At 44.8% G+C, this 144179-nt stretch overlaps 2 protein-coding genes, 2 long non-coding RNA genes and 1 pseudogene across 6 annotated transcripts; 4 read left to right on the plus strand and 1 right to left on the minus strand.

Moving 5' to 3' along the window:
• Window positions 1-20578: 20578 nt before the first annotated feature.
• LOC119462202 (uncharacterized) lies at window positions 20579-30528 on the plus strand. The gene is made up of 5 exons (XM_049672870.1): window positions 20579-20586; window positions 23740-23985; window positions 25055-25128; window positions 28754-28835; window positions 30471-30528. The coding sequence occupies exons 1-5, from the start codon at window positions 20579-20581 to the stop codon at window positions 30481-30483; spliced, it is 423 nt and encodes a 140-aa protein (XP_049528827.1). The 3' UTR covers window positions 30484-30528.
• A 2865-nt stretch (window positions 30529-33393) lies between these two features.
• Window positions 33394-38592, minus strand: LOC119461396 (putative nuclease HARBI1; annotated as a pseudogene).
• Window positions 38593-45910: 7318 nt separating this feature from the next.
• On the plus strand, window positions 45911-54894 carry LOC125947662 (uncharacterized). The gene is made up of 5 exons (XM_049672871.1): window positions 45911-45978; window positions 50027-50209; window positions 50906-50985; window positions 52615-52672; window positions 54699-54894. The coding sequence occupies exons 1-5, from the start codon at window positions 45911-45913 to the stop codon at window positions 54877-54879; spliced, it is 570 nt and encodes a 189-aa protein (XP_049528828.1). The 3' UTR covers window positions 54880-54894.
• Window positions 54895-62880: 7986 nt separating this feature from the next.
• LOC119461398 (uncharacterized) lies at window positions 62881-105380 on the plus strand. 2 transcript variants are annotated; one of them, XR_007468397.1, is made up of 5 exons: window positions 62881-62895; window positions 86626-98001; window positions 98536-98621; window positions 102237-102291; window positions 105285-105380. It is a non-coding gene; the product is annotated as an uncharacterized LOC119461398 (long non-coding RNA). The 2 variants fall into 2 exon arrangements; XR_005193976.2 differs by lacking the exon at window positions 62881-62895 and adding an exon at window positions 66249-66263 and having other exon boundaries at window positions 89743-98001.
• Window positions 105381-129101: 23721 nt separating this feature from the next.
• LOC119461399 (uncharacterized) lies at window positions 129102-137823 on the plus strand. 2 transcript variants are annotated; one of them, XR_007468398.1, is made up of 4 exons: window positions 129102-129342; window positions 131917-132002; window positions 135140-135194; window positions 137719-137823. It is a non-coding gene; the product is annotated as an uncharacterized LOC119461399 (long non-coding RNA). The 2 variants fall into 2 exon arrangements; XR_005193977.2 differs by lacking the exon at window positions 129102-129342 and adding an exon at window positions 130337-131387.
• The last annotated feature ends 6356 nt before the right edge of the window (window positions 137824-144179 follow it).

A 144179-nucleotide genomic window follows, 5' to 3' on the forward strand; every position in this document is an offset into this window, starting at 1 on the left:
TGAAATGGTTTTTCCTGAGAAATGATGGCATTTGCCGTCCTGGTACTTTCCCTTATCGATACGCAGGCGCATCCCCCGTGGTATGATATTGCTCTGTCTATTGTTCTTTATTGTTATATTTTTGACAGTTTGTACCTGCTTTTCATCAGTACTGTAAAACACGTCAGGTTCGAGCTATTGTTCATCCGGACATCTCCTTCTTTTGTGTTTCGTCCTTATCAGGCGGTTTAGATAATTACGATTACACTCTTTTTACATTTTATCCCTTCTAATTATATGGAACTACCCGGCTCTTGGCCAGTCCCCCAAAGTGGGTATGTGCCATTAAGTTATAGGTTCTACATCTACTAGTCGTATAAACTCTTCCAATTTTCTTTCTTCTGATATTTATTGTTTATCATACGTAGAAACTTACAAGCTTGTTTAATGCTATGATAAAGATATGAAGCATTAAGTAATTGCAAAATGGGCACCACCAAAAGAAAATAAGAGATGGAATGACAAGGAGGTTAGCCAGTGTAGGTCGCGGCTGGCTACACTGTGCTGAAAAGGGGCAAAGGGAATTAAAGGTGATAGAAGAAACAAACAAAGTGAGAAAAAGTCACACAATAACGCAATGCTAGGCGCTACAGCTTTCAAAATAAGTCGCACAATTCGCAAATCCTAAAGAACTTGAGCAGAGCACTTAATGCCGGGAGTACCGAAACACGTTTGGACCAGTGTCTTAGAACACCTTCCTCTATCAAGGCGTGATCATCCAGTATTTCGAGCGCTATGGCGAGCACTTTTCTTGTCACATTGTAACGGGGACAGTCACAGAGGAGGTTCTTGATCATCTCCTCGCCGCCACAGTTGTCGCAAATAGGGCAATTGGCCATTTCAATGCGGAAAGAATCGGTGTTTGTGAATGCCACGCCGAGCCACCGGCGGCACAGAAGTGTTGCTTCCGCTCGTGGTATAGCTGGTGAAAGACGGAGTCACAGACGTTGATATAATATGCGGAGATGTGCGCTGGTGAATTCGCTGGTTTTCCACAGTGTCCGTGTAAGCTCGCATGCGAGGGAGTGAAGCCTTGTGGTTGCATTCGTTCTTGACAGCGCTATTGATACAACATGGGCACCGTTGTGGGCCGATCTGGCAGCATCATCCACATTGTCGGTTCCAGAATATCCGCATTGACCCAATAGGACTGCAAGATGATATAGTGCCCCTTGTCGATTGCGTGATGGTGAAGTAGTCGGACGTCTGCTACTAACTGCACGTTAGGTCCGTGGTAGAAAGGGGACAGCAGACAGTGGAGAGCTGCCTACGAGTCACAATAGATGGACCATGGCTGTGATAACTCGGGAACAATAAACTCCAGAGCAGTACAGATAGCTGCGAGTTCTGCAGCCGTCGATTATGTAATGTGAGACGTCTTGAATTGGATGGTGATAGATTTCGCGGAATTACCCCAGATCCAGTTGAGCTGTTGGAGGAAATAGAACCACCAGTGTAAACATGGTGCCGTTCTCTGTGCTTCTCATGCAGGAAAAAAAAATTACGGCTTGTTTGTGGGTGAAAGATGACATCTCCGTTTTCTTTTTGATGTCGGGAATGGCAAGAAGTGCTTAGAGTGGGTGGAGGCACGGCAGCGGTCGTGCTGTAGGTGTGAAGTTCGACACGGTAAACTTCTATAGTTGGAAGCGATAATCTTGCTAGACGCCGAAGGATGTCGAGCGGCAGGAAGGGAGGCGAGATGATGCGATGGAAGTCGGGCGAAGTGCCTGATATGTATCCTTAAAGCGTCGACTTGCATGTACGTATTTAAGGGGTGGTCATGCGCGTTGGCTATTGTTGCTGCCGTGGATGCAAACGTGGGAAGCCCGATACATATTCGAAGAGCTTGAGTGTGCATAGAGTGGAGGGCACGGAGGTTGGTCCTACCGGTCCCGCCCAGTATAGGCAAGCTACAGCGTTGGAGACCCAGGGATAGTGCGTTATAGAGTTCGAGCCCCACCCTCACAAACACACCCCTTGACTTTCCCGCGGGAAATCAGAGCACCTTGATTATCATGGCAAGCTTGTTTTTTAGGTAGGAGAAATGAGTAATCCATGAGATGTGCCAATGCATTATCACTCCTAGAAAGCAGTACGTCTTCTCGTGGGTGATTGGCGGTCCATTAATTCTGACGCCGTATGGTCTCATTACTATGCGCGTGAAAGCGGTCATAAGGCACTTCTTGGAGGACAGTTTCAGACCTCGTGCTCGAAGATAACCTGATGTAGTGTGGCCTCTTCTTGCAGTCTGGCGCGTACCTGGGCACGCGTCAGTCTTGATGACCAAATGCATATATCGTCAGCATTGCTCGACACATAGACGGATTGCGGAAGGGAATTAATGAACAAGCTAGATGAGCCCGAGATTAAATAGTGGGGAGCTCAAGACTCCACTTTGTGGTACGCCACGGTAGGTGTTATGCTGTGATGTCACACCATCCTCTGTTTGAACAAAGAATGACCTTTCCTTCAAGTAGCTGAATATCAATCGAAAAACAAGGCCACCTAGGCCGACATCAACTAAGGCGTCTAGGCAGGCTCGACGAGTTATGTCGTCTTAGGCGCCTTTAACGAGCAGGTCTTCTTAGGTTTTTTTCATGCTGAACAGATGAGACTAGATCTATGACGTTGTCTATAGAAGAACATTAGCGTCGACAGCCTGCCATAGCGTTAGGGTATATCTCATAATCTTCTAGATACAACTCTAGACGTTACGGCATCATCCTCTCTATGACCTCTCCTAGACAACTCGCCAGAGCAATTGGATGATAAGATGCCACGTCTAGGGATTATTTGCATGGTTTTAGCACAGGGACAAGGCGGCTGGACTGTCATGCAACAGGAACCACTCCTTCACCTCATGAATAGTCCACTCTAGCAGGACATGTCAGGCTGTTTGACTGAGGTTGCCAAGGGCCGCGTATGGTAGATGAGGACCTTGGTTATCATCAGGCCTAGGCGATGAGGAACGTCTGAACGCTGCCATCGCCAGTTGCAACTCTTCGATGGACAACAGATTGTACCTACGAAAATCCCGCGAGATCGAAAAGTCATGGAGATCATGTGCGATGAACCAGGATGGTTGACCAGCAATGATCGAAGAGAAGTCTTCCGCTACGTCGATCTTTCGGCGACCATGGGTAACAGCCAGGCAATTGAAGGGATGGCGTTGTTCCGGCGATGTTCGAAGACCGTGCACCATTTTCCATATAAGAGACAGGTGTTTCTGTTGGTCCAGGGAATCACAGAAAGTCTTCCGGGGCACCACGAAGTGCTTTAGTTTCTATAAGGCAGCATACTGTTACAAAGAAATGTTGCGATAGAGATTATTTTAGTCGATAAAAATGTCGAATACCTGTGGACCTAGATATGCTGCCACACGTATTCGGTATTTCAGTTTGAGTACGCTGCATCAAGTTATGTAGCCAATGCAGTTTGGGGACATGACGAGATCTGGAGCTGTGATATTGGCAAATGTTGTTATAGGACCTCATTAAGAGTGACGCCTACGGACGGTTTCGATCTGCTTCTTTGTACATCAAGAGCAGTTCGCTATCTTTCTCTTTTTTTTCAGGGCCGATTCTGCCGATATGGTGAAAGTTGCATCGAGTCACGCCTTCCGTGTAGAAGGCCTCCCTGCCCGCGGAGGTCTCGATGTGAGTAATAAATGAATGCGGTATGCACATGAGAGCATTTTCCTTCGTGATACTTCCTTATTGTACGCAATGCAGTGCGTTGTCCAATGGAAGATTGAAAGTACAAACTATATGGCTAAATTACTCTCTACCGTCGTTTATCTTTATGATTTACTGAGGCAATAGCGCTGCAGAAGCCGTAAAATAAGCTTCTTCCTGGGGAGCGCCTATCTAAATATATGGCAACGGAGAAAAGTTTTTTCTCAGCGACCACTCCACTGATATTGATGATGTTTGTTGCATTTCGAAGTAAAATATAAATCTAGTGACTGTAGGAAGCAGAGGATTTATTTAGACCACCAGTGTCTCATTAAAAATTGTTAAAATTGAACTTTTCCAAAACTAAGCTATCAACTGGTATATCTTCCTGTAGAGTATTTATTAACAATACTAATCGCATTCTCGGGTATTTACGATGTAACCCTTTTAATGCATCATCTATTTTAAAGTTATACTCTACAAGACACTGATAGTTCCAAACTTGAATATGCATCTGCCGTATGGGATCCTAGTGACGTTAACCTAATTAGTTCAGTTAGTACAGAATATTTATGCACGTGTTATTTATTTATTTTTTCAATATATAATCAGTTACTGGAGTGCGATATTTCTTTTGGTACAGGGTTACAGACTTGTAAACTTCGTGTATAACATTTTTGTCAAGCTTACCAATGTTCGGGAATACTTTTAAAATATTTCGTACCCCAAATGAAGATGCTTCTTCTTAGAGCCACTAGAGTTCAGCATTCTCTCGCAAATGCAACGAATTTCTTTCCAATTAGTCTAATGGTTGTATCACAAAAGCATTTCTGCATTCACAAGTATATAAACAGGTTGTACCGGAATTGGTCCCGAGCTAAATATTTCTCCTAAACTCAAAAATGAAAGTCTGATTGGGGAAATAAGGTCTCAAAGCAGCACATTGGCTAGGGGGAGGCCGTAGTGTGTGACTTGGAATAAATATCGACCACCTGGGGCTCTTTAGCTTTTACCTAAATCTAATTACGCTAGGGTTTCTTGCATTGCTCCCCTATCGGAATGCGGACACAGCAGCCAGGATTCAAGCCGAGGCATCGTCGTCAGCAGCGGAATGCAATGGCCACCTTAGCTATCACGGCAGGTTATTTCGCGCTCACTTGAGAGAGCCAGAAATCACAACAAACCATTAAAAACCCAGAGATTAAAGTCTAACCACTAGTTGACAATTACTTTACCATGTAAGTGGCAATTCATGGCTACCTTCGCTAGATATTTTTTATACTAGTCATGACATTCAGTTCGCTTTATGAATTTTGCAGCGCCATTCGACATATCTCGATAAACCATTCTCCACGTTTTAAATTAACAGGAAGCTTTAGCTCGGACCCAACTCCGATGCCGCCTATTCAAATACATGCAAAACGCAAAAAACGCTTTTGAGAGATAACCTCTAGGCCGATTTTAATAAAATGTACTGCATTTGAGAAAGTTATGTTATAGTGACAGCTGAAGCGAAATTTAGATTTAAGGTCTGAGTTTATAAAAAATCGCATTTTGTAAAAAAGTTAGAAGCCCGAAGTTAACAAATTCGTAGGTCTGCATGCACCAAGAACAGATATCACAGTTATGTAATCCTCGTTTGAGCATCCAAAGCGGACATATTTGATATCTCAATATACATCTTACGTCGGTTGGTTACATTTCTCACAAGCGTTTTGCGAAACGTGTACTCACATGTTAGTGATAAAATTGAGCGCCAAGTAAAATACATCAATTTTGTCCGCTTTAGATAACTATCAGATGCCATTGACAAAACTGTTACGTCATTTTTCATTGCTGAGTTAGAGTGGTAAATTTAATAGTTTATTTTTCGGAAAATGTGCGATTTTAACCATCTCCCATAAAGAAATCACGGCCTAAATAAAAAATTCGCTACCAACGGTCACTAGATTTAACTTCTTTGAAATACTACAAGCCTAGTCAAATTTGGTGCAGTGTTTGCTGAGAAAAACTATTTCTCCTTTCCCACGTATTAAGATAGGAGCCCCGAGCTAAAGCTTCCTCTCAAACTCTCGAAAAATATCTGCACGTCTCAACTAAGTGGACACAGTACGCCTACAAGCTTTTCTAAGTTCCATGATGTAATAATTTTGATACTCCGCTAGACAACGCCAAAAGGAAGTTATCGTTCGTGGACAATTATGTGTGAATTCCGAGTGTGTAATGTTGTATACAATGTTAACGCTGTCGTGCAATGTGTACTTAGCAGCTAGAGGTGCGAAATTATGTCGCAAATTTCATTCCAGCTGTCTCCCAAGATGGGTAGATTAGCATACTGCCCGGGTAAGACTCATTACAGTTTTGTAAATACAGCCTCAGTACCTGGCTATATAGTAAAACTGAATAGAAATATAAGCTTATAAGCTTATTGCGTAGATGCGTTAACGGAAATAAAAGAATGATGCAGAATCACGAAACCCTCCTATGCAGATAGCAATACACGTGACGTCACCAACTTCATTTCATGGCGCCAGCTATAGCCCATCTGGCGCTGCACATCCATTTTATGTTGTAAGATGAGTGCGCATGTTCTGTTTTGCTCTTTATTAGAGCAGCTATAGGTCACGGCGTACATTTCTGCCAAGATTACAGCAAGGTTCTGAAGTGTTGAAAAACGGACGCGCGTACGCTGTTTTTTTACCGGGATCTACACTGATATAATTCTATTCGCCTAAAACTCAATTCTCAAGCAAACTTATTTCATGGGAAACTTCACTAGAAATCGCTTATGCAAGGGTCACTATAAAAACGTGCTGAATAAGTGGTTTCGAACGCGCACGAGTGAAGCGACATCAGCGTATCAAATAAAAATGAAGGTGCAGGACTAGGGTCCGAAGAAGAGGAAAATTTATATTGTTACGTGTAGCTGATGCCCAAGGCTATTTACAGTTTATTCACACGGAAGCCAACGAAGGCCACGATGGCGACGCTATATCAAGCGGCAACACCGTCGTGTTCCTTCTCTTAAGTGCAACCACACTCTGGCGGCTCTTCCGTATCAATATATAAGGCAACTGTGAACTGTCGAGCGCAGTTTAGCATGGTCAGTACGTACTACCGTAGAAAGTTAATTTTTACTCGTACCACGAAACACCAAGAATAGGAAGGCTATATGCAGACCTTGCTTTGATTTTAATATTTATTTCTCACTATAAATTATAATTTTAGGGCCAGAACATCTAATAGCACGCTTCCTTTGAGTATAGTAAACGTAAAGTATAAGTAGATTTTATGCTTGTCAAATCAGCGTATTGTAGGAAAAATAAATAGATGTTCGTAAAAATCAGTAGACGATGCGTTACTGTAAATTCGGAGAAAAATATGTCGGTGGCTGACCATGCCGCAAGAGCACTTTGTAAATTGCTTTTAGTATGGGAAATTACCGGAAAACGCTCACACGTATTCCCTTGGCTTGAACAATCGTGTTATTCTCGAAAACATTTAGGCAGCTTGCTGCAATGTTTTCACCGAGATCTTCTATTCAATGAGTCTATTTAAGAATACCGCAGTACAAAGACAGGAAGAGAGATAAAGAAAAGGAGAGGCATGGAGGTTAATGAGGTTGCACCTGGTTTGCTACCCTCCATTGGGGAGGCGGAAGTGGGTAGAAAAGAAAAATAAGAAATGGGATAAGGAAAGATTGCAATGATGATTATGACGAGATGGAGAAGAAATAATTACCCCTGTCCTCATTCAACATTCGTGAACTTCTCATAAGTACATGGCAAAATGTTCATAGAATTAGCCTTGGCACACACCGAGTGTCGCAAACCAACTGGGCAAAGTCTGCATACAGCAGACATATTTCATGGCTTCTTGTGATCTCAAGCAAGGGTTAACGGTCTAGTCTCGCAGAACTGTCCTATTATGTATCGTGAACATATTATGTGTAGATTATTCTGTCGAAGTTTTATTTGGCCTGATTTCAGTTTTGTTTTATCTTACAGGTATCTGAATTGAAAGAAGGGACTCACGTGCCTGGCAGGGAATCTGGTCATTTCAGTCCGCCACCTATAAAAGAACATTGGAAGAATGAAATTTGTGCTACAGAGTACAAGAGCATCGCTGTGTATCTGTGAATGAAGTTGATTTTCTTACAAAGTCAAGAATAATCAAGAGAATGTGTTTTTTTCAGAAATGCACTTTTTTAAGCGAGGTTTCCTTTGTCTACTATTTTGGATTTTTTGTCCTCGGGTGCTATCTTGCACAATAAACTGCCTTATCTAGTACTGAAAGCTGACTGTCAAACTAAAGCTAGTGAGCTGTCCTCTGTTTCGAGTAATTAAATATAAGCGACGACATAAAAGGCGTACATACAATGAAGATTGATATATCTTTATAAACTACAGAGACATCCTAATGTTATAGCGCATAATATACTTAGTGACTTCCTTGATTTTCGCAAGGTATATACTTATGCTTGGACTAACCATGCTTTACCATTGGCTATATGCCACTGATACGGTATGTGCACATTCTTGACCAATACTCCAGCATGGGTTCGTGCCGACATGGCGCATGTGGATTGATTTACGTGTGTTGCATAAAGGTGTTTACATATGTGTCACACTCATTTGCGCACACCCATCTCATCGTTCCTCAACGAGCATCGTACTTTAGCCTTAGTCACCGTGACAGTGCTGCATTGATATTAAACAAAGGTTTACGCATCACGTTTGTTGCATAGCAGTTATTGAGCCACTTTCCCATAGCTTGGCTTCAGATAAATTCCAACGGGTGCATTATATCTGAATAATTTTATTGCTTTGGATTCAGCGAAGGGAAACAGTTGTGAAATAAAAAAGTAACTACTTAACACGGTGAGTAAAATATTACTGCACGGTATCTATATACAGCTTTTTCGTAAAGTGACAGTTCACTTCTCATGACCTTGATGCTGGTGAAAAAGAGAAAGGAGGTTCACCAAGAAGGACATTACGAATAATGCCTCTTCTGATCCCATGGGCTAAGCTTGGACATGCCAGTAACACTCTCTCTTCTTCATGACGAAGCTGGACTCCTCCACGGAATACGTAGCTTTTTCCTCGAGACAGAGCTCTGAATGCACAAGCAGGCTCTTGAACAAACGGCGTCCGCTTACTACCGTCAGGCTATTTCGCTTGCTTCGATATGCAGCCGTTCTCAAACAAAGGAAACCACTTGAAATATTAATGTTGTACACTCCTTACTGTGCAATGTTGTCGTCAGAGGATTGAAAGCGCTTGAAGGTTCCCAGGGCTGACTAAGAGAGGATGCCTTCATCGTCAAGTATTTTGAGTTGTGCAGATTGAACATACATCGTTCAATACATGCCTTGCAATGAACTTCCTTTTGATGTTGCAGTAGCACTCATGACTCGCTCAGCTATGGCGCGCATCAAAACATCTGAGAAAGTGTACACTAAAAAAAACAAACAAACAAAATACTAGGCATAAGTGCCTCACAACCAACTGGCGTTAAACTCTCGCAAGATTTGCAACCTGCATGGTTAGACCCTCATATGTATAAGAATGGTGAAATGCCTGCTGTATATTGTTGTTTAACGACTGCTACAGTATGAGACATTTGGTACCAAAACGCTTGCTATCCCCAAATCTTAACAAAAATAAAGAAATAATAAATAAATAAATCAGTCAATCAATCAATCAATCAATCAATCAATCAATCAAACAAGCAAACGAAAAAAGAAAGAAACAAACGATAATAGTAAACGAGAGAACAATATATACACAAAGAAAGAATTAAAGTAATCAAACGCTTTTTCAATTGCCCATTTCTGCACCTTGTTCAGTTGGCACTCTTTCTTTATCGCACGTCAGCTTGAGGAGGCAAACAGCAGCTTTTTTGAAGACTAAATCCACCATGAGCTTGTTTTAGTCAGAGGAATAACAATGCTACCTTCTTAACAGAGTTGCATTCGCGCAAGATATGCGTGGGACACCATGACGCATTATTGTTTTCTTAAAAACCTCAAAAGAAATGAAACGCGCAGGAATGCTTGCAACCAGAATTTCAGATGCTCCTTAATGTAATCGCTTAACCTCCTGACGCCATTTGTTCATCATATTGCAGCGTCACTTCAATTCTTTAAAAAAATTAATACGTGGAAGCCCCATATGTTAGCAACGGTACAATCACTGCATTGTACCGGTGCTAACATATGAGGCAGAAACTTGGTGGTTAACAAAGAAACTCGACAACAAGTTAAGGACCGCACAAAGAGCGATGGAGCAAAAATTGGTAGGCCTATCGTTAAGAGACAGGAATAGAGCAGTGTGGATCAGAGAGCAAACGAGGATAGCCGATATTTCAATTGACATTAGGAGAGAAAAAAATAGAGCGTGGCAGGGCATGTAATGTGTAGAATGGATAACCGGTGGACCATTAGAGTTACAGAACGGGTACCAAGAGAAGCGAAGCGCAGTTGAGGAGAGCAGAAAACTAGGTGGGGTCATGAAGTTAGAAAATTTGAAGGCGCAAATTGGAATCAGCTAGCACATGACAGGGATAATTGGAGATCGCAGGGAGAGGCCTTCGTCCTGCAGTGGGCATAAAAATAGGCTGCTGCTGATGATGATGACATGGAAGCGATTACGCAAACTATTAATCTAGAATATTGGGTCAGTTGCATGTGTGATCAGTACGATTGCAGTATCATCATATTCTGCGCGTCGCCTCTTGGAAATGTTGACTATGATTTGATAGAGATTGTTGTGTCGTCAAAGACCACGAGTGAAAGGTTCGGCAGAATGTTACACTCCTGTAACACGTGAAGGCGAAAGCCTGCTTCACACTTGGTAATGCACCGTCTCGCATCGTCGTGTTGCTGCTTTCGGAGTTCGGTTTCTTCGGCTCATTTTCGAAACTTAGCTGCGGCTTCGCGCGCTCGTATAGCGGGGTGTGACTCGCGCCAACTACGTTTTTCTTCAACTTTATGTAGCATCCTCTCACCAGGGGAAAGCAGCACTCGGGGCCAATAAAGCCCCTATATATAAAAAGTAGCGCCATTCTTAGATCTTGCCGCCACCGCGCTCACCCCGGCGTTTCCTCCTTGCCGGCTCCTGTCGCCCCAGCCTCCTCCGCTCCCCCATTGGCCAATCCGTGTCACGTGGAAGCACGCGTTGCGCTTTTGTATATTTTTTTTCTTTCCAGCGCGCTCCGACTGCCATTCTTGGGCCTGTGCGACGAAAGTGCTGTACGAACAAACGGATCAAACGTGTCAGGGACAAGAGCTTCGTTGTGATGGCATGCTGCTGCACCTCAAGTTGCCGCAACCGACAAGGCGAGGGCAAAAGGCGTGTTATGTTTTAGGGGCGAAGCTCCTTATGGCGGAACCCGTTCCGTCCCCGTCGTACTAGTAGTAGTAGTGTGTAACCAGTCTGAGAAAAATGAGAAAAAATTCCGAAGTTGTGTCCGTAGCGCGTAATCGAACCAGGGACCCCTCGCTTCCGAGCACGCTGCGTTAGCCCACTACGCCACGAAGCGGACATGGACAAACGCACCACGATGGCTATAAATACCCAACATTAACGAAAGGCCGCGTTTCTAGCGCGTTTCTAACGCGTTTGTACTAGCGCGTTACGGCCCGTGTAAGAAGCTGGTGTAAGACGCTGTGGCCTCTCCACCTTACCTTCAACGCGTTTCGAACGCGCTGCCCAAAGCGGTGGCAAGTCAAGTTCAAGTCGAGGAGCGTTTATGAATACGGGGGGTATACTCTCTCAGGAGTCATGTGATGGCGTCGGCAAACGCGGTGCACGTTCCGGCATGTGTAAATGGCTGCGTAAGACGCTGTGGCCGCTCCCCCTTACTAGAGAGTACTGCACGTTTCTAACGCGTTTGTGCTAGCGTCCCCTTAAGCGGGAGATCCGATGATTCCCTCCGGAGCTTCGGCCACTCATCATCATTCACCTCGTGGATCTGCTGTCATTTTTTTTTGCGTGCGCAAACGCTTGCTGCACACTATGATATTTGCGCTGTCTCGCATCGTCGCGTTGCTACTTCCAAAACGGCATTATTAAGACCAGTTACTGACTGACGAAGCAAAATCGCGCCTGAAAAACTCCGCAGGGCGCGATCGAAGTTTTCCTCGGATTTCCTCTGGTAGCGCGTTAGCTGTCGTCTGCCACGGCAGGCGCGACATAGGCGGCGCCACTGTCGATACCGCGCCTCGATCGCACTGGTCGCGCCGAGCGCGATAGTGGAACGGGACCCTGGTGGAACGGAGGAGGAGGGAAGTGGATGGCGCTACTTTTTATATATAGGGGTTTTAGGGGCCAAACGCCTTGCTCCCGCCGCTTCCCACGTCGCACCTCGTTTGTTGCTTGGCAAGCATCCTCGGCCGCGCAATCCACTAGGCCCCAGGCGAGCGTCTACCATCGCCGTCTTTTTCGCTTCGCAGTCGACTGTCGCCACAACCATGCACCGCCGCATGACGTCAGCGACGCAACACCTGTTTTTCTTCTTTCTTTCTGCGCGCGCCACTCGTTCCCCTCTCCACCCACCTTTCCCTCAGAGAAGGTCACGTGTTTCTTTGGTACTACTCGACTCGACGCCGCGCTTTTTTCAAGGCCATCGCCCAGCGAGCCACTTAAGGCTCTGCTGGCCGCAATAATGCATTTTTAATTGAGTGAGATGACATGAAAACTCAGGAGATGCTGCACCAACATGGCAACCAACCACACGAAGGTGGATCTACATCTCATGTGTTCAAGCAAAGGAAGGCGGCTTTTACCATAAGAAATACGAGGAGACGGATACTTTCTATAAATCCATGGAGATGTTTTCAGCATCTAACCATGGTATACAAATAAAAATGTATCTTTCAGGTTCGTATTACACAAATCAGTATTAAAACTATCTTGAGGAGCGATAATGTCCCTAGTCTGTCTTCTGGCCTCAGGAAACTAAATGGTCAACACGAATTGCGTCCGGAAATATTTGTCTCGGAATTGCAACTAGGTTGTTCAAGTTTGACAATATTGTCTCTCTGTTTCCTACAGAAAATAACACAAAAAAGATCTTCCGGGTCACGGCGTTGGCACTTTTACTTTTTAGCGTATCTTGAGGACCATGTTGTGGCTGAACCACCGGACGGGTGCATGGCTCGAACATTGTCACTGGGGCGTAGATCACATAAGGTTTGCCACTTCGCGGTGCACCTGCAGCGCTCTCGCTATTGTGTCAGCGTTAGCGCACCTGCCGCCGACACCTACGCGTTTGAAAATGGAAGGAGGGCAACTTTGAATTAAAGGTTGCAAACAGAGGCAAAATTTTATGCATGTAGCAATATTTCAAAGAAAAAAAAGAAAGGTTAACTCTGTCAAACACGTGATTCGAACCGAGGACCTCACAGACCTAAGCAAGATTTTCTGCTCGGCACCACCAAACACGAACGGAGAGCGAGCCTATTACGGAGTATTTGTCCACTGTCGCGTAGTGCAGCTCGCCTAGGGAGAAACGCAGCAAAGCGGGTCCTCCACCGTAGTACCTAGGCAAAGGTAGAATTTAGAAGGAAACGTCCCTTGATTGCGCTCTCTAAACTAACGCATGCGAGCAACGGCCTAGCAAGCGCGAGAAAGGCTCACGTGCAAAACCACGGCGATGACTGGGGACATGACGCGTGACCAGTAACCGGGCAAATTTCTCTGATGCGTTGATGAACGTCCATCAGCTCTCTGATCTGAAGTCGGGCAATGGGAACAGACTATCCGAATGTAGCGAAAGTCCCGCTTCCCCTCCTCCGCCCTCCTTCCCTTTTCGACCAGCCGAAGAAGATTGATTCTGTGGGAGCGCTTTAGAGCGCTGGGAAACGACCATCCGAAGATGCCATTAGATTCGGCGCATTTCTTTTAATTTACGCTGCCCTTGCTTGATCGCTGTGAAAGTCAAGTTTTCTTGCCGAAGCGCTGACTTCAGGCTGAGGCTTCCTTTGTTTCGCCCACTGTTCATCAGATTCCTTAAAGATTACGTTAGCGGATGCCGAGCTAGCGGATGCCGAGCTCAAGCTTCCGGTTCGCATAGTAAAAGTAGCTCGCCCTGCCACGCGGTGGTATTCCCTTTGTGTAGCAAAGGTCACTATGAAGAACTCAACGCTAATACTGGCTGCAGTTCTGCTCTTTAAATGTAAGTCATGCGTGGTAGTCAACCTGCTTAATACATCTTGTGTCTAGTTGTAGTGTACAGGGCTCCTTGGCCGGATACGTTTGAAGGAATTCTTCGTATTATTAGACCAATATTGGTGGCTAGATTCGAACCTCGTCGGCAATAATTTGTTAGCTTATCAGACTTAAAGCACAAACAAAGGAGTCTATTTGCACGTATCAATAGAACGTAATCATTCATTGTGCTACCATGAGCGTTGGCTTGGGGTTGTGGGAACTATATTGCTAGACGCTGCATGTGAGAAAAACGTGACCTAAATACTGCTACATGTGAGACATGTTCGGGCTTTATTGGTCATATATAATATCTACTGGGTGGTGCGTGTACTGCGAGACGCTGGGTTATTATTTGATGACATTGCAAGACTGCTGAAGTGCGAGACAGCATAGCGAGACTACGACACGTCAGAAATGGGATTTTATCTGTCCTCGTCTTGCTGCGACGTCCCCCCCCTTTAGAAGCCGTACGAGTATTCTGCAGGCCTAGATCGTTGCACGCAGAATTTTCCTGAGTTAAGGGAATGTTGTTAGCATGCTTCCGTATCTGATGTGACTGAACTCACCAGTAGCAATTCTACAATTTTAAGTTCTATGACACAGAGGATGACATCTGCAAAGGAAAGGCAGTCACATGGTCGTGGTAGCCCAGTGGTTATGGCACTGTGCTGCTCAGTTCGAGGTCGCGGCGCAATCCGATTGGGATATCAGACCACATCTGAACACTTCTGCTCCCGACCGCGGTGGCCACGCTCACATCAGGGTGGGATGCAAAAAAAAAAAAAAAAGAAAAACGCTCGTCTACACTGAATTGAGTGCACTTTACAGAAGCCAAGCGTGTCAGAATTAACACGGAGTCTGCCAATAGAGCGTGCTGCATGATTGGATCGGGGTTTTGGCACATCAGACGCCTGAATTTAAGAAATGCAGTATTTTTGTCAAAACAATATTTTGGCTAACTTAAATAGAAAGTGGGAAAGCAATCTCTAAAACTTCTGACAAAGTGCGTCCTTTGCGCCCTTTGCGCATGTACGCCGATCGCTGGAGACAACCGCGAAACCATAGTACCACGCAATAAATTGCACGAAGAACAAATCTAGAAATGCGTTTTTTACAGTCTTCCTGGTCAGGGCTCAGGGGCTTTCTGGACCAATCGGATATCGAGAAGGAAGCGAATTTCCTGAAAGACCACCGCCAGGAGGCTTTCCGGGCTACGAGCTTCCGGTTCCGGGCAGCTACTCCTACGCTGGAAGTCGGCGGTGTGGAGTGCGTATGCATTATGCTGCGCGCATCCGTACTAGAAATGCTTATTCACTTGCGAAAGCAGGTTCCTAGATTGTTCCATGGAGTTGAAAAGCTGAAGAAAAGCTTCGCAATGCTGGTCTCTCCCGTTGCATCCTTCCCGCTTGCTCGCTATAAAATGTGCTGCACAATACTGGATAAAGTATCATGTAGAGAGATTTGAAACAGATTAGCAAATATTTGGCAAATAATGTCACCTGTTATCGATTCCCGCTCCGTGCAACACCCCAAGGTGGTCCTGCTTGTTCACATGGGTCCTTTTAAAGCTAAGCTTTCTTTACCTTTTCCTAAGACTTTTTCACTGCTGCTGCTGCATGCCACGTCGGGGAGTGGTTGAGAGCTCACGACCGGGGTTCGAGAGATGAGATAGGTGACGTCAACGACATTTCTGTAGGGCGGGGATCACAATAGCCTCTGACGCGCCCTGGGGGACGCAACAAAGCCCTCTGGACTCTGTAATTATGCGTGACCCTCCCGAAAACCATTGCAGGAGCTGCGGCGCTTGCCTCCGTGCTCGCGCGCAACAGCAACGACAGTCCAGGGAGGAGGTAGGGACAATATTAGAGAGGTAGTAGAGTGATCGTAGGCCGGGAATCGGTGATCGTGGCAGTCCAACTAACATGACACGGGAGAAAGAAAAGGCGTCGTCAGAAAGCACTGCTGATTTGGGCTCTCTTCAGTAAGGGAATGAGTGAGTGAATGACGCGTCTATCTGTGTTCTGTGTCCTACGTGGACAAACATAAGTGGTGCAGGCAAGGTAGCATTTAACAACCCATCACGAACGTCGTATGCCGGCAACATCACCGCCAAACACCGTCAATGAAAGAAAACAGCGCAGAAGGCTTCGCTTGCATCAATTCCTACAGTGCTTGGGACGTGCATAATCCTAAAGCGAAGCTTTCTATGTCTCACTGATTCGTCAGTGAACGCCGAAAACACACTGCAGGAAAGCCAACTTACCCAATGGAACTATCTGCGCATCTTCGCACTCAATTGAACAACGGCGCACGACATACGTATGGTTGAACACTACAGTTTACATTCGCAGCTGTAACGCCATGGTAACCAGACGAACTGTATATATCTACATTGCATTACGTGCCTCACGCAATGTATTCCCGGCCGTCACCATGGGTAGGCCTTGGATGCAGCGCACCGCAGAAGACGCTGCCGCACGGGAACGTGATCGTGCCCGTAAGGCCGATCCCGTGCATGGGCAACGGCAGAGCCTCTGACCGTCTACCACAGCGATACTAAGGCAATACTGTGCAAGTGTAGAATCTTCCATGAAAGTGTGAGTGGGTGCGTACAGTCAACGGCTACATGATCTAAAATAAAGGCTGTGCAACTTAACGAAATGTGTCTTCATTAAACTTCAACGTTAAAAAAATACAATCCTAAACGAGCAATAAAATCATTTATACATCGCATCGGGTCGCTCAGCATTTCATGGGTTCGTTGCATGGCCGTTGGCATTGGACTTTGATTCCGTTTGTATTGAAGAAAGCTTCGTGTTCATCCATATTTCTTTAAGAAAAGGGCTTTGATTTATTATCCAACCCGCGGCCAGAGGCATGGCAGTCAAGAAAACGATGTTAATTTCTATTTTCGACAATCTACGGAAGAGACACTTACTTTATCGGATATTTCTGACCGCACTCCATTTACCTTATTCCAGTTACCCTTCCCCATTTCACCGCACTATAGGCGATTGTTAAGACATGGGCTTGAAACGTAATAAGATTGAATCATTACAACAATAATTCAGCAGGTATAGCATTTTTGGTCTTTCGCAAGACCAGAAGTTCCACTAAAGTCGTTCGCAGAGAAAGTAAGAACGATTATAGAAAGAAGCACATTGCTGCTGTGAATATTTGTCATCAGTTAAAAATGTATTGCGGTTTCGTTCACAGAGGAACTTTTGCCCTCCAGGACAACGCTGCGTGCAGTTAGTGCAATGCATCAGAAGCCCTTGTGCAGCAGCCACGTTTGCATGTGAGTGGTCATATTTTTGTTAAAGAGATGCGCTGAAGTTAATTTTGCGAGCAATATGCGTAATAATCTTGGGAAATATTTACAAAGATTCCACAGCTACCGTGTTCCTCCACAAGAAGAGTAGACGATTGCCTGTCAAGAAAGGAGCTAAGAAAGGAGACCCAATTTCTCAAATGCTATTCACTGCACGCTTAGAACTATTCAAACGTTAGACTGGGAAATATTAATTGTGGGAATCAACGGCGAATATCACAGCAACCTCCGGTTAGCAGTTGACATTGTCCTGTTCAGCAATATTGGGGATGAATTGCAACAAATGGTTGAGGACTTTAACCTAGAAAGTGTAAGAGTAAGGGTTGAAGATTAGTATCCAGTAGACAAAGGCAATGTTCAACAACCTGGCAGGGAACAAGAATTTATAATGGCCCGTCAGCCTCTAGATTCTGTGCAGGAATATGTTTATCTAGGTCAATTACTGACATGGGGCCCTGATTATGAGTAGGACATTCACAGAAGAAAAAAAAAAGGTTTGGAATGCACATGGCAGGCGTTACCAAATACTGACTGGGAGCTTAACCCTGTTGTTGAAAAGAAATTTCTTCAATCATTACAATTCACTGGTGCTAAAATATGGGGCAGAGACTCGGAGGTTAGCAAAGAAGCTCGAGAACAAGTTAAGGAATGCCACAGAACAACGGAACGAAGAATGTTAGGCGTAGGGTTATGAGACAGGAATAGAACGCGGTGGATCAGAGAGCACACTGGTATAGCCGATATTCTAGTTGCCATTAACAGAAAAACATTGAGCTGAGAAGGCCATGTGATGCGTAAGGCAGGTAACCAGTGGACCATTTGAGTAACAGAATGGGTGCGAAGGGAAGCGAAGCGCAAGTGAGGACGGCAGAAAATGGGGTGTGGTAATGAAATGAGGACATATGCAGGCGCAAATTGGATTCAGCTAGCGCAGGACAGGTGTAACTCGAAATCGCTGGGAGAGGGCTTCGCATTGCAGCGGATATAAAAAAAATGGCTGATGATGATGATGATGCATCAGCAAAAGCGTGACACGAAAGCGTGCTCGGAATACCCTCAACAGGTAAAAAAATAACTTACTGTAAACATGTCATACAATGCCAAGCACTGAAACCAAGCGCAGGCGACTTCGATATTTAGGAAAAAAATGTCGTTTTATTTCTTATCCAATATATGTTCTCGTTAATTACCTTTAGAAGATGATTGTGAAGCACTACGAAATATTTCTAGTAACACGCATCCTCCTCGGTGTTTATGATTAAGATGCACTTTTTTTTTTACATTTCGGCTGTTTGCTAACATTCTTTAAAAAATTAGATATTGGGTTTTTTCGTGCCGAAACCACGATCTGATTATGAGGCACGCCGTAGTGGGGGACTCCGGAATAATTTGGACCACCTGCGGTTCTTTAAAGTGTACCTAAATATAAGTACACGGGCATTTTCGCATTCGCCCCCATCGAAATGTGGCCGCCATGGTCGGGATTCACCGCCTTGAGATTCAGAGATTCCTGCTAAGCCCAACACCACAGCCACTAAGCAACCCCGGCGGGTTAACATTCTTTGCAGAACACGAATATAAGTATATGGGTATATATGGCACATTTAGTTATGCTGAAAAGTTGTAGGGTTTTCGAAGCGTCAATTTATGATAAACTTAGGAAAGCAGTCTATGCAAGCATGAACTGATCGGGAATTACAAATACAATTTCATGAACCAGGCATTCTTGGAGCAGTAGTTGTAGCACCTTTTAATGCTTAGAATTTCATAACTGTGCTAGAATAGCCAGTCAGTAATCACTGCTGTTTTAGTCAGTAATTCATGCCGAAACTTAGGTAAATTTGGCTCTGTGAACATCGCATACTTCATTATTTTGGAAAACAGAACTCGTTGTTCTGAATATTTGTTGACTGTAATGTTGTTTTGTGCATTTTCAGGTGTCTGAGTGCCGGCTGGAAGCAGTGCTGAATAATTTTGAAAACTCGTCAGACACTGACATTACTCTGCAATAAACGGATATGTGTATCATTATATGTATCTGTAAAGCACTCGGTTCAAGAAAATCAACGGACTCGAACTGTATTTGCTTATTGCACATTCACGCATACACACACTCACTGGCGCGCACACATGCGCCTTAAGTTCATGCTTTAGAATGCGGATTTTAAAGGAAGCTAAGAAGGTCTACATATTTTCAGCTAGTAGCAATGGCAATAGCTTCCAATCAAAACTGGCTCTCGTTTATTCGCTACGGTGCGCATAGCACTGGTATAGGTTTATTGGTGCCTTTCCAGTATTGAAAAAACTATACTATAGTTTCACTATCATGCTATAGTTGAAGGCAAATCAAGTCCTTAGGGACCAAAATGCACCAAGTCAAGTGCTTATAGCTTCATACGGCTTAAGGAGCTTAATAAATGTGCTATTCTTTTGGTGTATAATACGGATAAACAAACAACTAAGTAAATATTGTGCTCAACATAAATCGGGGAGTCCATTTTCAAGAACACCTAAGCTTGTGCAAATTTGCCTTCGATTACGTCAAACGTAGTGTTATTGAATTAAGACATCACACGAAGGTCGTGAAATGCATTCTAGCAGCTCTTATATTACTTTATCCTGCAGCTGAACGTTCGTGGTTCAGTAAGCGAGGTGCTACGATAGACGTGTCATGTAGCATCACTTATCATTCGTTGCCTTATTATGGTTCAGCAAATTGTGGAAATTCTGACTGTTACTGTGGATTGAAAGAAATTAACATAGCACACGCAAGATCAATGCAACAAACCTCGTAATAAATTAGTGGATGCCTTTATATTACGAAAAGAGCTGAGTCAGAGCAACATATCCGGGCATGGGGTTGTGCAATCCTTAACATTATGAAAAGAGGTGGCGAATGCATCCGTCAAGATCTTCTCATTTTAAGAAAAAGAGTCTGACGAAATATTATCTGCACTGTACCATACCGTACCGTACCGTACCGTACCGTATTTCTTGCTTGTTTACGTTTCCTGAGTGTAGCTGAGTACGTTTATACGGCCCATATTGTAAACAAGCATTTTCACATGTTACTAATAGAAAAGTTGCAGCCATGCTTTGCCACGAAAGTGTCTTGTTCGTGCTGTTGCTGCACTTATGTATCTGTACAATTGCAATACGAGCCGCCTTAGCATACATACACAAAAACAGGAAATTTCTAACCAAGGAATTCACAAAACACATACCAATCAATATTCTAAGTGGTCGTGCCAGCTGCTGCATCGTTCTGATAAACTTGCAGTGCTTTCTGGGTATAGGCTGCGCCCGAGTTTATACCTATGAAAAGGTGAGTTAATAAATGCATTAGGCGTGGTTAACTTATGCGGCAAACCTAAACCTTATGCGCCAAACCTAAAGTGGACACATAAGTAGCGCTGCTGCTATAAAAAAACTTCCTTTGCTACTGCCCGTCCATTGAAAGCGAAAGGCTTGGCCTCCATACAGCTCTAAACCAGTGGACAGAAGACCATGCTTGTTGTACAAGACGGCGGGGCCATGGTCTCGCATATAACAGCTGCAGGAGGCCACAAAAAGCGTTGCTGCGATTTTTGCAGCGTTCTGGTCTTAGAGACCGTGTGTGATACAGAGCAGAGAACTTTCACTATGCTGGCGACATCAACACTGGACTTTCTCTTCTACTAATCTTTTACGCCCCTTTCTCCTTCCACCAGTGCAGGGTAGACAACAGGGCTTAGTCACTGGTTAACCTTGCTGCCTTTCATTTCTTAAGACGAAAGCCTTATACGCCTCATTAGTCAGCCGACCTTCAGTGAAAACGCGCTGGCGAAACGAAATGTTCGAAAAGGCTACGAACCCTCGACCTTTGGTGGGAGTCGACCCTACAACCTTTTGTGTTAATGAAGACGAAGTTAATTCAGGCACAGTTAATTAAGATAGAGTTAAGCACTCCAACCCAAGAGCTCTGGTGGAGTTGAACACACGACTATTGGTGGGAGTCGAACCTACCCCCTTTAGTGCTAATGAAATTGAAGTTAATTAAGGCAGAGTTAATTAAGGCACTCGAACCCACAACCATGGGTGTTAGTCGAACCCTCGAACTTTGGAATTAAGTAGGATGACTAAGCGACGTAGACTAAGTGAATTAAGGGGATGTGTACGTCATGTCTAATGCATCAGTACTTGAGGTTTCGCCGTCAAGTCGTCTTAGGGATAACATAAGAGACCCTGTAAATTATTGTTATCTGTCTCTCTTACCCAACAATAAGAACCGCTTATATAGAAAGCCCATTTGTCTTGTATTGTGGGTAGTTCGTGTCGGGCCCCATCGAGCTCCACCAGAGTTTGTGGCACATTATGAGGCGATTGAGATGGTCACAATAGACTGCCGTCTTGACCCCGTAATAATATGACCGGCTACGCCAGCGCACTTCATTTCCCCTGACTATTTTAATGCGATAGCCTACAGCCTACAGGTGTGATAGCGTTGGATTGTAATTTGAATATTCGAGAAAACATAATTATCTTACGCCGAAACTCGAACACAAACCCCCTTTCCAGCATTTATACAATTGGTACAGCAGCGCGCAGTGGTTTACTTCCTTGCAAAAAAAGAAAACAATGCAGATGGCGCTCGCTCCTTCGGCAGCCGCGCGCGGAGGCTAAGGTGGACAGAAAAGCTGCAGTTGCCGGGAAGCCTGTCAAGCAGCCAGGGATCTTTAAATGCTATCGCGTTCCACTCTTAAACGCGAAGCTTAAGCGTCCTTCAACTTTTTGTAACATTATGTCAAAAGCGTGAAGCATAAAGAGGTCTCTGACATGGATAAATTGAAGCGGGAGATAGGTGAGTATATGACTGTGAATATGACATGCTGCACCTGGACGAAATATATAAGCTGACTCGAAGTTGTCTAGAAGCAGGCACAGCTTCTTTGAACTATAAAAAGAGCCCAACCAAAACGCATTAAACGAACGATTGCAGTTATGCTCCCTCTGAACCCTCTTTAACAACACCGCCATAAGTGACCGACTAATTAATCGCGGCCGCCCGGTATGTAAAACACGTTATCATACTCAAGCAGGCATGCATGCCAATTGCGTGTGGCTTCAGCGTTGTGCCGAGATACTGAACTGGATGATTTTATTAGGTGTACCAACTTAACCCGGAATTTTTCAAGTAGCACCTTATCAAGAACTCAAGGAAGAGAAGAATGTGCTTGTCATAACTGTCATATCGGTAAGAAAGACTCACAGCTCCCCAGTCCCGAAGACCGCCTGTGTTGAGAACAGTAGGTGTGATGCGAATATTTTACAAACGAGGCAGGAAGGAATTTCGGCTCCGAATTCTCCGTTGCCATGGACATGTCCAGTAGGCCCTCGCCTGGCTTCCGTGTTTGCATATTTTTGTCGCTTAATCTTCTCATTTAAACCTCGACTTGTTAGCTCCATCTCTTTCTTCTGCTCCACTTTGTTCCGCATTTGTGGGTGATCCGTTTCATATACTACCAGAACATCTTGCGTGCATGCTAAGGCGACTCCACCTGCAGTGCATCCGGTACATACAGAAAATTTTCTTAGCCCAAAGCAACACATGGCGCGTACCAGCTGCGGCGGATTTGGCAAATAGCCGTTTGTAAAATAAAGTTCACCTCCCTTTCTGCTGGCTTCAAACTATGTATGATAGTGCATTTTACGATATTGTGAGGAAGCAAAACAGCAAAGGAGTAGCGCGAATTGGCTCTTCTGGCTTGCATTTGCAAGTACAGTTAGGCATACTTGCAAATACTTCCAGTACTTCCATTGTTCTGTTTATATAATTATAGGCTGATGTTGTGTTATAAAGCTTTTTTTAAGTATAGTACCGATACCATAATTAATCTTGCTAAGTTAAAAGTAAACACAAGTGTTCGTCTAACCACGCACAAGGAAATGTGGGCTGTACCCACCCCTAGAACAGCTTATGATGAACAACCTTTGTCCTGCAAGCTACCTTCCCTGTTTAACTTATTAAACCATGAAGACTTTGATTCTTCGTATAATCAAAATTATCTCATTAAACACTTCGCCCAGTTCATTTGTTTACGGGAAATAGTACATCCTTGCGAATTGTTTGTCCCTCTTATTGTCAGTCGCTGCTTTTCATGTTCACGCCATTTCAAGCCTACGAAAATGGGCTCTATTGTTTCGCGCTTTGTTAATTAATTTTCTGTTACTCGATGGTATGTAATATTCGTCGATTTGTGTGAACTCTTCGTGCATGACTGACCGTCATCCTGCTGTTTTGCCAACTGTAACGGGGCCGGGACCTCGTCAAGCTGCTCGAGCTTTTAGTCCCGTACTCCTCGTATCCGAAGGAAATTGATTGATCGATTGATATCACAAGAGAAGCAATTACACCCGCTACCCCTTGTTGCGGAAGCTTAAGCGACGGTATCGCAAGTTCTTTGCGCCCGTTCCTCGGAAATACCCGGGCACCGCACAGTTGGCAACCCTCGCGTCACGACTTCAACGGGGAAAACAACCGACCTGGAGACGGCAGTCAACGCTTTCTGACACGTGCCCCCGAGCCACTGAAGGTGATCCACCGAACGCCGGATGCGTCGGTCGAACGTCCGGTAGCCGATATAAGGAGTCCTTGCCTCGTGTCTAGGTCACCATTTGCTCAGCGTAAAGACTACAACGATGAAGAACTCTGCCATCGTGTTCGTCGTAATGTTACTGTCAGCTGGTAAGTGTTGCTTCATTAACAGCGACGGATAGTTATTTTTGCGCAATAGAGTCTTATAGCATGGTCCCTGTGTTTTAATTTATTTGTTTGTATGTAAATTTAAAGCATTCTATATCAATGTCAAGCTTAGGATGATTGGACGATAGGTTTTAGAATGTGTTACCATAGCTGCGCCATCGGGTAGAGGAGCTTTTTGTGTGCTTCCACGCAATTTACCCACACTAGCTTTTTCTATATCATTTAACCCTAGTAAGCCGGTCGGCACAAGCTAGTATCACTGCCTTGATATATATATATATATATATATATATATATATATATAACTCTTTGAGGTGAACGTTACAGAAACGAGTATTATATATTTTATGCCTGAAGCTCAAAGTACGAACTGTGCTGGAAAAGTTCTAAATTGAACAGGGTTAATAATAAATTTCGCAGAAGGAACTGGAGTGCAACGTCGCCAGATTTATGAAAGCTTTGTGGGCAACTTTTCCATGTGCGGAAATATTGACGGTGTCGATGTACGCATGATTAACAAGCAGCGTACGAAACGCGAAATTTCTACGGGTGCTCATATGTGCACCGCTCTTGGTGCAACAAGTAAAAATGGGGAGGAAAAGTTGATGCCCTTTTAACACAAGTTGGGCAGTGTTTCCGGAAGCAGGGGTGGAATTTGGAGATGGGCGGAGCATTCGTCTGCACTTTTTTAAACCACCCACGAGGCATACACATACAAAAAATACAGCAAAGACCATTTTTTTATTGCTGCAAATCGCTTTATTTGGTAGAGCCTTGCAGAGCTCATGCCATATGACAAACTTTAGTGGTTCTCTTTGTTGATAGCGTCGCAGTGCTAACTGCTGTTAACTTGCTCAGCTGAATATATAAACAAAATCATTGCTTGGCTCTGACAGTAGTCCCTTCGACTGATTCTTCGGACTCGAGAAATGTTTAGTTCACTACAACACTGCCCTCTTCAGAAAACATAACTTACTTTTTGGAAGCATCGTGCTACATACATGTGAAAGGGAGAATTATGTTCTATTATGTGCATATGAACTTATCGCAGTGCTGCTCGTGGAAGCTCAGCTGTTCCCGGGTGGTGGAGGATTTGGGCGACCCGGCGGAGGCCGTCGATGTGGCGTGAGTTTATTGTATACTATACCATGCGAATTTAACGAAGTACCTCATGACGACGACCTACCTAATGGAATGGCAAAATGTTTCTTTTTTAGTTTGTAGAAATAATTTAGTCAAACAAATGGCACGTAAAGAGTATTGGCTCGATGTGTTGGCCGAGATGCCTTGACTAATCGGCTAGCGCCGTACAGCGTCGTTCGAGAACATGATTAGCGAAATTGCCAATTGAAACCGAACACTGGCTTAAAGCAGAAGACACTTGAACGATGCGGCGTTTGATACAACGTCCGACACATATGAAATGTGGTTGCTCCGACTGTATACTGGTACGATAGGACGGACGTCAGATTTTGCACGGAATAGTGGCATGCATCTTCTGCACTACATAATCTGCAATCCTTTCATACGGCGATTCCATTATCGCGTAACAGATGTCTTCATATCGCTCATTGTCGGTATTCTACACCCAGATATTTAATTCGAAATTGTGATACCAAATGCATCACTGAGAATTATTATTGTGACGTTGATGAAGGCAAGTTGGAATTGCGAATCCATGGGAGTTATGAACACAACATATGCACGTAAGGACAAAAAGATACAAGAATATAGACGGAGTGCCATCTTCCAACTGACAGTATTGACCACACATTCACACACGCACACACACACGCACACGCGCAGACACATACGCGCACACACACATACACACGCAGACACACACACACACACACACATACACACGCCGACACACACACGTGCACATGCACACGCGCACACGCGCCACACTCAGACACGCACACACACACACACGCAGACACACACATACATGCACACACAGACATGCACGCACATGCACACACATGCACATGCACACACGCGCACACACGCGCACATGCACATACGCGCACATGCACACACGAGCACACGCACACTACACGTTTAAAGCCTTCGGCGAAAAATTCAGTGCTGTGTATAAAACGCGCCAGAATGTAGAATTGTTTCGTGTAGGAAAGTCAGCACCTTTGTCATCCGTCTTTGCCTTGTGACTTCCTTGGCGTGGTTAATAAAGACCAATATTTGTAATCAGTTTGTTCATTTCCCATTTTGTTGTATATCTTGTACGATTACTCAGTGTCCTAAAGCGGTTTTCTTTTGGCACATTGCTCGGCGACGCAACACTGCCAAGTCACTGACGAGTGCCTTGCGCTTAGGTGGGACAGTGAACATGCGCCAGAATATTTTATTTATTTATTTGTATTACCCTCAAGGCCAGGGGCATTGCAGAGGGGAATGGTATGAACAGTTTTAAAAGGTTACAAGAATGCAGTGTTAGAATAAAAAGAAAAAATAATTCGTGCTGCTGTTATACAAAGTAAGGCAAAGTACAAACAAAACGAACATAAAGTCAGATCTGGAAAACTAGACCGTACCAATGTTTAGTGAGTACAAAATAGCTTCTACTTATAAAACATTAGCTAGTGCTAGGCATTATTATCGGTAATAGTAACGATGTCTGGAGGACGTGGTTCCATTCCGGGATGTTCGTGGAAGGAATGACAGAAAAAGACTTTCGTGTGGCACGACACAATCCTTACTTTGAGATAATGATCAATGCGATGAGGAACATACAGTGCTTGAGTTATGAAATACGTTCGTAGAACAGAGTGATAGTATAACTTAATAAACGGAGCTAGGCGGAATCTTTTTCAGCGAGAAACTAATGGTGGTAAGTTGAGGTTACTTTTCAATGCTTGTGCTTGCTGTTCTATTATAGATTAAATGAATGAAACGAACAGACTTATTTTGAACAAGTTCAAGAGAATTAATTAGATTAACTTGACATGAATCCCAAGCAGCCAATGCATATTCTCATTGAGGGCGTATTAGTGTCGTATACAGGAGTAGTTTTAAAGTTGGCCTGAGCGAAATGGAAATACCGGCGCACATAACCAAACGTCCGGTTGGCATTGTTAATTTTGTAATCAGTATGAACAGCCCATGACAAGTTATTCGTAATATGAACTCCGATTTACTGGCAGTTGTCAACGCATTCAAGGGCAATGTTATTCAAGTAATACTTAGGTATAAGGCATGAGCGTCTGGGGATATTCTCATTACTTTGCATTTATTTGTATTAAATTCCATTAGCCATTTGTTACACCACCTAGGAATAATGTTTAGATCGGTCTGTAGCGCAGTTATCTCATCTCATCGGAGTTACCTATTTTGCGAAAGACAAGGCAATAATCGGTGAAAACGTGAATATTTGAGGATATTTCTGAAGGAAGGTAGTTAATATAAATAAGAAATAAAAGAGGATCTAGTACAGAACCTTGTGGTACACCTGAGTACACGTAAGGGAAAGCAGAGTTATAGTCGTTAGCACTGACGAACTGAAAACGATTGGTTAGAGAACAATCTATTCATTTTAAGATGTTAGTCAAAATTAAGAAGGCTTAGTTTGTATAGTAATAGCTTGTGACATACTTTATCAAATGCTTTAGAAAAATCTAAGAAACTGCAGTCGGCAAATGAGGGTTGGTCTAAAATGCATTTTAGTTTGCGCGTAAACGAGGTGAGCTGTGTTTCGCACGAATACGTTCTCTGGAAACCATGCTGCGCTGACGTGAAAAATGAATTCGTTTCGAGAAAATTAACCATATTACTACATTTAATGTGCTCTAGCATTTTACACAAATGCTAGTGAGAGAGATTGGTCTTTGATTACCGGGGCAGATTTAGTACCTGACTCGTGGGGGGAACCACCTTCACAGTTTTACATTGCAGAGGCAAAGTAGATGTGTCCAACGATTGTTCGAAAAGTTTGGTTAACATAACGGAACTGTAAGTAGATGTGTTCTTCGAAAATTTGACAGTTTGACAAAAAATCTGTCTGTGACAGTTTGGCTAGTCGATAAAGGCGTTTTTCCTGTTCAGTAAACGTCTGATATGTCTTTGAGACCATCATGCCTGTTGATTAGAAGTTATTGTATAGACACGAATGTATTTTACCGCGAGGCGTTCGACTTCGGATGCAAACATGTTCCAGTTATACTGGACAGAAAGGTCATTAAAACCATGCAGAAAGACTGCGATAAATTCAGCTAGCTCGTTATTTATGGCGTCAAAGTTAGATCTTCTGTAGTTGAGTGTGGTTTTCTCCATTTTGCTTGTTCGGACAGATGGTGCAGAAAGAGTAAAGGTGAGGAGCATGATCAGTGATGCATAGTAGATGTGTAGAGCCATACGTTATTATTATTATTATTATTATTATTATTATTATTATTATTATTATTATTATTATTATTATTATTTAGTAGTAGTAGTAGTAGTAGTAGTAGTAGTAGTAGTAGTAGTAGTAGTATAGTAATATTACCATTGTTCAGTTTGCGCTTTGTTGTATGTACACTCATTCATATTGTTCTTTTTATTCATTCTGTTTTTACTAATATTTACCTGCAGTTTTTGGTGTTGTTTTTTGGTTTATGAATGTATGCCTGCGCTAGCACTCCAACCTTAGGGCAATGAAATGATTCATTGATGGATTGATTATATATTATTGGCCCATCATGCAGTTCAATGTCCTTAGTGAGCAGCAAGCAGCGCTTCGTTTGTTCTATTGCAGAGGCAAATCTGTCGTTTTGGACAACGTTGCGTTTACGAACAAGTAGTGTGCATCAGAGCTCCCTGCCCCCCGATTGCCCAATGTAAGTACCGAAGGAACACCCCCCACACTGCCGCATGTCACACAAAGTTTTGTCAGCTGCCTGAACGTAAAACTGAGCTAAACCAGAACCCATGATTTGAAAATGCAAGTAATATTTAAAAACGGCAGAGCTAAGGAATGTGTAGCGAAGTAAAAGGTTACGACAAAAAAGCGATTAGAAAATAACAGGAATTCTTCGTTTCGTAAAAAACTCAGCTCTAACGTGATGGAAGTATCGAAACGATAGAAGTTCTAACGCAAATGGCGTTGTTACAGATGCCGTATCAGTAACACGCGAGTTTTGTTCACCACCAATAAAAATTTCTTACTACAAGTACGCTGCAATTCGGTGCACATCTGAGAAAAAAGGTCGTGAAGAAGGTCTGTTCTTAAAATACGCAATGAAGGATTTACCCCTGGCGGTTCCGAACAAAACACCAAGAGGGTAGAAAATCTGAGTTGGGAATAAACTGAGGAACTTAGGTTCGAAAAAATCAGACCTCTAAAAAACGTCAGTTCGAGTGAAGTAGACGGTGGCTTCGAAGTCAAAATAAATGCAGCCACCATCTCATGATTAAGAGAATGCGTAAGACTCGCTGAAGTGCATGGGTCTATAGTTTGTGTTCGAAATATACACAAATTAATCAATTGTAGAGGTGAAACAATATCTACTTTTTGAATACAAATCGTATACGAATCATAAGTATCAAACATCAAATTGAATTTAGCATAGTCTAACGCATACGCCAATATTTAAAGCATGAATATCTATTATATAATTTGGCGCCGCGTCTGTACTGGCTAATGCCAACAAACAGCTATCCGTGACAAATGAAGAGTTTTAAACACAACATCAGTAGAAAAACTGCAGGAATAGCCTCTCAACGTATTTAAAGCCTAGTTAAAAACAAACTCGATCCACAAGAAAGAATGGCTGCTGTATCACTAGCTTTACAAAATCGCTAAATAAATGGCTGCCGAAAAAAAAAAAAACAGGAGCTACGAAAAAAAATTAAAAAATATGCTGATGGATTGCGTGGTGTAGCGACGTGTAAAATTGCCTGCTGCTAAGAAAACATGACTGTAGCTTCAAGGATAATATAGCGACATAGCTATACTGCCAAAAAGACTAATGACACTACGAGAGAAAATCACAGGCTATGATGTCGGCTTTCACGATGAAACCGAAAACAACACTTGCATTACTCCTTTTGTTTCTGCATTGCTTCCAAAACCTTTGTCTTCCTCACACTTTCGGTAATTAGCGATACTTTGTTCAGCAAACTCAGAGCAGCAACCAGATTTAAACAGTTGGTTCTTGCAAAATCTTTGGCTAGTTTTGAATATTCGAAAATACACAATAGTTCTTTTTTCAACAAGAATCGAATATTACTAACTTTTCGTATTTCTATTCCGAAGTTTGAATAATAAGCTGCACCTAATAAATTGTAGTATGCACATGAACTTATCAAGAGGACGCAATAATAAAGTGTGTATTTGAACTGGTTGCGTACATAAGCTACGTTGTTTTGATGTTTCAAACTAGGTAAGCTTAACGAGCACGTAAGTAACATATTTGGAAAATTATTGCTCGTGTTTGCAAGAATTTACTCAGACATTTTCTATTTATTTGCAGGTGTGTGACTTGACATCGGCAACAAGCAAACACCCCTTTCGCGAATATCATACGTACATATTAAGTTCCTTTGTCCGTGCAATAAAAAGAACTGTGTATTGGCGGTATTGTCGGTGACTTTAATATAGATGCCAGAAATTCTGCTCGTAATTATTCGACCTCCAATGGACCGCGCAATGGCTGCTACAGGATGTTGCTCACATCGCAAACAAATAGTTCAATGCCCCTCTGATCAACAAGCGTTGCACGCTCCAGCTCAGCACAATCCAGCTCAGCACTATTGCTTCGAAAGAGCACTGCTGAAAGGAGGCATGAAGAGGCTGAGGAATGATTTAAAAAAACAAGAAATACACAGACGCTGCCATACACGCTCTGCCAGTCTCTAATGCACTACTGAACCGTGCTTGGCAAGTGAAGGGTGCATGTGCATGTCTGTGCGCGCATGCACACACACACACACACACACACACACACGCACACGCACACGCACACGCACACGCACACGCACGCACGCACTCACTCACGCACGCACGCACGCACGCACGCACGCACGCACGCACGCACGCACGCACGCACACACACACACACACACACACACACACACACACACACACACACACACACACACACACACACACACACACACACACACACACACACACACACACACACACACACACACACACACACACACACACACACACACACACACACACACACACACGCGCGCGCGCGCGCGCGCACACGCACACGCACACACACAGAGAGAGAGAACACGTCTCGCCCGTCAGCTCTGGGCGGTCGAACAGCCGTAGAACGAAACATAATTGACGGTCCATTAGTCTCAGGTGAAGTTGATTTTGTCGTCAGCTCCTTTGCATCGAGAAAACGACGAAGTGTGAACGGCAATTCACAGCTTCACGTTCGTCGGTGCAGCATCAGTTGTCCCGAGGCATTGCGAGGAACAACAATATGCGCAACGTTTTCTTTGTGCACGACAGGACTTGAGTGCGCGCTCACGCTAATATGCTCCAGTCTGGCCGCGCTACGTGGTGCCGCTTTATCCTGTACCAGCTTGACCGACGGATAGTAGCCACATTCAATTTGTGCCTCTTGAAACGCAATCAATAGCTCAATACAAAGCGAAGTCCGCCAAGGCGTCTAACTAGGAGCAGCCAGGAGTCCACGCACACTGGGAAGCATGCGCTTGGTCCGACGTTAAGCCCAGTATTCTCAAATGAGCCTTCACTTGAAGCTGCGACTTGACTTGAACAAGTCCGGCTCAAGACTACAATCGACTTGAGCACGCTTAAGGCAGCCGTCACGTTTCATAAACGTTCTTGCTGCCTTCCTTCGTCAAGTCAAGCCCAAGCGACGACACGGTGTGTCTGGGAGCGAGGTTACCAAATTGAATGATAATAATATTATCGTTACATCTATAGCACTGATGATTTCCAGAAAGGTTAAACAATGTGCGCGTTTACAGACAGGCATTTGCGGAAAAAAAAGCAACGCACGAAAATAGCCACAGCCACCCAAGTCAATCCACGGCCGCTCAGCAGTCAATTTTTCAAAATGGCGTCGGAGAAGTTGACGGCACAGTCGGGCTAGTGGTAACAGGTCCCGTGCTTCACACTCGAGGGAGACTTCTACTTTTAAGCTTATAGCTAACAACTACAGAAAAGTTCTGGAATGCATGAAGATGAACGTCGCATCGCTGAGCGCCAAAACTGCGGCTTGGAACAAGCTCGCAGTTGAGTACAATGCGCAGCATGGTGTCTCGCCTCGGGACTTCAAGCAAATGAAAAAAATGTTGGGGAAACATGAAACAGAAATGGACAGAGGAGAATTCGGAGGCGAAAAGAAGAATTCATGGACGGGTAAGCAATATTTCATTCATGATGGTATATGGAAGACTAGCATCATTGTGTAGGACATTGGAATTGTGTTGTCAAGCTGGGTATGTGGTGTCGACAGTATATTGGCTTTGGTGATTTCGTACTTGCTGAGACTCGCGTCATTAATCGCAAAAACGACGAAACGCCCGTACGCATAAATAACACGAACAGCGTATCGTCCTGTGTGTTCCGTGTTATTTACGTCTCCGCGTTTCGACGTCACGATAAATACCATTATTACTATTTCGCGCGTTTGTACTGCACTGCACATACATGTGTGCTTCGTGTAGCTTTGAGAATAGCAGGCGACCGAAACGGTGCACGGTACAAAACATTTTTCCTCAAAGAGATGAACGTGATGCCCAAGCACATTCTCGCGCGATGCGTATATGCTTGAACAGATGATCGGGTTCACATTGGGCGTAGGGTGACGCACAAAAGGCGTGCACACAGCTTAGGTTTGCTAAACGCTAGGCATTAGGCTTGAAGTATTTTATGCAAAAAAGACAGGCCTGCGCGGCACACGCAGCACAGTCACAGCGTAAGCTGGGTGGAGCGGCTCAAGAGTAGGTCCAATTTGGGCATCACGCACAACAGGGTCTTCGCGGCAGTCTGTTCGCCTCGTTTTGACGAGAACGATCTGAACTGCCCGCCCGGCGTCGACGGCGAGCTGCGCCTTGTAATGCTCTCTGCACAGCAGTCTGCTGAGCCCGATCAAGCCTTACAACTGCAACTTACATGTCGGGCGCGCTGCGTTTGCAGGAACATTAACTAGATGGCGCCACCATACTGGCGGAGGCTCGGGTAGTCTGCTCCTGCGTGCTTGGAAGCGTATTATGGCTTCTTTCCGCTACCCGATAGCAAGCGCTTGCGTGACTCAGTGGTAGAGTATCCGCCTCTCAGGCAGTGGGCATGAGCTATTCAACCTACATGCTATGCTCATTCTACAGCTCTGAAAAGTAATTCCATTTGAAATTATGCCCCGGCACATTTGTATGCTGATAAACACAGCTTGGTAGTAGTTTGACAAGTTCGAAGTACTTTATTTCAATATGATCAGATACACATAGGCTCCAGTTGACAAAACTTGGCACTGAATCACATTTCATAAGTCCTAAAATGCCCTACTACTATAACAGCCTGCCTGCTTGTTTGTAAACAGTACATGGCAGTTTGCTAATCACTTTTTGGCGAGACTCCGAACAACCTCAATGACCATCGTGTATTGAATCCACAATACAGCAATGACATTTTATGTAATACCACAAGCGTTCTAAAGATCAAACGCTGAAAGACAATGCAGGTAACAAAAATACAAATACTAGGAAAATATTAGCACATTTTCGCAAACTCACAGTTACTAGAAATGTGCTTTACGTGGCATGATTCTATGATAACAGTGTTCTGCCGGTAGAGGTAAAACTGTGTAATATACACTCTAGTACCACTCTTTACTTGTATAACAATGTTCACGAGTCGCAGCAGTTCTAGACACACTAGTGCCTGTTATGTAGTTGTGCCATAAAGAAGCTGTCCGCTGAAAATTCTTCATGTTCTGTAGAGAAAAGGAGAAATTTATCCGCAGAAAGGCAGAGAGGTCGGCCTGAGCTATACCTTGCTTTGGCCTGCTGCTCTACACTGGGATAAAGGGACAGGAAGGAAAAGAGCTGGTGAATGATGATGGTGATATAAGGAGGAGGTGCGTGTAGACAAGCTCACAACGTTGTGGCATCTCTAAAGCCATGCGTCTAGCCCAGTGGCTTGTAGAAAGGCTATAGCAACAATTGTAATGAAAGCTGCGTTGTTTTCATTAGGCTAAGGACCCAAAAGAAACTAGTCTGATAGCGGCGTCAGTAACACTGCATGCATGCCAATAGAACCTGCTCCACATAGCGACATAGCACATAGCGACTAGTTTGTGTCACTCTCGACAATCACGAAGCAGTGCAATGGTGCAAAACTGCTCATTTTACAACCTTATCTATTAGGGAACAGAAACTGTGGCAGCATGCAATACTGCAATACACCTTGCATGCTAATACTGGAAATGACGGGAGAAAAAGGTGTGTCACAGCAGTTTCAGCAACTTGCTCGAAAGGAAATGTGTTGGGAGGAGCACACGCCTCCATCTACTCCCGCGTACTCATGTCGTCGCGTTCGACCGTTGCGGACGCATGGGGAGCCGGGGTTAACACGTGAGAGGGGCACTACGCCCTCTCCCAGTTCTCGCTCGCCTCTCATGACACGCGTACCCTTTCCCCTGGCTCGCGGGAAGAGATATGCGACGGGCGAGGAGGCCATTCTCCTCGCAAAAGGCAAAAAGGCATAAAAGAGCGCCACCGAGGGAGACCCCCTCTCTCTGGCGCCCCGACCTCGAACCTGCCGGAACGGATTTACCTGATGCAACCCGTGAGTGACCTCGTCGGCGTGAGTATCACACGAAACAAGGCAAGCCTATTTATTACTTATTACAGAGTGGAAATCCCTCTGCAAGTGCGCCTTATTGCCCGCAGCAATAAATGGTGTTGAGTTGACTCGCTCGTCGCCTTATTCGCCCGAGCCCTACGTAGCTGTGATTGCATGCATGCGCTACGGGTTGGGCAGTACGACGGAACGACTGTGTGTGGCTAGATCCGGAGCTTGCGTTTAGCCTACGCAGAGCCTCACGCAGAGCCTCACGTTCAGCCCTGGCCACCTCCAGAACGACGAACAGTCAATGGACAATTATGGCGTCACCAACGGCACATGTGCACCCATTGTGTACGAAAGTGCAGCTGCGTTGGAGCTTCTGGACAATGATGAGTCCAAAAAAAAAAACGAGCTCGAGAGACCAGCCAGACAGACTGCAGTTGTAGCTCGAGTTCACCCAGAGGCAGGATGGCACTCTTCGAAAGAACATCTTCAGAAAATGAAGTTCGGATTGCTTTGCTCCAGGAGGAGCATAAGATGTGAATGCCCTTCATGGGGGAGTAGCACAAAGACAATCCGCAAAAAAGAAATGAAGAACACAAAATCAAAATGGCAATATTGCAAGCTCAAAAACAAGTTGAGCTTGTTAAAGTGAATGCAGTGAACGAAAGAATGTAAACTTGAATAGAGTGGTTGGAAGTTTGATTAAAGCCTTTATTGTTAAATAGGTCATAGAGTATGAGAGGATATAGTGCAGTTCTTCCTTCATGTACATTTGTGAAAATGCTATAAAGGCTATAGAAGCTGTGGTAAAGCAGTTACAGCGCAAGCATATGGCACCTGGAATAAGTAATTGCAGCATGCCATTGGCTGCAGGCCGTCCTGCGGCTACACGTCTGGGCAGTAGTTGAGTTTTTACCACAAATGGTCTTTTTACATTTCATCATTTGTGTACTTATAGTGCCATACAAATGCGGCACAACACATTGAAGAGCACTAAACCCATTACGCAACTATTTAATTGGAGTGTGTCCATTTTTTTGAAGCTTTTTTGAATATTCCTAAACGTCAACTCAAACAAGATTGGAGCAAAAGCACGGTAGGTTTTCATCTCCTTGGGCATAGTATAGACATGAAACATGAGAACTCGCGTAGTGAAACAGGCTACGTCGCTTAGTTAGCCATACATTACAGGCTGTGCAGCGTCCATTCGCACACTGTGAAGAGGTTTGTGCATGCGAAGAAACATCTTGTCTGCTCCTAATGCTCCATTTCTGATTATAATAAATAGGGCTTCATAACGTGCTATGTAATGACAGAAACTTCCTAACTATACTAGGATGTGAACATCGTTATACATTAATTGTCTTAATGCTTGTTCATTATTTCAAAACTGTTCAATTTGGGACAATTTGTATTTGATTCGGTACCAAAAATCACTATTGGCACACTCCTACTATTCAGAAACACTGAGGTGGATTTGAAACAACAATGTTTAGGAGAAATTTCGCTGAATCAGAAGTTGCCGTGCACGCATGCCAGCTATGTTGTCCCCCACAGTATTAACAGGTGGCAGGTGCTCTTGGCAGGTATTTCTTCCGGTACGTCTGCATCGGCTGGTGGGAACATGGAGACCAAGTGGCTCGGGTTCCCTTCGTAGGAGGGCTACGTTGTGCAGGGCAGCACAAGCTGTTATTATGTGAGCTGCATTGTGAGGCTTGTGTTGCAGCTTCATATTTAAGCAGGGGAAGCGCCTTTTCCACACTCCAAAGGCCCTTTCTATGGAGTTACGGGTCTTCATGTGCGCCTTGTTGTACCTGACAGAATTACAATACAATGCAATTAGTCTGTTTTGTAATGCACACTGTACATTAAATTGTGCCAAAGCTTTCCTTCTGTGCAGTTAGCACAGATATACATTGAATGCCTACAAATACAATCCATTCTTGCAAACAGTGTAGCACATAGCTAGATTCACGTTCATTCTACCCAGGCATTTTTCACTACCCACCATTATACTGAATATAGTTGTATCAACCTGGCGATATGTGTGCTCTTGGTGCAGCAGCAGATAACAAAGGAACATGTTGCTTATGCGTTACAGCTACTCGTTGCACCATGCTTCAGGTGTATTACATAGCTTCACAAAAACATAGTATGTTATTATGTAGAGAGGTGCTACCTATCGTATACACCTCTGAAATGGTTAGGCATTACTTGCCTGCCTTCTGGTGAGTTGACTGGACCTGGCTCATGAAGTGGGGTCATCAGGAAAGAAGAGCAGGCGTAGCCCATGTTCCCAAGCAGCAGACCAGGCACACGGTGCTGTTCGTACATAACACGTACGCGAGAATTGTCGTATATGCGACTGTCATGGGCAGATCCCGGCCAGCTCGCTGCAACATCGAAAAACTGCAGCATTGGTCCCGAAACCACCTGCAAAAAATTAGAGTATGAGCGCTGGAACAGCATGTTGTAGTTGCAGCAACTGTAACTACATTTTACCTCCCAACAAGACGGAAGATCAAAATCTGAAAACTACTGAAGGCTATTTCGTCTACCTAAACATTTCAAGTGGCCCACAATTCTAGGCCCTGTTCTTGCCACGGCACATGTAAGTATTGTATTTTTATCACAGCTCGTAGTGGTCACGATGCACAGAACTGTGATAGCCCATTTCTTACGTTGTTAAGTAAAGATATGTTTACGTGCACAGCATATCAGTTACTTCGTGATCAGCAAGCGAAGCTCGTCTTTGCCGCTCATTTGCACTACGGAAGTGGCCTGAAAGCGCAACAGTAAAGACCACACACTCGACTAAAAGCAGTACTCGTACCGTCTTTCCTTGAAATATTGCGTGCGAATGAATATGACGCGCGAGACATCGTTACTTAACCCGTATGGGAAAATTGTGGTTTGACGATTAGGACCTGGAAAATTAATCGCTTACGATCGCTACAAATTGTGACAAAGAGCTTACCTGAACGTTAACAGAAAACGCTCGTTTGCGGTTGCGGTAAACTTCTGCGTCGTTGCCTGTGGGACTCTTGATGCGGACATCTGTGCCGTCGATGCAACCGGTCACCCCGGGGAAATGGGCGATCTCATAGAAGTCTCGCATCACACCTGGCAACTGCGAGGCATCCGGGAAGCGGACAACATTCGGGAAGCTCGAAACAGGTGCCTGGCAATAATGCGCGTCACTTTTTTCACCGTGCGGCATACCGTGGGCTGGGACACATTGACCGAGTCCCCGCTCATAATTTGAAAGGTTCCGGAGCCGTAAAATCTCAGGGCCGCAAGCAGCTGTAGCATGGATGTTAGCGGCAGTCCTCGATTGTCGCCGCTCGCTTGAAGTGGCAGAAAGGCAAGCAGCTCAATAACTGTTTGCTTCGTGAATCGATAGCGCGTGATGAACTCATCGTCGTCGTATACCTCCATCGGGTTCGATCTGTCGCGCAACCATGGCCGCGGCACACTTTGCATGTAAAATGCATCACGGAAGAAGACATCACAGGCTCTACGCGCAAATTCGTACGCACTGATTCTTCTGGCGACGTCGCTGCTATAAGCCGCCATGTTGTCTCAACCTCCTCAAGTCCACTTCAAGGTAGCTCTGTCCCTCTCTGGAAGTTTTCGCGTACTTGATCAAGTGAAGTCCGCCCCGAGGAGGCGCTTCAAGTCAAGGGAGATTTATGGTACTCGTCGGCGCCGACTTGATGCGGCCGCAAGTCAAGTTCGAGTCAAGGCGCATTTATGAGTACGGGGGTAAATTCCCGTGGTTTGAGGCTTGTTGAGTATTCAAAACAAAGCGAAAATAGCGAGACCCGACGGATACGACATTGATAAACAGGTTGGCCAAAGTTTAATTCCTACGCGGATCGACGGCCGCGGACGAGCTTGAGCAGACGGCAGTCGGCTTCTTCCGAAAGTACGTATAATTATTATCGCAATGGCGAAGGCACATTTTCGGTTACTTCAGCCTGTTTATTTAAACTGTGTCAATAAAAAGAGCAGACGTGAACTAGTCAACGAAAACTTAAAATTGCGCTATAAAAGATACTCCAACACGTTAGCCTTGGTTTTAAAGAATGCTAAACCAAATGAATATGAAAATGAACTTCAACTCTAAAAATGATACAAAGAGAAAATGGCAGCTCCTAAACGAATTTGTAAAGTCTACCAAGTCACGCAGCCAAGTAACGTCTGTTCGTGTTAACAACGCTATCCTCAACACGGCCAGTGGTGTAGCCAATGATTTTAACGATTTTCTAGTCTCACCGCCTCCCCCTCTTACTGCTATGCACCTCCGTTTACTCGTACTTCCCAATCGTTTTCTTCTTGTTCCTGCTTGTGTCTCCGAGGTTTCTTCGGTTATTTCAAAATTAGAAGCCCACAATGGTTAGACAACGTTCACTGAAAACATATTAAATCTGTAAGATCTGTTGTTGCTCCCGTTCTCAGAAACAGTTTTAACCGCTTTTTCAAATCTGGTGTATTCCCCGAAAAATTTAGGTTGGCAAAAGCCACATTTAGCCGCATTTCGATGGGGGCGAAATTCAAAAAAAAAAAAAAAAAAAACTCGTGTCCCGTGCATTTGGGGGCGTGTTAAAGATCCCCTGATGGTCAAAATTAATCCGGAGTAACCCGCTACGGCGTGCCTCATAATCAAATCGTTGTTTTGGCACGTAAAACTCCAGAATTCGATTCGACTGATTTCTAAATTTTGCGGAATTATTAAAAATCACCTGTTGCAGATAACTTAATTCTAGTCCTTGCGATGAATTATTCAAAGAGGCAGAAACGCTGGCACGGGAAATAGAAACACAAATTGAACTAGCTAATGAAGACAAATCCTAATTAACTTTATAATTAATTACTTTAGGGCGCATATTACAATTTACGAACTGGTGCCGGTGAGTTTGTAAGCTGTATTCACTTGGAACAAATTTCCCAAATTACACCACTTTGGAGACCTGCGCAATAAAACTTGCCATAAAAATGCACCGTTGTTGCACTCATTTTTTTTCAAGAACGCTGTTTTATGCACTGAAGCACAAAATTAACTGTGACGACCATGTATATTGTCTCAAATTTTGGGGAAATTATATCTCGAAACTGCTGTCATCCTGGAGATTCATTTCTTGCAAACAGGCCGGCTACAATTCTTAAATTGCAATATGAGTAAGTAGCGAAGAAGTCATTTATTGAATTTTCGTTAATTAGGTGAATATGCGTATCGATTTCTCGTGCTGCTAGTGATGTCCTTAACAGAAACTCTCCGAAGAAAAACGTTGCGCACATAGCACGTGATCGGTTCAATGTCATACCACGTGTATTCTCACTTACTCCCGTCCTGCGCAGCAACCCTTATACAACAACCGGTTAGACAGCGTTCCGTGCCAACGTTACCTAACCTTAGTATACAAGGTTAGGCGATAAGGCCTCTTCTAAAGATGCTACTTCGCGTCTCTTGGAAGGCACCTGGAGCGATGCAAGGATGTTTTCGCTCTCTAAAAACGACCCTATAATTACGTCTTGGTCCGGGCACAGACCATCACTTTTGCCGTTTAGCCTTTAGTCGCCACTCTCCTGCAATCACCGAGGTCGCCACGATCAAGAAAATGGTGCTAGTATTTGCCTTCCTTCGTGTCTGAGTCGGCGTGTTCCGAAGCAGCGAAGTCTTCTGAAGATCTGTATCGGGAAAGGAGAATACCTCGCTCTTCAGCTAGGTTTGTCAATCTGAAAATTATATATTTGCTCGCAGAGGTCAGCTTCTGTAAATATTACCGAACATATTCCTTCTATTGGTGATATTTTGCGGCAGGAATGATCAGTATACAGGGTGTTTTATTTTAGCTCCACCAAATTTTTTAAAAATTGCCTGTGGCAGCTAGAGAGCACAATTATAATCCTTGATCGAAACTACATGATGAGGCGGCCAATACTTCCACGAGAAAACAAAACGCCTAATTGAATAATTAACATCATTACGGTAATTAAATTTCTAATTAATTATTTTACGGCACATCTTTCAATCTCCGAATTATAGCCGCTGAGTTCGCAATGCGTATACACTTGGAACGAATTCTCAGGACTGAACCAGTTTCAAGATATTAATTTGCAAAGTGTCCGACGAAATACATTAGTGTTCCAGTTACTTTTGTGCTTCAATGCATAAAACAGCGTTTTCCTCAACAAAAGAAAGCCAACAATCTTCTGGGCGTCTTACGATTTGATTAATAAAAATCGTGCCCTTCGGTTCCCTTTCTTCTCGTTGACACATTATATATATATAATGCAACTACCGTCAGTTGCACTTCTCTCAGAGGCGGGACGTGTGTCGCGTGTGCCCCTGATCAGTACTTTGCGATGTGAGGAACGCGGTTTAAATCATAGATTCGGGACCTCAAAGAGGGACATGGAAAACGCATTTATCTCGCATTTATCGCTAAATCGCCACTGAAATCTGACCCATTCAGCTAACAGACTACTCAACTCTTTACTTCGTTCAATGCTTGGGAGGCAATACTTAAGATGCACAAATAGTGGGGTGAGAAATTCTTACGCCGTGATGTTCATACCGCAGTTCTTTTACTTCTATAGGCCGGCAAAACGTTTTGCTTAGCAATAAAAGTCTTTTATAAAGTGCAAGTTTTTGCCTGAAGCCAGAATGGACGTTTAGCAGACACGAAATATGCTGATATGTCGCCTGAGAATGCCACAGACAGCCGAAGGGCAGGAATTCTCGACGCATTAGGATGGCCCAGTAAAGCAGGCACATGTATTGGGCAGGTTTCCTTTAAGTCCCAGAATGCTTGCTCAGGAAAAAGCAGTAGAACATTTCTTTCGGTTACAATCTCCAGAAAAACGTGAGCAGTGTTAAATTATCAAGGTTATCAGAATTTAAAAAATATACGTTTGTTGTCCGCATAGTATATGAATGAAGCTTGTCCCACTAGGTTTAAATATCATTAGTATAACGATTAAATTATAAGGGTCCTAACACACTGCCCTGAGGAATACCCGCTTTCACAGTTTAGCAGCATTTTAGCAGCTAAAATATGTTCTGCAATATGAATGAAAAATCCGGTGCACTTCATTTGCGCACATTTGGCTCTAAATTAATTATAGATCGAGTAAAGCAAGAATGACAAACGACTGAGAATACCGCGGGATTATCACGAAAATTCTATGTCATTTGTACGGCAATAAAGAGCGCTTTGACCCGTTAGTGTCAGCGTTAGGTCGAGAATTATTACCTAACTTAATCATACTTACAATTCGCATGGTTCTTAAATAATCGTTAGAGAAAACTGCGTGCATGAGCACTCATTTATAGCGTCTGTAGTTCTCTCCTGAGAGAACGCGGGTGGGCTTTCACGTACCTGAGTGCCGGGGAGGGGCGGGAAGGAGGGAAAAGGGCTTCCTGTCGCTCCCTCCTCGCTCGTTCTTCGTCCGTTCGTTCAGACTATTCGCTTACACTGACAATCATCGTTGATTGTTCATGTATAATGTTTTAGTTCAGGTCCGCTGCTAGCGGGTGCACGAACTCGACGAACCCGCAAGGCCTAACCTACGCTGTACAATATCAACATTAACTAAAACTTCATGTGCACGGCTTGGGACGGCTGAAGTTTGCTCATTTGTACTTGCAGTATATTTCGATTCATATAAAGAGCGGATAAATATAGACATAAGCAAAGTCTGTGAGTAATGGCGCTGTCGATTCGCTCAGCGGCCCATCACATGGGCAGTTATGGAACGGTAGTCCGCAGACTGCTTTTGTCGTCGCCATCGGCACGAACGCCCATCACACTACGACGACTTGCGATCGTCGGTTGCGTCTTTGTCGGCCTATAGTCGGGTACAACGTTAGAAGGCAGCGGCATTTGCCCATCAAATGTGGATGCACACGAGCCTCCACCAGTGGGCTCGCACTCTAGACTGACGTCATCAGTCGGACTGCTGGTGACCCTGCCGACGGAGTACATGCAGCTCGCGCTTCGACTGGGCGAAGTCACGTTAGCGGGACTATTTCTTTAGCCGTGGAAGCAATCGGCTGCCTCGCTTCGGTGCATATGGGCGGGGCCCTGCCAGTCTTCTTATGTTGTACCCGAGTATAGTATAATAAGATGGCCTCTCAGATACACAGTCTGATGATCAGTCAGCCAATCGTTGGTGGCGGCGTCTTGTCAGTGTCCTATAGGCCCAGTGGTATACCGCGCCTTAAGCGAGCATGTAAATTCAGGCACGCGCTCGCACCGCCAGCAAAAGAATGCCGACGCCGTAGACATTACAAGAAAAATTCGTCAGCAACGTGATGTGTAATAAAGTGTCGCCATAGTGAGACGTAGGGGTTTTTACCTGAATTTCCTTGCCATCAATCCAAGGCGGCTACTAAATGGTTGAAGGCGTAGTCTTAACGCAGCTCACGCCACTTGTCGTTTTAAGTGTAAAATTGAATCCGTGTGCCGCGCACGTTTTCGGCACTACACCAAGGTGAAGCTATCAGGGAAGTTCCAACGAGGTAAAGGCACGAGGTATTTAAAGCAGTACCTAGAGTATGTGCGCATCTTGAATCGCTCCGACCTTCCTAAGGCTTGCGAGATTGGTCAGCGCGCAGACGCTCACAAAACTCAAAGCGGATGTGCCGAAGATGGATCAGCTTGTGCTTTTTTTTTGTTTTAGGCTCTGGAATCGAGACGCCACGCTAATGGGCCTAGCCGGGCATTTTAAGTATTGCTTAGGTTATTTCACTGTAGCTGCAGCCACATCTTCAGTGAACGCTGACATTCTAAAGTCAAAACACAAAAGCCATACAAAAATTAAGCAGTGCCCAGAATGCGAGCCAGAGAAAATAAGCTATACACCTTATCATACGAAAACTTGATACGTGCTGCGGTGAACGGAAGAAAGCCATGCACGGAACCAAGTCCTGACATTCAACTTGGTGATCACGCCTATCCTCCGTTTTTGCCGCACATGGATGTTACACTTGACTTGCACGAATGCAGTTCGCACACTCGAAGCGACAGTACAACGCTAACACAGCAACTACAGTTCCCCTAAGTTGTGCTCATGGAGCTTTAGTGTCACCTTCGACGAACCTATTACTATATTATTACTATTATTACGCCATTATTATCTTATTACAATTACTACGCACTATTACCGGATTGTAAGGTGGTTATACTTTCGTAACGTATGTGTAATGGAGGCTGTCTCAGTTAACACGCTATTTCGATAGGTTATCAATCTTAGTACTAGTGGCTGTAAGCTAAATGAAATTCTTTAGTTGAACAACAGCCTAATTTTCCCATATGGAACAAAGAAAAATTCACGTTTTTTTTACTTTTTTCGAATTCTGAATATCTCTCCAGAAACATCACAACCCAAGCATGCTGACGATATATCACATGCTAACATTCCAGCTTAACTTAAAACTCAACTGTTATGATACAACTACTATCAGCGCTGCGAAAACATGTAATACCAATAATCAGTATTATTAAAATAGCAAATGTGATTTTGTGTGTCGCCAGCTACACGTTCACAGGCTCTATGTTGTTTATGGTTGAAATGAACAAATCATTTTTCAGACGCTTAGCTATATGAAGGATGTGGTATAGCCACGTTGGGGTTAATATGGAAGTAAATGAGAACGATTACCTTCCAATAATACCATAATTTGCCAAATGGAAGTATTCGTATGTATGCATACACAAAAACAATCAAATAGAGAAGTCAGACAGCTGGCCACTGCCACCAGGAGGAGCACTACACCTGCCGGCTCCACTAAAGAAATGGTACATGAAAATAATACTGACTGACAGAAAGAAAGAAAACGAGAGAAACCATAAAGATTAAACGCAAATAAATCTCTTCCGGGGACATAGTTTCCCATATGATCAAAATAATTTCTTGCCAGTTTTACAGTGGGCAAGTATTGTCCGAGACAATCAAACACGATTGATTTTTCAGGACTAGCACTCTCCGAGGCCGCATTCAACAACTTGGCGCCTGAAAGCGTCCCCCGCGGAGCCTAAAATGTGGTCTTAGACAGTAAGAAAATTCGCAGACAATAACAAAAAAAGGCGAACCATCGATTGTGATAGCAAATGCGTAGTCGGCAATACGAAGTAAAGATAGTAGTCTTATCGGCCGTATAAACTTGCAAACATTCGCTTACTATACAAATTCACAAGCATGGTGTCAGCGCGCACAGGCAAGTATGAACACATCACACTCGATGACCGCAGACACTCGCTGTCAAAACGCTGGCGTGAGGAAGCGCGTCAGCAGCAGCGAGTGAAGTGACGTTCGTGCTGTGTATCGCTTCAACGCGAACTCAGCGGCGAGGACGCAGCACGCACAAAGGTATGAGCCGCCGTCGCACCTAGACTCAGCCCCGGACGCAGATCGCTTTCAAGATATATAGGGTGGGTGCGGACGCGGACGCGCAATGCGCAGTTCGCTACCGGAGTACAACGCAACCCCCCCCCCCCCCCCCCCCCGTCCCGCCGGCGTCATGTGCGCGACGGAAAACGGCGCGTCCCCTCCCTTTTCTCCCTTGCACGCGCGAGATTGAGCCGCGACAGTCGGTGCCCCTGGGGTGCGGCCGCGCAACACGCAGTTAGTGGCGCAGTAAAATGCAGCGACGCCCCCCCCCCCCCCCCCCCCGGGGGCCTTTCACGCAACGCAAGGCGGCGCGTTTCCTCCCGACTTCCCCCCTTTGCGCTCGCCACACTGAGCCGCGATCGTCGGCTGCCCTCGTGTGCTTTCCTTCGCACCTACGTGCAGCATGCGGCGCACGGCGACGGTGTTATCACCCTTGGACTTTATACGGAACATCACGGCGACCGCAAGAATGCGTCTGGAGTGTGCATAAATTGCTATCGCATTAAAAAAAGAGCTTAATGTTTAGAGAGCTGTCCGACGCCGCGTTGAAGAACTTCGCGACACAAAGCATGAACGGTTTAGTATAATAGAATCAAAAGTCCGATAGTTGCCTCACCGTCAAATTCTGGGCTTAAAACTTTTGATGCAGGCTAATGTTTGGGCATAGATAGAATTTTCGTGAGTAGAAAATGTAAGCCGCCACGGACAAAATTTCTCCGGCGCGCAGCGAGTATGGGCGGATCCTCAGGAAAGCAGCAGATGACAGTATTGTCGCCGCAGTGCAAGAGTTATTTGGAACGGTATTGTAAAGGTTGAATTGCTTCTTCATTTGATACATTAATCTTGGTTTTCCTGTGTGTACTTGTGTATTGTTGAAAAGTTGTCCTGAGGTGCCATGTTCTGTCTTCGTAGTACAAGTGGTCTGATGCTTCCACACCAGTAGTGATTTATTCCTTTGCTGTATATTCCGCTGTTTTCTTCCACTCTTTGTTGCTTTTTGGCTGGACGCTCATGTGCAAGTGAAGCAAATATTGCTATAGCAAATGTTGCCGACTTGCTACCTCTTCTTTCAAAGAGTTTGGTGTTCAATTTTTGGTACTACCCGAATGAAGCATTGGACCCCAGTCATTTCAAAATCAGGAACTGCAGCCCAACTCATTAAAAATAGCCACGTAGAATTTAGCACAAAAGCATGCAGAAATCAATGTTTTGATTTACTATTGGGGGTGTGCGAAGAGCAATTTTTGAGACAAAATTGAGTGCGAATCGTATAGTCCCAGTAGGGAATTGACTATAATGTGGAATACTTCGAATAGTTTACGATCAGTGAACAGATGTGATTTTTCCAAAGCAATGTTCACGTCCTAAAATATTAGTCACTTCAGGAAGTTTCTGCAATTACATTGTACGTTATGAAGCCTCGCTTATTGAATGCACATATAGAGCACTATATGAATATACATATACACATGTAGTGTGTTCGCACATCCAGGACTCTTGAGAGAGCACGAATGATCGTGGTTCAGGCAGTAAAGTCTGGTTCGCTGAGTGCTGTATCCTGCTACACTAGTATATTGTTGTGCTCTATTCCTGCAGTGCCGCGGGGATTAAACTTATCGTACTTTTGCTTAAGTTATATTGACACGCGTACTTATTACAGTACGCGTGTCAATATATTTATGTTATACGCTAGGTTCTGGCGGTTTGTGTGTGTAGGCAAAAAAAGAAGGCGGCCACCCCCGAGTTCACGACCGACCAATCCCGGTGATAAAAACGATAATAAAAGCGTATGGCTGGGTATGCCCCAGCCTGCGTTTAATCGAGTGAAGTGTCAAAACGTTTTGTGATAAAAAAATATCGTACTAAAAGAAGTAAAACCGGAATAGACACAGTTTAGTATGAATTGCGGCTTGACGTCACGGGTTCTATAGGCAAACCACGTAACCTTATCTCAGTTCTCTTCCCCCCGTGCGATGGATAGGCCGCGTGTGGTTAGGACTGCGGAAGAAAAGCGTGCCTACGGAGAAAACCGTCATGAACAGAAGCGGGAATGTGTACGTCGACGGCGGGCGGCACGTAATGCGGGCGAAGATCGTGCCGCAAACGCTAAGCGTATGCATGTTTGGTTGGATCACCCCCACCTATCGAAATTGTGGGTAATTTCAACATAGACGTGTCTCGGCCAGACGGAAAGTGGTTCGTGTCAGTTTCTCTTGGAAAGGTTTGGCATTCAATGTTACACAAGCATCAGTGTGCCCACGACGCGTCATCGGTCGTGTATAGACCTCACATACAGCTCCGCTGGTCATCTACCTTCACAGAGTGGAATGGCTGTGATTTTTTTAATCTCTTACGGTAACCGCTTTTCACCGGCTAAGAATTAATCCCTCAGCGCAAGATGCGCCTCTCTCTATCGAAAGTTTTTCGAATGTTATCGCTTGTTCTATCTGCTTCTACTTTGTGTAATTAGATTGCGTTCCCGAACCGGATAGTGTTACACATTCTAGAATTCACGCGCGCATCAATCGAGTACTCTGTAATCTACCCCGAGTCATGTATAAATTGCCGACGGGTCGGAACCGTGCAGCAGACTTCGGCGATCGATTATTGGGCTCGCCGCTTTCATTCTGCTTGGGTGTTACTTGCTTTGGTGGGGACTAGATCCCCTCAATAAAGAGTTAGTTTACGCCCCTCGCCGTTGTGAGACCGTCTGTTTTTCGCCGTCTCTACCACGTGACATCTGGTGGAAGGGCTTTGTTGTGTATCGGAAAGCTCCTGCAAGCCGTGAAGCCCGAAAGCCGAAGCAATGAAGACAACGCCAGCATCGCCACGCACTAGCGAGCTAGCTACAGGCTGCAAAAATATACCCCGGAATAGCGACTTCTATCCGAAAAGACAAGGAACACCATGACGTATTCTTCAACCACAATGGCAGATTAAGTGCCGTCTGCAGCCATCGCACTGCAACAACCGAGAGAGCCACCTACCGTTTGCTAAGCATCCTCGGACGACTCTGAAATCTGGCTCGAGACGTTTGAAAGAGTGTCAACCTACAACAACTGAAACTGTGAAGACAAGTTGCAGCACGTATACTACTTCTTGGAAGACGCCGTCAGGACTTGGTTCGAAAATAGAGAGCGCTCGCTAACGGAATGGGACCTGCTTCGGAGCACGTTGCTCAAGACCTTCACGAAAGTCATAGTACAACTCCCAAATGAGAGTTGAGGATTATCACAGAGGAAATGACACATCTCTTTCTCCCTGCCGACCCTGACATCAAAGATGAAAAGAAAGTTCGCTTTCTTATGAGCATCACAGATGAAAAACTTTTCGTAGGAATCGGACGAGAACCCGCTGAAGACCGTCGGGGTGTTTCTTTCTGAAGGCACCAGGCATCGAGGATGCGCTAGGGATGCGGACAATTCAAACACCGTACACTTACGACTAATTACGTCGAAGCTCAAGCACTAGGCACTGAAGACCTCCGCGAGACTATCAGAGCGGTAGTATACGGAAGGAGCTGTTGAACTTGGCCCCTCAGTGACAGCGTCCTAGTGGATTCGAGTGCTGGCATCAGTCCGCGAAGAGATACAGCAAGTAAACACTCGTTTCGTGAACATTGAGCCAACAGATAGTGAAGCCAAGAAAATCATAGCGGAAATGATCTGCATTTGTTTTTATTATTGAAGTGTAGAAATGATGAACTAAAGAAAATAAAATGGCTGAAAAAAGAACTTGCCGCTGGCGGGAGGCCAACCCACAACTTCCACATTACGTGTGCGTTGCACTATTAATTGCACTACGGGGCGGCTGATCCCACATCTAAATTCTTGGGTATTTATGTATGTGTACACGATGTTACAGTCCCCGGTTTACTCTCTAGCTTGTAATTCATGTACATCAATAAATACATAAAATATTACAAATAACTTCCTCTATGCTTTTCTAGGGTCATTACCCATTGAATTTATTTGGTTTTATCGAACAAAATTAGGTTCCTCGGTTCCCCTTCTACTTGTTCGTTTCGCGAATATCATATGTACAAGTTACAGTTTGTGTGCAATAAATGCAAGTGTACCTCTGGTATTGTCAGTAACGTTATAGAAAAAGCAGCGACATTTGCTTCATCGCAATCTCCACCTTCTCGTTTTCTTTATATACTATGTAGTGCTCACATTTATTTGTACTGCAAATCCTGCAGTAATCCCGCAGTGCCATCTTCAAGTGTTGCACTTTCTCGCACGGTCACGCAGTACACTCTAGAATTAGTCATTATAATCATCCTGGTAACTTGCCGCAAAAAGTAGCCCAAAAAGCAAGCATTTCTCCCCATCAGAGATTCTAAGTTGCCCTTTCTGGGAGAGGGCGTTATATAATGGGACAAATCAAGCACCCTTCATGCACTCATAAGGGTGTAAACGTGCGCAGTTTGTACGACAAGACTTGACCGGCTAGGTCACACAGCACCGAATGCAAGGCGGTACAGAGAAACATATATTCATACAAATACTCAATTGCTTGACAGAACAGTACGATTGAGTAATGATCACCTTGAAAACGGTCAATGTAGATTTTCTTGCCCTTCAAGACAAGACTACTATATGCCCAAGTAGAGCCAAAGCAATGAGCACGAGGCCGTACGATGTTTACGATGTGCTTAGCCAAGACGTACAGAACTAAACGCTTCTCGCATAGCAAATGATTGGCTCAATGCCATTCCGAGGGTATTTTCACTTCTTTTTGCGCAGCAAGCCTTAGACAACGCCGTGCCAACGTTACCGAACATTCACACACAAGCTTAAGCGATAACATCTCTCCTAAAGATGCGGCTTCTCTGTATTCTGGAAGGTGCCTCGAGCGATGCAAGGATGTTTTCCTTTTGAAAAAGCGTCCATATAAAAGCATCTTGGCCCGAGTACAGACCACCGCACTTGTGCCATTTAGTCTTGAGACGTCAATCGCTTGCAAGCACCCAGATCACCACAATGAAGACAACGGTGCTCATACTAGCCGTCCTTCTTCTCTCAGCAGGTAAGTTCCGAGGCAGTTATGTCTATTACAGCTGTCTTTCGGTAAGAGAAGGTGTCTGTTCTGTTAGGCCTGTTAATCTTAAAATCAGTTCATTGCTGCACGAAGTCGCCTTCTACAACTATTATACACGGTGACATCCCAGGGCAGAAAACATATTCCTTCTATTGGTCATATTGGCAGGATTGGCATTAAGCATTAAAACATATCCGCCGGCAATAATTTTAAGACAAATACTTCAAAAACAAGCGGTCAGCTAAGGGAACGTAAAGACGGATTTTCGGGATTTCAGTGGTTTCCTATGCCCATGACATTGGCTTGGCGGCTCCTGAGTCAGCGACTATTGGCGACATCATTCATGCATGTGTATGCAAATTTCCGTGGAAACACACAATGCTCACAACTTGCATCAGGAATAGATTGACACACTGAAGGCTGTGCAAAGTACACCTAAGTGGAATTAAATTACAAATAACAGGCCATTTTCGGCGACTTCTGGCTAACAGTGCCCTGCGGAAGCAGATGCGCAAGCATATTGACAGAGAGCTGCGCGACCGACTTGCAGCTGAGGCTCACGGAACATTGAGAACTTACCCCTTTATATAAATACATCCACATTGCAGTCTTCCTGTGAATAACATCCTCTCAGAATTTGGGTTTCTGTACTACGTGCAACTTTATTGTGAATTCCTATTCCAGTGGTATTGACGGAAGCTCAGCGTGGTTCGGGCGGCCGACGGGGAGGTGGTCGCCAGCAATCAAATTCAAAGAAGTGTGGTGTAAGTACACTTTTGCAATAAAAAAGAAGCCTGAAAGCAAATTGCCACCGTCTGTATAAAAGTGAGACTAACAAGAAAGTGGTAATGCAGCTTCTAATTTTCTTTCCTTTCCTTATTTGTATTGGGTGGCAATACATTTCGTTTTGAAACAAGAAGTGCTTTGGAAAGTGCAAGTGGTTGTATGCAGTCGTAATGGACGTTTAGTAGGCGCACGATATGTGCTAACAGGTGTCCTGTGTATGCCTGAGGCTACAAACAGCAAAATGTGGGAACCTACATAATGTGCTTAAGGATCATAAGAGTGAGCCTTTGTTATAGCCCCGAGAAACTTTACAGACTCCCGTTCGCGTGCGACATCATCAGGAGGAGTACGCTGCGGCACCGCGCTCGCTATGTGGGTGTTCCTTTACGCGGTTGGTCGAACTGCACTGCAACAGCACTTAAAATTTATGATTTGCAAGATTGTACGGCAGCTTACAGAGAATTATAGAACACCTTCCATGCGAAAATGAACGGAGTCACTACCTCGGAACGGTTGTAGTGTAGATTGCTCTTGAAGTAGTCTGCTAGACATCAGTGTGAGAAATTCTTGTGAGGGCTGTTTCATGGTTGCAGCACATTCATAATAGCTTGCGGGCCCTTTGTATCTTGAGGACGAAATGCAGCATTTGGCTTTCGGTTGCTGCGTCTGCATTCAGGCAGACGCAGGCAGTGTTCTAGTGGCATTGCCTAAAAAAGTGATCTTTGGTAAGTCACGCAGCAGCAGCAATAAGTGATCTGGCGTAATGCACACCGAACGTGCTCAGGAAGCAGGAAGAGAAAGAAATAAATTGTGTGGTAGAGTGTTAGGTCCGAAGTTTGCCTCACATTTCGTACGTCTTTCCCTCGTAAGAAGCTGTTGTGCTTTTAGTAAAAAAAAGTGATGTTGAACACATGTACAATATTATCAATTCATTGGAATTACACCCGTTTCAGTAACAGAAAATCGACCATGCTCACATACGAGTGCCGTCGTGTCCATTTCAGAGCGTGCCGCCGGTCAGCCGTCCAGAGATTTCTGACCTTGTTGAAGTGTCTGTAAACTGTGATAGAAGAGCGCTAAAAATTTGTGAGCAAAGGAGAGAGTTACGTTGTCATATGCTTCAGTCGTTCAGTTTTTTACAACATTACCTCGACGGGAAACTGAAACTACTTTACCGTTCTATCTATGCAAATGCCGGGATGTGGTGACTTCGGAATGGCATTGTTTTTCGGAGAGGCAGGACAATAGAAGGCGCACTTGGCTAGCAGTGTTGCGTCTGTCACAATGATTACTTTTCTACAGAAATAGCATGCAAAATAGAGTTTTATGTAAATTATGTAACATGTTTTATTCAATCAAACTTGTGTTGGGTTTCAAAGTTGCATCAAACGTAAGAAAAGTACGGGCGCGCCACTAAAGTTAGAGGAAGTACGACAAGGCTTGTAGGTCAATGTACTTCAGATTCAATAGCCTGTTCGCATGCGATTATTCTCGCATGCTTGTTGCACTATTGTAAGCACACTTTATAGAAATATGTATTACGAGTGGGTAAATAAGTACACCATATATATGTATATAACAAATATGTGTCTCTGTCCCACGCGCAGTCTTACGTCTGCACGGCAAGGCAGCGTTGCGAGAGACAACTAGTACCGGAACCTACATGTGAGTACTGCGCTTTGACTTACCGCTTTGTACAACTTGGCAGCGTTAGTGTCACGTGACATGCTCACGCACATTTATATCGGCGACATCATTCACCCCACAGAGGATAGGGACTTTCAAGTGACCGTGACTGCTTGTTGGAACGACGCGTACCTGTAGCTTTGTGACTGTTGGGACAAAATAATACGAAAATTGGTCCTCAACTAAATTTGAATCAGATTCTTCACAACCTTCATCAGTGGCAAAAAGGCGACGACGTAACCAACAGCACCAATCTGATGGCACTGAAGGGGATAAGATTAGATTACAATCGAAGGAAAATGACACTTTTATTACGCATAACTTTATGCATAATAGCAGCGCGGGCTTTTGCAATACTACAATGTCTTTATGGCGGACTGTGATCTTAAAGAGCACTGCTTAAAATGGTCAATGGTATCAAATAAGCATAAAGGAGAGTGCATAGAAATTGGTATGGTGTAATGGGGACACAACCACCATGAATACGTGAAGCGTCGTGTGCATGCTGCTGAGCTTGTATGGGCACTACAGTACAGGCACGACGTAGCGAAATACACAAGTCACATTTATTATTGAGTTACGAAGTTTACACGCTTAATTTATGATGTAGGCAGTCCGGGTCTAACGGATCTTGCGATCGGACCGCTCCTTATTCATAATGGCCCTCCGTGACCAAGGGTGGTGGGTGCGAATTGGAATCTCTCTGTGTTGGTGCCCGAGTCTTTTCGCGCCGTTTATGGACCCTACGTATCAGCAAATGCCCATTGTTTGTGAATTGCTACAACAAACGTTTAGAAGTCTTACATATTTAATGGTTTAATTGAGGACATGATTTACCAGGTGCTTCAATAACGAAGGTTGTGATATTGCCTTGGTGGCGATGTTATAAAAAAATGAAAACGACGACGTTCCAATGACATAAGAATGTGCCAAATGGGCGCATTTTTAGGTTTGCATACATAAATACCACCACCAAGGACAAAAAAAAAAAAAAAAACAGACAACAGCAGCCAGGAGGAACACTGGACCCACCTGCTCCAGAAAGGAAATCTACATATAAATATAGCAGTGAGTGGGGAATAGGGCAGCGAAACAATAAAGAATTAATACAAATTACCATCTTTCAGTGAACAATTTTCATGAACTCCAGTGTTGCCACTTCGGCATTACCTGTCGAAGCATAAACTGGGACGATGAAACTTGAGTATCTGATGGTGCATTCGTGGCACAACGTGTAAAACTTCTGAGATAATAGCACTAAACGTCTGATCGCTGCCTCTCCATGAAATTCCCGCCCGAATACTTTCGGTGCAGGCTAATGTTTAAAAGTACCCAGAATGTCCACGTAAGCAGCAACATTCAAAATTTCATCGGTGGGCAAAGAGTGTGCACGTACCCTCAGAAAACCATCAGAGGTTATTGCGCTGCAGAACAAGAGTTATTTGGAAGGTTATTGTAAAAATTTGTAACTGTAATTGATTGTCCACTTCCGGTATTATTGCTGATCTTAATGTGTATTTTTTATTGGTTTCTCTTTAGTTCCCGTTTTGATTTGCACGTACAAGTGTTTGCACATTTTAACACAATTTGTGCTTTTTCCTCTGCTGTTTATCGCAGCGTTTTCTTCCATGGCTTCTTGCCTTCTAGCGGTGCACTTGTTTGAACATAATAGCGAATGTGTAAACGCTTTTACTACATTTCACATCGAGTCAAACGTATCGACATTTTTATAATTGGTTTCCTGAGTGCTTCATATTTTGAAGTTCAATATTATGTAATTTCGGTCTGTTCTCACATGGGCATCATAGACTGAGAAATGTTTGGGAACTGGAATCGGAAACGTTTTAAATACAAATAAACAAAGGAATTTAAAACTTTCAGGTGAGGGAAGTGCACAAAAGCGCTTTTTTTGTAGCATGGTAAATTACACTGATTTATGTCCACAGCAAACATGACATGAATTTGTGCTTGCCGTAAAATTACAGCCGTTTTTCTATATATGCAGGTGCCGACTTATGAGTTTACCGGAAGGAAAAACACCCTGGATGAATGTCAAGCAAACCAACAACCTCGTCAGCTCAATAAAGTTGTTTTTAATAACAGAGAACCAGGTCCGACACCTTCTATTTCTTCTTTCAAAAGGCACCTTGGTGCCTGCTGCTTCTCGAGGCTTTCTATTTATTTAGGCTGCACATTTTTTTCCAGCTTACAAAGGGGTGAAAACTCTACAGAAACTTCAAACCTTTCGTATTTATTTCACCCATGCGCCATTCTATGGACCTATGGAATAACTACCGACCTTTATCGCGTTGCGAGTGGCGTTTCTTGGAATCTGAAAGATGGAACTGGTATCTGAACAGAAATGAGGCACTGCTACGTATCTCTTTAAGAAACTGTGGATCAAAACGGTACTTCTGCTAAATGCGAGTTTGCTGTGAAAATAAAAATCTGAGCTGAACAGACTTAGAATATGAACGTTCATAGCATCTTTTCCAAAATGCGTTTCTTTAGCCTTTCCTTCTGCTTTTTCTTCAGTGCAATTGGTTTTACTTCAACTTTTCTCAATATCCACGACAAGGTCTCAAGAGCCTTTTCAGAAAGCGCGCCTTCTGGCAAAATAATGACACACCCATCGGTCAACAACTTTAACCCATTCTCCATTGAAAAATTTACCACAGTTTAGTGCGAAACAGTTCTTTCTGCATACCTTCAGGCCTTGTTAAAATGTCGACACACATTGCAACGCACGTAGTGTGGTCCTAACGGAGCACGTTGTGCGATCTTCCCTGCCTGAGAGATCTTCTCCGGAGGCCTCAAGTTAGGTTCTGAAGAAAATTTCGGGCCTAACTGAAGAATTTTCTTGCATTTGCCCGGTAGACACATATCAGTGGAAGTGAAGACCCTTCCTGTGGCTCTTGAAATTTTCTAGCGCGAAGGCAGGTTCTGTCGAAGGCAATTCCATGGGAATTCCGTTGTTCCGTGTAAAATTTCACACCACTCAACAAACATCCTGCGGCAACGCTTCCCTCAGTCGGGTCGACGCATGCTATGCTGAGGCAGTCTGTCAAGAACTGTACTCGGGGCTAGTATTCAGCGATACAACTGATATCCGACCGAGGGCTTTATGAAACTACACACAGCTGGTACTTCTGGAGTGCAAGTTGCGCGTTTCACGTACCATTTCACGTATCAAACGTTGAGCGCCATCAGTAGCACCAGAAAACTTGTTTAGGAGGGTAGAAGGCATTAGCACATGTAACAGAGCCCGATGTAGCAGAAACGAATCGTAGAAACATATTAAGCTGTGAGATTTGGTATGCTCGCATCATGAAAACCGGCCCACAAACACACTGGAAACATGAAATAGCACGACACTTTACTGGACTCACAACAAAGTGTAATTGCAAAAACGAAGGAATATACTACATAAAAGCTCGCGAACATCCTCCATCACAACCGAGCCAAGATAACCCCACTAGCGAAACTAAAGCGATACAATCCATGCACACGTAAGCATCATAACTGCGCTACAAAATGACAGCTTCCATTAAGGCTTTTATGGCTTCGTTATACTATATTTTAAAAGGATAAAAATACTTGCGGAGTTATTGAGGTCTTTTATATTAAAGGACTAGGAGATGAATGCGCTTGCAGTCACTTGTTTATTCATTTGTCTTGGGATACTTTCTTTTTACCTTTGTGTACTGCTTCATTCATAGTTAATTCAGTCGTTATTACCACGTAGCCACGGAGCTGCAGTACCCATTCCATGGAGCATCCGGAATCTGGTTTACAACAAGCGCGCTGTTACAAGAGGAATCTGTTCCAGGATGCGTGCTCGCACGTCGGTCCAATAAAAAAAAGTACTGGGATTAAGACGTAAAACGTGAATGGACGATTTTATTCTATAGTGCCCGCGTGCGTTTCAGCTGGCCTGAGCGTAAGGAAGGTTGGCATGTGCAGTATGGGCGAAGAAGGGAGCCCATGACCGACTCCCTAAGAGCCGCACCCTCGCGAGAGAAGGCTTAAGGACCACGATGAAAGAAAAAAAAATATTTTTCGTGGCAGGCATGCACATTGAAATCAAGTGCTACAGGCAACCTGCGCCCGTGCGATCTATGTAACGTAATAAGACAATTCCACGTTTCACGGCTGTGCTAGAAAAATTTATTTGTTTTGCTCTTGCGATGACTTTTGCTCGCGACTGTACGCTGGGCGAACACGCTCGTACAGCCCGACGAAAGTCGCGGAGCGCCGGGATACGAATTTTGGCGGTGCTTTGTAGACGACAATTAATTGCGTAAACAACGGAAGAGGTGTATACACTATGTATACACCTCTATGCACCAAGGCGGTACCACGCTGTGCAGAGGCGAAGCCATCCTTTCAAGTAGCACCGCGTGTAATGTTGCAGGGTAAAATATTGCCGATGTTGTAGCGCGGAAATGAACAGAATATTGCAGTCGATAGCACCTGCGTGCTTTAGCTGAGCGACGTGAGTCGCGACGTATCTACGAAGCGTGGAAAGCCCATTAAAACAAGGGATATTTCTATATTGCAATGGCAGTCCAATTTTTGCGGTGAGTATGCTGACTGGTTTTGTTCAAGATGTATTGCAAAGTTCAAGGGAATCTTTGTAAGCACATTTAAATACCTATCAACGCCTAATGCAAGAACGCCCGTGTGCTTGCGTTGTAGTGCACGTTAAAGAACCCCAGGTGGTCAAAATTATTCCAGAGCCCTCCACTACGGCGTGCCCCAAAATCAGAACTGGTTTTGGCACGTAAAACCCCTGAAAGAACAAGAATCAACGCTTTTCTCGATATTTTATTTTGTTTGTAGCGTGACTAAGTTTTATCAATAAACAATTTCATGGTTGAAGAAAGCTTTTTCGATTCCAGTGACTAGGCTACAAAAAGAGTAACTCTAATCGAACAAGCATGAGTGCAGCGGCCGCCTTACGAAGGAATGAAAGATCCATGATATGTAAGTGTCCCGCTCTAAGGTTACCTTGGTAACCTTAGAGTGCCTTCACCTATTGGGAGGTGTACTAGAACTACGCTCTGAAGGAGTACGATCACTCGGTTTGGGGGAATACAAACCCTCTTTTGGGGGGAGCACAAGTACTCTGTTGGGGAGAGTACAAACACTCTGTTTGGAGGAGTAGAAATACAGTTTGGGAGTAATACAATCACTTGGTTTGGAGAAGTAGAAGCACTAGGTTTGGGGAAGTAGTACCACTTTTTGGGAGGAGTGTTAGTAGTGTTTGCCGGAGAAACAAAAACTATCGGGGGTGGGGGGGCGTTGAAATGCACTCTTCTAAAAGAGGTTGAAAACTCGGGGACCGTGAGTTAATCATAGGGCAATCAAACACTCTATGAAGAGGTTTTCCACGAACTCTGTATATCGAGTGTACGTTTATGTAAGTCAAGTATAATTGCTCTTCATTTTTCTTGTGGAACCACAGTACGCCAGACACGCACCCTTCATGCGGCCCGTTCGCGTATTATATGGAGCATTCATATGTTCTTGATCTTAATCGTCTTTCACGTAATAATTTTTTTCGAAACTCAAATTTGTGCACCGAGGTACCGACCGACCGAGCGGCAAAAAGCAGCTGCAGCCACGCAAAACTCTCTAGGGTAACCTGAGAAAGCTTTGCTTTAAAACAAGAATATGGCTGCTTCAAAATCTCTCCCTAGGATATAGGTGTGGTGAATTTGGGCTTCAAAGACTTGTCTACAGCTCAGCACCACTGTTTCAGAAAAGCACTGCAGAAAGGGGGGAAAACGAGAAGAGGAAACGCTGCCATGATATGCTGTGTCAGTCTCAAGTGCATTACTGAAACAAACTTCACAAGCGATTGCCAGGTGCAAGTACAGTGCTCGAATCAGAATCAGAATTTATTATTATAAGTTGGGACATATTACAAGTGTTTAGTATACAGAAGAAGGTCCCATTGTCAAAGACTGTATCGGGACCTCCTGTACAAGAGTAATTATGATAGTTAACATCTTAAAGCAACTGTAGCACACAATAAGGTAATACACAAGCAAAAAGAAAAGAGGGCTAACAGAACGAAATGCTAAATAGATTGTAAAGAATAACAAGGTTTAGCATATCTCATGGTAACAAGAACAATTGAATGAAAAATATATATAAAAAATAAAAATAATAACCGTTTATTCACTTTGTTACAAGAATAAATAAATTTTAAAAACCCGGACAAAATGAAAAAAAAATATATATAAAATAAACGGGATACAATAAATCTTCTCGTTAATATTTCAATTGTAAATGAATTTTTAGTTCTCCTTTAAATTGGTGTAGAGATCTTGCGTTTTTCATTATAAGTGGAGGAGTGTTCCATATTGATATGGAGGTGAATTCTACGGTCTGTTTTGCATAGTTAATGCGGAATCTTGGTATAAGAAAATTGTTGTTCAAGGCGAATCTGGTGGTACTGTAAATCATTAGGTTAGATGGTGAAAATGTGATCCGTGGTAGCTCGTTATTCAGAAATCTGTAGAAAAAGATACCTAGCTTGTAGTTATTGAGTTCATAGATGGTAAGGATGTCATTTTCAGGCAGTAGAGATTTGGCATTAGAAAAACGTGAACTGCAAGTAATTATTTTTATGGCTTGGTTCTGAATAATCTGGAGATACGCAATTTGAGTATTATAGGTGTTTCCCCAACATACTTTACCATAATATGAGAGTGGACAAAATAATGGTAAAGTGAGAGTAATGTGGTGCGTGTGAAGTAAGGGCGTGTTTTAATTAAGATGCATGTACCGTAACCTATTTTCTTTTTGTATGAACTGTATAATTCAGATATTTCAAATTACAATCAAGTAGAATGGCAAGGAAAGATGAACATGAGCTTGGAGGAAGACAGTGGCGACCAAGAGTGATAGGTGGAAGGTTAAGGTTCGCTGATGAGAAGAAAATACAACAAATTTAGTCTTAGTTGCATTATTAGATAACATATTCACATTACAACACCTTAGAGTATATTCTAAATCAGTATTTAGTTTAGTAATGAGAGATGAAATATCTTTATGAAAGGTGAATATAGTGGTATCATCAGCGTATAGAATGCATTTTGTGGAAGAGAGATAATTAGGTAGTTCATTAATATAACTCAAAAACAGAAGTGACCCCAGTATAGAGCCCTGGGGCACACCAATGTTAGTAGTTCGCTGTCGAGAATACACATTGGAAATAGAAACAACTTGAACTCTATTATAAGTAGCTTTTTAGTAGTGAAAGGGCAGGACCGCAAATGCCAATTGACTCGAGCTTAGAGAATGGGATATTGTGATTTATGCTATCAAATGCTTGCGTTAGATCAATAAAAACTGAGGCCACAAGAAATCCTTCATCAATAAATTTTCTTAATTGGTCAGTAAGAGGAATGAGTGCCAGCTCTGAGGAATATCCAAGACGAAAACCAAACTGGCATGAAGAGAGGATATTAAATTTAGAGAGGTATTTCGTTAGCCGTAATTCAATTAGTTTCTCAATAGCATTCCCGAAGAATGGTGGAATACAAATGGGTCTGTAGTTATTTAGTATTGAGCTATCGCCTTTCTTTAGAACTGGGATGACTTTGCCCCGCTTGAGTTCACAAGGGAATAAACCAGTCTGGTATAATAAATTAACAATAAATGAAAGTACATCTGAAATTAGGTGCGCAATTAATTTAATATTAGCAGGGTGCATCTCCTCAATTCCAGCGCTTGTTATTTTTAGGTTATTTATAACAGAAGCTATTTCTTTTGGCGTTGTAGGAAATAAAAAGAAGAAATAAGGAAGACGGTTCATCTTGACAATCTGTGTGAATGAAGGTAAATTGTTACGAGAAAAAAACTACTGAAAGCCTCAGCTATATCAGGAGGGGCGGTGTGCTCTACTCCACCACTTAAAATTCTGGATATCTGGTCTGTTTAAAAAGGAGTTGACAACCTCCCACTTTTTTTAGTGTTATTTGCCGCCTGTAAAATTCTTTGCTCGAAATGCAGTCGTTTAGCTGTTTTTAGTTAACAGTTAAGCGTGTTACAGAAGCTTTTATATCTGGCACGTAAGTTCATGTTAAACGGTTGCTTTTCAGTTTTCCTATATAAGTTATCGCGTTTGCGCAAAGCTAATAATAAGTACTGTGAGAGCCATGGATTGTGAGGAAAGGCCATGATTTTTTTACATTTCTTCTTGGAGGTGGACTGTCGTAAGTATGACATAATTAGTGAAAAAATGTGGAAAAGGCTTTCTGCGGGTCGTTTAGGGATGTGATTTCAGACCAATTTATATTAGCAACAGCAGTTATGAAGCCATCTTTGTCCAGAACATGTTTAGTATGTAAAGGTGGGAAAGGTCGTACATTAAAATTGAAACGTAACAGCAGGGGGTAATGATCACTGATGTCGATTTGCACAGACTGCTAGCTCAACACACAAACATTTTTCATGAAGTTTGCAATTCGTAGCCAGAAACACTAAAATAGATGATATCAAGCAAAACAGAACGCATTTTCAGGAGACTGGTTATGTCATAACCAACAAATTCTGCCTAGGGATCATGACAGGGAGCCTTTGTACCAGCACTGAGAAGTTTAAGTGGAGCCCTATAGCGTATGACGACAGCTGGGGGACTCGACGCGGTTGGGTGCACGTGCTCGCAATGTGAAGCCTGCTTGACACGGTCGGTCGACCTGCGCTGCTTGAGATTTCAACATATTGTCATCTGCATGTTTGCAAGGCAGCGTACGGAGAAGTATAGAATGTCATTCACTGCAAAATCTAGTCGAGCACGCCTATAGTGCTGACGCTTCCCGGCGTCACCTGCTAGATATCCCTGTGTATAAGTGCACGCACGGCGTGGGCATCTTGGGAAGACTGTTCCGTTGTTGCGGTGCACTAACATGGCGGGCCTTCTTATTCAATTATATGGAAACTCCAGGTGAATTTCCGCCGTAGCCTTACCGTGATGTTCCGTATAAAGTCCAAGTGCGACAACATGGCAGCCGCGTGACGTATGCTGTAGGTGCGAGCGAAAGCTTGCGAGAGTGAGCCAAGAAATATGGTGGCTTGATTGTGCCTTTTATTGTGTCTTCTCGCTGCTCGCAAGGGAGTAAGGCGTGGAGGATGCACGCGTCTTCTTGCGCGTGCAATGGGGTGGAGGGGGGATGAGCGGGGAGATGTGCAAACGCCTCTTAGATAGCACGAGTCCTGTGAGCTTCGATCCGTGACGTCATGATACCTTGCCCGTCTACCACAGAATATAATAAGGGTGCTCCCGCGTAAGCCGCGGTAATTTTGACGTCACCGCCTTCGTCACGCCGAGCTTGACACTGGAAATTTCGGTCCAGGTAGCATGACGTCATGAAGCAGAGGGCGCAGGCCTGCTATCTAGGAGGGTTGGATGTTTGCGCAGATTATTGCCAATCTCCTCTTCTACTCCAGCTGCGGTGGCTGAACCCGACCACGCGTGTCCTATCTCGGAGACAATCTGCGCTGGGTTCGAAGGCTAGCCTGCAAGATTTAGCTGATGGCGTCGTGTGCGTTGTGTTCTCGTGCGCGCAGTTCGCGTTGAAATGAGAGGCAGTACGAAAGGTAATTCGCTCACGGCTGCTACCGCTCTTCATCGTCCCAGCGTTCTGACAGCGAGTGTCCTCGGTCATCGAGTCAGATGTGTTCGTGCTTGCCTGTGCGAGCGTGACAACGTGTTTGTTAACGTAATAGGTAAGCGATTGTTTACAGCTGTTTATGCAGCTGATAAAACGACTAACCTTACTTCGTATAGCTGTCTAATAATTCGCTATTGCAATCAATGCTTCGCCTGTCGGGCGAAACTGTCCCTTTTCTTGCTTGCCTTGACGATAAATAGGAACATTTGTGCTTCGGCTGCCATGTTGAACTCAATGTTTGCAGGGAGCCCAGCGTAGTCCGCTACAGGCTCTCTTGGCTACAGACAGTTAAATTTTGTCGCCTACTAGCGATCTAAACATATCACGAGATGTTGGACACTGTCCTGAAAAATGAAGCGGTCACTTTGGCTCGTTGGTGCATGCACGGCTCTAGGTTCTTTTGTTTGTTTTATAACTGCACACCGATGGGAAAGCAGGCTATATAAGAGCCTGCTATCCCAATACACAGTTGAGAAATACGCACACAGATGTTACAAGCACGCAAACACACTACGAGTACAAAAAAATATGTGTAAACTTGAAACAAGAAAACTAAGCCAACAGAAGCGATCCATATGTACCCGCTTTAAGCAAGAGTACAGTGTAATATAAAAGCGCTCCAAAACGCGTAGCACACGGATGTCATTTTTTCAAGTATTCTAGGCATCAAACACTCATTTAACGTAGAGTTATTAGAAATCTACAATTCAAAGCATAATAAGAGTGCTGGCTACCAGGAAGTACGTTAGCGCTATCGAGACACATCTTTATTGGTCCGGACATAACCATGCACCAATAACTTTTGTAATAGAAAATTTACGCTTGTCCAAGTGGCTTGACTTCTTTCGGTAATGAATTCACTGTTGGTCATTCTGTGGAAAATCTATGAGCAAGTGCTCCACGGAAGCGTCTAGGGTGTCACAGTAGGTGTAGTTGGAGGTTGTCTTGCTTTCTATTCGCTGCAAAAAAAAGGACGTGTGTAGGACGCGTGCAGTCGTAACGCTGAGGAGGGGTATTTAATTTACGGTCAATTTTCATGTTCCCAGAAAACCGCAGAGTAAGGTCCACTCAATACACCAACCACTCAATGTTTGGTCGTTCAACCACATATCTTCAGATAGCGTTCTACTCAGCTTGTGGAGAACGCTGTAACAGCTTCTGAGCGTTTGTTAAAGAAGCTGGAAAGTAAAACGTGCTCAACTAATTATTCTGTTGCGTCGCAGAGTAAACGTAAAAGAGTTGCTCTAATTGTTTATGTGCACTCAATTTCCCACATGTTAAAGAACGTTACCACGCATTATAGCGGTGACTTCTTTTTTTTTATGTGGTAAGAAAGTTGGCGGTCTATGAGGTGCGATTGATAGGCGTACAAGGATTGGAGCAGGAGCGAGTGATAACGCTTGCTCTGTTAATCATGTGAATAAGCCCACTGGCTGTTCCTCTGCAGTAGTGTACAGAATTATTTGCACATGTGGTAGCGTCTACATTGGACAGACTGGTCGATATTTAAATATCAGGCTACGCGAACATGCCAATACCTTACAGGTAGTGTTGTCGTAGCGTATTGCCAGCCATTGTCATGATTGCGGCTGCGCGCCTTCTTTTCAGGATATCTCAACCACCATGAAACACCAAGATCAGAGCACACACGTAACTTCTGAGGCATATAACATAGTCTGAGCTGGGCAGTCCATGTAATGTGTAGGATGCATAACCGGTGGGTCATTTAGAGTTACAGAATGAATACCAAGAGAAGGGAAGCGCAGTCGAGGACGGCAGAAAACTAGGTGGGGTGTTGAAGTTAGGAAATTTGCAGGCGCAAGTTGGAATCTGCTAGCGCAAGACAGGTAATTTGGGGTCGCAGGGAGAGGCCTTCGTCCTGCAGTGGACATAAACATAGGCTGACGATGATGATGATTATGATGATAACATAGCCAACAACAAAAACATGTGTATAATCATCCAACCGCCAGCTTCCCTATCAAAGGAAGTGATCACGTTCATTGACTGATCGTGAATATGTGATGATGATTTATACGTTACCCACATGACTTTGATAATCACTGACTATATAATCTTATTCTTTCAATAAAAATTTTCAGTTGTTAGACCAGCGCTTGTCGTGTTTTCTTTCTCGTGCTTCGTGTTTGTGTGCGCTGCCCAAGAATGGCTATGGTTAGTGTCTTTGCGACAGCCTACGTTAGCGAGCAAGAATCGGCAGAAATTGAGCCAGTGACTGCAGTGCAGCTTGTGAGTCAGTATATATGACCTAATTAATATACACTTTCATAGCAGCTATGTATTTTGTTGCCTGAGAATGATATAGTTCTGCCGAGGTAAATGACGTCTTGTGCGTGTAATGGTAACTTATACTTTCATTGTGCGTGGGGTCGTAAAAGGCACACATGCAGGTATTCTTTATTCTGGATCAATCAGTAAATGTAAATCAATAAATCAGTAAATGACCGTACTGCTTTGTTGCAATCGACAGCGCTCTAGCGGCCTTGCAGGAAAATGTGGTATTAGTTAAGCAAGTCACGGATCTGCAGTGTTCAGTGCCCCTGCTCGATGCAATGCCGACGTGCTTTGGAAGCACTACGAAGGTGTGAAAAAAGGAATTGTCGCGCCTTCACGAACCCCTAGTCATTTTGCATCTAAATACCGGACAACCCGGACAACTTGCGACAACAGTGGAGAGCGTTGCGCATCTCCTTGGTGAATGTTTTCGCTTCAATGCAGCTGGAAAGCACCTCTCAACCACATTAGACAGGCAGTATAATGGGAGAAAATGCATAATGTATTAGTAAACCTGTATCGTTTATAATTTTGTTCCCAAACTATATTAGCGCCGTAAAGCAATTGTTATATTCATAATTTTAATACGACTTTTTTCAAATACTGTTCATTTCATCATTAATATTACTATATAATACTTGTAACATCAATTATTTTCCCAATCAACAAACGTGATACACTCATTGTATCCATTACAATAAATGCCTTCAGGTGTTTTAATAAATCACTCATGAAGACTGAACTATTCAATAAACTTAACATTATCAAGTTTTCATTTATAAATTTTATTATTTTCTCTACTCTTATTCCGAATGATGTTTCTTTTTCAATGATTTCAATTGATTTATTAATTTCCCTTTGTTGAAAGCGAGAGCTCTATATAGGACCATGGTCGAGACCATCCTCAGCACAGACAGCGTTCAGCGCGTTGCGTTTCTTGAGGACAAGAGGACTGAGTGATAGACTTCGAGAAAGGTCGCAAGATACAGCGCACTTATGTTTGCTTGCTTGCTTCCTATACCATGGCGCATATCCACCACCGGGAATTGGCCAAGAAGCGGGAGGTTCTTGGGGAGCAAACTTGAGGGAAAAAGCATTCAGAAAGACAATTGAAATTATTCATTGAAACAGAGCGATGCTAGAGACATTTTTTTCTTATAGGGAAACGTGTGCTTTTTGAAAGGATATCAAGCTAGAAGGTAATAAATTTTAATCAGTTCAATTGGAATTTTCTAAATTATTAAACAATAAATCATGCCCAGTTTTCTGCTTCTGCCTTTTATTTTCGCTCCAGTCTCCCCCTGTTATCATTGACTCCCTGTGCCCACTTACAAGAGTACAGGGTAGTTAGCCCGTCTATGTACTTGCTAACCTCCCTGCCTTCTCTTCTTCTGCTCATACTTCTTTCACTTAAAAAAGAGTCCTCCGTTTCTCGCAAAAAAAGAAAAAAAAAAACAAGAAAAGGAAAGTTGCTGTTTGACGATAGCGTATCATCAGACGTTTGACATTGCTCTAAAACATTAGGTGGTCGCGTTGGTGTGATGATGCATGCAGTGTTCCAGAGGCACTGCAGAAAAATGTGGCATTAGGTACGTAAGTCACGAATCAGCAGTGTTTAGCGGCCAGGCATTAAGCATACCGAACGTGTTCAGGAAACACTAGGAATGTGAGAAAAGAGAAATGCGCCGCCTGTGTCTTTGCGCGGCCATCACGAACGATTAATTATTCATTTCGCATCACAATTCCCAGCAACCGTGCACGCGACAACTGTGGCTGCGAGGAAACAATTGCGCACCTCCTTTGCGAATAGACTTTGGATCAGGGACTGACTTGGCAATCAGCACATTTTCTTAAGCAAGAATTCTCGGACACTCGTCGACACCATCGTCAGCAAAAAAGGGCATTGAACGTGTTGTTGTGCTTCTGGAGTACCCGTCTGAGGGAAAGATGTTTAGAAGTATCACGAGCCACATAGAACTAATGTCCAGTTTTTCTTTCGCTGTCTTATTTGCTCGTGTCTCGTTCTGTTATCATTAATTCCCTTTACTCCCATACCCCAGCATACGGCGGCCAGCTGGTCTGTGCACTGGCTAAACTACCAGTCTTTTCGTCTCTTCTTCTCCTCTACTTCCTCGTACTGCTTTCGCTTACAAGAGAAGAGTGTCCCCTGCTCACCAAAGAAGAGGGCGCTGTTCGAGAAGAGCTTTAAATTTATCGCAATCAGAACGTTTTAGTAAAAGAACACGACGCGCAATACCATTCGCGATGCATCGAATACGACGCGCGATGCCTAGACGGAGACCGTTGGCAAATAAACCTAGTTTTACTGCAAATGCTTGCGGCTGATGGTAAATCATGCGCATTTCAATATTTATACGAATCGGATACCCGCACGCCAACACCTTGGCACCGTGTAGGTATTTCTGAAGTTTGCAGGTCGCAGGAAGGGGCTTATAAAGCGAGTTCCATACATGGGTTGCTGAGCCAGAGGTAGACTCCGCAGCTCTGCCCGGCACAATCTTACTTTTTATCGTTCTCGACATTAACACGGAGACTACATATTACGGAATGAGTTTTGTAATAATAAATGTTAGAATTTGAGAAGTCCATGGGCGCCATTCCGGAAATAGAAGCCAAAACTGCAGTGGTCCAAAACCCTCAGGTTGGTCCTCTAGTGAACAAACAAAATATTAGACCTTGCGCGAGGCAGAAGAAAAGAAATACCCAATATTACGTTTTCGCGATTAGAACTAGAACGGCAGTGCTTTCATGCGAAGGGGCTGCACGAAGGATAAAGGGGCTGCAGGAACGTGGCCATGGTGCACATAACCCGTGTATTGAGTCGATGGGGTTTGTCAAGATACTACAGCGAAAGACGCGACTATGCTGTACAAAACTTCGTTATGGAACGGGTTTTCCTTGCGCAAGGGCATTATGAACGGATAAAATGAATCTTACGCGTCCATACTGCGTGAACTTCAGGATGACTTAGAGGTTTTCATGTAGTTTTTTTTTTTTTTGCAGTGAATGGTTTTTGCAATGAAAAATGATGCGTGATTTCGGTAGTTATTACAGGGCCCTATTGTTTCAACATTACCCGAGGTGAGAACGGATTTCGAAGCCACAATGGTAGCACTGCTGTATTTGTCACGTGGGGCAAAGATCATAGAACGTGAGTTTCTACCGAATTTATAAAATTTCGCCTCCACAATTTTTTATTACCAAAAAATGAACCCGTCCCATTCAAAACGGGGGAACTTGGAGTAGCGGCTGTTAGAAGCGCTGATTATCCAGTGTCCCGTCTTGCTATTCGAGGTTCGAGCTGGTTGCCTAAGAACAAAAACTTACCGCAGCAAATATTCGCAACGAAAATGACGCATGTGTATGTTTCAGCGAAAATCCGGAGACCACTCAGTACATCCTAACTGAATGCGAAGAGATTCACCCAGTGAGATCAGTAGGTGACGTATACCTTCTAGAAGGGCTTGGATATTAATTTGATGGAAGCATCAACCGGTCAGCAGAAGGGATAAGCAAGTGACGTTTAGAATATTGGTGAAAAAAGGAAGAGATTGATACGACCGGATATATTACAGGAATAGGTATCGGTACATTATAGATAGAGAAGTTTTGAAGAAGAAGAAAAAAGACAGATTATGGAGGTGTATTCAAAAATACTAGAATGAAACGTATGTATAGCATACCTGAATAAATCAAGTAGGCTAGGCGACTATTTGTCGCGGCCTTGTTTCAAAGGGGATGCTAATGAATCATCATCATCATCAACCACAGAGATGCCGCTGAGAAAGAAGAAGTGGTGGCAGAGATGCGATTAGACTACCATCAAGCGGCGGACAGAGGCCACGTCACAGTATTTCTTCTCAAAACTTCTCAAAACCATAGAAGTTTTGAGGAAGATAAAAGAAATTATTAAGGAGATGTACACAAAAATGCTAGACTGAAAAGCATGTATAGCATGCCTGATTAATTCAAGCGAGCTAGGTGATCTTTTGTCACGGCCTCGTTTCAAAGGTGATCCGAGCCATTTTTTGAGCTAACACCGATAACACCAATAAATCATCATAATCATCGTCATCAGCAGAAAACATGATGTGGCCCCTTTCACGGCTATCAATCGTTTGAGGCGTTTCTGCTGTTGTACCGACCTCATGAGATGAATCACATTGTTAATCATTAACCAAGTTCAAAGCCTCCCACAGTTTCCATGTGGACGCCGTATACCATTCAAGGCAGGCCATGTACATCCTCTCCCCCACCATCACTTTCCCTACCCAGCTGGCTAGTGGAAGTGGACGATTAAATATCGTTTCCAATGAGCAAGCGCCAAACTTTGAGAAATTTTTGAGAAACCAACCTTTCTCGCGTCGTTTTGTTGTAAAGGTCGAAAAGACTATTTCTGGCCTTCCCACCGAGAATACCTAGAACGGAATACGTAACCTCATTAGGTACTCGGTATCACAAGCGCAGCCAGTGTAGGCTCCAAGTGGTCGATACAAAAATAAAACATTCATTTGCACATCTTGTAAACAAGGTGTAGCGATAAACATATGGTTAGTGGAGTGGCATACTACCCGACGTGGTAGCTCAGCGGCTATTGCGCTGCGGGCGTGAGTTCCAGGTCGCGGGCTCAATCCCGACCGCGGCGGCCGCATTTAAATGAAGATGGATTGATAACTACACTTTTACTGTGTATCGCGCGCACGCTAAAGAAACCCAGGTGGTCTAAACAATCTGGAGTGCCCAACACGGCGTGCCTCGTAATAAGATCGCGTTTTTGGGACGGAAAACTGCAGAATGTTTAGACTAGGAGGTTTTCATCCTGGTATTAATAGCGTTGGAAAGTTTCCGTCATTACATCGTAAGTGATCAAGCTATCCCATTAGAAGCACAAATGCAGCATTAGGAACAGCTATGTAGTTTGTTCCCGTACCCGTGATTATTTTGATAGTGCGAATGATAGAAGTTAGGCAGGTGAAGTCTGGCTTTCTCAGTGACGTACGCTGCTCTACTGCGAAACATCTCACACATTATGGCTACTATGGCGATGGGGTTGACATTACAGTACTGTCGCTTCAATATTATTCAAGACTGAGCGCAGTTTAGAATACTGAAATATTTGAAAACTACATAAAAATAGTTGTACTTACGAATAGTGACTGTTCGATTCTAAACGTTTAATGTGGGCTTGTAATATTGCTTTTTTTTAATATCACATCTATACGGTAAGAAATCATTTGTGTCAGAGAAAGAACGGCAACCCTAGTTTCTTCCTGGAGTCTGCCATTAAAGTTTAGGTGTTCCGGCTCCTTATAAGAAACTAAGACGCGAGGAAAATTGGGTAGGGAATATGTTGATCAACAAAGTAGGCTCGAATAAACGAATGCATTTAAAAAGCGTCGGTTCAAAAAAAAAAAAAAAAGAAACTTACGACAGCTTCAAAGTCCGTATAAATTAGCTACCGTCTCACGTTAAAGGGAATGTGTAAGACTATCTGCAGGGTATGACTCCAATCGGTATATAGCCTTGGAGGTATACTACAAAGCAAAAAAATGTCGCAGCTTCGCCCGACAAGCGAAGCATCAATGGCGATAGCAAATTGGTAGAGAGCTATTCGGAGTAGCGATAGTAGTTTTATCGGCTGCATAAACGTGGACACATTCGCTTACTAACTGAATTAACAAGCGTCTTGTCAGCGCGCTCAGGCAAACATGAATAGATCACACTGAATGACCGCAGACAGCGACTGTCAAAACGCTGGCAGCAAGCGCAGCCGCCGCAGCGGGCGAACGTTCGTGCGGTCTATCGCTTCAGCGGAAACTGAGCGCGAATGCACGGCGCCTACAAAGGTCAGAGCCGTGTGAAGATCGCTTTTAAGAGACGGTGCGGGCGACCGCCACAGCGGGGCAAAGTACAAGCGAAGTTGTTGGCAGAGTAGAAGCTGCCGCCTCCTCCCCCCCCCCTCCCTCCCGCGCTGCCTTCCCGCTTTCTAGCTTTCGCGTGGGAGATTGAGTGGCCAGTTCCCCTTGCGCCCTGTAGCAAGATAAGCATTTGGTGCCACAGCACGGCGCCGCCCCGCCTTCCTCCCTCCCATACCCCCCCGGCCTTTCGCGCGACGCTCGCGTTTGCTTTCCGCCGTGCGTTCGCTCTCCGTGATAGCGCGCATCCCCCGCGCGCTTTCACTCGCGCATACGGCGCACGGCGACAATTTTATCGCCCTTGGACTTTATACTGAACCTCACGGCGACGGCGACGGCCATGCCGATGGCAGAAATCCGGTTGAAGTGTCCATGTAATTGCTATCGCAATAATAACGAAATGTAATATATACGGTTATTCCGGCACAATCATTTTGAACGATTATTAGAAGTCTTTTAAACTGTTTGCTGACGTTCACTAGGTTGTATATATACTTCAAATCAGATATACTCAAATGCGTCTTATTTAAATTTTGGGTAAAATGTTATTTCTCGTGTTTGTAACTAATTGCACATCTAGACATATTCCACTTATTTGCAGGAGTCTGACTTAACATCGGCAGCAAGGAACAAGCCGTTTGTGCACATTTATCGTAAATGTTACTTTCTCAGTGCAATAAAACCAAGCGTACCTAAGGTATTGTAGGTGACCTTAATATTGAAGGAAACATTTCCTCCATCGGGCTTAATTTGCTTCATCGTACTGCAATGCCTGCAGCAACCACCGAGTGCGGCCTTCAACTGTTACACTTTTTTCTCAGGGTTATCCTATCTACTAAAGAAATTTTGCACCTAAAAGTGAGTTGACTTGTTTATTGGCTAACAGCCTTATCCAGTAAGGCAATAAATTATTATTTTACCCGACAGTGGGCTCACAACGGCCCCTTCCCTGAGAGACACCAGAGTTGAAAACTCTAATCCTTCTTGCCACTAGGTGCGCATCGAAATATCTGACTCCATAGTGACAATGATAACAATTAAGGTTTATTTGTCCCCATTTTAGTGTTGCCGCTCGCAGGCAACATCATGATTACTCATCAAAAGAAAGAAACACCAAAAAAAGAAAGCTAGATTTCTTGCTAACAAATTCGATCTTACCCTTTGAAGGTGAGGGTGTTAGTTGTGCGTGACAAAAAAATCACCTTTTATGTACCCATAAGGGTGTTTAAATGTTTAATGCGTACCAGAAGACTTCACCGGCCATACTACATTGGGTCGAATGCACGGCGACAAGGTGAGAGAAAGTTTCGTGCAAGTAAGTTTTGAAGGACAATATCCATTGCAAACCGAAGGTTGCTGAGATATTCGACGTTGATTCTCACTCCTAAGCCTTCCCAGTCTAATGGCTTGAATACTTCTTCTGAGCATGCAGTGAATAGCATTGGACATAAAAATAGGTTGATGATGATGATGAAGGTCGCAGATTGACGCCATCATACCCAACTATTGAATGAAATATTGTAACTGAGTGATAATGAATTAGAAAACTAATAAATATAGCGTTCCTTGCACTTAAGGAAAAGCCTAACACATCACGAAGTACAATCGAAGTAATGAGCACAAGGCCATACGACGTTTACGTTGCGTTATCCAAAACATCTCTACAAAACGCTGTTCGCATTGCAGATATCAGGCTAGGTTGTATATAGATATCAGGCTAGGTTGTATTGTTCCTGTGAAAAGACAGAATGCACACATCTTAGATGACAATAAATTGACTTACTGAACGCTTTGTAATAAATAAAACTTATTTGAAATAAAACTGCAAATACCGACGTTGTCTGCTGACTGCTAGTAAAGAGTCTTCTGCGGAAGTTTATATATGTACGGTCGTCGATCGTGACAATAACGTTGTCAAAGTTATCGTGACAATGAAATAAGGCTACCGACTTACATCTGAGACTGAGAGATCATTCAGAAGGTCTAGATGCCGAGTATTCCTTTTTAACACCTGACATGACACGACAAGAACTTCATTTGAGTCCTGAGGAATTGAGATCTAGGGGAGCCGAAGGCTTCCCCAGATGAAGTCGGTGGCTCCGCCCACGATGGGACCGGGAGACGAAGTCCCGCCGCGATGTCGTGGGCCCTCTGGACAGCCTGGACTTGAATGTGAAGACTGCTGCTCTTGAGAGATTCCTCCCATTGCTCTTTCGTGATGGGTGGAGAGGCGTTAAGGGCTGGGCACAACCAGAGCATGCGATCAAAAGAGCATGAGTCATGACCACATTTGGGGCACGACTGTGAGTGGTCAGGGTATATCCTGTTAAGGCACTGATGAGTGGGGTACGAACGGGTTTACAGAAGTCTGAGTGTGCTAGCCTGATGTTTGTTCAATTTGGGGTGGGGGGGGGGGGGGGGGTGGAAATGTCATCCTGTCCAGACAATAATAGGAAACAATTTCGTGGACAGTACATAATGGATCTTTGCGGATATTGACCTCGTTCCGAGCCTGGCTACCCACGACAGCGTGGTACGTGAAATCGCGCGCTATCCGGTGGGCCTGCTCGTTAGGATTACATCCGAGCGGGTTGACTGAGCCATCTAGATGGGCTGGGAACCACGAGATGTGCTACACTTTTTCGCTACTTTTCCGAGTTCTTTGAAGTGCTTTGTTCACAATATTGTTCGCCTATTCAGACAGGAGGGCAACCAAGAAGGATCTAAATGCTGTGCGTGTGTCCGAGAAGACGATAGGGGGAAATTTTGCACTGTGAAAAGCAAGAGGGATCACCGCTTCCTCCGCCACAAGGACACACTTAGTATTAGACAGAAGCTGCATTAACCAGGTTGACCTTCGCGTCTACAACCGAGACAGCGAACTTACTTATCCCCACTGTCATCATATCTGGCAGCATCGACAAATAGGGGGCCTAGTTTGTGCTGATTGATCTTTTTTAAGGATGGACCTGGCTCTCGCGAATCTTCTACCCTCGTTATGCACTGGGTGGATGTTTCGCGGGACGGGTTCAACCACGATGTGAGTTCTGGTTTGCCGAGTCAAGCTAATTTTGGTCGCCGGTTCATGTCTGGGTTGAATACCCGCTTCTTCTAAAATCTTGATCCCTGGCTTAGAGGATGATAGTCTTTTTATTTGAGCCGCTGTGTGAGCTTCTATTAGCTCATCGATAGTGTTGTGGAGTTCTAGCTCCAGTAGCTTCTCGGTGCTCGTGGACTGCGGAAGGCCGAGCACGCGCTTGAGGCCGGTTCTGATCATGGAGTTGAGTTTGACCTTTTCCGCCTTACCCCAATTAAGGTACGGCGCGATGTAGGTAACATGACTTAGGAAGAATGCCTGGTAAGCTCTGAGCAGATTGTCCTCTTTGAGGCACCCTCTTCGATTTGAGACGCGGGTTACAAGTCTTAGGACATTACTAGCCTGTCCAGTGAGCCTGTTGAGGACCATCGAGTTACAGCACTTAGCATCAATGAGGAGACCTAGAATCTTGACCGAGTCCATCCTATAGGTACGGGATGTCCGTTCTTAGCTCGAATTTATATTGGCAGAGTTTTCAGAGGCTCCAGGTTTCTGACCCCTTGTCTGGACTGTCGGTATAACAGCAGTGCTGATTTAGCGGGGGAGAGTTCAAGGCCCGTGCTGGAAAGAAAGTCTTCCATAGCCTCCAACGCACTTTGTAACGAGTGTTCGAGCATGGCTAGCGAGCCACCCGGCGCCCAGATGGCGGCCGCATAAATGGCGTGACCCACGTTCGGGATTGAAGCGAGGCGAGTGGCGAGCTTGTGCATGGCTATATTGAATAGGAGTGGGGAGAGGACCCAGCCCTGCGGGGTGCCAAAGTTGCCTAGCTCGTAGGGCCTTCCCGAGATCGTGCCTAGTCGGAGGTCTGCCTTGCGATCCACGAGGAAATATTTGGTGTATTTATGAAAACGTTGACCCAGGTTAAGAGAGGAAATCTTTGTTACGATGTGTCTATGCGCGACCCTGTCGAAGGCCTTGGAAAGGTCAAGTGCGAGGATCCCTCTCACATCACGAGTCGTGTTATCAAAGATTGTTTTTTTTAAACATCAGCGCTCTTTTTTCTCTTCTGTCCCCTCTGGTGGCCTTGCGCTGTTAACCTGACTTTAAAGCATGTTTCACCAACAAGCCCAATCTTACACCCTTCTCTTAAGCAAAAGCATAGCGTCCCGTGTAGACAACGCCTGTCTAAAGCCGATTAGGTTGTGTCTAAAGAGCTCCTTGTTCTCAATATGTTCAGTGATCCTGTTATGTATCACGTGCACTCAACCTTGGCGATGCATGATTTAAGGGAGATGGGCCACAGGTTGTTTATATGTGGGGGTTTGCATGATTTGCGTATGAGTACCTACTTTTGCGGTATACGCCAGTCTACCGGGACCCGTCCAATTTTCCATACCTCATTGATTTCGGCCATGACTATCTCAATTGCCCTATCATCTAGGTTCCTCAGGAGTTTGTTCGTGACTCCTTCGGGCCCCGGGCCTGATCTACCATTTAGATATAAGAGAACATGCCTTATCTTTGATACGGTGAAGGGTTCGTCTAGATCAGCTGCCGAGAGTCCCATGTAGTTTACACGCTCTACCGGGCGATCCCCGTCTTTGGCTAGGGGGAGGCAGGTATGTGCTAAGTTGTTGGCTAATTGCCTCTCGGTGAGACCGATGGCTATTTGCTTATTTATGAGCCTATCCGTAGCGAGGCTTTTTTGTCTTGCTATGAAGTCACATTCTCCTAGCATTCCTGGGCACTGCACTATGTGAAACTTCATTGCCATGCCCTCCCGCAGTGATGCTGACAGAGGAATCGCCACTTGATAATCGTCCAGGTAGGGCATCGAGATCACTGTCGCGTCCACAAAGCACGATGTGTGGGGTAAGTACGATGTTGTGTTCAGAATGAAAAGCGTGATAACGAAATCTCGACCAACGGTATAAAAGTGTGACTTACACGGAAATGACGATGAAGCTTGTTCTTTATTTTATTTCTAAGTGGCCGCGAAATATGGTTTTGGAATGAGAATTCCTATGAAAAGCACGAGTTGTTTTCTGCAGGCAGAATGGACGTTCAACAGACATACAAAATCAGCTGACAGGCCTCCTGTGAACGCAAGAGGCAGTAGAAGGACAGCAATACGCGACGGATTAGCACGAGCCAGTGAACAAACATATGTACTGCGCTCCTGTGAGCGAAATGCGATGTTTCTTATAGTACCAGGATGCTCGCTCAAGAGAAAGTTGCAGAAAATTTATTTTCGTTACAATATTCTGATAAACATGAATAGTGTTACGGTAAATGCAAACAGCAACGGTTTGTGCTGCATGTTAGTCGTGTGGGCCTACGGCATTTCAAGCAGTTGAAAAGTTGGCAGAAGCCTTAGAAATATTTGTATTCGTGACATTAAATACAGGTGTAGTGTCCTATTGCTGTGGGTGGGTGCTGTTAGAACAGTATTGATGACACCAACGGATAAACGATATCAATTTGCTGCAAGCTCAGAGAACTGGTATAGGTTAAGGTAGCAGCGGGGCATAACGTAGTGGCCGTGATTCTGAAGCAAAGGAGAAAGCACGCTCCTTGAAAAAACATTACTAGAGATTATGAAGATCCAACGTACATGATGGAGTCTAATTGAACCGTTGCTTTATTGAAGCGGTATGTATTAAATCCTATACAACAAACGAATATGCAGACTGTTATGTTTTCTGTCATCCTATGCAACATGCAACTTTATGCAATACATACACATCAAAAACCACCACTTTCATTTCATGCAATTTTTCTGTTTATACGCTACACCGCTTGCAAGCTAAGCTGAAATGGAAACACAAAATCAGGCGGATGCACAGTATGAGATGTCTACACAATCAAGTCACGAGCAGGAAGGTGTTGTACGATGTTTTGGAAGTAAGAATGGCAATGAGAGATGTAGTAACAATTAAGGATTCTGTACCTGTTTTGTTCTAGCAGCGCATACCCAGTGGGATCCTCGAAATTATTCGAATAAAGAAATTCAATAAATTCAAGAAATTCAAAGAATCTGTTAAATAAAATGCGCTATTTCATTAAAAAGTCGGTGTACATTACAGGTACTTATGAGCCGACAATATATGTTTATGGTTTATGCAGTAATTTATTTGTTATTACGCAGAATAGAGGTACGCTTACTGGCACTACATCGTCAGTGAGCATAGAGGTGTTATAGAAGCCCGTTTGCTGGTACTCGCTTGCGGTGCTCATATAAACTTGGTATACATCCACAAATATAACCACCGTGATATCGACCGACCCAGCGGCAGACAGCAGATGAAGCCACGCCAAATCTTAGGGCGTACACAAACAAAGATTGAATTAAAAAAAAAAGATCAGCCGTTTCGCAATGTTTATCTAGGATATGAGTGTGGTGAATTAAAGTTTCAAGGACTTGGCTACATCTCAGCTTCATTAGTTCGAGACAGCACAACAGAAACGAGGCAAGACGGCGATGTTTGTAAAAATGCACGCCACCATATACGTAGGGCCCCTCCGTTTTAGGTTTTTTTATTTTTTGAATTTCTGGGAGGGGGGAGGGCAAATATGGGGTGCTATATTTCATGAATACAACCAGGGGAAAATCGGGGGCTTTGTTGTACGGCAGCCCAGAGTCCACGATTTGTTTTGTAAGTTTTGCAAACAATTCCCACAATTACCATGGTGCTCAATTATTATGGTAAGCTGGCGACAAAAATTGGGAACGTTTGCAATATCATTAGAGATACCAATAAACCAATAAATTCTGTTTAGAGAAGTCGGCACACATGCATTTCCTTCTAGCATGGTTGATTACTCTGTGTTATGTCGACAGCGCGAGCATGATTCTAAGTTGTGTTCGCAGTGAAACTATAGCCTTTCATCTTTACCTGCAGGTGCCAGTTGAATTTACATCAAGGAAAAACCTGATGGATGAACACGAACGATTTCAACCTGATTGCCTGCTCAATAAAGTTACTTGCGCTACCCAGTCACTGGATCCCAGCTTCTTTCAAAAAACTTGGTTTTAAGTTTAGGTATTACCCAAATCAAATCAGCACCCAAGGATTTTCAAGACCTCCAATAAATCAACTTTATAAAACAGCGAAATGAAACAGAGCACAAAAGCATGTAGAAATGATCTTCTTGAAGTTATTATTATGGGTGGGCCATAAGCCAATCGTTAAACGAAATCGAATACGGATTAAACAGTGCTACAGGCGAAGTGCAAGATATTCAAAATCCTTGTCGAATACCTTGCGAATAATGAACAGTAGAACGTCCTTGCAGGCTAGTTGGTCTAGCTGGTTGGTCTAGCTGTGCTAGTTGGTTCATACTGCGCGAAAAAACGAAGACAACTGCGCTCGTGGTGTACTGCGTGTTCCTACCACTTGTCCTAGCTTTTCCGCGGAGTTCTAACCTTCCGTCAAATAATGAACAGCTGTTTTCACCGTTATTACAAAATAATGTTCACATTCTTGCATTATTAACGTTGGGAAGTTTTTGTCATTAAATTACACGTTATATGAAGCCTTGCTCATTAAAAAGACAGATGCAATGACTAACCCTCGTACACATAAGGCAATAAAAATTGTTTTACACGACAGCGAGCACAAAACTACAGCTTCGCTAAGACAACCCATAGTAGGAAACTGTGCTCATTCTGGCCACCTGGTGTTCATAAAAATATCTGGCACGAAAGCTTGGCAGCGATACCAATTCAGGCTTGTTGAACGTCGTTTGCACGTCATCTGTCGCGGCAATCATAATAATTACTCGTCACGAAGAGCCACCAAAAATGTGGGTAGCTTGCACTAGTGGTGCAAGGCTGGAGTAAACAGTGGAGCTGGTGATCGACCTAGCTTCTTCCAGGATTTACTAGACTTGGCTAAGTTTTGCTAGGAAATACTAAGTGCTGCTAGCTAGGCACGGTATTCCGAATCGGCTCGCCGCCGACGCGCAGATTCTCGCTTGAACACGCGACGCTCTTCAAGTTGAGCGGCTTCTTTTTCGGGTGTCCGGATCTTCTTTGGCCGTACCATGTCAAGGCTACATGTATTCACCACAGAGTCAACGAGAGTTCTGCCGCTATCGTAGTGGCTCTGAGCGTTCTCTCCCCGGTGACGTCACGGCAAAGCTGCGCCTCCACACTTGCCGGGGCGTGGCCGGTCGAAGCCTGCCGAGCCACCGCCAGAGGCGCCTGCTGCAGTCACGGACACCACGTGCGTTCGGCGCGAACGCGGGGAAACGGGGAAACGCAAACGGCGTCGGCAGCACATCTGCGCGTTGCCTCGTTGGTGCTGCTACATTTTCTCTCTCTTTCATTTTCTCTTTCTCTCTCCCGAGCCTAGCGCGTGCATGCTCTCCTTCCATCTCCTTAGCGTCCCATGTTAAGGCAACATGTGCACCCGCGGCACGGAGAGGAGGTGAAGCACACGCCGCTCCGCGAGGTGGTTGCTAGGCAACGCGCGGTGACGTCATCGCCAGGCACAGTTTTTTGTTCGCACTACGCGGCCTAAACTATAAGAGCTTAAACAGCCTCCGCTGTTAACAAGAAAGCTTTGTCTCTTTCCATCAACGATTCTAACTTAGCATTTGAGGGTGAGGCTGTTAGTGGTATGGGACGAACAAAGCACCCATTATGCCCCCATAAAGGTGTTAAATGTTTAGTGTTTACCAGGAGACTTAACCAGCAACACCCCACTGCGTCGAATGCGCAGCGACAAGGATAAGCAAACTTCCGTAGATAAAGAATTTGAAGGTCACTGACTGACGCCATTTTACCCAATTATTCGATGAAACATATTAATAGATTATTATTCGGATATAAAACTAACTATAGCTTTTCTTGCATTCGGCGTCAAGCTTAACACATCACTAAGTACAGCCACTGTAGGCCACACAATGCCGAACAAGGTTTACGTTGCGTTATCCAACATGTGCCGAACAAATCGCTGCTCGCATCGAAAATAATTGGCTCAGTGCCGCCCCACGTGTAGTTTTACTTTCTCCCTTCCAGCGAAGCACACCTTAGAATACAGCCGGTTAGACAAAGTTACGCAGTCAGGTTACCGAACTTTGGTAAACAAGGTTACGCGAATGGACCTCATCCAAAAATGGTACGTATCATCCTTTCTGAGAGTCGCCTTGAGCGATGCAAGAATATTTTCTTTCTCTCACAGCGTTCCTATATAAGCAGCAGCGGACGCAATGCAAAGATCTTTGCTTCGAGTATAGACCCCCGCACTTGTGCCGATTAGTCTTGGATCGTCACTCGCCTGCAAGCCCCCAAAACACCACAATGAAGACAACGGTTCTTATACTTGCCGTGGTTCTTGTCTCAGCAGGTACGTTCGGAGGCGGCGAATTTTTTTGTAGCTCTTCTTCGGCAAGGGACTTAACCTACCTCTAAAGTTGTGTTTGCCAATCTAGAACACATTACTTTATTAGCTGAGCCGCTTTTATCTAGGCACTGGCCTGGATGCTCCTCAAGGACTATAGATGGCATTCGTTCATGCATGAGTATGAATGTTCGCATGAACACACTAAGTCCACAAATCTTGGATAACAATAAACTCACCTACTGAACGGTGTAACATAAATAAAGCTTAAGTGACTTTAATCTTCATACGCCTGATGATGTCCGCCGACCGCTATTTTTATACAGGGTGTTCCACGTAACTTCAGCAAGACTTTAAATATATGCAGATGCCACGTAGCTCGACTGAAACAAGGCAGTGTTGTTTGCCGTCGCTTGGAGATAGATTATTTTTTCCATACCGCCTAATTACATTATTAGTCTTAATTAATTAATCAACTTCTGAAATATTATATTTACATGAAAAGTGACAATGACAAAACTGTACAGCAACATGGAAAAAATTAGGGGCAGCTTCACACTAAGTGGTGCGAGCGAGAGAGTAGATTTTAATGAAGAGAAGGGAGGAGAGGTCGGCCTGGAGAGCGTGTCTCTAGCCTACTACTCTTCATAAGTGGTGCGAAGTCTGGGCAAACAGCGAAGATGGTTGCACTCCCCTAGCTTTAACCTTACTTTCCTTTGCTTAACAATTGGTTTGGCTTGGCTGGTTCTTAGACAAACTTATCCGACCCCGAGTATCGGGATGATACTCGGGGTCGGCGCGCACTCTTCTAAAGGCCACTTTATAGTCCGACGTAGCGTTAACGCGCGAGCGAGCTTGGCATGGGGACGCCAAGCCAGCGAAAGCGCAGCACTCTAGAGTCCGGCGCGAGGTGTGGCCGACGTATCCGGCGTTCTTCGGCATGCCCCGGCTGCAGCCGGAGTCGATATAGAGGGGTCGGTTTTTCGCGCCTTCCATACTCGCGGCTATCCACCAGCCCATCTTGCTCGACGAGACGCGGATGCGGTACATTCTGGGGGACGAGGCCGGCGCGAAATGACGACGGCTCCAGCCGGGGCACGCCGACATGCCCGGTTGCAATATATTAGCGCATAATTAAGGCTTTTATGAGTTCTTTATTCGATATTTTAAAAAGATAAAAATACTTGCGGAGTGATTCAGGCCTTCCATAATAAAAGACTAGGGGATAAATGAGCTTACAGGCACTTGTTCAGTATGCACGAGAAATAATTTGTCTTGGGACGCTTTCACTTTAGCTTTATTTACTGCTTTATTTTACCTTTCTTTACTGCTTCATTACTGCCCATTCCATAGAGCAAGTGAAATGTGGTTTACAACAAGCGTGCTGTTACAAGAGGAATCTGTCCCAAGACGCAGGTTGCACGTCGTGCCAATAAAAAAAATATATAAAAAATACAAGGATTAAAACGTCAAACGCGTATGGAAGGTTTCAGTCGATAGCACCCACGTGTGTTTCAGCTGGCCTGAGAGTGAGCAAAGTTCGCATGAATAGTGTGGGCGAACCATGGAGCCCATGGCCGACGCCCAGTGCGTATCCTCGGGAGAAAGCGTTTAAAAGGGCCACGGTATCTGAAAAGATATTTTTCGTCACAGGCATGCCGGCTGAAATGAAGTGCTACAAGCTACCTGTGCCTGTGCGACCTATGTAATATAATAAGACAATTCCAGGTTTCACGTCTGCGCTAGAAAAAAGTCAATTGTTTTGCTCATGTCATTACTTTTGCTCGCGACTGCACGCTGGACGAACACGTTCATACAGCACGACACAAGCCGCGCAGCGCCGGGATACGAATTTTGCCAGTGTTTAGTAGACGAAAATTAATTGCGGAAACAGCCGAAGATGTTCATTCGCCATGGGATACGCCTCTATGCACCAAGGCGATGCTGCGCTGTGCAAAGGAAAAGCCGTCCACTCACGCTGGGCCGCGCGTAATGTTGTAGCGGAAAAATTTCTCGAAGTGTTAATGCGGAATTGAACAAAATACTGCTAGTCGAAAACACCCGCATGCTTATACTGAGTGACATGAGTGACTACGTACGTATACGAAGCACGGAAAGCCCATTAAAATTAAGAGATACTTCTACATTCCATTAGCAATCCAATTTTTGAGGTGTAAATGCAAACTGTTTTTGTACAAGATATGTTCTAAACTTGAAGGGCATCCATGTAAGCGGATTTAAATATCCATCAACGCGTTTCTCGAAATTTCATTTGGTTTCTCGTGTGACTGTAAGTTTGATTATTGAAAATATTGAATTTTTAAGAGAAACTCAGTAGCCCATCCTCTGTCGAGAAAATAAGGGTAAGCGAAGCTTGTCGTGTGTGTATCTGACCTTCGTCAGGGCAACGTTCGGAAGACGTGGCCTCGGGATTCTCTGATCGTCGCTGACGGCGGGCTTCGGCTTCGGAAGTCCTCGCCTCGGGGTCGTCGGCTCTTCGCTGACGTGAGGCTCGGCTAGGGAAGGCCTCACGGACGTCGACGACAAGCCCTTTCACGAGCGAGTTCACGCGGGCGTTCATCAAACGCAGTTTGTGTCTTTGCAGAGCGCACCATGGGTGACCTTCTCATTTGTTCGCCAAAACTGATCTGAGGTGAGGGAAGCCCGGAGAAGCGAGCGCCAACCCGCTTTCCTTCCATGTCCTTAGGACCTCGCGACACACCAAACGAACCTGAATGGGCGCGCGCGTGTCACGTGATAACGCGTGTGGCATTTCCAATGCAGGTTTGCGCCGCACGTGATTTCTTTCTCTTTTTTCTCTATTTATTTCTGTCTTCCTCTCTTTCTTTCTTTTCTTTCTTTCTTTCTTTTTGGGTCTCTTTCTTCCTTTCTAGTCCCTGGCACGTGGCATTGAGCTTGGACCCTTTCTGCACTATCGCCAGGACCAGTCCATTTTTCAGCGTGACACCACCACCACCACCGCCGACACTTGCGAGCCTATAAAGCTTCGCTTAAAAAATTCATTACAGTGAATCGGGGATCCATCCTCCATGATGCTACAGCCACGTGGGCAGTCCTATCTCTATATTTCGCGGCGTCCACGTACACGACGTCGTTCGTGCCTACGATAGAAGCGCTGTGGAGGAAGACCATCTTCTGCGGCGTTAATTGACTGGTGGAAATAAATGTTATTTATCTCGCTCTCTCCAGTGAATCGGCTGCGAAAAGAGTAAATCAAATCCACCAAGCATGAGTGCAGGAGCTGTGTTATGAAGGAATGGAATATCCATGATATGCAAGTGTTGCGAGTCCGCTCTAAGGTTACCTTGGTACTACATCGAGAGTGCTTTCAGATATTCGGAGGAGTACTAGCACTCTGTTCTCAAGAAGTATGTTCACTCGGTTTGGGAGAGCACAAACATTCCTTTAGGGGGAGCACAGACACTTTGTATGGGAGCGTACTAACAGTCTATTTGGAGGAGTACAAGCATACTTTTGGGGGTATTACAAGCACTCGGGTTGGAGGAGTAGAAGCAACAGGTTGGGGGAGGTAGTAACACTCTTATGGGAGGAGTGCTAGTAGTGTTTGCGGGAGAGTACTAAAACTGTCAGGGAGGGGGGTGGGGGGGGGGGCCTTAAAATACACTCTCCTAACAGCGCTTGAAAACTCTGAGAAAGTCATTTAATTATGGGAAAAGCAAACACTCTATGAGAAGGTTTTCCAGGAACTATGTTTTTAGAGTGAATGTCTATGTAAGTCAAGTTTGTGCTTCGTGTTTCTTGTGGAACCACAGCGCGCTATAACGCATCTTTTATGTGGGCCGCCGACCTTGTACAAAGAGAATTGATATGTTTGATCCTAATCGTTTGCGACATAATTTTTTCCATACACAAATTTTTGCACCGAGGTACCGACCGACCGAGCGGCAAACTGCAGCTGCAGCCACGCAAAACTCTCGAGGGTAACCTGAGAAACTTTCGCTTTAAAACATGGCCGGCCGCTTCAAAATCTCTTCCTAGGATAGAGGTGGGGTGAACTTAGGTTTTAAAGACATGTGTACAGATCAGCACCACTGTTTCAGAACAGCACCGCAGAAAGGGGACAAAACGAGAAGAGGAAACGCTGCCATGATAGGCTGTGTCAGTCTGAAGTGCATTACTGAAACGATCTCCACAAGCGATTGCCAGATGCAAGTACACTGCTTCGAACGCAGAGTACTGATTCAACACGCAAAACCTTTTTATGACGTTTCCAATTCGTAGCCAGAAACACTAAAATAGATGATATCAAGCCAAAGAGAACACATTTTCAGGAGACTGGTTATGTGATAACCAACAAATTCTACCTAGGTATCATGACAGGGAGCCTTTGTACCAGCGCTGAGAAGTTTAAGTGGGGTCCTATAGCGTATGACGACAGCTGGGTGCCTTGACGCGGTTGGGTGCGCGTGATCGCAATGTGAAGCCTGCTTGACGCGGTCGGTCGGCCTGCGCTGCTTAAGATTTCAGCATATTCTGATCTGCATGTTTGTAGGGCAGCATACGGAGAAATATAGAATGTAATTCACTGCAAAATCTAGTCGACCACGCCTATAGTGCTGACGCTTCCCGGCGTCACCTGCTAGATATCCCTGTGTATAAGTGCACGCACGGCGTGGGCATCTTGGGAAGACTGTTCCGTTGTTGCGGTGCACTAACATGGCGGGCCTTCTTATTCAATTATATGGAAACTCCAGGTGAATTTCCGCCGTAGCCTTACCGTGATATTCCGTGTGAAGTCCAAGTGCGACAACATGGCAGCCGCTTGACGTATGCTGTAGGTGCGAGCGAAAGCTTGCGAGTGAGCCAAGAAATATGGTGGCTTGATGGTGCCTTTTCTTGCGTCTTCTCGCAAGGGAGTAAGGCGGGGAAGGTGCACGCCGTCTTCTCACGCATGCAACAGGGTGGAGGGGGATGAGCGGGGACATGTGCCAACGCCTCTTAGATAGCACGAGTCCTGTGAGCTTCGATCCATGACGGTATGATAGCTTGCCCGACTACCACAAAATCTAGTGGTGGTGCTCCCGAGTAAGCCGCGGTGATTTTGACGTCACCACTTTCGTCAGGCCGAGCATTGCAGTGGAAATTTCGGTTCAAGCGGCATGACGTCATGAAGCAGAGTGCGCAGGCGTGCTATCTAGGAGAGCTGGATGTTTGCGCAGGTTAGTGCGAATCTCCTCTTCTACTCCAGCTGCGGTGGCTGAACACGGCTACACATGTCCTATCTTGGAGACAATCTGCAGTGGATTCGAAGGCTAGCCGGACACAGATAGCTGATGGCTTGGTGAGCGCTGTGTTCTCCTGCGCACAGCTTGCGTTGAAATTAGAGGCAGTAAAAAAGGTAATTCGCTTACGGCTGCCACCACCCTTCATCACCCCAGCGTTCTGACAGCGAGTGTCCTCGGTCATCTAGTGAGACGTGTTCTTGCTTGCCTGTGCGAGCATGACAACGTGTTTGTTAATTTAGTTGGCAAGCGAATGTTTACAGCAGTTTATGCCCCTGATATTGCTGATTTATGCAGCTTGGCAAGGAAACAAGAATTCCGAATCGCCAGTCAGCCTCTAGAGTCTGTGAAGCAGTACGTTTATAATAGGTCAATTGCTCACAGGGTACCCTGATCATGAGAAGGAAATTTACAGAAGAATAAAATTGGGTTGGAGTGCACACGGCATGCATTGCCAAATTTTGACTGGGAGCTTACCACTGTCGTTGAAAATAAAAGTGTACAATCTTTGCATTCTACCGGTGCTAACATATGGGGCAGAAACTTGGAAGTTGACAAAGAAGCTCGACAGCAATTGAAGAACAGCACAAAGATCAATGGAACAAAAAAATGTTAGGCGTAACGTTAAGAGACAGGAAGAGGGCGGTGTGGATCAGAGAGCCAACGGGGATAACCGATATTGTAATTGACATTAAGAGAAAAACATTTTGCCGGGCAGGCCATGTAATGCGTAGGGTAGATAACGGATGGACTATTAGAGTTACAGAATAGGTGCCAAGAGAAGGGGAGTGCAGTCGAAGATGACGAAAAACTAGGTGGGTTATGAAATTAGGAAATTTCCAGGAAGTAATTGGAATCAGCTAGCGCAGGACAGGGGTAACTGGAGATTGCCGAGAGAGGCCTTCGTCCTGCAGTGGACATAAAATAGGCTGATGATGAGGTTGATGATGATGATGATAAAGCTGATAAAATACTAAGTCTTAGTTCGTGTAGCTGCCTAATAATTTGTTATTGCCATCACTTCTTCACCTGTCGGGCAAAACTGTGTCTTGTTTGTTTTGACGATAAAATGCAGCATTTGGTCTTCGGCTGCTACGTCTTGGCCTTATTGAACTCAGTGTTTACAGGGAGCCTTGCGTTGTCCGCTACAGGCTCCCTTGGTCACAGACAGTCAAATTTTGTTGCCCCCTGCGAACTAAGCATATCACGAGACGTTGGACACGGCTCCGGAAAATGAAGCGGTCATTTCGGAATGGTAATGCATGTAGGGCTCTAGCTTGTTTTGTGTGTTTGGTAACTGCACACCGATGGGAAGGTAGGCTATATAACAGCAGACTATTCCAAAAAGACACAAACACATTAAGCGTGCAAAAATAATTGTAAACGAGAAAAAAGAAAACTAAACCAAGAAAAGCAACCCATATGTACCCGCGTTAAGTAAGAGGGCACTGTACAATAAAAGCGCTACTTGAGAAATAGCACCCGAATGTAATTTTTCAAGTAGTCCAGGCATCAAACATTCGATTCACCAAGTGCTAATAGAAATCTACGGTTCAAAGCATAATAAGATTGCTGGCAACGACAATATCGCGTAGCCTTATTAAGGCACATATATATATTGGCCAGGGCATAAATATGGAACAAGAACTTTCGTAATAGAACATTTACACCTGTGCGAGTGACTTTACTTCTATCGGAAATGAATTCTCTATTGGCCATTTTGCGGAAACTATGAGCAAATGCTCACAGAAGTGTCTAGGGTGTCACAGTAGGGGCAGTTGGCAGTTGTGTTCCTTTTTATTGGCTGAAAGAAGCAAGGTGTGCAGGACACGTGCTGTCGTAAACGGTAAAGAGAGGCATTTAATTTACGGTTAACTTTCATGTTAATAGAAAACCACAGATACTCGATGCCCACTCGATACTGCAACGACGTCATGTTTGCTTGTTCAACCGCATACTTTCAGATAGCGCTCTATGCAGCTTGCGGAGAACGCTGTAACTGCTTCTGAGCGTTTGTTAAAGAAATTGAAAGGTAAAGCGCCCTCAGCTAATCAGCCGGCGTCGTCACAGAGTTACCGCAAAAGAGTTGCCGCAATTTTTCCATGCACTCAATTTCCCACAAGTTAAAGAAAGTGGCTGGACATTGTGACCTTGACGTTGGTTTTTTTCCCGTGGCAAGAAAGTTGGTGGTGTATGCGCTGCGATTGTTATGCGTAGTACAAGGGTTGGAGCAGGAGCGAGAGTGATAGCGCTTGCTCTGGTAATCATGTGAATAAGTACACTGATTGTTCCTCCGGAGTGGTGCATATGATTCCTTGCACGTGTGGTAGCGTCTACATCAGACAGAGTGGTCGGTATTTAAATATCAGGCCTCGCGAGTATGCCAATTTCTTAAAGCTGGTGGTGTCGTCGTATCTTGCCAGCCATTATCGTGATCTTGGATGCGTGCCTTATTTTGAGGATATCTCAATCATCATGAAACACAACGATCAGGCCGCAAACGAAATGGCTGAGGCATATATAACGTAGTAAAGAACAAGAACATGTGTATAAGCCAGCCGTCAGTTTCGCTATCAAATGAAGAGTTCGCCTTTATTGATTGCGAGTGAATATGTGATGATGTTTTATACGTTACCAACATGAATGTCATAATCAGTGTCTCTGTAATAATTTTCTTCCAAGAAAAACTTTGATTTGTTTGACCAGCAAAATTGTCTTGTTTTTCCTTTGTCTTGTTTTGTTTCTATGTGCACTGCCCAAGAATGGCTATGGTTAGTGCATTTGCGACAGCCTGCGTTAGCGAATAAGAATCGGCACAATAACATATTGAGCCAATGACTCCAGTGCAGCTTGCGATTCATTATATATGACCGAATTATTATTTACTTTTTTTATCAAGTGTGCATTTTATTGCCTGAGAATTGTATTGTTCTGCCGAGATAAATCACGTCTTGTGCGTATAATGGTAACTTGCACTTTCATTGTTCGTTGGGTCGTCAGACACAAATGCAGCTATTCTGTGTTGTGGGTCAATCAGGAAGTGTAAATGTAGATGTAAATCAGTAAATCACTAAATGACCGTATAGCCCTCTTGCAATCGACCGAGCTGTAGCGGCATTGCAGGAAGCCCGCCGCGGTGGCTCAGTTATATCTAAGCCGTTGCGCTGCTGAGCACGAGGTCGCGGGATCGAATCAAGGCCGCGGCGGCCGCATTTGGATGGAGGTGAAATGCAAAAATGCCCATGTGCTTGCGTTGTAGTGCACGTTAAAGAGCCTCAGGTGGTCAAAATTAATCCGGGGCCCTCCACTACGGCGTGGGTCATAATCAGAACTGGTTTAGGCCCGTAAAAACGCACAAAAAGAAGGCATTGCAGGAAAATGTAATATTAGGTAAGCAAGTCACGGATCGGCAGTGTTCAGTGGCACGGCTACGATGCAAAGCAAACGTGCTCTGGAAGCACTACGATAGTGTGAAAAAAGAAATTCTGCCACCTGTAGTTTGCCATGGCATTCAGAAACGCCTATTCACTTCGCATCACAATGCCGGAGAACCCTACATGCGACAGCCGAGGCTGTGAGGAGACGATTGCGCATTTACTATTCGAATGTCGTAGCCTAAGTGCAACTGGAGTTGCTTTTAACCACATTAAGCAGGCTGGACGATCACAAAAGATCAATAATGCATTCATAAACCTATTTTGTTTACAATTTTCCATCTGAATCTTCTTGATAGATTCATGATTTTAATACTTCTTTTTCGAGAAATTAATAATTTTATTATAAAAATTATTAAGAAAAGCTTGTAACAACCTTTTTTCTCCCAATAAAGTTAACTTGATACACTTGATGTGGTCATTACAATAAATGCTTTCATACGTTTAATCCCTATTAAAAAATAAAGAAATACTCGTTAAAACAAAACAATATCCGGTTTTCAATTAAAATTTTATTATTTTCTCTACTTTTATTCCAAATAATTTTACATTTTCAACGCTTTCAATTGATTTATTAATTTCTCTTTGTCGGAAGCGAGAACCCTAGGACTATGGATCGAGACGATCCTGAGCACGGAAAGCGTTGAACGCGTTGCGTTTCTTGAGGACAAGCGGAATGAGTGATAAGACTGCCAGAAGGGTCGCGAGCGCGAGCTGCATCAAACTCATGTCCAGTTTTCCTCATCTTCTTTTTATTTCTGCTGAGCTCACCTCCGGTTATCATTGAATCCCTCCGTATACTTACAAGAGTACAGGGTAGCTAGCCCGTCTATGTACTTGCTAACCTCCCTGCCTTTCCTTCTTCTAATTCTACTTCTTTCACTTACAAAAAGGTCCTCCGCTTCTCGCCAAAAAAAAAAAAGAAAGATGCTGTTTGAAGACAGTGTATTCTAGGACGTTTGACATTGCTCTAAAGCATTAGGTGGCTGCATTGGTGTGACGAGGCATGCAGTGCTCAAAGGGCACTGCAGAAAAATGTGATATTAGGTACGAAAGTCACGAATCAGCAGTGTTCAGTGGCCAGAGATGAAGCATAGCGAACGTGTTCAGGAAACACTAGAAAGGTCTGAAAAGAGAAATAGTGCCGCCTCTGTCATTGCATGGCCTTCACAAACGCTCAATTATTCATTTCGCATCAAAATTCCCAGCAACCGCGCGCGCACGCCATAACTGTGGCTGGGAGGAAACGATTTTTAATCTCCTTTGCGAATGTCCTTGGTTCGTTGTACCTAGAATATAACTCTCAACCGCAGTAGACTGACTGGACAATCGTAAGGTTTTTCACTAGCGAGAATGTTTGGACGCTAATGATTTTATATACAGTGCCGAGTACGTAATGCGGCTCACAATCAGAGCCTGCACTAGTCATGTCAGGTTATGTTCCTTGAGTCTGTTTTTCCTGCTGCTAACTCGATGCATCATGCGCAAGGTCTGCGTGGTCGTTATCGTACCTTCTGTGTAGCATATCCTAAGCCCCCGACCCCCGACCTTTTCTAAGTGTAAGCCAAGGATGCGAAGTCTGTCAACTTTTGGGATTCTTCCAGAACTTATTCGCAGGTCGATGGTTGGTTCCATGGTTGTTGATTTTCTTCGTGAGCGGTTCTCGATTATAAGGATCCAAGACTTCTCCAATGCGCATTGCGTACGTTTACAATGCGCAGAAGCGACGTCTACTGCCTCCTGGGATGCCTGGAACTGGAACGCCGATGCATTTCTCCTCAGAGTTCGGGAATTAATATCTCGAAACTGGTGTCATCCTGGGAATTCGTTTCAAGTGGAATTCAAGTTGAATTTGCTTCAACTCCCTTGTGCGGCCTTCAGCCATTACACTTCTAATGCGTAAGCATTTCTATGCGTACCCAACGAGGAAGACCATTCATCCGTCCGTCATGTAAGACGATCGCTTTCAAAATAGGACCCTCAGCGGCGAGCGAATTCACCTTCGGGCTGCCTCTTACTTCAACGCGAACTAGGCGGTGGGAACAAAGCGCTACCGAAGCTGTCAGCACTTGTCGCACTCTGCCGCCATCGCAAACCGCTTTCATGATAGAGGCCCGTGCGTCTCGTTTCAACGCGAAGTAATCGGTGAGAACAAATCGCACACACACCTATCTGCACTGGGCACACTTTGTCGCCTTCGCAGATCGCTTTCAAGATACAGCCTGCGTGGCCGCGCCATACGCAGCCACCACCGGATTACAGTTGATCGCAGTTGATGATGGTTCGACGCGGATGGGTGAGGCGCTAAAGAGCGATAACGGCGTAAGGCTGTTTCACATGATGCGATTTTCATCGCACCGGAAGTGCGATTTCTGTCGCATGCGACCAAAATCGCAGTCGCAGTGCCGACCCTGCGATTATCGGCTGCGACCGCAGCGATGTTCCGTCGACATTGCGCCGAGAGCTATTTCGCGGTTTGTTTTCGGAAATGGTGTCGATCGTTCAACACAACGTTTATAGATACTTTTTTTTTGCTTTAAATGTTCGCTGAACAAGTCTCGAACGATGCAACTAATTGAGTGGAGCCGTGGACTGCGCAAGCGGTTTCATACCATCAGCACCGCCACGCGAACAAGGCAGATAAAAACTCGTAGGTCAGATTTGTTCTGTGATTTCTACGCGTTTGTTGACACGCTACGTTGGTAATCAGGCAACGCTTTTTTATGTTGAATTCTGGGGCTGATAGTAGGTACTTTTGCATGCCTTTCCGTTATTCACACATGCTGCGAGCTGGTAAATACTACGAGGTGTCCCTCACGGGAAGACATGGCCTTCGGATGTCGTCCCTATTTCTGGCTGTACAAGCTACTCGCGATATACGAAAACGCCACATTTGTAGCGCGGTATGCTTTTACGTACGGAACAACTTAAAGAATATGCAACAACGGACAAGTTCTGCGGTCAAATGGTCTCGCTATACGCACGGCCATTTAGTTGCAGTCGGTTGGTTTGAGCTTTCACGCGGATTTTCCCCAATGACTTATCTCATTTCAAGGTTATGTTACTTCCACTGCGAGACGCGACTGCTTATCAAGCTCGCAAAGTGAACGTACAATCTATATATCGCAATGAATGTTCTCCAATAGCATATTTAGCGCTTTGACTGGGAATAAACAGCATCGTCAATTTGTTTTGAAAGCATTATTATGTTGTATGTCATTTTTCTGAAAGTAGCATGTTTCTCCTGCACAAAAACCAATAAACCTTCAATCTGTTGCAGACTTTGTATCTTTACTGCACCTGTATTAACCCTCACATTAAAAGGTAATTTCATACTGCGCTTACTTCAGGGCATCGAATTTCTCTTGTTTGTGCTGGTCGTAACACATCCCAGTATTCTAAGAAACTACATTGCCATAAACATCCTTGCCTTTCCTTGCTTCCCTCTCTCTACTTCCTGTAAAACACATGCAACAATGTAAAAAGCAGGCAAACACCTTGTTTTTATGAGCAGTAGATAACACATTTAGCAAAAGCAGATCAAAATTGTGCGAAGTCAGCCGGTTGCATTCCTTTCCTGTGAATGATAGCATCTTTTCAAGTGTGGGTGGTTCTTGCATGTCCACAGCTCATATAGTGTGCAGACGCATCACGGGTCGTGCCCGACAAGATGGAGGCAATGTTGGTAATGAGTGTGCAATTACATGTATTAACGCAGAAGCTTGTATAAACATACCCCACCATTACTCAGTCGAGCCTGCTCGGACTCATATTCACCAAAGTTCTACTCAGCCGAGCTTGCTCTGAGTCATATTCACCAAAGTTCTACTTAGCCGAGCTTGCTCTGACTCATATTCATCAAATTTCTACTCAGCCGAGCTTGCTCTGAGTCATATTCACCAAAGTTCTACTTTGCCGAGCTTGCTCTGACTCATATTCATCAAATTTCTACTCAGCCGAGCTTGCTCTGAGTCAAATTCACCAAAGTTCTACTTAGCCGAGCTTGCTCTGACTCAAATTCATCAAATTTCGACTCAGCCGAGCTTGCTCTGAGTGATATACACCAAAGTTATCGCTAGCCGAGCTTGCTCTGACTCATATATTATTCAACATGATACTCAGCTGAGTTTGCTCTGACTCATATTCAAAATTATACTCAGCGTAGCTTGCCCTGACTACCACGTGACAATATCGACCAAAGTTTACTCAGCCTAGCTAGCTTACTCATATTCACCAAAATTCTACTCAGCCAGGCTCACACGAACTCAGCCTCATGGTTAGGTCCAAGTCTTAGTCAGCCGATGCTTGAGTGAGTTCACCGAGCTATGTACACATTACATTAGGTGACCTGTGCGGTGCACAAGCAAACATTGCATATGAGTACGTGTTGCATGGAATAAAATAAGGACAACTGTACACATTGCAGTTACCTTTACAGAATTTAATTGACCGTTGTGTGAAAGGTTTGCCTTATGTCGATTCCAGCAAGTGCATTGAATCTAAATCATATTTTTTGCCAATGCTGCTGGCTATCTTGGCCATTACTGGGTGGCCACATTTTGTCATTTCAAAGCAAAGTTGATAAATGACTGTGGTGCAATGTATTTAAAAAGAAGATGCTTGCATCACTGCAAGTACAACAACCAGAACATGGTACAAACACATGCACATAAAAAGATGCACAGAAATGCTAAATACATGAGCAGAAGGAATAAGTTGGCCGCCACCTATTTTAAGCAAACAAAAGAAGAAAGAAAAGCACAGGACCAACACTGCAATGGGACCACGCATAATCATTCCCCTTGTCGGGTACATGGGCTATAGGCGAAACTCACGGGGAACCTAGCAGTTACGTTGAGGTAGCAGCTATGGACGCTGTTGCATTCCACAGCTGGCTACTCAACCACTCAAGTGTTTTCAGTCTGCGCTTGTACTTAGGCACACTTTTTATTGTCTATATATTAAAAATTAATTAGGTCTCCTCAAAAATTTCACAATGTTTGGATTCTGAGACTTGCAAAGATAAATAGTTCTATTCCATTCTTGTTCATGAAGAAAGCTCATACAAAAGCTTAGAGATATTTTCAGTGCCCCTCACTTTCCACCAGAACATACGTAGTATGTTATCGACATTCAAGCAGCTTTTCGACAGCAAGAAAGGGAATTTGCTTCCCCTGTTTTCAGAATTTGGTTAATTCACGGAGGCGTAAAGTTTTGCTAATACCATCCGTTTGGGAATACCAGAATAAATTGTGCCTTGACACTTTCCTTGCACTTTCTCATTTTGGTGAAATAATCTAGTTTGAAATGGCTCCTATTAGCATGCTCTAACGTTGGTCTAATACAGGTTAAGTAAATGACTAGTTTAACAGATTGGGATGCTGGCTTTCATTTCCAGGGAAGGGACCGTAGCACCTGCTGCAGTTGCATATGTTTTTGGTTATCTGGGGTTTGCAGGCCCACCTTTAAGATAATGTGCTGAAGCAGGTAGAAGCACACGCATGCCATTGGCGGGTAGTTTCGATAGTTTCTTACTTTACGCTTAAAACTACGAATACAAAATTTTAGCGTTATATTTTGTTCTTAAACAAACAAATGTATACTCCTAACAAGGTATTCAACCTTTTCCTTGGGGCGACACCGCTGTGCTACGTACTGCAGCATATTGACTTAAGCTTCTTGATACAGATTCACGGTATACTAACCGCGCGAGAGACAGGACTAGAAAGTAGACAACGCCCATGTCTGTTAGAATGCTATGATGCTACGTACACAAGCGACTGCAGCTCCTAAGTGACTGCAGTGACTGCAGCTCCTTATACGCCTTTGGAAATCTTCAGAGAGGGCTTGTATACTTAATTACAGCACACGCGCCGCGTGTGCTGTGATTATGTAACCAGGCTGGCGCTAAGATTAAAGTTCACAACACAAATTCCAATGCACGTTCAGTAATTACACACAGATCATTTGCGACTTCTTTCAGGGGAAGACGGGAGCTTTCGTGTTTGTGCCATAATATTGCTAGGAGCTGGAACCACTTATGCGCAATTACGAGAAATGTACACAGATCCGTTCTTCAGAAGCTGACGTTAAGCACCGGTAGCGCGACGGTCTCTCTGCGTTGATATGACGACTTCGCTGCAGCTGAATTCCGAATACGGCATATGTGAGGAGGACAGCTATATGGGCTTGTTGATAGGTCATGTTGTAGTTTGTCGTAGCGCAAGCAGAGCGACGCGGACATGGAAGACACACGAGACAGCACATAGCGCTGAACGACCAGCTGCAAGCAGCTGCTTACGTCCGCCATAACTCCTCGCACTTAACTTGAGAAACCGCTGTTGCGCACTCCAAAACAAATTAATCTTTGAAGCCTTCCTAAATAACAAAACACGCGTATTATTTGCTCCTATTAAAGAGAGGCCAATAATTTTGTAATGTACAGGTTTCTTTATTACGTTTGAAAAAATTATGCGGTGTATGCTACAAAATTTGGCCGCAAGCAACCCTGGGCGTCGCACCAGCCGCATTGTTGAAATCGCAATCGTGTGAAATGAGTCCTCTAAAAATCGCATTGCGACGCGTGCGACTACAGCGATTTTTGTCGCTCCAGACGCAGCATGTGAAACAGCCTCTATAATGATCAGAATATCATAAGAGCACCTGGCTCCGCCACCTGCAGTAGTTTGCTTGATTCATCAATTCATGTTGTGCCGCCATCCGCAGCATTTCGTGTCGCCGCAGCGCTGTTGTTTATACTTGTCAAGTTTCGTAACACTGACAATGGCACCGGGCTGCGTGGAGATGAGCAAGTGGCACAACGCTTGCGCATACTCACACAACTCCCAGAAGAGTGTCCGCATGATTGATTTTCACAGTTACGCTGTAAACGAATCCAGTTTTGCATCTTAAGGTTGTTGGATTGTTTGTTTGCTAATTCCACTTATCCAGTAAGGCAATCAAGAATTTTTTTGCAAGACTTTGAGCTCACAACTGCGCCTTCGCTGAGAGATGCTAGAGTTGAAAAATATACTATTCCTTACCACATAGTGCGCATGAAAATATCTTAAACGACAGTTTGAAAATCATGAAAGCTGAGATTTACTTCTCTTCGTTTTCGTGTTGCGTGTAGCAGCTTTCATCATGATTATTCGTCAAAAACGCATCAAAAAATAAAAAAAGGAAACCTCCCTGTCTCTCTAGCAAAGTAACGGTAACTTTCGGTAACGCCACCGATGGCAACACCGGATTTTCGCATAATGGGGCCATATAATGATTTCGCATTAAAAATATAGTCCGATCGAGTACAGACCATCGCATTTCTGCCGCTTAGTCTTGGATCGCCCCTCACCTGCAAGAACCGAGAACGCCGTGATGAAGACACCAGTGCTCAGACTGGCTATCACCCTGTTTCAGCAGGTAAGTTGCGAAGCAGCCAAGTTCTTGAATGGCTAAGTTATTCAATGGCTAACTCGCCTACCCTTGAGGCAATGAAAAATGTTCTACGTGACAACGAACACAAAACGGCAGCTTCGCGCAGAGAAGCCATAGTAAAAAAAAAAAAAAAAGCCGGCAGATCCCACGCCCTGTGGGAATCGATGCTATACGGAGCATTGCGCAGGGAGCTGGTTATGGCACATCACTTGACGTTCAGCCAAGCGTTATCAGGCGGACGAACGCGTTTGTAAATCATGCAGTTTTGTGCGTAACGGGAGCGTACGTCTGCGAAATGACAGTACACATATTTACGCTTACGCTGTAATGTACCCCAGCTAATGAAGTGATTGTTAAGACATATTGTCGTTTGTCATTCATGTCATGACATATGACATGTCATGAGATGTCATTCATTACCGCATGCTTGTCATGCATGCACATTCTGATATATGCTGTGTTAATGAAATCACCACGACCGGTTCACGACATATCTCTCGTCATTACAGCCATTCATGTCATGATATGTGACATACTTGTCATGAACATTCATGTCATGACCTGTCATTTATGCGTGTCATAGGCGGACGTCATGTGATGTACATTCTGGTATATATCAAGGTAATCAAACGACCACAATGGCATCACGATGTCACCCTGCCATGCATTTCATTACCAACATGGCACGCATGTCAAGATATTCATGTCATGACCTATCATTTATGCTCGTCAAACACTCTTGTTATACTACGCCAATTTTGGTACACACCAAGTTAACGAAACAACCATGATCGCATCAAGATGTAGCCGACTAGATAGATAGATAGATAGATAGATAGATAGATAGATAGATAGATAGATAGATAGATAGATAGATAGATAGATAGATATATAGATAGATACTCTTAAACTGGCAAATGTCCGGCAAAAAATGCTTCGCATTTAAAAGTGTACATATTCTGACTTTCTGACGCGCTTAAATTTATCTGGCGCGATAGTTGGATAGCGATAGCAATGAGCGTTTACAGCACGCAGTTTTCCTGCTCTGCATCGTACCTATCAGCATATTTACTCGTCCCGAAAGCCAGAAAAACAACCTTAGTTTCTTTCTATCAATTATTGTAAATAAGCATTTGATTGCGAAGGTGTTAGTTGTGTGAAACAGTCAAAGCCCATCAAACGGTGTTAAAATGTGTAGTGTTTACCATAAAACCAAACCCGCCATAGCACGCCGCGTCGAATGCTCGGAAACAAGGAAAAACTAATTTTCGTACCAATACATTTTGAAGGTCAGTGACTGACGCCATTTGACACAGTTATTCGATGAAACATAATAATCAAGTAATAATCAGACATAAAATTTATATTTGCAGCTTAGCTTGGACTTGACTGGAAGCTTAGCTCATTGCTAAGTACGGACACAGCAAGCAGCACAAGGCCGCACGATGTTTACGTGCCGTTCTAGGAAACGTGCCAAACAAATCGGTGCTCACATCGCAAAGAATTGGCTCAACGCCTTTCAGCATTTATTCTTACTTTCTCACTCTTAGCGAAGCGAGCCTAAGAGAACAGTTGGTTGCGCAAAGCTACGTGCTCAGTTTACCCAGCTTTCGTAAACAAGGTTAAGGGAAAAGACCTCATGGTAAATGATAATATATATTCTGGAAGTAGCCTGGAGTGATGCAAGAATGTTGTCCCTCGCTAACAGCGTCCGTATATAAGCTGCAGCGGACGTAATGAAAACATTCTGGCTCGAGTATAGACCCCTGCGCTTGAGTCGATTAGTCTTTTATCGCCACTCGCCTGCAAGTTCCTAGAACACCACGATGAAGACAACGGTGCTCGTACTGGCTATCCTTCTTGTCTCAGCAGGTGCGTTACGAGGCGGTGAAGTTTTTTGAAGCTCTCCTACGGGATGGGAGGATACATACCTCTAAAGTTATGTTTGTCAATCTTAAAGACAGTAATTTGTTAGCCGAAGTGGGCTTCTATCTAGACATTGACCTGGAGCTTTCTAAGTAAGCGACTATACACGGTGGTCGTTCATGCATGCGTATCAAAGTTCCAGTAAAAACACGAAGAGCACCGACCTTGGATTACAATAAACTGACCTACTGAACGCTTTACGAAAATTGAAGCTTGTTTGAAATTAAACTGATAATACCGGACGGTGTCCGCTGGCCACTAGCAGAGTGCACTGCGGAGGTTTATGTACACTCGTCATGATAATAAAATAAGGCAGCATAATTGCAGCAAAGACTGAGAGAACGGTCGATATGGTAAAGATGCGAACTGTGTTTTTATAAGTCCCTTTTCACTTTGCCATTTTCATATGATGTAAGATTCTCTTAATATTCGTGGGTACGGAACTATGGGAAACTACTTCAATGTCAAGTTCTCCCGCAGTGATGCTGACGGAGGCGACACCAGCTGGCAAAGGTCCCGCCAGAGGAGGGGGCGCACGGGGGCGTCAGCAACGCAAGAAATGTGGGGTAAGCACAATTTTGTGTTAAAAAACTTTAGTTCCAAAATACCACTGACTGGTTGGGCTACGTACATAAAAATAGTGATGAAGGTTATTTTTTATTTTATTTGTATGTGACCGCAAAACTTCTTGTTTTGGTATGAAAAGTCGGTTAGAAAGCACAAATTGTTGTCTGCAGTCAGAAGAGACGTTTAGCAGACAAACAAACTCTGCGAACAGATCTACTGTGAATGCACGAGGCCCTAGAGGGATAATACTCCACGACACATTGTATGGTCTAGAAAAAAAATATCACATGACCTGCGCTTCTGTGAGCGAAAGTAATCAAGTTCGTCACAGTATTACAACGCTGCCTACTCAGGAAAAAGCAGTGGAAAGTTTCATTTGGTTGCATTTTGCTAATAAACCTGAATAGTGTTACAGCAAGGAAATAGTCGTCGAAGAGTTCTGGCGCCGAAGGTTATTGGTGGGCGCGTACCCTACTTCAAGGAGCTCATAAGATGGCAGAAGTCTTAGGAATTATGGTCTTCATGATTCGAAAAACAGGTGTAGAGTCTTGTTGAGAACGCTTTGAGCACACTATATCAAAAACCAATGAATAACCGATATCGATGTTTTGCCAACGCATACTAATGGTACAAATTAAGGCAGCAGCTGGGCGTAACGAAGCAGCCGTGATTCCGAAGTAAAGGACAAAGCTCGCACCATGCAAAAAAATACAAAAAATTAGACAGATGCGTTGCACATGTTAGGTAAAGCTTTACTCAAGTTAAACGGTGCGAATAAATCCTTCACAGCTAACTATGCTTTGATCTTTTTATATCATCCAATGGCGCCATGCAACCAAATGTATTGTTTACCCTTATTAAAGGTTACACTTTTATAGTCTCATGCAAGTTTTATGTTGAAACACTACACCGCTCACAAGCTGTGTCGAAAAGCGAACACGTATTTAGGAGGATGGACCGTAAGACGTCTGCGCAGCCAGGTCATGGGGACGATGGTCATGTAAGATGTTTGTCGAGGTATAAATGGCAATGACAGCTGTAGTAATAACGGAATATTTTCTAACTTTTTTGTTACAGTGGCACATACCCACTGGAAAACATAACACTGCTTGATTAAACAAATAAAATAAATGAAAGAAGTCATTGACACAACCGCCCTATGTCAATGGGAAATTTCTGTGCTCTACAAGGACTTAGCAGTTGCCAGCAAATGTTTAGGTTTTATGTTGTAACCTATTTGTTATTTCTCAGAATAGAGGTATACATAATGGCTCCGCTTTGTTCAGCAACCTACGTTCACCAACGGCATCAACGTTCATCAACGGTATGGAAAGCCCTGTGCTGTACCTGCATATAGCACGAATATAACCTTAGTATATATCCGCAAATACAACCACCACGATACCGACCGACCAGGTGCCACACAGCACAAGTAGCCACGCAGAACCCCAGAGATTACGCACGGACAGGCTTTAAACAAATTCAGGCATTCCATGATGTTTAGGTAGGATATGACAGTGATGAATGATTGATGCGAAAGCATCGAATGACCCACTGAGCGTGAAACCCGGCATCTGTAGCAGAGAAACGGCACCTAAATTCCCATTGGCTGCAACGCCAGTTAACGTGCGAGCCTCGACAGAGCAGAGGGGGTAAAAGGGTACTCCTGCTGCCGCGCTGACGTGCCTGCAGGTGTTGCGTGGGGTGAGAGGGCATCGCCATGAAGCCACGTCACCCTCGCTCTCGCTCTCGAAAGCCTTTGTTATTTCCGTGTTCCTTGTCTACGCAAGCTCTCGCCGGTGTTCTAACTACACCTCAGTAATTGGGATAAAGAAAATTAAAGTATCAAGAAACAGAGTAAATTGGAAATAAAAAGCGTTTGTGGTAGTGATGTTCAAACCTACGACCACGCGCTCACAAGCCGAGTGCTTTACTACTTGGGCTAAACCAGCGCCCCTAGATAGCAGGCCTCTGTACTCTAGTTTATGACATCATGCTACTAGCACCGAAATTTTCTTTGCCAAGCCCGGCGTACCCGTCGTGGTTGCTTAGTGGCTATGGTGTTGGGCTGCTAAGCACGAGGTCACGGGACCAAATCCCGGCCACGGGGGCCGCATTTCGATGGGGGCGAAATGCAAAAACACCCGTGTACTTGGATTTAGATGCACGCTAAAGAACCCCAGGTGGTCAAAGTTTCCCGGAGTCCCCCACTACAGCGTGTCTCATAATCAGATTGTGGTTTTGGCACGTAAAACCTTATAATTAAAAAAGAAAGCCAGGCGTGACGAAACTTGTGACGTCAAAATCACCGCAGCTTACTTGGAAGCGTTCTTATTAGATTATATTGCAGTAAGCTAAGGTAGCATGTCATAACGGAGCGAAGTCCAGCAGCGTTGTGCTACCTAGGAGGCGGTGGCCAAGCATCTGGATGCGCTCGCATGCCGCGAGGAGTTCTTAACTCGAAGGACCACTTAGCGTTGTTGAATTGGACATTATTGCTTTCACATTCAGAACTCATAGAAGGGCTATTGTGTGCTCGCATTTTTGTTTCAAGGAGTTGGCCACAGTCCAGCTCTGTTGGTTCGTAACAGCACTGCACAAACGAAGTAAAACTAGATGGAGGAATGCTCTGTGTAAAAAAAAAGGGAAAAAGAAAAGAAAAGAAAAGACGCAGGCCCCATACATGCTCTGGCCTTGGTTCTAGCTGCTTTGCATCAAAATGTGGCAGTAGGTAAAACGTCACCGATATCACAAATGTTATGTTGTCTCGTGTGGTGAAAACGAAACGTGATCAGAACGAACACAACAAAGGGGAAATGAGAAACTGTGCAACAAAGTGTTAGGTCATGCATTTGCATGGCACTTTCCACTTGTCTCACTTTAAGACTCTCCGTTTTATTAAACGAAAAAAAATGGAAAAAAAAACGAAGAGAACAGAGAGAAGCTGTTTAAGGAGCACGTAGTAACGATTCATCACAATGATACATTAGAGGTACCAGAAAGCTTACCACATTTGAAGGCGTGCCGCTAGCCACCCATCATTGATACGTTTTCAAACTTTCAGTAAAAACTGGAAGCTCTGCTACAGGAACGTTCAATATTAGTGGCTAATTGCACAGACAGTTACATATGTAGTCGCATGCTTCAGTCATAGAATGTCTCACAGTATTACCCAGTGAAGAAATTGACACTGGATTACTGTTGCATATATGCACCACAATGTGGGCATGTGGTGCTTTCGGATTGGCATCGTTCTCTATGAGCGAGAACACATGAATGCATATCTTGTTTGCAGCATTTCTTCTCTCACACTTGTTGATACTGCACTAAAACGGCATGTAAAGTGCCGCGTTTTAACTATTACGTAAAACGTTTTTTTAAAACATAGGGATTGCTCATGGGTTGTGCAATTTTATAAAGCGTGATAAGTGCCTTGCGGGCCTCTAAACATATAAAGGAGAGCCATGACAACGTCATAGATGAATGTGCATGTTTTCTGTTCTTGATTGCTTGCTTGTCGCACTCTAAGCCATAAACAGTATTAAAATATCAGATACGGTTAAACAAATGAAATACAGATAAAAAGAAATAATGGAATTTTTCTCTTGCTCCAGAACTACTACTGCGAACCAAACGAAACCTGCGAGCCATCTTTTGTGGGGCCTGCATGTGAGTACTTTATTTCGTCGAGTCCTCTTGCTAGTCCATTTTGCAGCGGGAGTGCTACACGACATTCTTACACCAGATTTAGCAGGGCAGCATGATTTACCCCACACTCGTTAAAAAGAAATCCTCATGTTTGGAAGTGGCTGACAAGCCGTTGAAGATCATATCTTCTAGTATCTTCCAGTTAGACATACTAGTTATCCTGCTTGGAAAGCTAAGCCCATGGACGGATCAGTTCTTTAGTGTTACCGTACTTTATGAGTGTGGAGGTTTTTAACGTGCTTATAGCTGCAAACCGTCACAGGTACGAAAACAAAAAAAATTCGATCAGATCAAAAGCATCAGAGCGCTATGGCAAGCACTATAGTGACAACTGATTATATCCCAGAGTACCTGTATTTTCACCTGTGAGAACGGCAGTCTCCTCTGATCTTTCTCATTATAGTTTACTTCGCAGTGAAGGGAACGCGTCTGTTAGCAGATACGCGACAGTGCAATATAAAACTACTTACAAAGAAATGAAATTACGCATAAATTACATTGAGCATCAGCTTAGATTGTTGTCTCGATTGCAATACTATAATGGAACGATATATTACCATGATGTCATTGTAGTGATACCGTTTAACCTTTCCTAACCTCATAGTTATGAAGGCTGTAGTAATGTTCGTGTTATTTTGCATCTTGTATTCATTATGCTATTAGTGGCTGAGAACTCTGAAACGAATGTGTAGTTCAAGTGAACAAATAAAAAAAAATTTCTCAGCTTTTTTTTTCGATTGTGAATAATTCCTCAGAAAAATCACACTGCGTTGTTATGCAAGCAGAGCTCATGGCAGAAATATTTCACATGATAATAGATTGTTCTTAACCTAAAAGCAACTGCTTTACTGTAACTACGACATGTAGTGCGAATACAAGTAGTGGAAACAACTATTGCTGCTAAAACAACAAATGTCTATATTCTGTGTATCATCATGAGTTGCGTTGAGAAGTCTTTTGAGAAGTTGCGTTGAGAAGTCGTTGAGAAGTATTTCATGGTTGAAATAATTTTTTTTCATAAGCTTCGCGTATTAAGGTTGCGAGAGTTTGGGGGTCTGTAATATGGTAACAAATCAAAATGATCATCAACCAATGATATCAATATGTGCCCAATGGAAGCAATATTACGTTTTATTCCATAAAAAAACAATCACACCAGAAGTCTGAGAGATAACTGGCAACATTTGCCAGGATAAGCGCTACACCTGCGGGCTGACTGTTCCTAAAAAAAGCTCGCATTGAAACTTCAGTTGTAGGCTAATGTTTAGAGCAATATTAGAATGTCCGTGCACAGGTACTGTAAGAAGCCGCACTCGAAATTTCAGCAGTCCGCAAAAAGCATGCAAGTACCGTCAGAGCACCACCAGATGGTACTCATGTCCCTGAAGTGTTTGGGTTATCGTAAAGGTGTAAAGATTCGTAGCTATACTTGCTTGGCCACCTGATTGCTTTTCTTTTTTTTTTCACGTGTATATTGTGTGTTTATCTGATAAACTGTCCCTTAGGTCTCCAGTCCTTTTTCATTCTGTGAATGTTGCAATGGTTCGCGCAATCTGTGGCGTATTCCTTTGCTGCATATTGCAGCGTTTTCTTGCAGCGCTTGTTGACTTTGAACTGTATACTTTATTGCACATTATAGGAAGTGTGTCTATGTTATAACTACACTTCACATCGATTTAAACACACTAATTCTAAAAATTTGATGACTATGTTCCTCTGCGTCTTGTATGCTTTTAGTACATTATTGTCACATAAAGCCAACAGATAATGACAACAAGGAAAGCATAAGCGGAATTACTTGATTGGATAAGTGAAGCGCATAAATTCTAAATAAATGAAAATGAACGAAAAGGTAACTGGCCCGAGGTGAAATACGAAGGCAGGAATTCGCATTACGCGTGCGATGCTCGTATCAGTTGATATACCGCGGCGCTATCTTATCGTCCACTTTCTAATGTGTTGATGTGTATGTACTGGTACTGTGTGCTGGTGCGTGTTTCCCTTCTTGTCTTCCGCGTTTTTTTGTGCTTTCTCCTGTCGAGTATGTATCGACTAGCCCAAACCTCTACGGTCAGCCACTAACGTTGTCAATGGCGGCCTCGGCTAATTACCACTCCCAGTGTCCAGTTTATTGATTCCGTATCCAAAATTTCAATATTTCTCTATATTAAACAAGTTATTCCCCCTATGCTTTCCCTTGGGTCATTGCGTGTTTGCTTTATGTGGTCGTGACTTAGGAAAATTGGGCATCTCGGTTACCTCACTTCTAGGCCCTTATTCTGTTTTCCTCGCATCCTCCCATGTCATCATCATCATCATCATCATCATCATCATCATCATCAGAGTATATTTACGTCTACTGCTGGACGAAGGCCTCTCCTTGCGAGCTCCAATTAACCCCGTCTTGGGCTAGCTGATTCCAACTTGCGCCTACAAATTTCCTAACTTCATCACCCCGCCTAGTTTTCAGCCATCCTCGACTGCGCTTCCCTTCTCTTGGCACCCATTCTGTAACTCTAATGTTCCAACGCTTATCTATCCTACGCATTATAGGGCTTGCCCAGCTCCATTTTTTTCTCTAATGTCAGCTAGAATATCGGCTATACCCGTTTGCTCTCTGATCCACACCGCTGTCTTCCGTCTCTTAACGTTACGCCTAACATGTTTCGTTCCATCGCTACTTGTGCGGTCCTTAACTTGTTCTCGAGCTTCTTTGTTCCCATACGCTCCCATATACCCCTCAGTAACTGGCAACTGGTGACAAAAGTTTGCAGCGTTTGGAATATCATTAAAGAAACCAATTAATTTAATACTTGCTGTTTAGGGAAGTCCGCACACAAGCGTTTCCTTCTAGCATGGTTGATTACACTGTGTTATGTCGACTACCAGTATGATCTTATGTTGTGTTTGTTGTGCTTTGCAGTAAAATTACAGACTTTCATCGATCTATGCAGGTACCAAACACGGTGTGTACGATTAAAAGACCAATGGATCAGCACCAACGAGATCGACCTGCTTGTCTGCTCAATAAAGTTACTTGCGCTCACCAATACTGCATCCGAGCTGATTTCAAATAGCTCGGTTTTAGTTTTATGAGATACATACACCTGAAGTTTCAAGACCTCCAAGAAATCAACTTCATAGCACAGAGAAAATAAAGAGCACGAAAGTATGTAGAAATTACCTTTTAAAATCATTATCATCGGGTGTGCCAAAGCTAATCGTTAAACGAAAACGGATACGATTAAACAGTGCCAAAGGCGAAGTGCAAGCCATTCGAAATCCTTGTTGAATACCTTGCCAATATTGAACAGCTGTTTTCATAGTTAACATGAAAGAATGTTCACATTCTGGTATTATTAGCGTTGGGACGTTTCGTTATTACAAGACAGGTTATGAAGGTTGGCCTATTAAAAAGATAAATGGAGCATAAGGAACAAATATGTTGTTTGTTCGTATACCCTTGGATCTTCGGATTGTGTGAATGATTGTGGTTCATTTGTTAATGTCTGGCTTCTTAAGCAACGCATTCTGGTCTACTATTCAACTTGTCATGTTCTACGTTTGTATGGCCGCGAATAATAAGTTTGTCGTACTTTTACCATAACGTTTTCTTGAGCACAGTTGAAAATATGTGAAAAATATTTAAAGCATATTCCTATTTACGAATAGTGACTTTGCTAATCGAAGACCGCATCGAACCAGCGAACATTCTATTCATTATTCAAATTTGCAAACCTTGTTAACTGCTGTTGGAAAAGAAGGAGAGAGAATGAATAAATGAGAAGACAGATAGCTGGGCATAAGTGCACCGATCTCAGCTGCTGCTTTCTGTTCAATACAGAGAGAGAGAGAAAAGGCAGGCAGGTCAACCAGGCGCTATGAGTTTTGCTACCGCGGACATGGAAAGGGGATGTAGGGACTAATATACAGAGAGAAGATAGAGAAAGCCGCACTACTTGAGTGAACGCGTTAAGATGGACGAAAAGCATATAAATTGTTGTAGATACAAGTGGACTTGAGATCTTGTGGGGATGTTCTGGTCGCTTTTTGCACCAGGGACGCGCACAGCTATGGTTGAAGGATTTTCGTATACAGAAATGCATGCTGCCTATTGAACACATAGAAGCACTCGATGCAGGTCGTCCCAGCGATGAAAACGCGCTTCAAGCTGACCGTTTCTACAGCTTAGTAAAACGCATGCGAAGCGAATCAACTAGTCAGTGCAGCATGGTGACGACCTGCTGGTCTTGCTGTGACAATTTTTCACGAGCTGATGGGGAGTTTGATGCTGTCGATGTGTCTTGAATAATAAAATTGTGTATATCACTAAGAGATTGGGGACTTTACGATACCGTTTATCTCTCCTTCGTTCAGCGGCATTACGACCTCAATGGCACTCCGTAATAAATGTGCTAGAAGGCAGAAAAATTGTTTGAATGTTATATGTTGAGCTACTTCGTCGTTTACCTTTTCTTGTCAGTTCCGTAGCAAAGCTATCAGTTCACTTAATTCATTTATTTATTTCTGGAAGTGCCCAAGTACAGCGCTCCGCCCTAGTATTGTGCACTTGTGTTGCACGAAGAACAGAAAACAGAAAACCGGAAAGAAAAGGGATACAAGATGAAACAAAAAATTGAATTACCGCATATGAAGATTTTTCCTGTTTTAATAGTTTAGCGAACGCAGGTAAAAGTAGCGTTTTTCTTCTCACTTTTTCTTATATCGACACGCTTAGGTATTTATCTTTATCCGCTGAGCGCTTATCACCGCCTAACAAATGTTAAGGATTATCGCTTAGCCCAAATCACCTTTTTGTATCGGAAGTTTCTCGAATGTTATCAATTTTACTTTTCGGTGTCACCAAACATCGTGTAACCAAGTTTTGTGCGCGATGAAAATACTGGTGTACACTCTAGAACTTACGCGGTTACAAATGTTTACGCTGGTAGGTTCATTGACCCATCTATAAATACCCGACGCGTCTGATCGGCAGGTCAGATTTCGACGACTACCGATTGTACTCGCCGCTACCGTTGTGTCCTGGGTGTAACCTGCATTTCTGGGCACAGGTTACCCTATAAAGAGCTAGTGTCTTGATTCACAGTTTGTGCTGCTGTGTTCTTCACCGCCACTACAACGTGGCAATATCTTATATCAATGCGCAGTGCCCTGAAGCGAGTTTTGTTACGTTCTGCTCGACCAGGGTACATTGATTTGCTTCTGCACCTGCAAACAAGTCGTGTTTTTCTTAGTTCTGACTGTGAACGTTCACACATATTATAAAAGCAATTAAGTAGTATTATTACTGATATACACAAAACGTGGTGTTGAATTTGCCGAATGAGCAGTATGCGGAGCATTGTTTCTTCTATAGCAGAGCTAAATTTTCCGCTTTGGACATTGTTATATTTACGAAGGACTTTTGTGCGTCAGAGTTCCTTGTTCAACGATTGGTCATTGTTAGGGCAGAAACTACATCCAAATAGCTGCGGTATCTCGGACAAAGCTTTGTCATCAGTCTGATTGTGAGACAGTGTTAGACATTAATTACGCTGAAAACTGCAAGTGACATTGAAATGCAGCGCAAATAACGAGAGCGTATCGAGGTGAAAATATCCTAACAAACAATTCCGTCATGAGAAGATAACAGCAAAGCTCCCTTCTTTGTAAAGCGAAGTTCTGATCTGATCGAATTATTGGAATGTAAAAAAGCTCTTATAAAGCTCAGCAACCATAAGAATTCCCGCAGCAATGACTGGCGAGTTTACGCCTGTTATTAATAATACTGATTTACAAATGTCACATATAATATTCCATCTATACTATAGTTAGGCACTCGTGTCAAAGAGAACAACGTCAGCAAATATGTATTCCTAAATCTGCAATGAATATTTAGCTGTGGCGGCTGTATAAAAAGACTAAGAGGGCAGGAAAACTGAGCAGGGAGTAAATTGAGCCCCGTAATTAGGTTCGATCAAACTGTGTGAGTTCTAAATATATGTACGATGGCTTTGAAATCGGTTTAAAATTATGCACCACCTCACATGAAAGAAATGTGCATTACTCACAGAAGTGCATGGCTCAGCTAGTTCGTCTTCGAAGTATGCTACAAAATAATGAAATGTACACGCGCTAATTCAGGTGCTATATGACTATTAAAATATGTATTCTAAGTGTTTGCTCAAGTACACCATGTGGCTTGTACTTCACAACATGTACATATTCAACGAGCATCATATTTAGATATTTCGGAAAAATATTTTTGGTCGTTTGTGGTACTAATGGCACATGTACGCATTTTTATTTATTTGCAGGCGTGTGACTTGACATCAGCATCAAGGAAACACTCATTTGACGAATATCATACGTATAAGTTTCTTTCTTTAGGCAATGTATTGTCGGCGACCTTAATTTAAGAGCGCGACATTTACTGATTCCCGCCAAAATACCTTACACGAGAGTTTGACATCGACAGCTATTAGAGGTTATTTCACGCAGTTTTAATATCATCTCTCGCTACTACCATTACGAATAAACATTTAAAAACTGTTGTCTAAAAAGAAAGCTTTGTTTTCCCCATCAACGGTTCCATCTCCCGCTTTAGGTCAGAGGATGTTAGTCCTATGGTATAAACATGGCCCCCTTCATGCACCTATACAAGGGCGATAAACGAGAAGACTTGACCAGCTTGGCCAGAGTGCCTGGCGACAAGAAAAAAACTAATTCTTGCGAAAATAAATATTTAAGGTAACTGCCTGCGGCCATTCTTCCAAATTTTTACATGCAGCGTAATTATACAGGAATAATCAGTTAGAAAATAATTGATATTGCAGTGAGACTTACGGGGGGCACTCCGTTGGTTAATGATTTGGCCAGGTCATCGGGACCACGTCCGCGAAAAAGTCGTTCACCAGGGAACAGCAAGCGTTTGAGCTAGTTCCCTTGTGAAACTTGTGAGACTAGTTCACTTGTGAAATACTGAAAGAAACTAATACCGAATCCACCGACTTTAGAAAAATGTGACTTAAATAGACTTGATGATGAAACGGTTTCATAAAATTTATTTTTTATGTTTATGGGGGCAGAACTTTCCATTTCTGAATCACACGTCTTTTGGAAGCGTAAGTTTTTGTCTGTAGCCCCAAAGAACTTGAGCAGACGCATGAAATATTAACAGTGGTCCTGAGAGCCTCAGAGGCAGAAGAAGGGCAATTCCTTTTGACGTGCATCAGCATGTGTCACTGACCAAGATATTCTACAGTGAACGAATCTACGCTTGTTTTTCTTCCGTTCCGGAATGTTCGCTCGGTAAAAAAGCATGGAAAATTCCTTTTGGTCATAATGTTCGCAAGAGCATTGTGAATTGTTTTGCAGTAAATGCCGCAGTGTTCTCACCTTTGCATACTGAACATCGAAGCTGCAATAAAGCGGCCGTGCGCACCTCCTAGAAATGCACAAACGACGCCGACCTGTTCCCGATAACGACAGGATTGAGACCAAAGCGTGGTCGGTCCTCGACACAAAGCGATGGCCCCAAAAGCATACGTGCCAATTTTGCAAGCCGTCGACAAGGCCAATGATGCATAGGCGACGGATTGAATCTTTTCACCGCAGTGTTGCTGCAGTATTGCACCTAGACCGTTGTCTGATGCATCTGTTGTAACGGTAATAGGAAGAGCTGGCTGGAACACCTTGACGACTGGATCTCCTGGCACACGCAACACAGGTCAAAATCTCCTTCTGGCCCACGAAACTCAGCCAAGCCCACTCGTTCCCCACAAACGACTCTCCTTTGCGAAGAAGCCTTCGGAGAGGCTCTACAAGATCGATATAAATGGAAAGAAGTCTAGCGTAACATCTTACTAAGCACAAAAATGATTGCAGCAAGTTCATCTTGATTCACACGCCAGGGCGAAATCCGGCCTACTCCTAGGGCCAAACAGACACGTGGTCACTTGACAGAGGCGCCACCCTGCAAGGCCGTATTCACGCAGTGGGAGCGCGCCCGCAAGGTATATGTAAACTGGTAGGGAAGCTTGCATAGAAGACCACATGCGTGAAAAGTGGTTGCTTGTTGCAAAGTTTCATCCAGCACGTCAGACGGGTTTTAGCAAGCATAGCAATGATGGGTAGTGCATGGATTTGCCTTGACTTCGTCCTTGAGGCTTGAGACGGTTTCGGGACTTTGCCAGCTAGTCATTTCGAAACAAATCACTGTGTAACAGGTAATTAAATAACCATTATTAAAATTGTCTGATGGCCGCATTTCACCACAAGAACCCGATATTGAAACTATTAAGCCACGGACAGCAGGTATCGACAAGCGGCATAGAACACACCTATTCGATTTCTCGCGGGCCATTAGCGCGTTGACATGCTTGCCACGTTTCGATTTGGCCACCTCGACAGGCTGAACCACTGCGATTAGGAGCTATTGTGCACGTTCACCACCTTCTTCACCTGAAAAGCATGCAATGTTTTCAAATTTAGGACACTGAAGGCAGATAAAGCATAAGAAACAAAGCCGCAAAAAGTGTCTGAATACAGAATTATGAAGATCAGCGAAATCCAGGTACTAACCTTAATTCCCATGGTGACTTCACGATTGCGGCACCAGAGTTCCCTGTAGCAATTATTGTGGGAAACTAAATGTCGTGCTGGGACCATAGCCCTCTCTGGACCATGGGAACAACTTTAAAGAAAATGAATTAGTGACTCGCCATGCCAGCCTCGCGAATGTGGATGTCCAGCGGAGGTGTTGAAGACCACGGATACAACTGCTGAAGGTGGTATGAAATGTTTTATTGCGTTAGAGTAACGGTAATTTAGAGTAATTTGGAGCAATGGTAGTACCCCGTGAGTAAATGTACTTTTGCCAGCACGTCGTTGCAGGTCGTAGTGCCGTTTCCGTATTGCCATTTCCGGTCATTGCCGTTTCCGTAAGCTTCCGTCGCCGTGGCAGCTTACGCAACAGGGATTTTTACCGGGGATCGTATGTTTCGCATTGTTACCAGGCGCACCTTATCATTATTTATGTGGTGCGGATACTTGTTCTGTGCTTGTTCCTTATTAAAACGAATGCTGCTGTGCATGTTGTATGCGCGATTCTAAAAAAAAAAAAAACACAGCGTATCCACGAAGTGAATGATGATGAGTGGGCGAAGCACCGGGGAATCATTTGGGTAAACCACAGCTACGGACGAGAGATAAAGAGAGCGCGCGTCGGGAACGAGAGAGAAAATTACACCATCTTCCCGTAGGGGAACTCTGAGTAGTATGCGAAGCAGCCATGGGGTCGACTCAAGGTAGTTTTATCAGCAGTATAAACTTGGACATGCAGCAGCACCAGCAACGCCCAGAACTGTTGTCGACGCCGTCGGCGTTTTGCCCGCGTTCGCACCGAACGTGCGCAAAGTGGAACCGGAACCGGAAGTGGAACCGGAACGCCATCTAGTGAACACTTCATAAAACTACAGGTGGCTACGGACGCACAACGCCATCTATTGAGCAATTCATAAACTAGAGGTGGCTACATACTACTACTACTACTACTACTACGCCTGTCCTATTCCTGAGGTCGCCATGACACGCAACGTCGCGCTCCCCTATACGGTGGTGACAGTTACAAACAACGGCACCGCCTTTCCCATCTACTACTACTACAGAGGAGGGAACGACCCACACCCTAAGGAGCTTCGCCCCTAAAATGTAAGCAGTATTCGTTTCACTTTGCCGAGTGCTTGAAGCCTGATTGACCTCCGCCGCTGGTCGCCCGGTATTACACTACCTCAGGGATCGGCCCATATTTTTGCCCGTGGACGACGCCACGAAAAATGGTGACCAACGAGAGGCTAACAGGTTCACTGTAAAAAAAATATGACGTCACACGTGGAAGTAGAAGTGATGTTTAGATCTTAGTCTGCTTGGAGAAAATGTTTGCATTTTTTAGGGTGCGACATTTTCACCACTATGCGAGCAGCGTTTTTTTTTTAGCTTGGATCTTGCGCCAGCTGACACGCCAGCATGTCATGCTGCAAGAGTGGCCTGTGTCTTAAAGTGAACATAATTCGGCAGTTAACGGCGGTAATTGCTGCTGTACGTTCCTAAAGAACACGAGGGAAGAGGATGATACTGAATGACTATGTCAGAGTTTTCAAAAGCTACTTAGCTTTTATCCATGTAATATTATGTACCCAGTTTACATGAACAAAAATATGTTTTAATGAATGAAAAGTGTGTGGCCAACGAAAAGTCACAATGTAGCCAATGCATGATACCTCACAGAATCCTTGAAGCCCTCGCAACTTTGTGCGAGACCATGCACTCATATCCAAAAGTTATCCGTCATGACTTCGTATCACCATACCATCATTTGTAGATTATTTCAATCTGCTTATTTTACTGCATGTAGTCTACTCAAAGGCTGTGTTATGGAAAGTAAAACGAATATAACGTAGCGTTTCTCTATGTAGCGCTACGCATTCATCGTCTTGGCGGGGGACAGCACATCGGATGCAGCAGTGCTGAACGTGCACGATGACAAACATTCTCCCCTCACCCTTCTTGCCAGTAAATACCACGGGCAAGCTTAGGTGAAATTTGAAGTGAAGCACAGGCCACGCCTTCGATGAACACACAGATAAATAAAAAAAGTCGCAGTATCGCCCGCACGGCGTAGCATGGATTGCGATAGCAAATTAGTAGAAAGCTCTTTGAAGTAAGAATGGTAGTTTTATGAGCCGTATAAACATGGAAACATTCACTCACTAACAATTAACAAGCATGGTGTCTGCGCGCACAGACAAATATGAACACATCACACTCGATGACCGCGGACATTTGCTGTCAAAACGCTGGCAAGAAGAAGCGCGGAAGCCGTAGCGAGCGATCCGTTCTGTCCATCGCTTCAACAAAACCTGAGCGGCGAAAACACCGCACGCACATGGGTATGAACCGTCAGCGCATTTAGACTGGGCAGATCGCTTTCAAGGAAGGGCGCGCGCGACCGCGCAAAACACGTTCGCTGCTGGAGTACAACGATGTTCCCCCTCCTCCAGTCCCCCCGGGGCGGGCCTTGCGTGCAACGGAAGACGGCGCGCTTCCTCCCCGCCTACCTCCCTTGCACGCGCGAGATTGAGCCGCGATCGTCTGCTCTTCTGGCGCGCTTTTACTCGCAGATACAGTATATGGCGCGCGGCGATGGTGTTATCACCCTTGCGCTTTATACGGAACATCACGGCGACGCGGAGACCGACGGGAAAAATGCGCCTGGAGTGTCCGTATAATTTATATTGCAATAAAAAAAAGCCACCGCACTCAAGTGAGCAACGCCATTCCGCACGACACTGAGGCTTGCACACACTAGCTATCTCTTTTGCCAGAAGCATTGGTCGGTAGGGGTCACTAAACACCAATTCGCATTGTAAAATCGTGGAAGTGAACATTTGCTGTAATACACCTAAATTATATTACACAGTATTGTTACTTTATTACGCAGTATGCTGATTAAACATTTCTTAATTCTTTTTTCGCAATAGGTTTTCTTGCTTCAGGGTCTGTGCCCCTATACAGGGTGTTTTTTTTAGCTGCACCAAATTTTTAAATGAGAAAAATGTAAATCTTGGTCACGTTATGTTTATCATTCGAGTGTATGGATTCGCGGCCTCTAGATACAGAGCAATTTCGGCATTTACATGCGTAATTAACAAAGTTACGCTAATTAACTTTTTAATTGTCAACAATAGGTGGCTACAGCAAATGAGTACCTTGGGGACCGTCCTCGACACTACCTATCCCAACAATCAAATTTTGAATAGTGGAGTTCATGTGGTAGCTACGCGAACAATTAGTTCCCCTTGGCAGGATCCTTGAAACCGAAACTGGCCGCAAAAAAAGCGTCTGTGTCGTCGATGTCGCCCCCCCCCCCCCCCCTCCCCCGGCCTTTCGTCACGTCTCCGACGTCACCGCCGATCCGGCCCAACGAGCAGCTTGCATTATCTCCTTGCTGTCTGCGGCGTTGGCCTAGCGCATGGAGGAAGGAAACCCCAGGAGAGGCCCTGGCCAGCACGAGCGTATTGGAGAAGGTGTGGCGGAAGTCACGTGCTGTTTTTCGGAAAGGAGCACTGGGATGGGTACCCCAAATGTCAACGTTGCCATGACAACCGCGCTCCTGAAGTTTTCGTTGCTGCTCTCGGTCTCTGAAAAGTGAGATAACATTTTTCCGCCGGTGTATTTCCCGCAGAACCTTTTGTTCGCGAGAAAAGCTGACTTTGGAGTTTGGTGTGTAAGCTTGAAAGTTGTGTTTTGGGTCTGTGAGTGTGAGTGTCGGCCAGCAATAGATACACTCAAGCGATCACGGCGCGGGTCTTCGTTGTCTTCTTCAATGTGTCACGGAAAAACACAGGAGCACGTCTGCTTCACTAAAACTGCTCCAGAAGTTTTGTAGGCTTTGTTTTGACGCGCGTCAGGAGCACACACTTCCGGCGGCTCATAACAGTGCAAGTTCAATGTTCGCGCCCATCTGCTCCGGCGAGCTGCAGAACCCCTGATTGGAGGCGCAAAGAGAGGTGGCACACTAACATGGCTGCACTTCCGGCTTCAAAAAAGTGACGTCAGGGCCTCTCCTGATTTGTTTCCTTCCTCCACGGCCTATCGCTTCAATGCCGGCGGGCCGCCAAATTTACTTAGTCATTTCGTCGGGCGCCACGTTGCGCTGTAGCACCAACCCCGCTCCTTGGGCTTTTAGATAATGCAAGCACGGCGTAATATCAGTCTGTAGCGTCGACTGCGAACGCCGCAGATATCAAGGAGATAACGCTAGCTGCTCGCGGGGTCGGACCGCGGCGCTTACCTCGGAGACGTGACAAAACGCAGGGGGGCGGCGACATCGACGACACAGACGCTCTTTTTGCTGCCAGTTTCGGTTTCAAGGAGCCTGCCAAGGAGAAGTAATTGTTCGCGTAGCTCCCACATAAACTCCGCTATTCAAAATTTGATCGTTGGGATAGATTGTGTCGAGCACGGGCTCCAAAGTACTCATTTGCTGTAGCCACCTATTGTTCATAATTAGAAAGTTAATTAGTGTAACTTCGCTAATTACGCACTTAAGTGCCAAAATTGCTCTGTATCTAGAGGCCGCCAATCCATACACTCGAATGATAAAGATAACGTGACCAATATATATATTTTTCTAATTTTAAAAATTTGGTGCAGCTAAAAAAAACACCCTGTAGAGTTTCATACAATAACCACTAAAAGGAACTCTCGCGCTACTTTCTACCGAAGCTGCGAGTAGGGCGGTTGAGCCAGCAGGTGAATGATGAGTAGTACCTGCATTTACATACACTTGGTCTTTCTGGCCTCAAATGACTTCGTGACTTCGCAAACTCGTCATTTTCAATGAAGTACTGCATAATAAATAATTAGGTACACATTAATCAAATTGTCCTATGACAGAATTCGTACATAGGACATCTAGCGGAGAATCCCGATATTGAAACCATTACGCCACGACGCTTGCATGGGCAAGAGGCATAAACTCTCTTATCAATTTCTAGTGGGGAAGCCAGTGCCTTGAGACGATTGGCGCGTTTCGATTTGGCCACCTCGACAAGCCGAACCGTTGCGATTAGTAGCAATTGTGCGTGATCGCAGTCTCGGGCATTAAAAAAATCACTGATGGTTACGATACTCCCTACATTGCGAAATTTCAGCGCTGCTCTATTCGTGTTTACATTTCGCGATACACTGGCTGGCGCGGACAATCTGTCTCCTGCGGCACGTTGTAAACGGAGTGAAGTGTGACGTGACTGCCTCGCTAATCGGAAGATCGCGAGAGGAAGCGCGTGGGTGACGCGTAGGCGCGATTCATGACAGCCGCCGCAGACAAGACATCCACTCGTGCAGCGCTTTCTTCCCATATATGGTATCGGTGGCGTCATCGGAGAACAGACTACGCAAGCTACTAGCTGTCGCCATCTCGTAGCGATCGTTGCCACAGAGACCGTCTGGCGCGGCACTTCACTTCTCACGCTTTCGCCATACCCTCCTCCTCCGCTTTCCGCCTCATGGTCCCGCTGCATCCTCCTCCACCGCTTTCGTCCTTGCGCTCTCTTCGATATCGCCGTCTTTCACTCTCGCTGCGCTCCGTGTTCGCTCTTTCAGGGTTCGCTGTGCTGGTTCGCACTGGTTACAAGGGACGCCGACGCTCGCCTCAGGAACGGGCGCCTCTAAGCTGCGCTCTAAAAGTGTACATTGATCTGAAACTTACGACAAGGAAGGCAGATAAAGCGTAATAAACTAATCCTAATAGCGCCTTAATCCAGAAGCCTGAAAATAAGACAAATCCATGTACTGTCCATCATTGCCATAATGGCTCAAAATGCAGCGCCAAGGTTCCCTCTAGTAATTATTATAGGAAGCTCTATGGTCCGCCCCTCCCCTATTCGCACTTCTATCGCGCTCCACTAACTGATGTGTCTGGCCGTAGGTTTTGGCACGCTAATGATTTCAAGTTTCGGAACCTATATAGATGAACCTTTGAACCCGCGGCATTCGCACTTATCCGCTTGCTTACTGTCGACTCAAGCGCTTTCGCCCAGAACTGAAGCGCCAGAGGCGAGAGCGTTCTTCTCTGTACCTCGCTCTGATTATCACTCATATGTTTATGGCCAATCATGCAACAGCACAGCCGATATTCACAGACCTGACGCTGACTATATAGGCTAGACAGAGGACAGACGGCCGCCGAATGAATGGACGGAAATATCAGCCAGAATTTGCAATGCGGCCTGCGAGCGGAGAAGGCCGGACAAGCCGAGCGCCATCAAGTGTTGCTAGCTCAAGCTTTAAGTACACCTTCTCCGTCCCGACGTGTTAATCAGTGGGCAGCGGTGCGTTCACAAGAGCATGCATTTTCCATCCCATGGGTGAAAAACCTTTGGTAGTGATGTTTCGCTCCAATAAATATTTTTTTTACTGCAAAACGCGCTTGCCATTCTCTTTAAGACCACGAGATTAGGTGCGCGTCAACACCTTGCGCAGATTACTGTCATGCTACCGCCGTGCACACACTTGCGGCATCAATGCAACATCGCACACCAGTACTACATCCCTTCAGTAGCTTAGACATAATTTTAAGGCGAAGCTTTCTTTGTCTCTGCTTCTGACTTTCCAGGCGCTGCTGTTGCTGCTGTAAACTTTGTCGCGCGCGCAGCTGGGTTTCTTTCAACATCACCAAAGGGCGCTCGCCTCCGCGCATCGCGGCCGGCACCACTGCGCCAGCGTTTCACATTTTGTGCGTAAGGCCCGTGCTGTGCTTGCCTTCCTATGCGACAAAAATGCAGGCGCGGGGCTGTGGTAGTCGCATGCTGGGCTGTGAGTAAACATTACAATCGACCATAGCCTGAAGAGAGAACTTGCAGCTGGCGTCTCAACAGCTTGCTGGCCACGTAGCAGGAGCATATAAATAGGCGCCAGCAAAATGCCTCCAGAGCGTGCACTCAGCGTCGAGGACACCCAGGCCCGAAAGTAAGGTCACTCGGAACAGGAGTGCCGTCGCTACGCCGCGAAACGTGGTGCAGACCATGAATGCATGTTGGCTCGAAAACGTGAGGCTACGGAACGACGCGTGGTGGCCACGAAAGGCGACGAGCCTCATGAGCACTGCGATTAGAAACGACAAGCGAAACGACAACGCGTGGCGACCACGGGAGACGAGCAGCTTCTTCTTTCTGAGGTTTTACGGGCCGAAACCAGTTGGGAGACGAGAAGCTAGGTGAACACTATACGATCAGAAGCACCAAGCGGAACAACGCGTGGCAGCCATGGCAGATGACGAGTGTGGTGAGCGCCACTACCAGAAGCGAGAAGCGGAAGTACAACGCGTCGCGGCCATACAACATGACGCGCGGGGGGAGTACCACGATCAGAAGCGAGAAACAGAGAAGTAGCAGTTCCACCCAAAAAAGGAGAAGCATGAATTGCGATAGCAAATTAGTACAGAGCTATACGGAGTAAGGATAGTAGTTTTATCGCCGCCATAAACATGGACACATTCGCTTACTAACGGAATTAACAAGCGTGGTGTCAACGTTCACAAGCAAACATCAACGGATCACACTCGATGACCGCCGACAACCACTGTCAAAACGCTGGCGTGAGCAAGCGCGGTCGCAGCAGCGAGCGAAGGTTCATGCGGTCTATCGCTTCAACGAAAACTGACCGACGAAAGAACAGCGCATACAAAGAGCCGTGTGTAGATCGCTTTCAAGATACGGCGCGCGCGACAGCCCACAGGCACGCAGAGTACAAGTACGCAGTTGCTGGCAGAGAGGAAGCCGCCCGCACCCTCCCACCCGTGCTGCCTTCCCGCTTTCATCCTTTCGCGTCGGAGATTAAGTCGCCAGTTTCCTTTGCGCCCGGTCGCAAGATACGCGTTTGGTGCCGCAGCTAAACGACGCCTCCCCTCACTCCTTCCCTCCCATCCCATCGGCGTTTCCGCACGACGGCAGACTCTCCGTGAAAGCACACGTCCCTCGCGCGCTTTCACTATAGCATAGGGCGCGCGGCAATAATTCTATCGCCCTTGGACTTTATACGGAACCTCACCGCGACGACGATGATGACGCCAACGCTGACGACAGAAATCCGCTTGGAGCATCCATATAATTTCCAGCGTAGTAATAATAATTATCGTCCATCAAACCAAACACCATAGAAAGCTTCGCTTATATCCATTCCCACAGTGCGTGGGATCCGCATAATTTCTTTTGTAGAGCCGTAGGCGCGGACGCAAGCCCGAAACAGACAATCTTAAAACGAAATAAACCATAATGAGTCACAAAACTAGGGTAGTTTCTACTACTTGTAACCACTACTACGTGGTCGTAGGCGGCTGCGAAGTCTTGGAAAAATTCAGAGCGCTTCCACTGTCGAGAAAATGCGGGTAAGCAAAGCTTGTAGCAAGACAACGCTGTCGCACGCCTATCGCTTCGTTTGCCCTAAACTCAAGGTCGGCGGCTCTTCGCGACGTTTCGCCTGGGCTTTGGAAGCCCTCACGCTAGAATCGACACGCTAGAATCGGACGACAAGCTTCGCTTACGGGGCCCCATTTACTCGACAGGGGAAGGGCGGGTGATTTTGTGTTTTGATCCCACGTTTGACAAGGGTAGTTCAAGGGCGCGTTACGGGTCCCTGAGTCCACAGGAGCACATGCCATTGAGGAGGCATCAACGCACCCGTACCGGAGGTTCCTCGCAGCCTACTCGTACCCTACACCAGGGCCAACCTGGACCACGACGCGTACAGGCCGCGGGATTTGAATGTGCCATTAAACTTGAACCATTTCTGCATGATCACCAGGATCGGCCCACTTTTTAACGTGACACCACCACCACCACCACCGACACTTGTGAGCCGATACAAGCTTCGCTTGAAAACACACGAACTGCCAGCTGATGTGACAGTTCCTCGGAGAGTGGCAGCGTAAATCTGTTGCAATGACCTTATTGGCCTCACGCATGTGAACTGGCAAGCGCTAAGAACCGTCATATTTGCTCACAACTAATAATAGCGACACCAACTTTGACACTGTAGCTTGTTCTATGATTTCCGGTCTTTGAAGGCGCTGAAGTTCGCGGGAAACTTCCATAACGGAACGTAAGAGGTGCAGAAAGAGAGGAATAAACGTGGACATGCTGGCACTGCGAAGGAAGAAGACATTGGACTGTTGGAGCGATGAGTAGCTCTCTGGTTATTTCGCGTTTCTTTAGTTTTCTAAATTTTGGTGCCCAAAACCTCCGTGCGGACTCTTTTCCTTTATCGCACGTTTCCAAAAACATTCTACTCCCACGCTTCGCGTTGCGGGCGGCGGGGACTGACTGGGTAACGCATGGTTCATTATCGACGTGGAGACCAGGCCTCTATTTCAAGAGCTAATCGGGCGAATTTCCTCGAGACCAAGCGGTCGGCTCGATGAGCACAGAAAGCGAAGATTCTGCAGGAAGCCCGGTTGCTACTTACAAATCCTACCGTGCACAAGCCCAAGCTTTCAGGTATTTTTGACCGTCTATTTTCTAGCAACGACAAGCTCTCGAAGCTTAACGATGCACTAGAAGGGCACATAGCCGATGATGAGCTCGAAGCGGAACACGTAACCGCTGCTGACTATAAAGATCAAACTATTAACATGCTTGCCGAGATTCGCTGCAAGATATTGACGCTTTCGGAAGCGTGGTCAATACAGCGGAGACTGCTCCTCAGAATGCAATGCGGACAGTTCTTGACGCTATGCCCAGAATTGGTCCCAAGACTTCCGAATCTTTATATGCCAACATTTAGAGGCGACTTTATTAATTGGCAGCTTTCTGGGAGCAGATCGAGCAGTCTGTTCATCTCAACAACGCTATATCAACAACGGCGAAGTTTTTCTATTTACGGCATTACCGTGCGGGCGAAGCGCAGTGGCCATCGCCGGTTTACCGACTTCCGAAGCTTGTTACGCAGATGCTGTAGAACTTCTGAAACAACGTTTCGGCGATCGTAAAAGGATAGAGCCCCATCTGTCAGCACTTCTCAACCTACTGCATGTAAATTCTGGAAGCGATGTACGAGACCTCAAGCAACATTATGATGCCGTGCAACTAAATAACCGCTGTCTGACTGCAATAAACGTGCCTACTCTCAGTTTCTCTGCAATGCAGATAGATATTGCCATACGAGATCGTTCTAGAATATACGCGAAGAATCCGGAGTCAGTCTTTAAGACAATGTAAGTCTAATACAAACGTCTCGGAGCTAGCACTGGCAGCTGCAACATCGGAAGCGAAGTTGAAAGAGCTGCTCTTGTTCACACGTACTGAGTTAGAAAGTCGAGAACAGTGCAAGCCCATCGTCACTACGACCTGTCGATGACTGTGCTGAGAGAACTCAAGGCAGCAGCACCGCTTCTGTGCTGCACAGTGCTGCATACAGATGGAGCGAGTGTTTCTTTTGTCGATCTAAGAAGCGCGACACACGCACCTGCGACGCCAACCTCTCTCAACAAGAAGGAAATGCAAGATTAAAAATGTGCGTAAGGAGAGGAACAAATATAGTGGAACAGCCTTTGATAATAAAACTTGGTATTCGGTTGTAAGCAAGATAATGCTTTGGTTTCAACTTACTTACGGCCGCCGCGATATCGTGTTCTGAAAAACATGACATGTTAAATGCTCACTGAAGCTATACTGCCAGTCACCAGAGCTAGGAGCATGCGCTGTATTCAAGAAAACCGAGGAAAATGTTCAGCGAATGCATTGGCGATATTGTCGCAATTTCTAAGAATGCTACGAGAAGGATGATTTATGACATTATTTTCGGCCCGCTCAGAACTGTAATCTTTTACATAGGTCCAGAAACGTTTGCGATCGCATTTTACGCGCTCTTCGACAAACTTGATGTATGCATGACTCTCTCTACGTATTACGAGTTTCACTTTGCTTCGCAAGACACTGAATGTTTCGTACCACCTCGATGATTCTATTTTCTTGAACTTCCTATGGTACCTTAGCTTTTTTACAAAGTAAACCGCGCAATTCCTTAGAAAACCAGGTAGGATAGCGCGCAAGGCGAAACTATTTTCAGGGAATGAAGGCTTCCAAAGCACAGTCTACATTATCAGTAAGCATGCTATAACTGCTTCGTTGACATCTGTGGCACGGTACAATTCAGACCAGTCGCCATCATTCAAATAGTGGTAAAGACCTAGATAGTCACCATTTGGAAAAAAAAATGAGCGAACTGGCTCACTGGACACATGAATCACCTCTAGAAAAATTGCGAATTACAGCGGAACATGCCAATGGTCAACAGGAACTAAACCGCTAACAGCAACAGAAAACTCAGCAACACAGAAATTAGCCCGTATCAGATCAAACATTCCCAGCGGCATTTGGGATCTTGTTAAACTGCGTTGATCTAAGAAATTCGATAAAGAAGAACAGTGCATCACAGCGAATGATGATAAAGATACGGATGTCGCGCGTGAAGACAATAGACGGAACATTGAAATCGCCAGCTATAGGATATTATATTTTGCTACATCAATAACTTCCACTAAGTCATTCATATGCTCAGAAAACTGCAGGTTACTTATGTTAGGAGGGAAGTTGGCTGCGCAGAGCAACAAATTTTTGCCGCTTTTAACAAGACTTTCAACCCACACAATATTTGGTATAATCTCAAGGTCCGCACTCCTTCAAACGCTAAGATTGTACCGCATGGCGATTAGCACACCGTCGCCGTACTTAACGTGTGCATCCTACTCGCGGTCACATTAATGAACTGTGTATTCCGGTGGAAAGCAATTCTTAGACTTGTAAGTCGTTGCAAAGCGAACTTTCTATTAAGTTAAGCATATAGCATGTGTAGTGAAGAGGAATGCCCGGCGCTACAGCTGGGCAAGGGAAAGGAGCCTGCGCCCTGAATTCCCGTCGAAACCCTCGGGAGCACCGAAAACAAGTGACATGTGTGTCTGTCATGAAAGCTCTGCTAGTTATGTTTGAGAGTAGTGTGGCGTGCGGCAGTGGCTCGCGCTTCCCGGATGACTGGCGATGTTGCTGCAGCGCCGGGCATTCCTCTTCACTACACATGGTATAAGGAGACTAGCACGTTCTCTTAGAAACAGAAGGATTTCGTGCATAGACTACGAATATTTTGGTAAAAAACGGAGCACTTCATTATTGAGGTTAAAAAAGAAGTAACGTTATTTTGTCGCTGGCTTCGCCGTATGCATCATGCCTGCCATAGAAAGGCCTGAACAGGCAACCCTTCAGCCAAATGTTTTCCGAGTTGATTTTTTGGAAGACGTTCTCGTTCACTGTGACCCGGAAGGAAACGTAGCTCTCGTGCTTAGCTTTGAGCTTTAGGCAGTCGACATCGCTGCTGTCAACAGCTTTTTCCAGTGTAGCACAGATTTCCTCGCAAGTTGTCGAAGGGGCCAAGCCCGACGCGAAAAGCGAACGCCTTCCCGGCCCAGAAACCAGCGTGCAGGATGTACTTGCCCGCAGCGACGGCTTCGCCCTCGTCCTGGGTCAGAACGGAGTTGGTTGTAGGCCTGGACGCGCATTTTCTTCCCGCGATGGCCCACCCACAGGAGCGAGTGCCGATTTCACGCTCGACTGCTGTTCACGTACCGGCGCGAAGCCGCTGGGGAGGACCGGAGGACTTGGGATGTGTGACCAAAGTGACGTCGGTGAAGGCCCGCCAAACGAGGCCACTCGTTTCTGTCACCTTACTGCTTCGCGCATTTGCGCAATAGCTCTGTGTTCCGGGCCAGGTGCAATCGAAGGTTGTCGTTGTCCTTCTTCAGATCAAGAAGCACACTTGTAAATGACGCGAGTTTGTCGCACAGGGCCTGCGCGGCTACACGAAGTTGGCTGCAGGCTCCATCACAGGCGGTGACGTCCTGGTCCAGCGAGGCACTTACAGCCGGCTTTTGGAGCCCTATGCTGTCGCACCCGTTGCATCTAGTACACTGGGAGCACTTGTAAGAGCTCGTTGGACAGGTATAGCTCGTACTCTCCGTCAACGATGTTCAAACACCTGCAGTTGAACCGGCGGTCGCAAGGCCCACAGCAACGGAGAAAATGTTGTCGACCGAAGAACGAATGCGAGCACGAATCGCACTTGTCCTTTGAACCCGTCATGACATGTCAGCAGAAGAAACGGCCGTACATGCGCAAAGTTGGCGGAATGATATGCGGGTATGCGGGGGATAGGCGGGTATGAGCCAGGGACAAGAAAGAAATAAATAAAGAAGGAAGGAAGGAAATAAATAAAGAAAGAAAGCCCCGTCATGGTTGCTTAGTGGCTATAGTGTTGGGCTGCTGAGCGCGATGTCGCGGGATCGAATCCCAGCCACGGCGGCCGCATTTTGATGGGGGCGAAATGCGAAAACACCCGTGTACTTATATTTAGGTGCACGTTGAAGAACGCCAGTTGGTCCGAATTTCCGGAGTCCCCCACTACGGTGTGCCTCACAATCATATCGTGGTTTTGGCACGTAAAACCCCATAATTTGAAAGTAAGAACGAAATCAAGTGTGGCTCATACCCGCGATGACCACGTGGGTATGAGCCGCCGAGAGACCTCACAGGGCCTTGACGCTGCCGTGCAGTATGCCGCGGCTATTGGAGAGTTTTAGAATAATGGCCCCAAAGAAATAGCGTCGAAGCCACTACGCATGCACGAGATGCCAACTGCGTTTGGGTTTTGCGTCGGGCACGCTATTTCACTGATTTCACTGAGACAAGACACAGACGCTGCTCGGCGCCGTTTGCGCTTTCGGCGCGAAGCCGGAGTGAACTTGGAAGCCGCCAGTGCCCTTGGCGGTGGCGGAACGAAAGACTGACCTTGAGCCGCTATTTGTTTTCACTCCCCAATGCATTAGGCAGGTTAAGTCCGCGTTTTATCTCGGCTGAGCTTGAAGGTCAGATTTACGGAATCAGGCGTTTTCTAGGTTTGTACCTGGAGTGTAGAGCTATCGCTCTAATAAGCGCTCACGCATTGGTCCTGACGAGGTGCCTTCGAGAAGTTGGTTCACGAATTGCAGTATAAGCTTACGAACTGAAGTATTATGTTGCCGCAATCGCTCGAAGACAGTTAACGTAAGCCTCGCAGCTCTCGTTTGCCAAGTGACACCGCTAGCGAAACCGGGGTCGCTCAACGAGTTCGTTCATGCCTCCCGGCAATATACTGCAAAAGGGGGGGGGGGGGGGGGGCATTGCTAACAGTTGCCGCGCGAATTATTCTTATTAAGACGACAATTGAGTTTTATGGGAGTACCCGGAACCCGGCGAAAGCGAAGGAGAATATGAGAAATGTGGGGGACGGAGGTCAACCCAAGGAAGGGCCTGACAAACTTCGATCCGGTGCATAAAACACGCAGTAGGGAGCCTTCAGCCCAGGCTTGCTATCTAGCAGGCCTGTGTGAACTCAGCTTCATCATGCTACTTGGATCGAAATTTTCATTGCCATGCCCGGCGTGATGATAGCGGTGACGTCAAAATCACCATGTCTTACTCTGGTGTAGCGTCCCCATTATATTATACGGCAGTCAGGCAAGGTAGCATGACATCTCGGATCGAAGTGCACCCGGCCTTGTGCTATCTAGGAGGCATTGGCCAAGCGTCTCAACGCGCTCGCTTGCCCGCGAGCTGTTGATAAATCGAAGAACCGTTCAGCGGCGTTCAATCGGACTTCAATACCACGGCCGCTGGATAAAAAAACAGTTTTTTTTTAATCCAGCGGCCGTGTCAATACTTTCGCGTTAACAACTCGTAAGAAGTGTTTAGGTGTCGTCGTATTGGTTTCTTGTATGTATCTAGAAGGCGCTGATTTAGCCCAGTGCGGTAAGACACTCGGCTGCTGAGCGTCGGGTCCTAGGCTTGAAGCTCACTGCCGTCAACGCCGTTTTCTAATGCATTCTGCTATTATTGCGATAGCAATTATATGGACACTCAAAAGCAGATTTCTGCCGTCGGCGTCGCCGTCGCCGTCGGCGTCGCCGTCGCCGTCGCCGTCGCCGTGAGGTTCCGTATGACGTCAATGGAGATGAAATCGTGGCCGCGTGCCGCCGAACGCTGTATGTGCGAGTGAAAGGGCGCGAGGGACGCGCTCTTTCACGGGGAGTGAACGCACGGCGGAGAACAAACGCGCGTTCTGCGCCGTGCTTCCTTAAGGGCTGCAGAAGTAGGCGTCTCTTTCCTCCTTTACAATCACCATATATGTAGAGCAAACGCGCCTTCTTCCGATGCGCGAGAGGCCGTGGGGGAGGGGGGGAAGGGGGAGGGAAGGGAGGCGACGTTTAGCTGCGGCACCAAGTGCCTATTTATATCAGAGGCTCCGGCAACAGTCACCAACGCCGCACGCATTTTGAGCGAACGCGGGCAAAATGCAGACGGCGTCGACAACAGTTCGGCGCGTTGCCGGTGCTGCTGCATGTCCAAGTTTATACAGCTGATAAAGCTAATATCATTACTCCGTATATCTCTCTACAAATTTGCTATCGCAATTGATGCTTCACCTTTCAGGTGAAACTGCGACAACTTTTTTTATGCGTCAATTTGCGAGGGGCCGTTGGAACGCAGGCGAGAGCTTGCGCGGCCAAGGAACGCGCGGATAACACAGGCTTCCGAAAGCGAGGGTGGCAATGCCCTCTACCCTCACGCAAAATTTGGTGCTCTATGGTAGCGGGTAGGTGTGTCCTTTCGCTTACTCTGCTCCGTTGAGGCGCGCTCGTGACATGACATCGCAGCCAATAGGAATTTAGGTACTATTTTTCACCTGTGCAGACGACAGACGCCGGCTTTCTCGCTCAATGGGTCAGTTGATGCCTTCGCAGCAATATGTAGTTTATTGGCATAACGTGGAATTTTTGGAGCGTGCGAGTGGTCGCGGTTGAGCCGGTGAAGACGGGCTCCCTGAGCTACAACTCATGATTTATCCCTCCTATGATCGCTGTTAGCGCTGGCGTTCCTTCGGCACAAAAGGTGCTTCACCGGCGAGCGTACTGCTATGAAATGGCATCCTTGCTTCATCGTTCTTTCGATGCCAAAGCGCTGGCGACAAAACCAGCGTCGCATCAAGATAATTGACCACCCCTATATGTCGCTTTTTTTGTCAGTTCGACGGCCCACATCTGACAAACTAAACGAGTTCTGGGACCCCAAGCTGTGTTGGGATATCGGATATGTTACCTCTCTGAACGGCAAACGAACGAGTTCCCCTTCGAGGTGACACCAACCATCGAATTATTTGGGAGCAGTAACGACTGCGAAGGCGAAATAATTTAAATCATTACGCGCTGGCCTCGAGACTACGAATTTATGCAAAGAGACAATGTAGACGACTTCAGTGGAAACAGCATCGACCCCTGCTTCAGATGCATTTACCTCTTCATTGCATCGTAGGCGGACTCGAAGATTGGACATCAGAGACGGAGCCCGGCAGAGTGGTGTGACACCATGGGTGGGTTGTTGCGTACAGTTCCGCCATTCTGATCGGCCGTGACATGGACTTTGAATTCCCTCATGTAGATAACTACGGAAAATCAACTGCTTGAAAAGCGGATCTTGTGCTGTATGTGGGTCATACATGTAAGACACCGATAAGTAGTGTGCTCCGATAAACATGGAGCCCTTCTTGTGAACCCCAAAATGTATATTATACATAAACATGATTTTGTTATCGCTCCGACTCCACTCTGTATCTCTGTTTCACTCGGCACCTGACACTTCACCAGCCATGAAACCTCGTGGCCGCTCGGACCCCAAATTTCGAAACAGAGCATGGATCAAATGTATTGTATTTAAGCTCTCATTTTATGCTTGGTTTATCCCACTTGAGGATTCTGAAGTATTTGAAAAATATTCTAAAATATTCGTATTTATAAATAATGACTATTCGATTCGAAAGCAGAATCAAATAGAATATCACCTTCCTTTTTTTCGAATTAGCACGCCTCTATGAACTATTGGTGGAAAAAAGAGAGAAAGGAAACAAATTAAAATTCAGATAGCTGGGCATGAGTCGACAGATATCAGCCGCCAATTTAAGCAGTGTCACATAATTTTTTTTTAATCTGGGTATCCCACTTGTCGTGGGAATAGGTGGAAGCGAAGCTTTCGCTGGTGTTTGAAAAGAACTGTTTCTTCTTAGCGACAATTTGCAAGTTGAGATCACATGACCCAGTTACACATTTTCCTTCAGGGCCCCTTTGCTCAACATAAGCTGTTGTGCTCGCTAATGCACGTAACACTCATGACGACGATGAAACGAACACGAAGGTTCAATGTGACTGTATTTCGTTCAATATGATTGTAGCGGATCGAGTCGCCGCAGCGCTGTCGTTTATACTAGTCGGATCAGGTTTCATAACATTGATAATGGCACCAGGCTGCGTGGATATGAGCAAGTCCCAGAGGAGTTTCTATGTGAATGTTTTTCTCCCGGTTACACTGTATCCTCAACAAATTTTGCCCCTTAAGTTGGTTGGATTGTTTATTGGCTAACCCGCTTATCCAGTAGGCCAATAAAGAATTATTTTACAAGACAGTGAGCTCACAAGTGCACCTTCGCGGAGAGACGCCAAAGTTGAAAACTGTACTCATTCTTACCACCTCGTATGCATCAAAGTATCTGACACCAGTGTTTGACAATAGTAAAAATTAAGTTTTATTTCTCGCCGTTCTTGTGTGGCGTGTCAAAGCATCATAATGATTATTCGTCACGAAAGCCGCCCAAAAGAGAGCTTTCTTTCTCTCTAGCAGTGTCTTGCTTAGTTAGAGTGAGGGTGTTAGTTGTAACCAACAAACAAAACTCCTTTTATGCACCCATAAGGGTGTGAAGACGATTAGTGCGTACCAGAAGACTTGACCGGCCATACCACACTACGTCGAACGCGGGGCGACAAGGCGAAACATTTCATTGAATAATTGGGTACAATTATTCAATGAAATGTTACAAATGAGTAATAATCAGTTGCAAAACTAATGAATATAGATTTCCTTGCACTTCAGGACAAGCGTAACACATCAAGAAGTATACAGCTGCAGTAAGCAGCACAAGGCCGTGCGAAGTTTATGTTTTGTTATCCGAAACATCCCGAACCAAACACTGTTCGCATTGCAGATATTGGCCTCAATACCATTCTTCGTGAATTCTAACTGTCACGGCACAGCATGCGCTCAGACTTTCTAACTTTTGTATTCAACTGTAATCGACAAACCTCACCCAAAGATGCTACTGATCAGACATTCTGGAGGACGCCTGGATCGATTCAAGAATGTTTTCGTTCTCTACCAGCGCAACTATATAAGCACCGGCGGCCGAAATAAAAACACATTGGAATCGAGTAGTGAACACCACATTTGTACCGCTTAGTGTTGGATCACCACTCTCCTGCAAGCACCGAGAGCGCCACGATGAAGACAGCTGTGCACTTACTGGCTATCGTTCTTGTCTAAACAGGTAAGCTGCGAACTTGCCAAGTTCTTCAATGGCAAAGTTTTTACAGCGTAAGCTTTTATGGGCTCATTCCAATAACCGTTTCTGGTCGCGATGAGGCCACCGCCACCCCGTAGACGCTATCGCCGGAAATGCGAAGAAAAAAGTAAACGCTCTCCACCCGGATCGAACCCAGGTTTCCGCGTGGAAGTCGGATACTTTACCACTGAGCCACGTAAGCTTTTTTTTCTTTATTGCCTCGCATGTCACAGATCTTACGAGCGCTGAAGAACATACTAACAGGATCTTATATCGGTGAACCGTCAGCTGTTTGCTGACCACATGTCATCAGTATTTCGGCATGTGCAACAAAAGTTCCAATCTAGGAACCCACTCCTGTACAAACGTCTGCACCTTCTGCCCTTCGACAAAATGGGACACAGATTCGCAAAAAATGTTCGCGAACGGGTCGCACATCAATATCTGTATTGTGTGCAGCCGTCCGCGCTTGCTATCACGCAGAAGGAAAATTCCCTTTATACGCACCCTGCGCCTGTGCACCTGCGCGCGCAGGCGCAGATGACCCGAGCATCCGCCAGTAAGGTGGCGCCATCTAGTTAACGTGCCTGCAACGACCGCGTGCGACGAGATGCGATTCAGACGAGGCACGCAATCAACGCTATCCCCATGTTAGATGTGCGCCACGTATTCTGGGTACCTCTTCGGTACACGTTATGGCGTCTCCTCGCAAGGTACGAACCGCTGCTGAAGAAGCGAATCGTAGAGCTACGCGCGCGGCTACAACCAGGCATCATCGGGCTCAGCCGACTGCTGAGCAGAGAGCATTAGAAGCCGCCGCTCGTCGTTGACGCTGACGCCGGGCGGACAGTTCAGATCGTTCTCGTCAAAGTCGAGGCGAAGACACTTTGCCGCGAAGACCTTGTCGTGCGTGGTGCCGAAATTGGAGCTACTATTGCGCCGCTCAGCCAGCTTACGCTGTGACTGTGCTGCGTGTGCCGCGTAGGCCTGTGACTTTTGCAATGGCTAACCCCCTTACCCTTAAGGCAATGAAAAATATTTTGCATGACAGCGACCACAAAGCTTCACCTTCACTCAGAGAAAGCATAGTTAAAACTGTGCTCATTCTGACTTTCTTATGCCCATAAATTTATCTTACGCGACAGTTAGACAGCGATAGCACTTAGCGTTCATTTCACGCAGTTGTCGTGTTCTGTATCAAACCTATCATCATAATTACTCGTCACGAAAAGCCAGGAAAAAAGAAAGCTTAATTTCTTTCCGTCAATGATTCTAGTTTACCATTTGAGGATGAAGGTGTTAGTGGTTTGGAACGATCAAAGGAGATCTTATGCTACAGTAAGGGTGTTAAAATGTTAGTGTTTACTAGAAAACTAGACCGGCCATACCACACCGCGTCGAATGCTTGGCAACAAGGAAAAACTAATTTTCATATCAATAATTTTGAAGGTGAGTGGCTGAGGACATATGACACAGGTATGTGATGAAAAATAAAAATTGAGTAATTATCAGACATAAAATTATTATTTGCAGCTTTACTTGTACTTGACGGGAAGCTTAGCCTAACACTAAGTATGGCCACAGCAAAGAGCACAAGGCCATACGACGTTTACGTGGCGTTATAGGAAACGTGCCAAACAAATCGGCGCTCGCATCTCAAAGATTTGGCTCAAAGCCTTTCAGCATTTATTACTTTCCCACTCTCCGGGAAGCGAGCCTCGGAGAACAGCCGGATAAGGAGAGCTACGTGCTCAGTTTACCTAGCTTTCGTAAACAATGTTGAGGAAAAAAATCACATAAAAATGGTACTTATATATTCTGGAAGTAAGCTGGAGCGATGCAAGAATGTTTTCCCTCTCTAACAGCGTACCTATATAAGCAGCAGCGGACTTAACTCAAACAATTTTTCCTCGAGTATAGACCCCGACACTTGTGCCAATTACTCTTGTATCGCCACTTGCCTGCAAGCACCGAGAACGCCAAGATGAAGACAACGGTGCTCGTACTAGCTATCCTTCTTGTCTCAGCAGGTGCGTTACGAGGCGGTGAAGTTTTTTGAAGCTATCCTACGGGATGGGAGGATACGTACCTCTAAAGTTATGTTTGTCAATCTTAAACACAGTAATTTGTTAGCCGAAGTGGGCTTCTATCTAGACATTGGCCTGGAGCTTTCTACGTAAGCGACTATACACGGTGGTCATTCATGCATGCGTATCAAAGTTCCAGTAAAAACACGAAGAGCACCGACCTTGGATTACGATAAACTGACCTGCTGAACGCTTTACGAAAAATAAAGCTTCTTTGAAATTAAACTGAAAATACCGGACGATGTCCGCTGACCACTAGCAGAGTGCGCTGTGGAGGTTTATGTACAGTCGTCGTGATAATAAAGTAAGGCAGCATACATGCAGCAAAGACTGAGAGAACGGTCGATAGGTTAAAGATGGGACATGTTTTTATAAGCCCTTTTTCACTATGCCGTTTTCATATGATGTAAGATTCTCTCAGCGTTCGTGTGCTCGACACTATGGGAAAGTTCAATATCAAGTCCTCCCGCAGTGATGCTGACGGAGGGGGCACCCGCTGGGAAACCTCCAGGCAGAGGAGGGGGCTCACGGGGGCGTCAGCAAGGCGTCAAATGTGGGGTAAGTACAATTTTGTGTTAAAAAGAAATTTATACCAAAATACCACTGATTGTAAGGGCGACTTACATAAAAATGGCGATGGAGGTTATTTTCATTTTATTTGTGTGTGACCGCAAAACAATGTTTTTAATGAAAAGTCGTGTGCAAAGCACAAGTTGTTGTCAGCAGCCAGAATGGACCTTAAGCAGATGCGTGAAATCTGCGGACAGACCTACTATGAATGCCAGAGGCCCTAGAGGGATAATACTCCTTAACGCATTAGTACGGTCCAGAAAACAAATCACATTACCTGCGCTTCTGTGAGCGAAAGTAATCATGTTCGTCACAGTACAACGCTGCTCACTCAGGAAAAATCAGTAGAAAATTTCATTTGCTTGTATTTTGCTAATAAACCTGAAAGTGTTACAGCAAGGAAATAGTCGTCGAGAAGTTCTGATGCCGTAGTTTATCGGTGGGCTCTTACTCGACTTCTGGGAGCTAATAAGCTGGCAGAATCTTTAGGAATATTTGTGCTCATGATTCTAAAAACAGCTGTAGCGTCCTGTTAATGAGAGTGCTTTAAGCACACTGTAACAGAAACCGATAGATAACCGATATAAATGTAGTGCCAACGCATAGCAATGGTACAAATTAAGACAACAGCAGGGCGCAGTGAAGTAGCCGTGATTCCGAAGCAAAGGACAAAGCTCGCGCCACGAAAGAAAAATTATGCAGATGCGACACACATGTTGGCGTTGGACATGTGAAGGTATGCCAAACGGTGCTAATAAATCCTATACAGCAAACGATGATGCATACTATGATGTGTATCATCATTCAGTGCAGCATGCAACGAAATGCATTGTTTGCCCACTTGAAAAGTTACACCTTTAGCCTCATGCAATTTTTATTTTAATCAGTACACCGCTTACAAGTTATGCCGAAAAGCAAACACGTATTTAGGAGGATGAACAGTAAGACGTCTGCAACAGCCAGGTCATGAGGACGAAAGTCACGTAAGATGCTTGCCGAGGTAAAAATCTCAATGACAGGTGCAGCAGTATTTGAAGATTTTCTACTCTTTTTTTTAACAGAGGCACAATACCCGGTGGGAAACATGGAACTGTTTCATTAGACAAATAAAATAATACATTCACACAAATGCCATATTTGGATAAGAAGTTTGCCTGCTCTACAGGGACATATGACTTGCCAACATATGTTTACGTTTTATGTGGTAACCTTCTTGGTATAATGCCGAATAGGGCTACACTTCGTGGCACTACTTTATTCCTCAGCATACAGGGCGTATCAAAAGCCGTTTGCTGGTAGCTGCATGCAGCACGCATATAACCTTGATATATACCAACAAATACAACCCCCACGATACCGATCGACCCGGCGGAACACAGCAGAAGTCGCCACGCCGAACCCCAGACGTTAAGCAAAGATACGCTTTAAAACAAGTTCAGCCATTCCAATATGTTTAGGTAGGATATGACAGCAATGAATTATTGATTGAAAGGCATCGAATAGCACACTGAGCATAAAAGCCGGCCTCTGTAGCGGCGAAACGGCACCTAAATTTTCATTGGCTGCAACTCCTCGTAACTTGCGAGCATCGACGGAGCTAGCGTGCCAGGCGTTGTGTGAGGGGAAAGGGCATTGCCATGAAGCTAAGTCACCCTCGCTCTTGTTCTCGGAAGCCTGGGTCACTCGCGCGTTCCTTGTCCGCGCAAGCTCTCGCCGGTGTTCGTAATCGCTATAAACAAGTAAGTATAAAGAAACAGAATAAATTGCCAAAGGAAAACGTTTTTGGTAGCGATTTTCAAACCTACGACCACGCGCTCACAAGCCGGATGCTTTACCATGGATGGACGAATGAATGGATCCTATGAGCGTCCCCTTTGAAAGGGAGTGGCGGGTTGCGCCACCAAGCTCTTGTTACGTTGCCTAATGTCCTACCTTTATTTTTGAGAAAACACACAAATACAAAGAATTCCACGTATCCAACTTTTTGAACAATTACTGGGAACTCTTTCTGCACGTCTCCGTTGTTTGTTGTCTCCCTACTTATGTTTGGGATAAACCAGTGCCCCCTGGGTAGCAGGCTTGTGCACTTTATTTTATGACATCATACTAATGGAACCGAAATTTGGAGTGTTCATACAATTGCTCTCTCCATAAACGACACACGCCCCCATACCTGCTGCGTCAGCGGCTCTAGTGGCATTGCATCAAAATGTGGCATTAGGTAAAACGTCACCGATATCAGAAATGTTATGTTGTCCGGCATGGTGCACACTAAACGTTAACAGAATGAACGTAACAAAAGATAAATGATAAACTGTGTGAAACAAAGTGTTGGGTCATACATTTGCGTGGAATTTTCCACTTGTTTCACTTTAAGATTCTTCGTTTTTTGTAAACGAAAAAAAAAACAAAGGAAGAAAGAGAACAGACAGAAGCTGTTTGAGGAGAGCGTATACATATTCACGATTCATCACAATGATTTGTTAGAGGAACCACAAAGCTGACAAAATTGACGTCGAAGCTCGATATTCTACATTTCAAGGCGTTCCACTGACCACCCATTCATGGGTTTCCAACCCTTCTATAAAATCTGGAAACTCGGCTAAAGGAATGGTCAACATTAGTGGGTAATTAAACAGACAGTTACATAGTTATATGCTTCAGTTGAAGAATGTCTCCCAGCATTACCGAGTGAGAAAACTGACACTATTTCTGCTAAATGCACGGGCATGTTGGCATGTGGTGGTTTCAGATCGGCATTTCTCCCGAAGAGCCAGGACACCTTGAAGGCATTTCTTGTTTGCAGCATTCCGTCTGTCACCCTGGTTGATCCTGAACTAAAATGTCATGTATACGCTGTGTTTTAACTACTAGCTAAACAGGTTTTGTTGAACCATGCCGAGTGTTCATGGTTTGTACAAAAGTATCAAGCATAATAATGTACCTACTCTACCTAAACATAGAGGAGAGGCATGACAACGTCATAGATGAATGTGCGTCTTTTGTGTTCTGGCTTGCTCGCTTGTCGCACTCTAAGTCATAAATATTATTAAAATATCTGATATGGTTAACAAAGGAAATACAGATAAATAATTAATTGAGTTTTTTTTTTCTCTTGCACGCAGAGCAACATCTGCAAACCAGGCGAGACCTGCGAGCCATCTTTTGTGGGGCGTGCATGTGAGTACTTCGTCGAGTCGCCTTGCTGGTCCATTTTGCAGCGGGAGTGTTGCATGACATTCTTACCCCAAATTTACCTTGGCGACACGATCTACCCCACACTCTTTTAAAAGCAATACCCGTGTGGGGAAATAGCGGACAAACCGTTGAAGAGCAAGATCTCCCTGTAGTTAGACCTCCTGATTCTCCTGGCAAAGCTAAGCCCATGGGCGGATAGTCCTCGAGCGTTAGCGAACTTTATGAGTTACGAGATCTTTAACGTGCCTATAGCTACAAGCCACCAAAGATACAAGGACGAAAAAATTGAATCGAACCAAAAGCATCGGCGTGCGACTGTAAACACTATAGTGGCACAATTCATTGAATCACAGAGTACCCGTATTGCCACCTCAGACTCCTACGATATTTCTCATTATAACTTATTTCGGTGTGAAAGAACGGGTATTTTAGCATGATGCATGACCCTGCAGTACAGACTACGCACAAACAAATGAAATTGCGACTAAACTGCTTTGAACACCAGCTGAGATTGTTGTATCGCTAGCAATACTATTACGGAACGATATTTTACCGCTGTATCATTGTAGCAATATCTATATTTTATCCTTTCAGAACGTCCTAGTAATGAAGGCGGTAGTAATGTCAGTGTTATTTTGCATATTTTGTTGAGAATTATATTAGTGGCTGTAAATTCGGAAATAAACATGTAGCTGAAATGAACAACAATACAGTTGTCCTATATGAAGTAAAGAAAATTGGGATTTCTCAGCTTTTTTTCAATTGTGAATAATTCTTCAGAAGAATCACAATGCGTTGGTACGCATGCAGAGCTTCTGCCGAAAGTACGTCAAACGATAATGGATTGTTCTTAGCCTAAAAGCAACTGCTTTACTGTAACTGCGATATTTAGCGTGAATACATGTATTGGAAACAATTATTTCTGCTAAAACAACAAATGCCTATATTTTGTGTATCATTATGTGTTGCGTTCAGAAGCCATAAGGATTTCATGGTTGAAATGAACTTACATTTCATAAGCTTCGCTTATTAAGGTTGCGAGATTTTGGGTGGCTGTAATATGAAAATAAATCAAAAGGATCATCATCCAATGATGTCAAGATGTCTGGAATGGAAGCAGTTTTAAGTTTGTATTCGATAAAAAAAACAATTAAACGTGAAGTATGAAATAAAGCTGGCAACTTTTGCAAGGGGGAGCGCTACATCTGCCGGCTGCCTGGTCATAAAATGCTCGCCTTGAAACTTCAGTTGTAGGCTAATGTTTAAGCATAATTATAGTGCCCGCGCGCAGCTACTGTAAGAAGCCACAGTCAAAATTCATTAGCGCGCAACGAGCATGCGTCGTACAGTCAGAGCACCATCAGATGGTACTCATGTCGGTGAAGTGTTTGGCTTATTGCAAATATATTATAAGCATTGACAGCTTTAATTTCTTGGCCACGAGATAGTTATCTTTGTTTTCATGTGTATATTGTGTGTTTATTTGATAAATTGTACCTTAGGTTTCCAGTTCTTTCTTAATTCTAAGATTTCTGCAAGGGTTTCACACCATGAGTGCTGGGAGTGTTTTCCCCCAGCGCTTGTTGACTTTCAACTGCATACTCTGTTGGAAATTATAGCAAATGTGTCAATGCTATAACTACACTTCACATCGATTTAAACACACTGATTCTAAAAAGACGATTCTGTTCCTCTGCACCTTATATGTTACTAGTACTTTAGTGTCACATAAAACCAACAGATAATGACAACAAGAAAAGCATAAGGGCAATTACTTCATTAAATAAGTAAAACGTACAAATTCTCAATAAATGAATATGAAAGTGGACGAAAAGGTAATTGGCCCGAGGTGGAATACGAACGCATGAATTCGCATTACGCGTGCGATACTGTTATCAGTTGATCTACCGTGGCGCTGTCTGCTCGTCCACTTTCTTGTTTGCTTGTGTGTGTGCTAAGGTCAACGCTGAGATTGTTAGCAAGCACAATCGCTCACGGCCTTGACAGCGGATGTAGAATATCACTTCTCAAACCACGTGATGCTTTGTTGGTAGAAAGGATGTTCTAGGTCAACCACAAAGGTTGTAAATGGAGGCCTGGGCTAACACACCGAGTGTCCAGTTTAGTAATCCCGTATCTATAATTTCAATATTTCACGTTAGTAAAGAAGTTCTTCCTCCTATGCTTTCCGTCTTGTCATTGTGGGTTAGCATTATGTGATTGTCACTTAGGAAAACCGGGCACCTCGGTTATCTGACTTTTAGCCCGTTATTTTGTTTTTCTTGCGTGCTCCCATATGCCCCTCAATTATTACGGAAAACAGGCGCCAAAGGTTTGGAACGTTGGAATATCATTAAAGAAAGCAATAATTTAACGCTGGCGGTTTAGCGAACCGCGCACACAAGCGTTTCCTTCTAGCATGGTTGATGACACTGTTATGTCGACTACGAGTATGATAGTATGTTGGGTTTGCAGTAAAATTACAGCCTTTCGTCAATCTTTGCAGGTACAAAACACGGTGTTTACAATTAACAGGCCATTGGATCGGCACCAACGAGATCAACCTGCATTCGCTGCTCAATAAAGTTACTTGCACTCACCAAGTACTGGATTCGAGCTGATTTCAATTACCTCGGTTTTAGTTTTATGAAATACATACACCTGGAGTTTCAAGACCTCCAAGAAATAAACTCCATAACCCAGAGAAAATAAAGAGCACGAAAGTATGTAGAAATTACATTTTTAAATCATTATCACGTGTGTGCCAAAGGTAATCGTTAAACGAAAACGATACGATTAAACAGTGCCAAAGGCAAAGTGCAACCTACTCGAAACACGTGTTGATTACCTTGCGAATATCGAACAGCTATTTCGCCGTTATCACAAAGGAATGTTCGCATACTAGTATTGTTAACGTTGCGAAGTTTTGTCGTTATACTACACGTTATGAAGTTTTACCTATAAAAAATATGAATGGAGCATTAGGAACAAATATGTTGTTTGTTCGTATACCCCTTGCTCTTCGGAATGTATGAATGATTGTGGTTCATTTGTTAATGTCTGACTTCTTAAGCGCCGCACTCTGGCCTACTATTCAAATTGTCATGCTTTACGTTTGTATGACCGCGAATATTAAGTTTATCGTACATTTACCCCAAGGTTTTCTAGAGCGCAGTTGAAAATATGTGAAAACTATTAAAACAAATTCCGAATTACGAATAGTGACTTTGGTATTCGAAGACTGCATCGAACCGGAGAACATTCGATTCATTATTCAAGTTTGCAAACCTTGTTAACTGCTGTTGGAAAAGAAGGAGAGATAATGCATAAATGAGAGAACAGCTGGCATAAGTGCACAGATCTCAGCCGCTGCTTTCTGTTCAGTAGAGAGAGAGAGAGAAGTAAAGGCATGGAGGTCAGCCAGATACTATGCGTTTTGATACCCCGCGCTCAGAAAGGTGATGTAGGGACGAAGACAAATACGGAATGCAGAAATCAGCAATACTTGCGTACGCACGTTAAGATGCACGAAATGCATATAAATTGTTGCAGATAAAAGTCTACTTGAGATCTTTTGGAGATGTTCTTGTCGTTTTTTGCACCAGGTACGCGCATGCAGTTATGTTTTAAGGATTTTCATGTACAGAAATTCGTACGGCCTATTCAAGACATAGAAGCGCTTGATGCAAGCCGGGCAGCGATGGAAACACACTTCGAGCTGACCGTTTCTACAGCTTAGTGGAACGCATGCCAAGCGAATCAACTAGTCAGTGCAGCATGGCGACGAGCTGCTGGTCCTGCTGTGACAATTTTTCAGGAGCTGATGGGGAGGTTGAGGCTGTCGATCTATAAACTAGTCAGTGCAGCATGGTTACGAGCTGCTGGTACTGCTGTGACAATTTCTCAGGAGCTGATGGGGAGGTTGAGGCTGTCGATCTATAAACTAGTCAGTGCAGCATGGCGACGAGCTGCTGGTCCTGCTGTGACAATTTTTCAGGAGCTGATGGGGAGGTTGAGGCTGTCGATCTATAAACTAGTCAGTGCAGCATGGTTACGAGCTGCTGGTACTGCTGTGACAATTTCTCAGGAGCTGATGGGGAGGTTGAGGCTGTCGATCTATAAACTAGTCAGTGCAGCATGGCGACAAGCTGCTGGTCTTGCTGTGACAATTTCTTAGGAGCTGATGGGGAGGTTGAGGCTGTCGATGTATCAACTAGTCAGTGCAGCATGGTGACGAGCTGCTGGTACTGCTGTGACAATTTCTCAGGAGCTGATGGGGAGGTTGAGGCTGTCGATCTATAAACTAGTCAGTGCAGCATGGCGACAAGCTGCTGGTCTTGCTGTGACAATTTCTTAGGAGCTGATGGGGAGGTTGAGGCTGTCGATGTATCAACTAGTCAGTGCAGCATGGTGACGAGCTGCTGGTCCTGCTGTGACAATTTTTCAGGAGCTGATGGGGAGGTTGAGGCTGTCGATCTATAAACTAGTCAGTGCAGCATGGTTACGAGCTGCTGGTACTGCTGTGACAATTTCTCAGGAGCTGATGGGGAGGTTGAGGCTGTCGATCTATAAACTAGTCAGTGCAGCATGGCGACAAGCTGCTGGTCTTGCTGTGACAATTTCTTAGGAGCTGATGGGGAGGTTGAGGCTGTCGATGTATCAACTAGTCAGTGCAGCATGGTGACGAGCTGCTGGTACTGCTGTGACAATTTCTCAGGAGCTGATGGGGAGGTTGAGGCTGTCGATCTATAAACTAGTCAGTGCAGCATGGCGACAAGCTGCTGGTCTTGCTGTGACAATTTCTTAGGAGCTGATGGGGAGGTTGAGGCTGTCGATCTATAAACTAGTCAGTGCAGCATGGCGACAAGCTGCTGGTCTTGCTGTGACAATTTCTTAGGAGCTGATGGGGAGGTTGAGGCTGTCGATGTATCAACTAGTCAGTGCAGCATGGTTACGAGCTGCTGGTACTGCTGTGACAATTTCTCAGGAGCTGATGGGGAGGTTGAGGCTGTCGATCTATAAACTAGTCAGTGCAGCATGGCGACAAGCTGCTGGTCTTGCTGTGACAATTTCTCAGGAGCTGATGGGGAGGTTGAGGCTGTCGATCTATAAACTAGTCAGTGCAGCATGGCGACAAGCTGCTGGTCTTGCTGTGACAATTTCTTAGGAGCTGATGGGGAGGTTGAGGCTGTCGATGTATCAACTAGTCAGTGCAGCATGGTTACGAGCTGCTGGTACTGCTGTGACAATTTCTCAGGAGCTGATGGGGAGGTTGAGGCTGTCGATCTATAAACTAGTCAGTGCAGCATGGCGACAAGCTGCTGGTCTTGCTGTGACAATTTCTTAGGAGCTGATGGGGAGGTTGAGGCTGTCGATGTATCAACTAGTCAGTGCAGCATGGTGACGAGCTGCTGGTACTGCTGTGACAATTTTTCAGGAGCTGATGGGGAGGTTGAGGCTGTCGATCTATAAACTAGTCAGTGCAGCATGGTGACGAGCTGCTGGTCTTGCTGTGACAATTTCTTAGGAGCTGATGGGGAGGTTGAGGCTGTCGATGTATCAACTAGTCAGTGCAGCATGGTTACGAGCTGCTGGTACTGCTGTGACAATTTCTCAGGAGCTGATGGGGAGGTTGAGGCTGTCGATCTATAAACTAGTCAGTGCAGCATGGCGACAAGCTGCTGGTCTTGCTGTGACAATTTCTTAGGAGCTGATGGGGAGGTTGAGGCTGTCGATGTATCAACTAGTCAGTGCAGCATGGTTACGAGCTGCTGGTACTGCTGTGACAATTTCTCAGGAGCTGATGGGGAGGTTGAGGCTGTCGATCTATAAACTAGTCAGTGCAGCATGGCGACAAGCTGCTGGTCTTGCTGTGACAATTTCTTAGGAGCTGATGGGGAGGTTGAGGCTGTCGATGTATCAACTAGTCAGTGCAGCATGGTGACGAGCTGCTGGTACTGCTGTGACAATTTCTCAGGAGCTGATGGGGAGGTTGAGGCTGTCGATCTATAAACTAGTCAGTGCAGCATGGTGACGAGCTGCTGGTCTTGCTGTGACAATTTCTTAGGAGCTGATGGGGAGGTTGAGGCTGTCGATGTATCAACTAGTCAGTGCAGCATGGTGACGAGCTGCTGGTACTGCTGTGACAATTTCTCAGGAGCTGATGGGGAGGTTGAGGCTGTCGATGTATCAACTAGTCAGTGCAGCATGGTTACGAGCTGCTGGTCCTGCTGTGACAATTTCTCAGGAGCTGATGGGAAAGTTGAGGCTGTCGGTGTATGAACTAGTCAGTGCAGCTAGGCGACAAGCCGCTGATCTTGCTGTGACAATTTCTTAGAAGCTGATGGGGAGGTTGAGGCTGTCGATGTATCAACTCGTCAGTGCAGCATGGCGACGAGCTGCTGGTCTTGCTGTGACAATTTCTTAGGAGCTGATGGGGAGGTTGAGGCTGTCGATGTATCAACTCGTCAGTGCAGCATGGCGACGAGCTGCTGGTCGTGCTGTGACAATTTCTCAGGAGCTGATGGGGAGGTTGAGGCTGTCGATGTGCGTTGTAACAATGTTAGAATAGTAATTAAAGTTGTGTATATCACTGAGAGATTCGCGACTTAACGATGAGGTTTATCTCACCTTCATTCATCGGCATTACGACCTCAATGGCACTACGTAATAAATGTGCTAGAAGGCCGAAAACTTGTTTTAGAACGTTACATGTTAGGCTGCTGCGTCATCGGCCTTTACTTGTCACTTCCATAGCGAAGCTTTAAGTTGATTTCATTTATTTATTTATTTATTTAGTTATTTCTGGAAGTGCCCAAAACAGTTCTGCGCGTTAGTATTGGTGCACGTGTCAAAAAATTTTATGGGGTTTTACGGGCCATAACCACGATCTCATTATGAGGCACGCCGTAGTGGGGGACTCCGGAAATTTGGGCCACCTGGGGTTCTTTAACGTGCGCCTAAATGTAAGTACACGAGTGTTTTCGCATTTCGCCCCCATCGAAATGCGGCCGCCGTGGCCGGGATTGGATCCCGCGACCTCGTGCTCAGCAGCCCAACACCATAACCACTGAGCAACCACGGCGGGTTTGGTGCACGTGTGTTACACAAAGAACAAAGGGGTAATAGTATTTAAGAGTAATGGTAGTAATGCGAGTAATGGTAACTTTGACAGCACGCCGCCGCTGGCCATATTGCTGTTTCTTTTTCCTTTTACCCCTCTTTGTATTCTTGCTGCTCTTCGGGAGTCCTCAATGTGCGTTGCCTACCCATAACGGCGCTGCAAGAGCACTGAAATCAGTTAATAGGCTGGCTATTTTATATACGAATGGCAGACTAGTAACGTCACTTCACGTCGCAAGCTGCCGTTGCCAAAGCAGCTTGCGCAACGGCAATCTTTACCCGAAAGCGTATGCGGGGAGTTTATACGTGCTTTGTCTTGTTATCAGGAGCTCCTTATCATTAATTATGTGGTTTGGATACTTGTTTTGTGCTTGCTCTTTATTGAAATTATAGCCGTTGTGTATGTTGTATGCGTCATTTCAAAGAATGTAGACACGTTTCCCTTCACTGTGCTGAGTGCTTGAAGCCTGCTTCACCTCCGCTGCAGGTCGGCCCGATATTACACAACCTACGGGATCAGCGAATATTTTAGCCCATGGACGACGCCACGAAAGATGGCGATCAACGAGAGGCCAACAGCTTTGCTGTAAAAAGTATGACGTCGCACCTGGAAGTGGAAGTGACGTCGAGATCTTAGCCTTCTTGGAGCCAATGTTTGCATTTTATTGCGATAGCAATTATATGGACACTCCAAGCGGATTTCTGCCGTCGGTGTGGCCGTCGCCGTCGCCGTGAGGTTCCGTATATAGTCCAAGGGCGGTAAAACCATCGCCGCACGCTGTGTGCTGTATGCCCGCGTGAAATCACGCGAAGGACGCGCGCTTTCACGGGGAGTGAACGCACGGCGGAGAGCATTCGCGACGTCTTCCATTGCGCGAAAGGCCGTGGAGGGATGGGAGGGAGGGGGGCGACGTCGTGCTGCGGCACCAAATGCATATCTTGCGACCGGGAGCGAGGGGAACTGGAGTCTCGCAGGCGAAAGGTGGAAAGCGAGAAGGCAGCGCGGGGGGAGGGGGTTATGGCTTTTGCTCTGCGAGCAACAGCGTACTTGTACTTTGCGCCACGGAGGGCGGTCGCGCGCCCCGTATCTTCAAAGAGATCTGCAACATGGCTCCTACCTTTCTGTGCTCTATGTTTTCGTCGCTAAGTTTCCGTTGAAGCGATAAACCGCACGAACCTTCGCTCGCTGCTGGCACGCTTGCTCACGCCAGCGTTTTGACAGTGGTTGTGTGCGGTCATCGAGTTTGATCTATTTATGTTTACTTGTGCCAGCTGACATGATGCTTGTTAATTCAGTTAGTAAGCGAATGTGTCCAAGTTTATAAACCGATAAATCTACTATAGCTCTCTACTAATTTGCTATCGCAATTGAGGCTTCGTCATTCGGGCGAAACTGCGATTTTTTTTAAGGTGCGACATTGTGACCACTTCGCGAGCAGTGTTTTCTTTCTTTTCTATTTTTGAGCTTGCATCTGGCGTCAGCTGACACACCAGCATGTCATACTGTGAGAGTGGCCTGTGTCTTAAAGTGAACTTATTTAGGCTGTTAATGGCGGAAACTGCTTATGTACGTTCCTTAAGAAAATGAGGGAAGAGGATGGCATTGAATGACATTGGCAAACAGTTTTCATTAGTTACTTTGCTTTTTATTCGCAAAATATTATGCACCTACTACCCAGTATACAAGAACAAAAAGTAACATTCTTTAATGGATGAAAAGTAGTGTGGCGAACGCAGTCACAATGTAGCAATACATGAGAAATTATCTCGCAGAATAGTTGAAATACTCGCAATTGTGTGCCAAACCACGGCAGCTGCCACACCATGCACTCATATCCAAATGTT

Source organism: Dermacentor silvarum, chromosome 8 (assembly GCF_013339745.2).
Source record: "Dermacentor silvarum isolate Dsil-2018 chromosome 8, BIME_Dsil_1.4, whole genome shotgun sequence".
NCBI classification, from domain to species: Eukaryota; Metazoa; Arthropoda; class Arachnida; order Ixodida; family Ixodidae; genus Dermacentor; species Dermacentor silvarum.

Bases quoted from the DNA above. Each gene is read 5' to 3' on its own strand.
- LOC119462202 (XM_049672870.1), top strand. The intron at 23,986-25,054 runs GTAAGTGTTGCT...AACTTATCGCAG, and splicing joins CGTAATGTTACTGTCAGCTG to TGCTGCTCGTGGAAGCTCAG. The intron at 25,129-28,753 runs GTGAGTTTATTG...GTTCTATTGCAG, and splicing joins GCGGAGGCCGTCGATGTGGC to AGGCAAATCTGTCGTTTTGG.
- LOC125947662 (XM_049672871.1), top strand. From the start codon at position 45,911: ATGGGCGGATCCTCAGGAAAGCAGCAGATGACAGTATTGTCGCCGCAG. The intron at 50,986-52,614 runs GTAAGTACACTT...TCCCACGCGCAG, and splicing joins CAAATTCAAAGAAGTGTGGT to TCTTACGTCTGCACGGCAAG. The intron at 52,673-54,698 runs GTGAGTACTGCG...CTATATATGCAG, and splicing joins ACTAGTACCGGAACCTACAT to GTGCCGACTTATGAGTTTAC.